Raw genomic sequence first — 134493 nt, forward strand, 5'->3', positions numbered from 1 at the left:
GAATAACCCGGCCGCTCTGACCACTGAGCCGCACTCGCACACGTGCTGAAAGATTTATCCCTGGTAGCTGGCTGGGTTTCTAATGAGAGCCGAGACGGATGCTCCGCTCGGCAGTTAATAGGCTGGGTCTTGGATTAGTCACACTAACTGGCATCAATGCGCTGATTTTCTTTTTATTGCACATTATAACTCATGCCTGGGGAGGCGAGATAGAGAGGAGGCTCTCGGCACCGCGAGGATACGGCTCCAGCCGCTTTTTCAAAGCTCTCCGCGAAGGACTTGCCGCTTCCCGGATGCCGCAGGCTGATGGCAGGGATCCAGGAGCGCCTCGGTGGATGCGCCGTATCGCCGGGGCCTCTGCCCGCCGCCTCGCCCCCCAAAATCGAAGACTGCTGGGCCGCCGGGCCGGGGGGGAGATGGGGCCCGAAGGAAGGGCGTGGAGCCGTTGCGCTGGGCCACCGGTCTCGGCGGGGATGCTCGGGAGCGGCTCGTCCGCCCGGGGCTGAAAATCCAGCGTGGACCAATTCTGCCGGGGCTGGAGGAGCATCGCCGGGCGGGCAGGAGCAGGCTGGTGCCGGCAAGCCGGGGCTGGAGCAGCTCGCTCCTGCTAAGCTCTTCTCTCTCCATCTAGTGACGGCGGCAACGCATAGCAAGCAGGATGCTCCCCAAGCGTCCGCCAGCTGAATTGGTGCAGCGCGGAGCAAGGTCTCCGGGAAGATGTCCAGAAAAACAAAACCACCCCGGAGCTGGACACACGGACGTGCCGTCCGTGCGGTGCCACCTGCCTGCCAAGGTGCAGAGGGTGCCGCGTCCCTGCGGGGACACGGGTGCATGCGGGGTGCCGTGGAGCGGCCGCAGCGAGAAGTGCTGAGCTTTCCGGCTGGGAAAGCGTTCGCCGGCTCGGCTCAGCCGCCCTGGCGTGCCGCGGCCTCCCGGCCCTGCGGCCCGAGGCGCCGAGCCAATTTCGGGAGCTCCCCCGGGCCCGCCGGGGCCAGATCCGCCCCGTGCCGGGCCAAGCGAGCGCCGGGAGCCAGGCCCCAAGCGCGAGCCGGGGGCGGCCGGCTGCAACCGCAGCCGCCTCGGCCGCTCCGGCCTCCCGCGACGGCATTTTTCCTCTGGTTTTCCCACTCAGCAAGTCGCTGTGATTTACGGCTCCTGCCTAAACGGTGCCATGTGTCCCGCTCTCCCGTGGGCTCCGCGGGCTCCTGGCGCTGGCTGCTCCCCGCCGCCGAGCGGCAGCAAACTCTGCCATCTTCCGAAGCGCGGCCGGCATAGCACGGCCCCCGGTGCCGTTTCTTCCGTCTTTCTCCCCTCCGGCTTCTTGCTCGTCCGCTGGCAAATGCCGCCGGCGATGGCTCCGGCCAGGCGCCGAGGTGGTGCCGGCACGGGACGCCGCGATTGCCCCCGTCTCAGCATCGCCCATGTCCGCCGCCTCCGCGGGGCTGCGGGGATGCTGCTCCGCCTGCCGAAATCCCCGACCCCAGGGTGTGAAAAACGGGGAGAAAGATTAAAAAAAAAACAGCAATGGGAATGAAAGGCAGGAAGAAAAGTGCAAAAAGGGCAATCGGGAGCCCAGGGGTCCCCAGGGGCGAGTGCCGGCTTTGCCCCAGGCCCACGGCCCCTGGCGCAGGAGGGAGATGGGAAGAGAAGGGGAATTTTTCGCCTCGTGTTTGCAATGCAGTGCTTTTCCGACTTAAAAACCAAAAAATCCCCGCTTTGCTTTGATTTCGAAAGGTGCTTTTCTCTCCGGAGGCGATGGAGGCACGGGAGCGGCTGGGCTGGGAATGATGGAGCAGGGAGGATGGTTTGGGGAGTGCGACGACCTTCTGTAATCCTGGCTTTTGGCTCTCCTGCCCTCATTTCTTCTCTTGGCACTGCTGCGGGTGTCAGGGCAAGGCTTTCGCCCGGGGGTCGCACACCCATTCGGACCCATCGTGACATTTAGCACTTTTTTTCCACCCAGAACAGCCGGGATGGAGACGCATCGCCCCAGCGCGGCGCATCCCGGCCCGTCGAGACGCGCGGCGCGCGGCTGGAAAGCGCTGCTGGGCTTGTGATTCACGAGCGCCTTTCTTTCTCCAGACACTTTCATAACTTTCCTAAGCCTTCCAAAGGGAGAAGGCGGCTGATAATTGTTTTCATGTAAATTAGGCCCAATTAAATCAATATAGAGCTTACTGGAAGACGAGACAGACTTTCCACGGAGTGAAACCTGCTCGAATTTCGCCACGTGATTAATTGCGGGTTAACGCAGGGGTAAATGGGACGGCGAGATTGCACGAGCGCCGAGGGTGCTGGCTTCGCCCGAATGCCCCATTCTGGGCTGCTTTGGCTTTATTTTAATGCAAAAAAAAAGTGGATATGGGTCTTTTTTGGAGCCGACTGCTTTCCCGGCGCAACCTGGCCCAGATCGGGCTGCGGATGGGCCGCGGGAACCCATTGGGTCGAGGTGCCTCTGCCCGGCTCTCCGCCGGGTGGAAAGCACCAGCGCGACCTCGGCGGGTTTGGCATGAATTTTGGGGGGGCCGAAGCAGCACTGCAAAATCCTTGGGCTGGGGGGAGCACCGGCACCTTTGCTCTGCACAGCCAGCGGGCTCCGTGGCCCTGCGCGGACGTGCCGCCGCTCCTACCCCGGCACCGGGGCCGCCTCTCAGCGGGAATGCCGAAAGCGCGGCGGCGAGGGGAGCTAATTGCTTTACAGCCTCTGGTGCAGCGCGGCGCCCCGAGACGGAGGCGAAGCCCTGCCGACGCATCCGCCAAGTATGCAGGGAGCAAGCCGAGGCAAGCCGAGGTGGAGAGGCGCGACCGAAGGCTGCAGACATCCGCTGCGCCTGGCTCTCCCCGGCTGAAGGGGAAAACGGCTCACGAGCCAGACGGCTGCAGCGAGAGCGCCAGCATCGAAATAAAACCAGCCACGCAGGGAAATGCTTTCTCCCCAGCCCGTTCTCTTTTTTTTTATTTGTATATATTTCCCCCCTTGTTTGCAAATCACATCCCATTCTTGCAAATAATCTCCCAGCTGAGCTTTTGCACCCGCTGGAGAGGTTTGTGGCGAAGCAGTGCTGCATGCAGCAAGCACTTTGCTCCACTTTTCATCGCTTTGCATTGCTTTGTACCGCTTTGCATCGCTTTGCTCCGCTTTGCACCGCTTTGCACCGCTTTGCTCCGCTTTGCACTGCTTTGCATCGCTTTGCATCGCTCCAGGATGCCGGCCGAGATGGCAATACCTCCCCGCCACCCCCTAATCCTGCAAAACCCAGCTCTGGCCTCATCAGGGCCTGGACGGACGAGGATCACCCACCCCGCCGCCCGCCCCGGTGCCCCGCAGCCCTCCTGTGCCCTGAGTTTTGCCGAAGGGCAGCCGCCCCCCTGCCAGTTTTGCAGCGCCCTGAGCTCGGCCGCCTCAAAAGCCGCGGAGCCCAACCCGCCGCGAACCCCGAAACGGCGGCGCGTTGACAAGCTCCGACTAGCAAGGCCCAGACAGGAGGCGGCTGCCCAGAAAATGCACCCTGGAGAGGTAAAACCCTCCGCGGGTTATGCAAACCTGCAGACGCTCCGTTTCGCACCAAACAGCCTCTTCCCTCCTTGCCTGCAGCGAGTCATTTTTCTTTTGATCAGCGAATAAAATATAATTAGTTGTTTTTTTCAGTTTGTTTTTTTTTTTAAACCATCATCATCATTAGGCAAAGATGGATGGGGGGGGATTTCAGCCTTTTTCTTTCATTTCATTCTTCCTCCTTCCTTTTTTTTCCCTGCCATCATTGGAAAGTTTCCCTGGGAGGTTTCTAGGGCAGCCGCGGGCTCCCGAGCGCGGGCGAAGCCGCGGAGAGGCGCTTGGGTGGGTGCAGAACAGCAGGTTTATTTTGCGGGTGGTAAGAGGGAAATGTCTATCCTGCATCTCACCTCCCCGGGGCCGCGCCGGCTTCTCCTTGGCTTCTCTTGTGTCTAATACGAGGTTGTGCTCAGGCCGCAGCCTTGCCCTCTGCAGAGGGCATCAGCGCTGCCTCCCTCCTCTTCCCAGCTGCCTTGTTTGGGAGGATTTAGAGCCTTTGTCCCGTGATTAAAATTTGCCAGAATCAGTTTAATTTTAGAAAGGGAGGACACAGATCTACCTGCAGGACGATTGCACGAGGCTTTTGCAAAAGCCACCTGAAAACAGATGCCTGGCACAGCGTTGGGGGGAGCCGAGGGGGCTTGGGCGCGGAGCGGGGGCCGGGAGTCGCCGGCGGTGCTCGGGCGCTCGCCGCTGCAAGCCGAGGCACGCCGCGCTGCCGATCTGCAGAGAAAACGCTCCCCCTGTTGAAAACGGGCTGGAAAACCGCGGCGGCTGCCGGGCCGAGGGCTTGCACATCAGCTGCGCTCGCAAACCGCAGCCGGGCTTTCCCTGGAGAGAAAGCCCGGGGGCAGAAAGGCTTTTCAGGCTCCAAAGCGGAGTAACCCGCCCTAGGAAATGCCGAACCTCGTTGCTGCAAATCCTCCCTCCCTGCTGCCTTTTTGTGGCAGAAAAAGCCTGAATTGCAAAACGCTGCCTGGCCGTCGGGGGTTTGGCCCGGCGTTTCGGGGTCCCCTAATCTTCGGCGGCCATCGACTCTGCCACATCTCATATTTCCCCCCCCCAGAGAAACGCATCCTTCGGGAGGAGCAAGGCCAAGGCGAACAGGGACTTCGGGTCGGGGAAGACTGGCGCGGAGCGGAGACCGTCTTGGAAAAGGGTCGTTAAGCGCCTTAATGGTCCCTCTCGTTATTCCCTGTGCGCTCTGCGGAGGAAACGCCGCGGGACGCGGGGCAGTTTCTCTGCCCGGCCACCGCGTCCGTATTCTCGCAGCCATTTGCATTTCATCGCCCGTAGTCGGACCTCTCATTTCTCCTCGATTTGGTCGTTTAATTGCTTTTCCGACCCGCGCAGGCGCCTTCCCTGCTAACCCAGCGGCTAAAAGTGCCGCAGGCCATGGGGAAACCGCCCCTCCGCCACCGCTGCTGCGGACGGCCTCGGTCCCCTTCCCCAGCCTCCGGACTCCCCCCACCCCAGCCAGCCCATCGCGGCGGAGGGCGTTTTGCAGCGCAGGTGCCTTATCCGGAGTGACAAACCTCCGTGCCCGGCAAATCCATATTCGCCGGGATGTGATTTCCCCCACCGGCGAGGAGCAGCTCGTTTCCGGGCTGAATTTATTTAGCTGCAGCTCCGCGGCGCTGCCGTCGCTTGCGCCTGATTAAAGAGCCCTCTGCTAACGGCTCCTTTCTCCCTGCGTGGCTATTTATAGATGGGGATATTTATAAACAAGCCAGAAAAGCTCCGAGTGGATTGAGTAACACATAAAAATGAGATTTGCCTTCGGAAGCCTCCACGACGGAGGGCAACGTTTCGCGTTGAACCGCGGGAAAAGCCCCGAAACGCGGGCAGCCCGGACGCGAGGGGACAAAACCGAACCGGTGCCGAGCTACGGGCAGCAAATCGCCGTCTTCGCGGCATCTCAATCCCCCCCCGGCCATGCCGAGGCAGGGCGCGAGGTGACCGCGGCCTTATTAAAGCAACATTTCATGCCCGGGCGACGCGGGAATAAATCTCTCCCGGGGCCCCGGCGAGCCGGCGGCGATGCTCGGCGCGGGCGGCCGGCGCCGCGCGGAAAAAGGCGCCCGGGTGGCCTCTGCGAGCCCGGCGAGCCGCCCCGAGGGCCGGCTGACGGCCAAAAAGGGGCCGCCGGGCCGCGCCGCGTCGCCCCGGGGCCGGCCCCGGCCGTTGTTCTTGGCAGCCGGCCCCGCGCCGGGGCCTTCCCGGGTGGATTTATAGCCCCCGCGGCGGCGGCGGCGGCGGCGGTGGGGGGAACGATGGAAAAACAAGGGCTGCGGCGTCTGGGGCGATGCTCGGAGCCGGGGCCGGACAGCGTCGCCCGGCCGTGGAGAGGTTTGCTCATCCCTGGGGCTTTCTGTAGCTCAAAATGCCAGATTTCCGCCCAAAATCAGCCTTCGGATGTGGGTCTCCCGCGGCGCCCGCTGCAGATCCTCCCCCGGGTCCGTCTGCGTCGAGTAAAGGCAGAGCAGCCCCCGAAAAAGCCCTCTGAATCGCCCAAAAGGCTGTTTTCACCCCAAACGGCACCTGGCACCCCGCGGGGACCTCATGGCTGGTGTCGCCTCCGCCCTGGATCGCCCGGAAAGGAGCACAAAGCGGGGCAATTTCCAGCGATTTTGGGTAAATCCCAGGGCGGCGCCGTGGGAAAGGAGCCGGCTGAGCTGGCCGGGGCAGCACGGAGCCGTGGGAGCCTCCGAGTTCGGCCCGTGTTTCGCGGCGGGTGGGGATGGATTTGCAGTCCGATTAAATCCTCCTCCCCCCGGATTAAATCGGATGCGGAAAACCCGGTGGGTCCCCATATACTGGGGCAAAAACATGGATTTGGGGGGGGGATTGCCGTGGGGGAGCGTTGCAGGCAGCCCAGAGCGATCCAGCCTTTGCCATTTTTAACAGCAAAAATTAGAAATACAAACGCGGAGGTTTCAGACTGGAGAAAAGCTCTTCTTTTCCTTTTTTTATTCACATTATCCCTAAAAAGAGACCGATTTGCACATCCAGCACCGCCAAAGGGAATTTCCTCCGGGGGCAGATAAATAAAATAAAATGAAACCTGCGGGAAGGAGCGTCGCCTGACCTTTTCCAAGACAATTAAAATCCTGATGGAAATGGCATTTCGAACGGAATAATCAAAGCGTTGCATTTAAAAAAGAAAAAAATCCAGATTTTCGGGGGCGGCGCGGGGCTTCGGAGCGGGGGATTCCTGACCCCCTTCTCCCCCGGCGGCTTTTATTCCCCCTTATTCCGCTTCCCCGCAGCCTTGCTCAGGTTTATAGGGCATCTCTGTGGTGCTCATTACCACCGGCTCTGTTCCTTCGGACTATTTTAACTTTTTTTTTTTATTACGGGATTTTACGACCTTTTTTTTTTTTTCCCTCCCTTTTTTTCTTTTTTTTTGCCCAGGTAATACCAAAAAAAGCACATCCCACAGCCACTTCGCCTGGAGGGACCCGATATAAAATACAGAACAATTTGTCAGTTACAACAGGAAATAAAAATGATATATTGGAGGGACGGAGCCAACTCCCACCCCCACCCCGCTCCCATCTGCAAACGTTTCGTCTCCTATTGTCGCGAGCAGGGCGGAAAGAAACTCCGGCTAAGGCGGCTGCCGGGAAGCTGTGTGCGTTTGCATGCATTTTTGGGATTTTTGTCCGGGAGGGTTTTATTTGCTTGCATCGGCAATTCGAAGCCGCGTTAAAAAGGGGATTTTTAAATGGGCACAAATAGATGCGGGGCGGTGAGTCCTCGGCACCAAATCCGCCGTATTTCCTGATGGAGAGGGGATAAACTGCACCCCCGGCGCTCTCACAAGCGTTTCCCGGGATATTTGGCATGATTTAGCCGGATAAACCTGTCCCAGCTCGGAGCCGGCGCTGAGGAGGGTCGTTCACCTAGAAATAAGGGCGAGAAAAGCGGTTTGTGGAAAAGTGGGTGGAAAACGGGATGGGGAAATCCCAAAGGAGCCGGTGGGGTTTAGAGCCACCCAGGCAAAGTCTCGGCCCCGTCGCCTGCTCTGTGAAAGCCCCTAAAATCCGTCCTCTGCCTCTCATTGGCGACAAAAAATGGTGGTTTTGCACCCGAAAATAAAACGCGGACGCCACGGTGGCCTCGGCCCCCCTGAAACCCTCAGCAAATGTTCGAAAATGTTCTGCCTTTCGGGCTAAAACCGATGGATTTTGGTGTTTCCGCGCTGCAAAACGTTCTCGTGCCGAGATCGTGGCTATTTCCGAATAGCCCCGAAAAAGCTGTATAAAAAGCTCCTCGGGCCACGTTGGGGGACAAAAAAAGCGCTCATTTTAACTCAATATTTGATCAAAAAGCCTCCGGCTGCCCCAAACCGGGCCAGTATCCGACGAGGCCGCCGGGAAGCGAGACCTCCCCGTGCCGGCTTATTAGCGGGCCTAATTGCAAGGCGATGGCTAATAAGTCAGTGGGGACGTTTGTATTTCGTTACCGCGGGTCTTTCACTGCCCGGCAGTGCCCTGGGGGCAATTTTCCGCGTTTTTGGAAATAAGGAGCCAAAGCAGAGCAGCCTCCCGCCCCGGAGGAGCTGCCGCTGGTGCCGAAACTCCCGGGAAATTCCCGCGCTGGCAGAGGGATGAGGAAACATGCACAAAAAAAATGCTGGAAATGGAAGGCAAAATCAGAAATTCCCAATTTCCAAAGGTTTTGAGGCAGCTTTTGGGCTGCGTTTCCCAAGTGGCGGTTGGAAATCCAGCTTGGCTGGCCTGTTTTTTGGGAATGGGAAAACAGATCGGAGCGCCCCATCCGCATCCCGATGCTGGCAGTTAATTCCCGCCGGACCCGGCCGGAGCGGTGATGGCCGCAGCCCAAAGCGAACGCTTCACTTCCAGGGCCGCGACACATTTGGTCTTCATCGGAGCTTTTCGGGGCCGGGCAATATTCAATTACAATTTTTTTTATTGCATTAAATTAATTATTAAATTAAATCTGCATCGCGGCAGATGCGTCCGGCCTCACCTGTGAAACGCTCGTGGGAGATGTCGGCTCGGGGCCGAGCGAGCGCCGGTGGCTCCCCGGAGGCAGCTGCCGCCTCGTTATTTTGATTCATAGTCCTTAAACGCGAAGCTGCCCCGCTCCGAGGGATTTTTCCGCCCTCCGGCCCCGTCCCACGGCGCCCGGCGGTGAGGCGGGTGCTGCTCTGCGGACATTTTATCATGACCAAGCAGCCGGGGAAGCTTTTCTTTGAAATTTTGGGGCTTTTTTTTTTTGACCCAGCTCGTTTCCGTCGGACGTTTGCCCTCGGTGATGAGGAAGGGGGTGATGAGAGCAGGGCGACCCTCACCGTGGCGTCGGGGCTGCGGTTCCCGCGGGGCTGCCAAGAGCCAGGACACCCCTAAAACGAGTGCGGGAGCCGCGGGAGAAGGAGAAAAGAGGGGAGAAAAGAGGAGAAGGGGGGAAGGAAAAGAAGAACAAGGGCTCCGGAGCGGCGCGGGAAGGGCCGGTGCGGGAGGCCGAGTGCCTCCGGCGGGAGCGGGCCGCGCGCCGAGGACAAAGGACGCCGGCGCCCGCGTGGAAACAAAGCCCCGGCGAGAGGCAGATGTCCGCCGAGGCGCCGCCGTCCGTAAATCACGGCCGGAGCCGGCGGGGTTTTGCGCCCCGCGGTTTCGCCGAGCCCTCGCCGAGCCCCATTTCGCTCCCCGAGCCGGCGGAAAACGGGTGTCGCGTTCACCGGGGCGGTTTTCGGCCGGGCCGAGGGGGCTGGAGAGGCAGAACGAGGCAGGGCGACGGGCGCCCCGAGCATCGCGGCTCCGAATTTTGCCAAAATTGCGATGGGGGGGCACAAGACGGGTGCGGATTCGGCCGCGATGGGGGGACCAGGCTCGCGGGGGCGAGCGCCGAAAGAGGCAGCTAGGAAGGATGCACGGAGAAGATGGATGGATGGGAAGAACAGACGGATAAAGACAGACGGATAAAACGGATTTCTCGCTCCCTGGGTGTCTGCGTGTCTGTTTATTTTCCCTCCAGCAGCCCTTTTCGCCCCCCCAGCGTCTTTCCCGGCTCCGCCGCGAGCTGCCGGTGGTTTTTTCCGCCCCTCGCACCTCTCGCTTCCCTCCTGCCCTTTCTCCCCATCCTCCCTTTTCCCGCACGGCCTCGGGGAGCCGCGGCACTAAATAACAGCGGGGCCGCGCCGCTCTCCCACCTCCCGGATAATCAAGCCGCCAGCTACGCTCCTGCCTTCGCCTTTTTTTTTTTTTTGGTGATTTTCTGCTTGAATTTCAAAGGCGCCGCGCGCCCGCCTGCATACAAATTGCAGCCTTTAGCCCCAAACGGAGAAATGCAGATTTTTGCCGTTGCCATGGGAACCTCCCCTCGGCCCCGCTTCGACTTTCAAGGTGGCACCGAGGAGCCGGCGGCCGCCGAGCCGCAAAGTGGTCCCTGCGGCATCTGACAAGGACTCCCGGGGACGGCGCGGGCCAGGCCGTAAATCAGCCGCTGAAGAGGGGCTCCGATGGCAGCCCGGACACCTGGGCCCTCGAGGCTGCCGGCAGCAGGATCCCCGGGCTGAGCATCGCCGGGAAGCGGGTTTCGCCTGCATCCCTGTGCCGTCGGAGCATCCTCCCCGGCGAACCCCCTCCTGAGCATCCCTGCGGCCCCGGGGAAGGAAAACCTCCCCGCTTTCGCCCCGACCCTCATCCGAAAGTGGGCTCTGCCATCCCGTCGGCCCGGCTTTTTCTCGTGGCGGCTTTTTCCCTCTTGCCCAAAGCGGTGGCATCCGGCACGGAAAAGCGGCGCCGAAGCCCAAGCGCGATTTTGGCCGCCGTCCTCGCAGGGGCAACACTGCCCTCCGCATCCCCCTCACCCCGGCCTCCATATCCAAAGGGATATTGGGGAAAAGGAGCCAGGGATGCGGTGAGAAAAATGCGTGAAAAAAGCTGTTTTCAGCCCTGGGTGCGGATGGAGGGAGCCGAGAGCCCTCGACTCGCTTTCGCCCGGGGGGAAACCGAGGCACGGGCGGGCGGTGACCATCCGCGGCGGTGCCTCCCGCCTCCTCTGCCCACCCCGGCGCGGATTTAATGGGCTCTGCTGGGAATCGAACCGCAGCCAGCCCTAACGAGCTGCCTCCTCCCTGAAATATTCATTTCCCAGCCCGCGCCGCCTCTCTTCTCCCCCTCTTCCGTCGCTCCGGCTGCTGGAACGAATCTCATTTCCCAGGCGGCCCCAGAGCCGGGGGTGCCCGGGCGGGAGGAGGGCGATCGGGGGCGGTTTTTTTCTTTCCTAGTATTTTTTGCATTTGTCTCGACCGAATTTGATAGCCAGGGAGGGTAAAAGCAGCATGTGGCTGAGTTTCGGGAAAGCCGGAATGCGCCCGGGGCGGAAGAGCCCGACGAGCACAACCTCAAGTAGACATCAGAGGTGCCCAGCCGGGAGGGCAGGGGGCCCCGTGGCGGCCAAAAATACATAGCTGCCCCGTCCCCATGGTGCCACCCATCCCACGCCGCTTCCCCGGCACCCATGGGTGCTCCAGGTCCCATCCCCATCACCACCCTGTGGGGCTTCTCTTCTCTTCTCTTCTCTTCTCTTCTCTTCTCTTCTCTTCTCTTCTCTTCTCTTCTCTTCTCTTCTCTTCTCTTCTCTTCTCTTCTCTTCTCTTCTCTTCTCCCTTCTCCTTCACTTCTTTCTCTTTCTTACTCCTCCTTTCCTCCCTTCCTTTCCTTCCCTTCCTTCTCCTTCTCCTTCTCCTTCTCCTTCCCCTTCCCCTTCCCCTTCTCCTTCTCCTTCTCCTCCTCCTCCTCCTCCTTCTTCCCCTTTCTTTTCTCCTTCCCCTTCCCCTTCCTTCCTTCCCTTCTCTCTTTCCTCCCTTCTCTCTTTCTCTCTTTCTCTCCTCCCTTTTCAGTCTGAAAATTTGTAGTTTTCACTGAGCAGCCAAATTCCTCCCATTCCCCCCCAAAGCTCGGCGGGGAAGAGCTGGGACAACCCCGGGGCTGCTCCGGGAGGAGGAGACGGGTTTTGTGGCAGAAGCCGGGGACGTGTCAGAGGAAGAGACGTTTTTCCTAAAATGGAACCAAAATCAGTAAAACAAAAGAAAAGAGAGGAGGTTTTGTGGTCAGGGCTGAGCGTCCCGGACATTGTCCCCAGCTGCCAGTCCTACGGCACGGGGACCCACTGACTCACTAGCCCTGTCCCATCCTGTCTAGTCTTATTCCATGACTCTCCACATGTCCCATCTCATCCCACGCCTGGCCATCCCATCCCATGATGCACCAGCTCATGCCATGTCGTGTCGTTCTGTCCAATCTCATGATCCACTACCCCATCCCACGATCCACCTGATCCAGCCTGTTCTGTCCCATCCTGTGGCTCTCCACCCATCCCATGACCTTGCTGTGAGCCATTATCCTATCCCATGACCCACCATCCCATCCCATCCCATGGCTCATCATTCCATCCCATGGGTCTCTACCAATCCCATCCCATGACCCACCACCCCATCCTGTCCCATCCCATGGTTCATCACCCCATCCCATCCCATCCCATGGTTCTCCACTGATCCAATCCTTTTCCATGACCCACCACCCCATGCTGTCCCATCCCATGGTTCATCATCCCATCCCATCCCATGGGTCTCCACACATCCTCATCCCATCCCATCCCATCCCACTCCACCCCATCCCATCACTCACCTGGGCCATCCCATGACCTTCCTCCGTGTTTCCTCACCCCATCCCACAACCCACCACCCATCCCCAGGCTCGTCACCCCGTCGCCTCCCCCCACCCCATCCCAGAGCTCCCCGGGGCGATGCCACCACCCCGCACCCCATCCCTCGCCCCCAGGACCCCCATCCCAACCGGTCCCTGGCGCCGCATCTCCTCTGTCCCCCTGCCACCGTGCCGGGATCGGGGGGAAGAGAAGGGGAAAAAACCCCAAATGCCAGGAAAAGAGCCGAATTCCCCGAGCTGGGAGGGGAAGGGGACGCTCATCCCTTCAGCTCGTTTAAAGGACCTTCGTCAGGAGAACAAAGGAATCGCAGGAAATATCGGGCGAAAAGCCACCAAATTGATTTTTCCCCCCTCCCTGACGGCTTTTGTCGCCGGGCGGCAGCCCGCGGCGGCGGGGGGAGCTCGGCTTTCCCGCGCCGGCCGGGAGCGCCGCGCCGATAAATCACCGCTCGTTACTCGGCGGCCGTAAACGGGGCGGCAAACGAAGGCGACGCGGCGGCGGCCGGGCCCGGGGAGCGGAGCCGGGGCCAAGCGCTGCTCCGCGCGCCCGGTGCAGCCCTTTTCCTCCCAGCCCCGGGTGCAAATCACCCCCCCGCACCCTGAGCGACCCAAATGCAACCCGCTGCATCCCAAAAAGCCAAAAGCGATGGAAGAGCATCCAGGGCCCGTGCCGGGCTCCTCGGGATGCTCAGCCCAAGCCCCTGGGGGGGTTTCAACGGAGCTGGATGGACACACGGACATCCGGACGCACTGCAACAGTGGGTGCATGGAAAAGGGGGTGCAGCAAGCTGGGACCCCCCCCCAGAGGGACGAAACGGCTTTGTGCAGCGCGGACGACCTTTCCCTGCTCCTTCCTCCCCCTCCTCTCTCTCCTCTCTCTTTTTTTTCCCGTCTTTTTTATGTTCTCCCGGTCGCCGCTGCGGGGATATTATTTTCCGTAGCATCGTGCTGCAGTGCAGAGAGCAGATGAGGAAGAAAGAGCCGCGCCGTCGCCCCCCGCCTCCTTCGCCTCCCTCTGCCCTCGCGCTCCGCAGCGCGGCGCCCCAAAAGCACCCGCTTTCCCCCCAAAATGTGGGTGGGAGCAGCGTCTGCTCGGAGCAGCCCGGCCCCAGGTTGTCCCCTGCGCGGAGAAGCGGGGGTCATAAATCGCGATGGGAAACACGGCTGCTCCGTCACACGCGTGCACACGTGTGTGCACACATGCACAAACGCGTATGCACACGCGTCCTGCACACAGGCACCTGTGCACACCCATGCATGCTTGCACACGTGTGATCACACGTCTGTGTGCACACGTAAATGCATGCACACGCATGCACACGCACTCCCATACATGCACAGATGCACGCACATGCGTGTACATACAGGCACACACATAACCTGTGTGCACCCACGCATGCACGCTCACGTACGCTCCTGCTTGCACACGCATGCACTCGCCTGCACGCCTGCACATGCACACTCATGTGCATGCACGCACACACCTGTATGCACACACATGATGCACACACCCATGCATGCACACGCACGTGCACACACGCCTGCTTGCACACCCACGCCTGAGCGTGCGCATACTTGCACGCCCAGATGCACACACACATGCTTGCAAGCCTGCACGCACACACACGCGTGCACACGTGTGCACGCTCCGGCTGTTGGCCTGGCGCCGGGGGTACCGTGGCGGGGGGGGGTCACATTGCAATTACCGCTTCTGCGTGTTCGTTAGCACACGCAGGCCCGGCCGGGGCCCGCGAGCCCCCGCTCCGGGGCGATGAGTCACCTGCTCTTTACGACGCATCGATTTTCCTATCAATCTTCTTTAGGGCCTCCTAGATCCTCCGCTCGCCGCTGCTTTTCCAAATTGGCATCCGCGCCGGCTCCGAGCCGGGGATGCGGGGGAGGCGGTCGCCCCGGCAACCGTCGCCATGGAGCCGGCAGCATCCCCCCGTCCTGCCCCCCCCCCGGCGGCCCCCGCACAGCCCTTGCGCGGGGGGCATCGTCCTTGCTTTGGGGGGTGCTGCCCTTGCACGGGGGGGGAATCGCGCTTGCAGGGTGGGTTTTGCACTTGCATGGGGGGGTGATGCCCTTGCACGGTGTGTATTGCCCTTGCACGCTGCATATTGCCCTTGCACGCTGCGTATTGCCCTTGCACGCTTTGTATTGCCCTTGCACACTGCGTATTGCCCTTGCACACTGCATGTTGCTCTTGCACGCTGCGTATTGCCCTTGCACACTGCGTATTCCCTTCACACGGGGGGTATTGACCTTGCACAGCGCGTGTAGCTCTTGCACGGGGGATGATGCCCTTGCACGCTGCATATTGCCCTTGCACGCTGCATGTTGCCCTTGCACGCTGCATATTGCCCTTGCACGGCGGGCATCACTCCCGCACGGCGGGCATTGCCACGGCGCAGGGGGGTATCGCCCCTGCCCGGCGGGCAGGGGGGAAGCTCAGCCGTCGCCCCCCAACATGGGGAAGGGCCTTTTGGGGAGCGGATCCGGCCCGACACCCTGGGCTGCAGCCAAAACCCCGCTTTTTGCAGTGAAAAAGCAGTCCAGGATGGGCATTTCCCAGGGCAATTGGGGGGGGGGGAGGCTCGTGAAAAACCTCCCCCGAGCTCGATGGGAAAAGAGGGAAGAAAGATGGAACAAGGAAAGAAAGAAGGGGGAAAGGGCACAAATGGAGAGCGGGTGTCACGAGGTGGCCGGTCTCAGCCACTTTGGGGCGTTTAGACCCAAATTTGTCCTGCTTTCCTGGTGATGCTGGCGACGAGGTGCGGTTTTCCGCTTGCATGTTGGAGTTTTTGCCCCAATCTTGGCAGGTTTTAGCCCAAAATTCAGCCCAGCTTCCCCAGGGCTGCTGGGAACAAGTGGGATTTTTCGCCTGGAGGTTGGGGTTATTGTCCCAGTTTGGGGGGTTTTAGACCCAAATTTCACCCTGCACTCCCAGGGCCCCCCCCAACCATGGGCTGTGATTGGTCGGAGCAGGGTGCGGTAGCAAAGCTGGATTGGCCCAGAGCACAAATGGCCTCTTTGGGATTGGCCGGGGCAGCTGCTGGCATCATCAGAGGACCGATGACATCACTGGGGTGCACGACGACATCACTTGCTCTCCCCGCAGGCCAGCGCCGTGTTTGGGTGTCAGAGCACTGTCCCAAGATGTCCCCAGGTCCGAGACACCATCCAGAGACACCGTCCCTGGTCCAAGATGCCGTCTCCAACTCATGTCCCCAGGTGGGAGATGCTGTCCCCAACCTGAGACACGTCCCCAGGTCCAAGACGCTGTCCCCAACTCATGTCCCCAGTCCGAGACACCATCCCTGACCCGAGACACGTCCCCAGGTCCAAGACATGGTCCCTATGTCACGTCCTCAGGTCTAAGCCATTGTCCCTGACCCTGGACACATCCCCTGACCCAAGATGTGGCCCATAAGTCTTGTCCCCAGGTCCAAGCCACCGTCCCCCAGCCTAAGACGTGTCCCCAGATTGAAGACACCGTTCCCAACCCAAGACACGTCCCCAGGTCCAAGCCACCATCCGTGAGCCCAGGCACAGCCCCTGACCCAAGACACTGTCCCCAACCCAAGACATGTCCCCACATCCAAGACATGGCCCCTGAGTCATGTCTGCAGGTCCAAGACACTGTTCCCCAACCTCAACATGTCCCTTGACCCAAGACACCATCCCCAACCCAAGACATGTCCCCAGGTCCAAGACGTGGCCCACAACTCATGTCCCCAGGTCCAAGCCACTATCCCCAACCCAGGACACGTCCCCACTCCGACACCGTCCCCAACCCCAGACACATTCCCGAGTGAGCGGTGCCAGAGAGCCAGGACCTGGCTGTGAAGCAGCGTCAGGGCTTGGGTGGGCGGAGGGGGCATCAGGGCACCACGGAAAAGCCGAACATCTCACTTCCAAGCAGCGGCACAGGCACACGATCCCCCCCCCAGCACAACCCTATACCTGCCATCAGAGAATCCCCTCCCAAAGCCCACACAAGCGGGGCCGGTCCGGGCTGTTATCCCCTCCCTCACACCCCTCCTTCAGGGTGAAATAAAGACCCGAGTCCCCGGGACGTTGCTCCGGCGAGCTGTCACCCGTCCGCAGCTCGGCCCGCGGCACCGGAGAGCTGGGAAATCTCCATTTCCCGCCGTGCTGCAGGGAAGATCCAATCGGCTTTTAAATGTCAAACGTAAGGTAAAGTTTGTCATAAAAAAGCTTGTAAAAAAGAAGGAAAAAAAGGGAAATCGCCCCGCTGAGCGGGGCCGGATCCCAGCAGCGAGGCCTGGCCCGGCGCTTGGTCACCCGGGAAGGGCAAAAAAAACCCAAAGGCCGGAAAAAAAATATATATATATATGTGGACCCGCAGGACCCGGGTGCTGCCGGCCGGGAGCGGGCGGGAAGCGGGTGCGGGAGCACCCAAGGGTGCGCGGTGGGTGCACGCTCTGCTCCTGCGCGGCAGCCACCTGTCCCTGTTGTCCCCCCCGCCAGCTCCCAGTGACGCCGATCCAGCCAGGCTGGTGGCACCCGTTGCCCTAACGGGGTGGGTGCGTCGCCCGGTGTGGATTCTCCGGTGTCTCGTATGGAGGTTGAGGCGAAGCCGGGGCGGCATTGGGTGGGCGAAGCGCTCCGAATCTGCGCTGGGTTGGGGGGGGTGTGCAGACGCACGCCTTGCACGCGCCCTGCACACGTGTCCCCGCTGCGGAGAGCTCCCCGCTTGTGCACACCCGCGGGTGAAGGTGTGACCCTGTGCAAACAGGCGCCCTCGCTACAAACAGGCGCCCTGCTGCAAAGATGGGCCTGTGCAGACACACACTTGTGCAAACACACACCCCTGTGCAAACACACCCCCCCGTGCAAATGCACACCCCTGTGCAAGTGGGCACTCCAGAATCGCCTGCACGCTGGTGTCACCCCCAGCCTCTCTGTCACCCCCAGCCCGGTGTCACCCGCATCCCCGTGCCACCCGCTGTCCAGTGTCACCCGCTGTCCAGAAATGGGACCCGTCTCGGCTTCCCTGGACCGCCACTGCCCTCTACCCTCCCACGGCAAAACGGCAGCCGGGCCCTGGTGCCACCAGTCGTGGGGACCCCGACACCCGGTGCCGGCGGGGTGACAAGGGGACACCGGGCCCCTGACTGGGCCGGAGGTGGAGGCCTTGGTCACGGCCCTTGACAGTGGCTTGGCAGGACGAGCCATCCAGATGTGCGGGCCGGAGCAACCCAGCTGTGCTTGCACTGGGCATGGCACCCGCCCGTCCAGATGTGCACGGAGCAGTGGGCACTGTGATCCAGCTGTGCTTGCACTGCGAGCCCCCATCCAGCTGTTTAAGGACACGGTGACCTCTCCCCTCCAGCTATGCAGGCAGGGCGCAGAGCATGCAGTGATCCAGCTGTGCACAGCCACAAGCCCCACCCCCTGCAATCCAGCTGTGCAGGGGCAAAGCCCCCATATCTGCCATCCAGCTGTGCTCAGGCAGGGCTTGGCCCCCCGGAGTCCAGCTGTGCATGGCCACATCCTCGCCGCCCCCATCCAGCTGTGCACAACAGCCCCTGCACCCAGCTGTGCATGGCCGGGTGTGCACCCACCGCCATCCAGCTGTGCTTGCTCCGTGCTCTGCGCCGGCCGCCCAGCTGTGCTCGAATATTATGAGCCCTGCGATCCAGCTGTGGCGGTGCCGGTTCGAGTCCCGGTGCCGGTTCGGGTCCCCGTGCGGGTCCCGGTGCCCGTTCGAGTCCCGGTGCCGGTGCCGGTGCCGCAGCTCGGTCATTAGGATGCAGCTCGGGCGGCGACTGCGCCAGCGCCGCGGGGCCGCCGGCGCCGGCTGCGGAGGGGGAAGGCACCGGCACCGGCACCGGGACCCAAACCGGGACCGGGACCCGCACCGGCACTGGCACCGGCCGTGTCCCCGGCCCCCTCTGCCCCCCCCCGCCGTTAACCCCCCTCCCTCCCCCCCCGTTCCCCCGTTAACCCCTCGGCAGCCCCGGGGACCCCCGTGCGCCCCCCCCCCCCCGCCTGCCGCTAGGCTCCCGTTAACCCCTGGGGACCCCCGATCCCCCCCGGTAACCCCCCGCTTTCCCTTCCCCCCCCCCAGCACCTCCATTTCCCCCCCCCCGGTAACCCCAGCAGTCAGACCCCCCCCGCCACACGCACATGCGTGTCCAGGCACACGCGTGTTCCCAGGCGCTTCCACACCCACCCCGTGTGCACGCACACACAGGCCACACGCACACGCTCGGGAGCATGGGCGCACACGCTGGGGGACATGTGCACACGCCAGCACACGCATGCACACACGAGCGATGCATGCACACGCTAGCACACGCACGCACACGCTAGCAATGCAGGCACACAGGCACACCCCAGCACGCTCAGGCACACGCGAGCACACGCGTGCACACGTTAGCAGATGCAGGCACACGCTAGCGGATGCATGTACACGCTACAACATGCATGCACACACTAGAGGATGCATGCACACACTAGCACACACATGCACACATCAGTGGATGCATGCACGTGCTATCACACTCATGCACACGTGAGTGGATGCATGCACACGCTAGCACATGCATGCACATGCTACAACACGCATGCACACACCTGTGGAGGCATGCACACGCTACAACACACATGCACACACCTGTGGAGGCATGCACACGCATGCACACACATGCACACATCAGGAAGGCATGCACACACCTGCAGCCGCCCCGCACACGCCGTGCCACGCGTGCCAGCCCTGTGCGAGGCCACAGGCCCAACACATCCCCCCCGTCACACGCATGTCCACCCCCCCCGCACCCCCAAATGGGGGCTAACCCCCCCCCAAAACCACCTCCCCCCCCCGTGCCTCAGTTTCCCCAGGGCAGCTCTGCAAAGCCGCTGCTCTGCCGGCAAGGTCAAAGGCACGGCGCGAGGAGGAGGAGGAGGAGGAGGAGGAGGAGGAAGAGAAGGGGGGGGCCGGGCCCCCCCGGAGGGCGGCGGGCGCGGGGGGCCGCCGCTTCGCCCGCCGCGCAGCACATTGCTTTTTAATTTAAGCCGTTAAGGTCAGCGGCGGCAAATGGAGCCGGGGTTTAAATCAGGGATTAAAAAAAAAAAAGGAGGAGAAAAGGATTAAAGAAAAAGGGAAAATAAAGGAATAAAGAAGGGGAGGGGGAGGAAGGGCAGACAAAGGCGCGCGGGCAGGGAGGGGGCCGCGGCGGTGCCGTTTCGGGGGGAAAAAGCGGGGATTTGGGCCACTGGCAGCAGCCTGGGGTGCACCGCGGCAGTGGCTGGGGGGGGCCGGACGCCTGGGCCCCCCCTTGCACAAAGGCCCCCTGCACACCCGTGCGTGCACAGCCCTGTCTATGCACAGCCAGGCACCCCTGCGTCGCCAGCCCCCTCCACGTACCACCGTGTGCACACTCACAACCGCACAAACACAACCGCACACACCCAACCGCACGCCTCGGCATGCACACCCCCACTGCGCACACGTGTGTGCATGCACACGCAACCCCGCACCCATGCACAGCCCTCCGTGCACACGCGTGTGCACACACAGCCCTGCAGCCGTGCACACCCTGCTGTGCATGTGTGTGCATGCACAATCCTGCACCCGTGCACAACCCCGTGCACACGCGTGTGCACACACAGCCCTGCAGCCGTGCACACCCCATGCACACGCGTGTGCACACACAGCCCTGCAGCCGTGCACACCCCGCTGTGCATGTGTGTGCATGCACAATCCTGCACCCGTGCACACCCCGTGCACACGCGTGTGCACACACAGCCCTGCAGCCATGCACACCTCGCTGTGCAGGTGTGTGTGCACCCCCCCCGCGTGCCGCCACACGCAGCCTCCCCGCGCCCCCCCTCGCCCCCCGCCCCGTCCGGGAAGGCTGACGGATGGCCGTCATTTCACTCCCGGCTCCTCGTTATTGATTTCCCTTTAATGAAAGTTAATTATAGCCATGATTTAATTAATAGCCGGGCGCTGCCTTTACGGCTTCCCGCATTAGGGCCATTAATAAGCAGGACCTGGGTGGCAGCGGGGGGCGGGGGGGGGCAACACGCGACAGGGCCCCGCACGTGCGCACAACCCCTGTGTGACACAACCCCCCGCACACTCGCACAACCCCCTTGGGGGACACAACCCCCCCGTGTGACACAACCCCCCGCACACACGCACAACCCCGTGTGACACAACCCCCCTGCACACATGCACAACCCCCATGCGACACAACCCCTGCACACACACAACCCCTGTGTGACACAACCCCCACACACACGTGCACACTCCCCCGGGTGACACCCCCCCCCCCACATGCACAACCTCCCTGTGTGACACAGCCCCACACACACTCGCACAACCCCCCTGTGCAACATGACCCCCTGCACACACGCACAACCATGTGGCACAACCCCCCGCACGCACGCAGGTCCCCCCCCGTGATACAACCCCCTGCACACGCGCACAACCCCCTGTGCAACACAACCCCTGTGCACAGTCATACGACGCCTGTGTGCCCTGGAGCGACACAGCACCTGCTGCACAGTCACACAAATCCGGTGCGACACAACTGCCCTGCAGATGCACAACCCCCACACAACAACAACCCCCTGTGCGACACAACACCCCCTGCACACCCACACGAACCCTGTATGATACAACACCCCAATCGTACAACCCAACGTCCCCATGACACAACACCCCCTGCACAACCGCACAACCCCAGTGCAACACAACATCCCCTGCACAACCGCACAACCCCAGTGCGACACAACACCCCCGGCACAATCACACAACCCCCACACAACACACCTTCTGCACAACACCCACCCCGCACAATCACACAACCCCCCCAACACCCCCGTGTGACACAACACCCTGCACACCCGCACACACCCCGTGCAACAGAACCGCTCCCCTGTGCAACACAACCCCTCCCCCCGGACACCCCGGCGGGCTGGAGGGGACATAGAGGGACCCAGGCGTCCGGGAGGGCCACGGCGATGGCGGAACCGAGGCGGGGCCCAGGCGTCCGGCCCCCCCCTCCAGGCCGCACCGCCCGCCTCAAGATGGCGCCCGCAGCGCCGCTCCCGCCCGCCAGAGGGCGCCGCCGGGCCACGCCCCTCGCCTGGCTCCGCCCCCTCCCGCAGTACCGCCCCGCCCCCGCAGAGGGCGCCGCAGCCGCGCCCCGCCCCCCCGCCTGGGGCGGTGCCTCCTCCCCGCCCGCAGGCGACGCCGTAGTGTGCGCAGTGGGCGACGGCGGCGCTCTGGCAGGCGGAGCCGCGTCCCTCTCGCTGGTGCTTCCGGCCGGGCCCTCCGCCTCCCCGCGGCGGCGCTTCCGGGCGCGCCTGCGCACTCGGCCCCGCCGCGACCTGCCCGCTGCCGGTGCGCCAGGTGAGCGGGCGGGGGCCGCGCCGGGCCCGGCGGGGGGGTCTGTCGAGGACTCCCTACAGGGGACAACGGGGACACGGCGCCGGGGGCAGGGAGGGAAGAGTGTCCCCCCCGAGGTGGGGGAAGGGAGGGAGAGAGACCCCCCCCGGGATGGGGGAGGGGACAGAGCCCCCCCCCCCCGTTTTTTGTGGGGGGAGGAACAGGCACCCCCTGGGATGGGGGAGGGGACTAATACCCCCCCTTTGGGTGGGGGAGGGCACAGACACCCCCCTTTGTGTGGAGGAGGGGAAGGAGAGAGACCCCCCTGGGTGGGGGAGGGCAGGGACCCCCTTTTTGGGTGGGGGAGGTAATAGGCCCCCCCCTTTGGATGGGGGAGGGGACTGACACCCCTCAGGGGGGCGGGGGAGGGGAGAGAGACCCTTCCCACATGGAGGGAGCGGGGAGAGAAGCCCCTTTTGGATGGGGGAAAGAATAGCCCCCCCTTGGATGGGGGAGGGGACAGAAGCCCCTCCCATGTGGGGGAGGGGTGAGAAAGACCCCCTTTGGATTGGGGAGGGGGGAGAGGGACCCCCCCAGGGGCAGCTTGGGGTAGCAGTGTCCCCCCCCACACACTCTGTTTTGGGGTGATCGCTGGCATTTGAGGTCCCCCCCTCCCCTTCGCCACAGCCCCCCGCCTGCTGCCAGGCTCAGGGGGGGCCAAGCGCAGCCCCCGCGGGTGCCTCGAGCCGCCCCGGGCTCCGTCCAGGATGAGCTCCCTGCTCTCCCGCGCCGGAGCGGCTCCGAGACGTGTCCTGCCGGTGATTCCCTCGTGGCTCCAACCTCCTGTGTGTCCCCTCGTCCCCTGTCTGCGTCCATGACCGGCCCCCAGGTGACACCACGGACAACCGGGCCGCACCTCACCCCCCCCACCCCGTGTCCGGGTGTCTCTTCCAGCCGTGTCCCCCCCGCGTGACCCTCCGCCCCTCGCCATGTACGCCTGCGCAAAGTTCGTCTCCGCTCCCGCGCTGGTGAGTAGCCACAAATCCCCCCTCAGACCTCTGGATCTGGCCCTTCCGCGGGCGCCGGGCAGCGTCATGCTGAGGAGGGAGCCCTCAGGCGCTCCGGGAAGGCTGACGATATTTGGGGACACCGTGCAGGGCTCGGGGCTGCTCCAGAGGCGCAGGGAGCCCCGCGCGCTCCGGCCCGGCTGCTGGGCCGGCCCGGTTAAAGATCGTTTGCTGGCCGGAGCTGTAAGCTCGCTGGTCACTGTTCACATGCGTTTTGGGTGCCCAGGCCGGGCTCTGCCGACCGGGAGAGGGTGCTGCCGGCTCGTGGGGCGCCCTGAGGAGCCAAGCGGCGTTCGGGGGTCCCCAGGGTGGTGGTGGGTGGCTCGGGGCGGCCTGTTTGCCACAGGTCGTGTCCGTGGTGGGGCTTCCCCGCCCACGGGGGTGTCACGGCCCTGGCGTCTGACAGCGTTTGGTCCTTGCAGGTGAGGAGGAGCTCGCGGGTGCTGTGCCGGCCGCTCTCTGCCTCCGTGCTGAGCCGCCCCGAGGCCCAGACAGAGCAGGTAACGGTCCCTGCTCCGGCTGGGAGGCTCCTGGGTGGGTTGGGGGTGCTGAGCACGCCCCTGGGGAGAGGGAATGGGGAAGGGATTGTGCCCTGCTCATGGATTCAAGGAGTCCAGGGCTTCCCTCGGGGGGCCGGACGCTGCCACAAGCTCAGCAGCAGGGAGCCAGGAGCCACGGCTCCGCTGCGGCCGGCTCCGCCATGCTCCCGTCCCCCAGAGCCAGCCCGCCTGCCGGGGCATCCGGACCAGCACGGCCTGCCGGGACATCGACACTGCCGCCAAGTTCATCGGCGCCGGCGCTGCGACCGTGGGGGTGGCCGGCTCCGGGGCCGGCATCGGCACCGTCTTCGGCAGCCTCATCATCGGCTACGCCAGGTCGGAGAGGGCCTGGCTGGGGCGGAGGGGGGGCCGGGGGCCGGCTGTGCCCCACTGACGGCGTCTCCCTTCCCCGCAGGAACCCGTCCCTCAAACAGCAGCTTTTCTCCTACGCCATCCTGGGCTTTGCCCTCTCCGAGGCCATGGGGCTCTTCTGCCTCATGGTGGCCTTCCTCATCCTCTTCGCCATGTGACGGAGCCAGCGCTCACGCTTGTCCGGGCCCAGCGCAGCCGTGAACGTCAGGCGTGGGGCCGGGGAGAGCCCCGCTCCCAGCCCTGCTGTCGGGAAGGGAATAAATACGGTTCGAGAACGGGTTCAGTCTCAGAATACGGTTCAGTTTTTCGGCAGCCCCCGGGGCGCGCGGCAGGGACGGGGAAAGGCCGGGCGGCCCCTGCCTGGCGGAACAGCCGCAGCCGGAGCCTCGCGGTGCGGAAAGGGACCCAGCGGCGGGATGCCTGCCAGCGCTGCCCGGCCGGGCCCGTGAGCAGCACGGATATGTCTTGTTTCCGCCCCAAAACACAGGCCCTGACGCGGCGGGGAGAGCGAAGAAAGGGTCTTTGTTCGCGCTGGGCCACAGCCCGGCGCGCTGAAGGTGTTTGGCTTGGCAAGAAACCCCCCTTGGCCCCCCGGCTCACCCCAGGCCTCCTCCCCGGCCATTGTTTGTGGGGTTTCTCCCCATACTGGCTCTGTCCCCCCCCCATCATGGGGTGGGGGTGACCCACGGGTTGGGGAGTCCCAGGATTTGGGGGGTTGGGGTGTGCTGGGATATGGGGAGTTCCGGGATTTAGGGTGACCCAGGATTTGAGGGGAGGTTTAGCCCTGCCAGTGGGGCGGGGACACAGGCAGAGCTGTGTCCCACGTCCCCTGGTGGGTGTCCTGGTTCTGCCCCCCCCCCCCCAGCTCCCAGTGAAGCCCAGTTCTCCCAGTGTAGGTGGCTGCGGGGGCAACAGCATGGGCTGGTGCCTGGATTTGGGGTGTCCCCAGTTTCATGGTTGTCATGTCAAGGGTGCCCTGATGATGGGGGGTTCCTGGCATCGGGGGTGTCCCCGTGCCAGGGTGCACCTATGTTGGGGATGTCCCCAGTTTTGGGGGTGTCCTGGTTTTGGGGTGCTGGTGTCAGGGTGTCCTGGTGTTGTGGGTGTCTCCATGCTGGGGCGCTCTGGCATTGAGGGTGTCCCAGTGTTGAGGTGTCCCCAGTTTCAGGGTGTCCTGGAGTGGGGGGTGTCCCCAGTATCGGGTGCCCATGTTAGGATGTCCCCAGTTTTGGGGCATCCCGGTGTCAGGTTACCCTCGGCCGTGTGCCCGTGCCCAGCTGAAGGGCAGTCTGGGGACACGCTGTCCCCCGTGGCTTGTGTCCCCTGTCACTGTCTGTGTCCCCAAGATGGGGGGGCGTCTCTGTGTCCTCGGTGTAGGGAGGGCCTCTCCCTCGGTCTCTCTGTCCCCCCGGAGGTCTCTCTCTCGCTGTCCATCCCCCAGGGGGCGGGGGCAAGGCCGCCCCGCCCCCTCCGCGACTTGGCCACGCCCCTCGTCGCCCCCCCCCCCATTGGCCCCGGCGGCGTCACCGCCCCTCCTCGGGGACGCGGTGGGGGGGGTGGTCTCGCGAGAGTCTCGCGCGGGGGGGCAGGGGGGACGGCGCGGCGGGGCGGGGCGGGGCGCGGAGCGGAGGGGGGGCACGGCGGGGAGGAGGGAGCCCCAGCGCGAGACGCAGCCAGCGCGAGGCCCCGGCGGCGCGAGGCGGCGGCGTGGCCCTCCCTCAGGTAACCGGCGGCGCCCGGGAGCCGCCCGGGGCCCCTCCGGGCCGCGGCGGCGGGGAGAGAGCGGGGGAAGGAGGGAGGGAGCCCGGGGCGGCGGGGGGGCGGCGGGAGCCCGCGGCCGGCCCCTCCCCCCACAACTCTCCCCGAGTTTTCGTGAGGCGGCCGCTGCCCCCCGCCCCTCCGCTGAGTGACGGCGCGCTACGGCCAATCGGCTCGCCGCGAGGCCCCGAGTGGCGGGCGGCGCGGCCAATGGCGGCCTAGGGGGCGCCGCGTTGGGGCACGCCCCTCCCAGGGTGGGCGGGGCTGCTGAAGGCACCGAGGGGCCCGGGCGGTGCCGGGGGGGGGGAATGGAGGCCGGGGGGGGGGACCCTGGGGAAATGGGGGGGCTTGGAGGGTTCAGGATGGGCTATGGGGGGAGTCTGTAGTATTTGGGGGGCCTCGAGGGGTGGGAGTCCCGGGGGGGACTTTAGGCTGGCAGTCTTGGAGGGGGGGGGCCTGGAGGTGGAGGCCTTGGGGGGGACCCTGGGGCGTAGGAGGGGGGGTCTTGAGGGTTGCAGATATGGGGGCACTGAGGAGCCTCGGGGATATGGGGGGCCTTGAGGGGTTGCAGGTATGGGGGGGCCGGGGGGGGGCTTTGGAGGCATTCCCAGAGCGATATGGGGGCCCTTGGGGGGTTGCAGATCTGGGGAACTGCTTGGGGGGGACCCCAAAAAGATACGGGGTGACTTGGGGGGTTGCAGACATAGGAGCTTTGAGGGGTAGAGGGAGCTTGGGAGGGGTCCTGGGGGGCTGTGGGGGCCCCCTGGGTTGGGGAGCGGGGGTTCCCGGTGGCAAATAGATGTAGAAGGGGGTGTTGAGAGGGGACGGGGGCCATGTGGGGAGCAGCATGTAGGCTGGGAGGTTGCTGTGGGCTCAAAGGGGGGTGGGAGGTGGAGGCCTCTCCGCCCCATCCCACCCCATACCCTCCCGAGGGGGGTCAGTGACTCCCGCAGCACAGAGTAAAAGAAGACATGTAAATTAGTGGAAATTAGGGAATTAAGTGTCTTCTCCCCAAGCCTTCAAAAGTGGTTGGTTCTCGCTGTGGGACTTTGGGAGCTGAAACTTCTCCGAAGTTCTGGAAGCCGTGGGGCTTCACTGTGCACCTCCCGCCGGTGCTGTGAAGCTTGTGCCTCTTGGTAGCTCAAAATTTGTGGGTGAAGCCTGGGTCACTGCTGAAAGCTGTTTTGTCCCTCCCGCCAGAGCGTTGGGATGGCTTTCCTCAACTTTACTAAGGGAAAAAAGATCAGCTAGTTCAAATGTTAGATGAAATCTGCATGGCAACAGTTCTCAGCTTTTCCCTCCTGGCTATTTCTGCCTCTTCACTTCCCTGAGTCTCATTGCTATCTTTCTTTATGAAGTTATCCCTTCTTTCGCTGCTCACGTTCCTTCTGACGACCATAAAAGTGTCACTGACACTTCACTGGACTTTCCAATTTATTTCGCCGTATTACAGTGCTTTTTGGGCAGGGACATTCCTCTGCCAGCAGTGGTGAGCAGCACTGCCTGCAGGGATTGTCTGCTCCTTTGCAAACTGTTTAAATATAGTTGTCACCGAAACGCAGTCACTTCTGGATAGGAATTCAGCAGCAGTGCTGAACAACTGGCTTCATTAAACAGTTTCTTGGGTTGGGGTTTTTTTTCCAGTTGAGGTTAACTTCGTGGTTTAAATGCGGAGGAGAAATTTGCGGGAGATAAATTTAAACAGCCAGATTCCAGTTTGGAAAACGTGTAGGGTTAATGGCCTTGCTCCTTATTTCTTTAAAGTGAAAGATCATATTCACCTTCTGTGACATGAGTGGGGTAATAATTCTTGCCAGCTTCAAGGGCTGGAGAGTGTTAGAGTCCTTGTTTGCTGTTAGCGTGTTTAAAAACAAACAGAAAAGTAAGCTGGACTGGTGGAAGCGGCTAGCCGGCAGTTTGTGGGGAAGGTCTGCGGTGGTTATCTGCGCCTGGGATGGTCTTCTGTTGGAGTCGAGTCCTTCGTTTGGGCCTGTTATTTCTGATCCCAGAACTCGGCTGGAAATTGAGAAGCGGGAAGCTATTTTAGAAGCCGGCAGACTTTACTGCTTTGAGAACTCTCTTTAATGCAGCCATGAATTTCCTTAATTTTCATGCCATTCCTTTGGTTATACCTAATTGTAGTATGCTAAACACTTCCTCTCCCTTTTGGCACTTCTCCTTCAACTAACTGTAGAAAATTATCGTGTCCACCTTACCACTTAGCCAAACTATGCATCTAGTTATTTTAATCTTTCCTTGTAAATCAATCCTTCCAGCTGCTTAACTATTTTTTCCTGAATGCCTTCCAATTTGCCAATATCCTTCTGATACTGAATAGTTTAGAGTCGAGTGCGGTTTCTTCCAGCGTGTTAGAGACTGGGACGTTGCCTCCTTGCTCTCTGCCTCCTCAGATTATGAGGAGGGAAAAGCTTTGCGCAAACCTTGCGAATAAGATAAACCTTCCATTTGCAATTCGACTTTCTCTCTAACTCTCTAAGCAGCCTAAAGGTATTTCTAGAATTGATTTCTTATTCTTGCATGCTTCCATTTTCCCAAGGCTTCTTATTTTCCAGCCTTCGCCAGCGTTTCCCGCTGCGTGTATTCAGTGCTCTGATTTTTCAGCACGTTGAACTGATTTGTGCTGTCAATTCAAGTAGTTGGTGACTTACAGCGAACTTTGTTTTTGAGGCATGTGGTTATAAATTCGAATGCAAGGATGGTGTGGGAAGGAGTGTTTAGCTGTGAGAGATGGAGTTTATGCCATGGGACGCGGTTTATCGAAAGCTTTCGTGCCTCAGTTTCCCCTTTGTGTAAGGTGGTTATGGATGACTAAAACGGGCTGAGGACTTGACGTGGAAGCTGCCGTGAGGGCAGTTTGGCTTTATCTTGGTGAAGGAAGATGACAGAATAAGTGGCTTGAAACTGAAACTTCTCATTAATGCCTTTACTGAAATCTCTTCCCAAGCCCCCAGACCCAGGCTGGCGGAGGAGACCCCAGCTGTGGAGGACGTTCCCAGAACGGCTAAAAGTGGGTCCTTGGATGCCGCGCGGGCAGTTTTCCCTTGCTGGCTTTGAAAGATGGGGAAGTTTGGGAGAGGAAGCGCGAGTGAATGTCGGGGGACGGTGGTGGGAAGAAGCTGAGCCCCTGCCCCGGCCTCCGCGAGCGTGCGGGGGTCTCCTTGCGGGGGTCTCCTCGCGAGGGCTTCAAGTGGTCAGGACGGCGGGAGGATCTGGAGCTCTTTTGGGGGCCTGCAGCGGTGATCGGGGTGGCTGGGACACATCTAGTCCAAACCCTGTGGCTGCCTCTTTGTGGTGAAAACTTGTTAAAAAATGGCTTAATAAAATACACTCGACTTCTGGCAGGCCTCTCGGTGCATGTGTTGCTTTTTGCAGTGTGTGTTAATAGAGGATCACTGGGTTGGATTTGGTTTCGGACTGGTTTTCTGCTGCATCACATGTGACGCCTCTTCGCGTTCTGTTTGGGTTTATTTATCCTGCTGACTTTCTTGGGGTTGTATTTTTTTTTAAAAAACAGTTCCTAGCACCTAAAATTGAGGCCAGATTTCCAAAACTGCTTGTCCCCTGGCCCTTTTGCACCCAACTACAACGCTTGTGTTTTGAGAGGGCTTTCCAGTGCTGGTGGAAAATGGTTTTCTGTAGGAGACCTTCAGCTCTGGGGACCTGTTGCTTCCTGTAAGTTGATTTCTTTTTTTTTTTTGTTTTCCACCCCTTTTAAAGCAATTCTGTTTCTCCTTTTTGGTTTGAAGGAACTCGTAATACAATGGGCAAATGTTGAGTAATGCAGGCTGAGCAGAGATACAAACAAAGGTACTGGGCCTCCCTGGGGAGCTGGAAAGCAGTAGCTGTTTGATATGGAGGTGTGTAGGAAGCTGCCTATAGAGAATAAAACAAAAGCGCATTTATAGCCTCTCTTCCTTTTGAATTTAAGTGAGGTTTTAATCAGCCGTACGATGGTGAACCTCCTTGTCACGATGTACCATCTTTTTTTCGTCTGGCTGGTGAATGCTGATGTCGAGTCGCTTGAAATCCCCGGTGATTCAGCGTGGCTTAATTCTGCTCCTTCCCCGCTTCTTGCAAACACCTTGCGCGGGCAAAGGTGTCTCTGCCAGCGGGAGCAGGGGCGGGGGGATGCCGCTGCCGTCTGGCCAAGCTGCGTCCGGACGCAGGTCCGTGGCTCCGGCAGACACACACGCAGGTGGATGAACCCTACGGGCCAGTCCCATGAGTTATCCCCAGGCTGCTGGTTGGTGTTTGTGTGCTCCGGTGTTTTCTCACTCTTTAGAGCTGATACAGGAGAAGTTTGGCTTAGCGGTTTCTCTGAAACTCAATTTTACAATCTTCCAAGAGGTTTCTTGCTTTTTTCCTTTTCTTAGCCTCCCTGGTATACCTGGTTGGATGCGTGGTGATGTAGAAGTCAGTGGTGCAGAAGTCTTTTTATAGTACATTCTGTATCTTAACGCACGCCAAAGCATGACATTTGTTTCTTAAAACATGATTAATTCAGTGCCTTAAACAACTCCGACGCAGTGTGGTTTCACCGGCCTAAACCTAATGTTAACGCAGGCTAATTATTTAGCGGAACAAGGTTTTTTGGATTGCGTCTCTTTCCTCTGAGCTCCCTACACGCTTCGTTCGGGTGGTGAGAGGCCAAGCTGGCCGAGGCTCCCCTTCCCGGTAAATCCGGCCCATCGCGGTGAGCCCAGAGCGTCCTGGGCCGCGCTGAGGCCTGGAAGAGCCTTTTGCAAACCGGGGAGGTCGAAGATGCAGCCCGGAGCGGAGCCCCTGGGAGGTTAAGAGCCGCTTATCGACGCTTCCCGGCGAAGGCGACGCGTTGGGGTTACGGGCCGGGCTGCGGGGAGCCCGCGGTGGGCCGGAACGCCGCTCCGCTGTCCCACCCTCGCGCGAGAGGAGCAAGCGGCGGCGGAGAGGCAGTGCCAGCCGTTGCAAGCTGGGTCATGAATAAACAAAGCCGCTCTGCCAGCTCCGGGCCCTGCTACCCGCTGCGGGGATTTCTCGGGACGTGCTCTGCCGAGCCAGCCTGGCTTCTGAGCCCTCTTTGTGAGCCACGGCGACCGGCCGGATCCGGAGAGAGAAGCCGCACGCGGAAGAGAGGGAAATGCCTCCGGTATGAGACGCGTGTCCTGCCCGGCGGGCAGACGGAGCCTTTCGGGGGACGCTGCTGCGGGATGGTGCCTCGCAGGGCCGTCGTTAGCCAAACTCTCGCAGGGCTTTCGTGTTCGTGAAGGGTGTTTTCAGCCCTGGCTGGCAGAGGCCTTGTTCTGAATACCATTGTTACTATTAAAAAAAAAAAAAAAGGCAGTCTTTCACAAACTTTAGTATATTAAGGACTTGGCAGGACACGGACTTGGCAGTGGTAGGGAATAAGCAATACCCAAAAGAGCGTGCTTATACCTATGTAACTGCACTGAGCTGTGTTATACCCTTGAATTGTAACCGTTTCTAAACAGAGTGAACCAGAGGTGGAGCAGAACAGGGCTTTGGGGGTTTGTACCAAAAGCTTGTGTTGTTGGCGAGTGTGTAATAACTTTAATCATCTTCTGCGACAGGGAGAGATGAGGGGAGCAAATCTTCACGTCACCGAGCGATTGATGCTTGCAGTTATATAATATGGCAGGCCTTTAAAGGACTTGTTGCTGGAGGTACAGTCGATCGTGGTCCCCCCCGAAGATGCTAGAAGTTCTTACAAGTTTTGAAAGCAAAGTTGAACTGTTGCCGGTTAAGTCGAAATAGGTTGCATGTGGCCAGGGCAAACTTTGCCAATTAATCTTCTTGCAATTAAGTATGAAGTTTTCCCCTGTCTCGTGATGTTCCCCTTGCAGTGGGATCTGAAGGTGGTCCCGGCAGCCTCACGTGGGCCATCCGTGCTAGGATTATTTCCTTATTTTTTGAATGTTGAACCAGAAGCGGAATAGAGGGAGATGAGATCCAAACGCAGGCTGTCACCAGCGGCGATGGCAGCAAGGTGTCAGGTCTGGAGTTAACCGTTGCCTCCCTAAGGCGTGAAAGTGGACGCTTGCTTCAGCATTCCTCCACGAGGTGTAGATTTATTGTGCGAAAACGGGATTGAGGAAGTTTATCTGCAAACCTAATTGGATTAGAAGGCTTTATATGGCAGAGTGCTCTCGTGTACTGTTACAAACCCGGAGCGTTTATATAAGACCGAGCATTGCTCATCGGTCCAGCTCTGCTCTCAGACTAAGCCATGTGCAAAGTGAACATGATGAAACGTGATTTTTTGAACATAATCCTGTGTTTGTTGGCAGCGTTTTAATGAGCAAGTACGTTTTCTAATGGAGCTGGTGAGGAGCTCCCTGATTGATATTCGCTCCTCTTCGTTTGGATGTTTGCTGCGTCGTCTGAGGCATCGTTCTACCCCATACCGTCCCTCATTTGTTTTTGGAAAACTCTCCGTTTTGAATGCAGACAGATTGCCAGTTTATACGATCCACATTCAGGATGCTGGTGTCTTCCATCTATGTAAGGTTTCACATTTTGAATTATGTAAACTATATATAGGGAATTATCACTTTCTTCACCACTAAAATACAATCATTCCTAAGGTGGAATGCAGCACTAGTTAAACAACTCACAATAAAGTACCAGGTTGCTAGACATTGCTTATATTTGGAATATTTCTTACTCCCCTCTGATTTTAGGGCTCGCATATCAAATAATGACGCCATAAAATGTGTGTGCCTTTGAATGCTAAATAAATAAAAATGCCCACATGTGGTATAAATAATAACAGGTGGGACAAAATATTTTTACTTTATGGCCACGCACACATATGACAGCTTCATGCCTGCCTTTCCTCTATCCCGCCGGTACTATTTCAGTTATTTTAATTCATTCACAATAGCTTTATCCATAGGTAGCTGCTTACATAAGAGACTCTCCTGCCCTTAGCTCAGTGCAGCCTCGACGTTGAGCTTCTTCTCAGGACTGTTCACACAAAAGTGTAGGTAAAATAGTTTCAGCTTTGACTTGGGCTCTCAAGTCCCAGTGTCTTAATGTTCTTCTATTATTATTTTATTATTTTACTTTCATTGAAAGGTGGGCTCCTAAGTGGCTAAATAATTTCAGAAAATGGGGCTTCGGTTTCTAGGTCACTTAGGCATTTCCCAAGTAAAATAATGTAATCTCTAAGGTTTGTCATGACTTCCTTACAATTATCTCTATTCAGTAAGAAACAATGGGTCTCTTAGGTTTTTCTCCCTTTCTTAAACTTGAATTATTTCTCTCTCCTGTAGTAGATGTCTTGCAATACGTTTTCCCTGCTGTGAAGAAGTCTATAACTGAAGATGTATCACCGCTAATGGAGAAATACCAGGCGACCCAAGAGATGCAGTGCCAAGATCCCGAGGCTGCCTGTGTGCGTTTGAGTGTCTGTTTACTAAAACTCAAGCCCGGTGGAAGCAGTGCCAAAAACCTTCCTACCTGCTGACCTCTGCTTGGACCATCTTCTGCAGGCTGCAAGGATTCACTTGCTCCTGGTGTTAAGGAGGGAGAAAACTCGATTGCTTTAGATGGTAGGGGAGGTTGCGCCATGTCGCTTTGGCGTAGCGTCAGGTGCTGGCGTGCTCTCGCCTTGCTGGCTCTCGTCACTCTGGGTTCCTGCTTAGGCTAGACCTTGCCCACTGTGACAAATGCCCCTCTGGGTCTAGCCAGGAGGTGATGGCCGCGTTGGGCGTTAAGAGTGTGGGCTTGTCTGACCCCAACGAAGAGGCTGGGGGGCTTCCGTGTAGTTTGTCCTGTTTCAGAGGAGGTCCCAGAGCAACCAGCTGATGATGAGCTGTGCTCTGGACCTGCCTGCCGCTTGGGCCTTGCTGCTCATCATAGTGTTGAGGTTGGATCTGTATTTAACGGGAGCTGGCTCTTCCATAACGTGCTAGGTGCTGCTAAAGGATCCCTCTCTGTTACCTGTTGGGGTCTTGCAGTTTGGTCTCTTCTTGTGTCTTAGTGTAAACACCTTGAGGACATCCCGCAAAGCCCTTCTTCTCCCCAGAAACTGTGGGAGGGGAAGCGTGATTTTGGCATATGAGTAATTGGGTTATGACTTAGAGATGGTCTTTCTCCATCTTCTTGCCTGGGGAAATTGCACACTTGCTAGATTAGGTTGGATTTTGTCCTGTGCGCATCAAAGGCTCCTAGACCCTTTGGACTGATGCCATTTTGTATTAGAAACCTGATACTTGGCACCTCAGTAGACAAACCTTGCCCATGTCAAAGCAGGTTTTGCCAAACTGCAGCTGCTTTGGTTGTGTTCAGCGAGGATTAGTTAGGAGTAGATACTTGAAGAGCAGCAGCTACTTATCTCTTGGGAATCTGACTTTGAAGGAGTGGGAGGATGCGTGCTGTCAGTGAGGTGAAACCTGACCTCCTCACACCTTGGAAACATCGAACCTGAGAAGTGTGCGCAAGGCCTCTGCGTGCTGGCGTTGCTCAGCTAGACATCGGGGAGCAGAGGGACCTGCCGAAGACGGTCCCAGATCGTTGGAGCTTCTTGTGGTCTCACTTGCTTTTTCATCACGATGTCCCGCATCTTTCATCAGCCCCCTGGTCAGTTCTGTATTAGAATAAAAGCACGATCCTTTCCCCTGGGCAGTCCTGCGGCTCAGCCGGGGCCCAGCCGTGCCAAGATGACATGAAATTTTCTCTAACACCTAGCTTTGAAGTCGGAGGCCAGGCCAGATCTGATCTGGAGGCTGGCCAGCGCGAGGAGGCTCTTGGACAATCGAGCTTCTATAATGCTCTTTATCCCGCCAGAGCCTAATGCGAAGGCAATGTTAACAAATTACACTTTTTGTTATGGTAACAGTAAACTCGTTACTGTTTATAAGAGGGTTACAAACAGTCTAAGTTGTTTAGTTGGGAGGACTGGTGGAAGCTCTGCTGGGAAAAGCGGTCAAGCTGCCTGGAGCTCTCTCTGCCCAGGGAATTTGTTGATCTAACTGCAGGGGAGAAGCTTTTCTGGTCTAGACTAAGCTGCTCATGGCTGATGTGCTGGTTTGGGGCCCGTGTTATTCCTTTCGCTGGAGTTTGTTTTACGTTTGACAGAGCGCTGACAATGCCGCCCCGTCCCGTCGCTCGCACGTCGAGAGGAGGAGGGCGGCTCTCGTTCGTGGCTGTCGCTGCACGTGAGGTTTGATGCTTTTTTCCAAAGCGCGTGGAAATACTCAGTTGGTAGCCGGGCTGTTCGCTTGCCCCTCTGTGAACCGAGGAGAGCTGCTTCTAAAGTAGCTTTCAGGCCAAATTTTGTGCCTGATGGGGAAGGTGGTTGTTCTGATAGCGATGACCACAGCTCCAAGGCTCTGCTAGAGCTCTTGCAAGCGAGAAGTGAGGGCGTAGGGCATCTCCGAAACTACCTGCGGGCTCAGGGATGATTTTATGGTTGGGGGCTTCTCTACAAGCTTGAGGAGGGTCTAGTGCCCGAGTGGCTTTCAGAGCAGCGCTGAACACCCGCACGGGCACAGTCGGCTGGTGAGTAGTTGGACTTTGCTTTCCCCCCACGCCGTAGGTTCGCTCGTAATGACTTGTTAACTGCTGTATGTCTGTTGGAGATTTACCTCGAGCGACTTTCTTGCCAATATTCCAGTTTATACAGTTGGGTTTGCTTTATCAAGCTTATAAAGTATCAGGGTGTTACGCCTCTAAAGCAGGTTTTATAGCGTTGGCTTTTGGAGTTCTTTCCCAGATGACGATTTTAAGCTTTCTTCTAGCTTTTTTTTGTGACAAAGCAAACATTTTCACTCCTGCCCTCATACCCCAGAGTAGCTCTAAAGTCAAAGCCTAGGACTAACAGCAGCCTGCTCACTTACACTGAGCTTGGTGGTGGCCTCTCTCCGTAAAACTTAAAAGCTTTCGGGATGTCTCTCCATGTGTAGTATTTGAGGATGAAGGGGTAGATCTACAAAGAGATCTGGGCAGCGAAAGATGCAGAACAAGCTGTTTTGTAAGTCCCTGCAGGCACCTAATTCAGCTGGAGAGTCAGCAGCCGTTCACTGGTGGAAATTAGGTGCCAAGCTGAATTTAGAAAGTGCCTAAAAGCAGGTTGGGCACTTAACTCTGTCTCTCCTCCAGAGCTAACCCCGAGACTAGGAAGCCTAAATGTTCCTTTGTTCAAATGTTTCTTTTTTTTGAAGGAAGAGCTTGGCTTATTAATTTTTATCCCACCTTACGGCGGATTATGGTGCTTCGGAGCATCTCCGTGGTGTTGCGTGTTAATCCAGGGAAGTGCTGACGCCCGGCCGAGCGCTGCGAGAAGGACTGGGTGCCCCTCCGCGAGCTTTCTGGGTGCAGCTGCCCATTGCTGCTGCCTCGGTGACCCTGCTGATCCCGACGTGTTCGGAGCGCAGTGTGCTGAATATTCATTTTGATGTCAGGAAACTCGAGGCTGAGAGCTGTTAATGACTGCCCTTAGCAAAATAATAAAGCGCCTTTCCTGGAACGGTCTCAAAGCAACATGTTTCCTTCCTTGCATTTTAGTAGGAAATCTCTTACTATTTTTGAAAGCTTGGGGAAGTGCCTTATACTTCCTTCTTTTTTGGATAGCAGAGAAGAAATGGCCGTCGTAGTCTTGCTTTCCCTCAAAAAGCAGTTTGGTTTTTTGATTACAGCAAACCTTCTCTCTTCCAGCTCCCAGCGGCAATTACGGATTCTGTATCCAGTCTGCTGGGTTCTTGTATATTCTTCCGCAGCGAGGTGTATGCTACGGCACACAGATTCAGTGCAGCCATCTATAATAATCTAGTTTATTGTGGTTTTATCTCTTCTTCCCAGTAGCAGCGTACTGCCTGTCCTTGGGGCTTGGTCTAGCGCCTTGAGCATCATTCGTGTTTGAATAGGCTTGTTTGTATCGTGGCTCTGGTTGTTAACGCTCTTGGCATGGCTCCCAGGTCTCAACAAAGTTACCCAAATTGATCTGGGATGGCCTCACGACTCATTAGTCTGGCAGAATTAATCCCACGTAGCTCAGCCTCGTAAAAAAAGTTAACTCCTAGCTCTGTCTTGCATTCAGTTGACGTGCCAAAAGTGGGAGAATAGCGAGGAGCTCGGTGCCTCGAGCAAGGAGGCTTTTTAGGCTTCGCCTACCGTAGGAGTTGTAGCAGCCGGGTTGGACCTTGCAATAATCCTGGATCGTGAAGCCTTTTGTTGGAAGACTTTCTCTCCCTCTCTCTCTCTCTCTTTTTTTTTTTATTTTCTTTTTTTTTTTGCTTTATGTCGGGATTATTGTAAGAACAGTCTGATTCAGTGCTGCCTCTGCCCCTGCTGCCAGCTAAATACTGTAATTTTGTATAAATGCCATCGCCCTCCCTGGTCCTCCACCCTTCTTGAAAACTGTTTACCCGATTTAAAATGCCCGGGACAACTGCAAACAGGTTTTCTGCGTTGCCTCTCGGTGGAAAGACGTCTTACCTTCAGCTTGTTCTCTGCTTGTTCCAGAACTGAACCTTTGCTCTGACTTGTTGCCGCACGTCTGCGGCTGGTGTCCGGGATGGATTTCAGCTCTGACTGTGAAGGGCGCTTTTGTGCTTTGGAGGGTGAAATGGTTATAGTGTTCGTACCAGCACACGTCCTGCAGTAACACAGGACGGAGCGGTTGTACCCCTTGGGTTTCCTCCGGGTGTTCTGCTCTGCTTGCCGCTAGCACCGATGTGCGTGTCTGGCTGTGCCTCCTCGGCCATGTCCCTTGTCCTCTTATTGTGCCTTTGATTTAGGTTGACTAATTTCGTATCTACGCTTGCTTTTCTCTCTGAAGGGTCCCCACGTACGCTGGTGGAACGAGGCCGTTTCGGGGGACGGAGAGCAGCTCTGTGCAGCGCGTACGTACAACCGGCACGCAGCAAAAGCCCGGGCGGCTGCTGCCTGCGAAGGGCTCGCAGAGCCGGGCGATCGGCCCTCTCCTTCTCCTGCCCTCGGTGAGGAGCTCTGCCAGCCCCTCTCAGGCAGACGCTCTAGTCCCAAAGCCCTTGGTGACAGCCGTGGTGGGACGCCGGGTGTCACAGACACCGCGGGGTTGGCAGCGATGCTCGCTGTCCCTTTTCGCGGCGCTCGAGGAATTGGTTGTTCTTTTGGTAGGCTGCAAATCTGAAGGGTGAGAGATTGCAAGGGGAGAGCAAAACCTTTTCCTGGAACCTGAAAAAATAATCACAGATAAACTCATGCACAAACAGAATAGAGAGCGAGGGAGACCTGATCGTATCTAATGCGTTTTGCAGCTCTTTCTTTATTCAAGTCTTCCTAGAGGAGTAAATCTTAGCAGAGAGCCCTCTGTCAGCAGAGCACGCAGTTTGCTATTGTTTTCTGTTCTAGCTTCAGCCTATTTTTAGGAGGTGGCTTTGCAGCTTTTGGGGTTTTGTTTCATAGTTGGTGCAACCTCTAGCATTAATTTTGTGGTCGAATTAATGTAAAGTTTATCCTTATGATTTATGGCAATAAACCATAAATGTGCTTGTACTGGTGTACTGGTAAGCGCAGTCACGCTGGAGAGGGGAACCGTGCTGGGGAGCTGTGCTGGCACACTCGGAGCAGAACAGTTTTTGCATACACCCAAGCATTTGGTGGGCTCTGAAGTATTTCAGTTAGTCTCGCAAGACAGATGCGAGAGCGTTGGGCACTGAGCATTCCTGTCATAACAATAGTGACATGCGAGTACAATAGAGCCTTATTTTTAGAGCATTTTTCATGAGCTCTATCCCCCGACATTCAGCAGAGTTAATGACCGGGGAGTTTCTTCCATCTTAGTGCTGAGTTTAAGGAAGGAGGTTTTTTAATCAGGATTTGAGCTGGTCCAGAAAAAGCTTTCCAGCTGGCTGGAGCTACAGAGGCTCCAGTGCTGCGTGCAGGAGATGTCGGACTGTCTTTGGAGGCGGTGGGACGCTGCGCGGAGGAGGGTAAAAGGCCCAGCAGCTTCCTCGGAGGGGAAGGAGGGCCGTCGGCTGTCGCCTTCTCCAGCGGCGCGGTTGCTTGCGACTTTCGCAAGCCAGAAGAGGCATGACTCAGATTTACAAATCTTGGCTTGAGACTTTGTTTTCAGACCTCAACAACTTGACAGGAGTTCAGCTGGAACAGGTCTGTAAAAGCTTTATGAACAAAACCCCCCCCTCCGCGTACCTTATAGCTGCATCCTGACCCGGATTAGGGCCTCGATGTACGCTTACCGCTAGGACGTGGGATATCTGTAGGAACACGCGCTTTTAAAGTGTGGCTGTGGGTAATAACACCAAAAACAATTGAGTCAGACTGTTGCCCTTTAGTGGCATCGGGCCGATGCTGCTAGTGAAAAATATGACTCGTTCTGTGGCTTCAGGCATATTTTGGAAACTCTCATCTTCTCTAAAGCTGAGATAATGAATTTAAAGCATGTAGAGCATCTTGGGTGCGAGGATCCATAAATGCAAAATGCGGTTTTGAAAACCTGTATCATGCTGCTTGTCTCTTTTCCCAAGCTGTTTCCAAATGGAAGTTTTTGAAATGGATTCCACGAGGTGCCAACACGTGTCCTAGGGGAAATCCTTTTCAGGAAGGCTGGTCTTTCATTGCTGTTGTCGATGCATGTAATGCATCTAATTCCTTTTAAGGGAGTTAAAATATTACCCCAGGTGTCCGTCTAGACTAGGATAACGGGTTTCGTTTTTTTCTTAATGAGTTAGTTAACATGCTTGGGGACCATTACAGTTTATGGACTGGTATACCAGGGGAAAAGTAGCATATGGGCTGACTTTAATATCTGCAGGAAGAATTAAACTTTGAAATAAGTGGAAATGTTGGTTATTGAGGTAAGCAAAACCAGCGTCTCCCCAGATGAGTTTCCCAGTGAAGTCCTCCATGGGCAGGACCTGATGGGCAGCTCAGTCCGTTGTGTAACTAGAGCTGGGAGGGGAAGGAAAGGTTTCAGCTTTTGTCGGATGCCTGCAGCCTTTTCCCCTCCAGTTCTTGCAAGAAGAGCCGATTTAAATATGCAAAATGCATCTCTTTTAAATTAAAGAGGACGTCATCTTGCGCTCTCATCTCCTGGCAGCCTTCGCGGGGAAGCAGGCACGTGGTCTCCTGTGAGTAGGCTCGTAAGGAAGAACGGTAGCGGAGCAGCCTCTGAAGCACCCGTTTGGGAAGTACCCGGGGCTTTATGTTCCCCAAACTTTTGGTCTTTGTCTCCCCCTCAAATTGCGATATGCTTTGTCATCGCAAAATTGTCCAGGGCTTGTTTTAACCGTGGCCTTGCGCAGCAATTTGGGAAGACCCTTCTCTTCCTCTGCCGTTGCGTAGGAGGACGTTGCAGTGAACGTTGCAGCGTGTCCTGCAGAGGGAAGGACCCACGCTGGCAGAAAGCCCTCGAGACCCTCCGTGCTGGCAAGCTCCCTTGGGGGCTTGAACCCCTCTTTGCAGGGGCTTGCCTAGATCAGGGACCTCACGGTTAGGTGGATTTGCAGCTTATCCCATCTACGCCAGGCGTTGCAAACAGGTTAGTTAAAGCATACTTTTAAATACGTTCCAGAATATACACCGATGACCTTAGGTGAAGCGTTGAGAGCCCCTTCTTGTGTTAGGAGGTTTAAACTTTGAGGCTATAAAGCACTTCAAGTAACGAGTAATATCATCTTCCGGCTATATCAAAGCCTGCAGCTTTCCTAATGTTGATTATGGGGGCAAATTGCCACCTTCCTCGTGGCCGAGAGCAAGTTCTGGTGCCCGGCTTCAGCCTGTGACAGATTTCTCGTTTATGAGCCTCCGTGGGTCTGAAGGGTTTCTGTACGCTTTGAGATCTGCAGGTGCTAATTCGATATTTTGATTTGTTCGAGGGTTTTCTTTTTCTTAATTCTCTTGACTCTTCACCAGGGAATTCTTCCAGCAAGTTTCGGGGGGGATCTGCTGACCGACTTATTTATTAAGCAATCTGCAGCATGCTTGGTGCATTGCACACAAAATTGATGTGGTGTCTGCACCACCGCGTTCACGCTCTTGACTCAGATTTTCCAAAGCTTCAAAATGCTGTAGATTGGGTCTAATGAAGAGAGAATTAGGGACAATAATCATCTCCAAAACAACGGCTCGTAGTTCTTCAGAACTTCATAGAAGCCTTCTGCTATCAGTAAGGCCTTGGGCTGCCCAAAATACTTATGTTAACGGACACTTAAAGCATGCTGCCTTGTAGCACGCATAGCAAAATACTTTATTATGCATCGACTGTGGCTTGATCGCTTTTCACTTTGGAAACGCGTGCAAGGCCTCCCAGCTAAGGATCTGAGTTTAAAGGCTTTGTGGCTCCTCACGGAGTCAAAACCTTAAATATCCTCGTGCCCTAGGAATACCGTTCGTGTAGCAGTTGGGTGAGCGGAGCTTATGGGCTGGCCGGGCGCGTGTTCTCCACAGGATTCGTTTTCCGTAGCTGCAGAGCGGTCGGAAGTGGGTTGCCCATGGTTGGAGTGCAGGCGGTGGTGGAGCTGGGGATGGGGCTGGGGTGGGCGGCGTGCCGGGGTTGTACCTCGATCGCGCAGTGTTTCTCACTTGTCTCTGTGCCAGCAGTAGGAAAAGGCAGTGTTCCCTGTAAATGGAGACCTAGATAACCGCGGGCAGAAGTCGCCGTTGCCCATCGGCAGTGACGCCCTTGGAGGAGCAGCGGTGCTGGAGGACCGGTGAGGTGGGGCCTCGTCCTGACTCCGCTCGTCCGGCTTTGCCAGCGTCCCGTGACGCCGCAGCCGCTTTGGTGCGGAGCTGGGAGCCGGCGTTGGAGGCAGGAGCGAGGTCCTCCGCCGAGGATCTCCGCAGTGACTTCGGAAGCAAAGCCCACCTTTATTTTTCTGCTTGCTCTACACGCTCCCCTTGAGAGCACTCCAATGTACAAGCTGGTTTTCAGAAATTTGTCCCCTTAAATAACCTGCGTACAGTCCAAGGGGCACCTGATTTTTGGCACAGCCTGCACTCTGCACCGCTGCTGAGCAGAGCTTTGAGTTTGCATCTTTTGCAGACAGCCTGTAGGTTATTTGCGTGCAAATACAGCATCAGTAAGGGAGGAGAGGGAGAGAAGCACACGCAGACTTGGGGACCACTGTTTATTTTGGTTGAAAATGTCTTTTCAGGTTTCCGTGAGGCAGCGGCTGCTTGTCAGGCCTGCGCTGGCAGAACTTTGAAGCACGCGTCGGTAATCCGTCTGCGTTTCTTCGCTTCCCCTTGCTGTTTCCAACATGCTAAAAATCATCAAAACAGTGAAATACTGTCCCGCGGCTGCAGGAAGAGGGATGAGAATGTGTTCCCAGTATCCAATCATCTGCTTATTCTGCCTGTTCTTAAGGATAGAATTTATTGAAGCAATTTATCCTGACTAAATGTGGTATAAATCTGAGCACATGTATGTACATACCAGTCATATTCTGTAGTGAACGAGCAGCTAAATCTTTCTTTAAAGAATGAGTGAATCCTCCTGACACTTTTGCAAGACCAAGTAAACTGAGGTCTTTCCAGTGTGTCGGTCCTGAATTTTTTAATAGAGCTGCTTGTTATGCTATCAGAAGTAGCTGGCAGACAGCCTGAAATGCCGTTGGCTTTTTGTTTTGTTTTCCTGCTCTCTGTTCCAGTTAGTGTTGTCAAAGCCTCGGGAGTGACAGCTGAACCATTTCTTTAATTTCCCAAATAGCTTTGGTGTGCATGGGAAGCATAAACATGAGGCGGAGAGACCCCAGAGTTTTTCATACTGGTGAAGGCAGCAGGCTGCTGAAGCGACAGTGGTAAAGACGGATCTTTGACCTGTATAAATTAAAGAAACATAGGGGTGGCTGCTCTCTGAAGTACAGCAGTCTTCCCTCAATAATAATGATGCTACATGTTTAAGACTCATTTGTTGAGGAAACAAATGCGTTCCCAGCCTCATACCCCAGACAGCTGAGTTTAAACACTAGGGTGATTTTAATGGTCTTCAAACGCTTCCAGCGCCAGGGCTGACTTTGACAGCGAGGGGCATTGCAACCGTCCTCTGAAGTCGTGCAGCTTTGCTGCTGTCCCGGTACGATGGCTCCTAACTTGGAGCTAAAAATCCAGGTTGCCCAAGGTAGCAGTTTTTAGACCTTTATCTGATCTGCGTCCCGATACCATGGTCTTACCAGTCGTGATGGTAAAATAACTCCCACAATTGCTGAGTTGGTGCTTGTTGTGCTTAATCCAACTTGCGTCCTCCTTTTGCTGTAGAAAGGGCAGTAGTTGGGCTCTCCTCTGCCAGGAGCGGGTGGATGATCAAGGATGACACCCTCTCTCTTGACTCATTCAGAGCTGTAGCTTTTTGTGCAGCTAACTGGAAGGTTTTGGTGCCGTATTTTTGGCACTCAAGTGGAGCTGACGATGTCTCACAAGCTTTGTGCTTCCCTTCTCTGCAGCGTCAGGGCCTCGAGCGGAGCGGTGGTGTGATGTTACGAGGTTTGACGCCTTCCTCCAGATCTTTTAACGTGTAAAAGGAGTTTCTAGGAAGGAGGGATGAAGTTCTGTGCCTTCAGAGCAGATGGTGACACTGCTCGCGTGTCCCCAAGCTGACGCGTGTGAGTCAGCTACCTCAGGGCCCGAACGAGATTCCTCTTGGAAGAGGATCAGTGGGTTGTGGAAGGACGGAGGTGAGATCACCATTTGTTTCGCAGGCGGAAGCTGTGGTTGATGAGCCTGGGAAGAAACACGCTCAGTCTTCTGACTTCTGAGGCTCCCAGTTGAGAGCTTCAGATGGAAGCGTAGAAGGATGTCACCAGGAGTCCTAATTTTTTAGCGTGTGCTTGTTCAGACTCATCTTGCTGTCATCTGCGCCTCCGTCACCTCAAGGCTAGTCTTCGCCGGGATTTAATCTTCCAATACGGAGCTTCCATCGTCTCCTCTTGTCTTGCCATCCTTCAGCGCCGCGAGACCCGTTTCGTTTCTTGGGTTTTCCTGGGTGGGTGGATGTTTCCGGCCACCTTTGTTGCTTTTATTCCTGTGCCAGGGAGCGTTCTGGCTGCTCGCCCCTTGCATTTGCGAGGGCTGTTGATCCTTCGCGAGCTGGTGTTTGCGTAGGCCCTGCAGTTTTGCTTCCTAAATCCGAACGCAGCCCGGCGTTGTGGACGTCTCGCTCCTTTTTGCAGGAGAAGACCTGGCAGCTGCTTTTCTCGCAGCTTTTGGTTGGCGCCGCGGCTGAACCGGCACGCGGGGAGGGGATTTCCACCTCTCGCAGCCATCCATTTTAGCTGCACGCCGCCCTGGCTTGCGCTCATAGGAAAATACTCTTTTCTCAGATGAAGAAATCATTGATTTCCATGTCTTTTGCATAAAAGCGAAGGGGGACCGTTTTCTGTAGCGCTCGCCCCGTGCCGTGGAGTTGCATTCTTAGAGCACTTTCTCATATAGCTCCTAAAAATAAGTCTCTCCGCCCTCTCGCCGCTGCTCCGTGTGCGCGTTAATGGCTAGAAATGCAAAAAGCTAACGAAAAGAGGCCGCGTCTGCGCGTTTTGGCCGCGTCCTGGTTTCGTTTCTGCCCTTGGCTGCGGCGAGCTGGCATGCGTCGCTGCAGCCGAGCGCCGAACTTGGAGCCGGAGGTGCTGGAAGCAACGTGAGCAGCCGGAACATGTTCGCACAGTAAACCCCCTGAAGAGATAGCATTTGCTTTATTATAGCTTTTTAAAATCCCGCTATAAAAGTATCAGTGGGTGGAGGGAACCATTATTTCTCGAATTTGAGGTGGTGGGGGTTACTTTATTTACTCTTATTTTTTATTAATAAGAATAGCTTCACTTGTAGCATAATAGGACTGAGTGTTTTGTTATCCTTGGCTATAATCTGTGATAAACTACCCCTGCCATCAGCCTTGTAGTTTACCCACTAGGGAGCCAGATTATTGCCTTGTAAAACGGAGCACCACTCCTATAATCCCTTAATTAATTAAATGACAAATTTTAGTTCTCTCCCATTGAAAATATAACTTGTACGTAGAGAGGACTTGGATTTATTTGATCGCTTCTTGCTTGTGCGTTTTTTTTTCCCTGTAGATTGTCACTGTCTTTGCTCGGGTATCTCCGCTTTCTGCTGTAAATAGTCGCGGAGGGTAAACCGGGCTTTGCCCTTCCTTGCCGCTCTCCGCCTGTGGATAACGGGATGTTTCCCGGTTTTTACGGTGCCGGGCAGCCCTTTTGTAAGACAGGAGCCTCGTCCCCGTTTTGCAGCGGGCGGAACGGCGATGTGGAGAGCGGAAAGCCGCTCGCCAGAGCCCCGCGGTGACGCGGTGGTGGGCCCGGGAGGGGAGCCCAGGTGCGGTCAGTCCCTTCCCGAGCATCGGGCCGTGCTGGCTCCCTGCCGTGGCTCCCAACGAGCCCTTCTGGCCTCCTCTTTACACGTGCCAAATCGACGGGGACATCTGAAGTCTTATTTAAACTTGGGTTGGATGAATTTCTCGCCCTGGATCGTGATCTAGGGCACAGGGAGAGCCTCCTTTGCCGCACGCACAGCGTTGATTAATTACATTCCTGTAAAGAGCTGCTGCTGCTCTGGATATTTTTAATTTTTTTTAGCTTATTTAACAATTTCCTCTTCTCTCTTTTTTTCTCCTCAGCTTAGCTCAGCTGCATGAAATATGGGAGACGACAGGCCGTTTGTGTGCAATGCCCCCGGCTGTGGACAGGTACGTTTACAGTATACTTTATTGTGAATGTGTCGTTGTGAATCAAAGTGGCTGTTTTATCACTGAGGCAAAGAGTTTAAAGCCGGTGTTTTACGTGATCACTGGAGGTAATCAGATCAGAGGATTTGCAGTGTGTAAATCCCGGTTATGAGCAAGTGCAGGCACTCCAAAGTAATGAAATCCGCCGTGCTTCGGGCCGTGTTGTTATTCTGCTGGTGTTTTCCATGATGCCCACGCAGCCCAGAGAAAACATGCTGATCTTCCGTTAATGTCTTCTGATAACGCTGCTCATCTTCTTCCAAGGCTGTTTAACCAGAGGACAGATACTCGCGCTCTGTCGGGAGGAGTTAGCTGCTAGAGCATGTTCCGTAAAGCAGCTGAGAATGTGACAGTTGACGGTTTGTGTTACGTGAACCCCAAACTGCCACGGTCTATTTTGGGCTTACAAAAAAAAGACCCACTGTGAATTTTTTCCTCCACGGGCTACGTGGTAGAGTTGGCTACGGCCCTGCACAACTTCTGCTTGCTTTCCTAGGGCAAGCGATCGCCGCTTTGAACGCGTCGCATCCCCTTTTCGGTTGTATGACCTTTCTCGGGGACTTCCCTGCCTGGGAAGGTACCTTTCCCTTGCGTTTTTTCCTCTCTTTCTTCGTAATTGAATTAGTGCTTTCCCAAGGCTGAACTTTACGTCCTTCCCAGCGCTGGATGGCGTAGCGTCTTGGCAGCTTACGCACGATACTAATGGGAGCAACGTGGGGATTGTGCTTTTACTCTTGGGGCTGTTTTAATGGCAGCTATTAGGACCCGGGGCTTCTGCAGGAGCACAGCCCTGTACAGAGCCCCAGGAGAATTAGATCCGTCTGTTCTGAAATGTTTGAACCTCAAAATGCCAACAGGCCTCTTGCGGGGCGGGAAGGGGGAATTGCGGCTTTTAACTAGATATTAAGCCATCCACACACACTTTATTTTCCTGGCTGCAGCCGTTGGATGATGGGTTGCCAAACTGTTATGGCTGTGACGCATTTGGGAGCTCTAAGTGATCCCAGGGTGCTCCCCCCACACACGTACAATCCTTCAGCGTGTTTAATATATTGATGCCTCTTGTGGGTCCCGCAATTGAAATGAAGGATAATTCTGCATCCCCGGGGCACGTCCCCCGAGACCGCGTGTGAATTCTGTGACGCAGTTATTTTTACGGCGCAGAAATGGCTCAAAAATCTCATCGGCCAGCTCTCGGGGACTGGGGCTCTTTTAAAAATACATGGTTGTGACTTCTTAGCTTTTTGGTCACTCTAGCCTTAGTCTCCTCTGAAGCGTTTTCTCTCCACTTGCAGGTGATCCTCCTTTTTTCTTTATTTTCTTTTTTTTTTCCTTTTCGTAGGCTGCTTTTTATCTTGAACTTCTTTGCCTGTGAAATTGTGCAAGTCATTTATAAAATGTATTAGCTGTATTTGAGCACTTAATGATGTGAGGACTTCAATCATACAACCTTAAAATCGGATTCAAACAAGCAATTAAGGCAAACAACAATGTATTTAAATTTAATCTCCCACAATCTCCCACAAATGACATATAAAGGTGGTTGCTTCCTCCTTTTGCTGTTCCAGCCTGCTGCTTATGGGTAATTCTGACAATTCTTCATGTTAATATTGAAATGTTGGAATCCGGGTAATTCATACCAGCGTGATTCATTGTGATCTAACCTGACCTCGTGCACGGTTTCCTAGAACGTCCTTCAATACCTGCTTAAAGCAGAGCATGCGTTAAATAATGATGAGCCAAGCTTGATTTAAAAGATTTCCAGTGATGGAAAATTCGCCGCAGCCCTTGGTTAAGTTGTTCTAATCGTTAATTGCTCTCGCTGGTAAGAAAAAATTATGCCTCATTTCCAGTCTGAACCTGTTCAGCTGCAGCTTCCAGGCTGTGGATCTTGTGAGATTTTTGTCTTTAGGCAGAAGATCCTTCCCACCGAATTTCAGTTGTCCGTAGGTGTGCGGTCAAGTCGCCCCTTGACAGTCCCTTGGACTAACTAAATCCACGGAGCTCCAAGTCTCGCTGCAAGTCAGTGTCTTAGGTGTAGAGGGGTTTTTTGTCTGTTATTCTGTGTATCAGCTTCACGTTGAAGGTGTTTGAGATCTCTTACAGGTTCTGCTCGCCGCTACAGCGCAGCAGTGCGACTGTGGAGGTGCGGTGGTAGCCAGGATCAGTCCAGACCATCTGGGAAGGATCTTGGAGCAGCAGCTGAGGTTAATGTTCAGTGAGCAGTGCTTTCTGCTGCGGGTGGGGTAAAGCTGGATCGTTGCGATGAGCGGGACAGGGTAGCGCAGTCGGTAGCTTCAGACCCGAAAACTAAATCCAAATTTGAAGTTGGGCTGAGCGCAGGTCGTGACTTTTGAAGCACACGTTTCCCCGGCAGCTTGTGCTGCCTGTTGGCACTAACCCTGGTCCCTGTCGTGTCATTGGGGATCATCCCATCAAAAATGGCTTATTTATATGAACTAGCATAAAAGGGAAGCTTTAATAAGGCTCAGAGGTGGCTGCACCTCTCTGAATTCGTCCCCTCACTTCCGAAGATCGAGACCCTTGTCCCCAAGCAGAGGGAGCTGAAATGGGACGGTCAGATCCACCTCAGAAACAGTCCAACCTTCCTAAAGGTGCCGAGTGCCTAAAACTGCCGTGAGAGAGGGCAGGATCCAGAGTTTTAAGCTTTTTGGAGTATAGTTTGATTTTTCAGCCCTGGGGCATGCGTGCCAGCCCAGGTGGCACGATGTTGTTGCTGAGAGCAGGGGAAGCCTTCTCCCAGCCTGAAGACAAGCTGGACTGTGGCCAGCGCAGGGAAGGAAGATTTCCTTGCAGCGGTTGGCCTTTTTTTCTGGTTCTTCAAGCCTTTTGGCTGCGTTTTCTTTCGGAAGCAAGACCTTTGCATGGGAGGGTGTTGGTGGCTGCGAGGCCTTGTGCTGCTGCAGTCATCAAGGTGAACATCTCCTGCCTCTTGCCAACGCTGCCTTGAGCCATCGGGTAGCCTGGGAGGTCGTGGGAGAAAGGAGAGCAGAGCCAAGCGAATTTGCACAGGAGCCTGAAGACGATTGCTGCAAAGCCAGATGTGATTTTGGGGTTTTTTTTTCCTCTTTAGTCTAAAAGGAGAAATCTTTTGCTTCCCAGTGCATCATCTTTGAGCCTTTAGCTGGTTCTTCCTCTTTGTAGCAAATACCAGCCCCGTTCTTTTATGCTTTATGGGCTGTTTTCCCCCATTTTTTTTTCACTGTTTGTGCGTAGAAATACGCTGTAAAGCTGACTTTCCAGGGAAGTAGGGAGGGGAGGAAAGAGGGAATGCTCACCTAAAATAGATGAGCAGATCTCGCTCTGCCCACCGTATAATCCCGACTAGTGGGCTTTCGGCGCCTCCGTAAACATGTTTTGGTTGCTAGGTCTTTAATGGCTGTTATTTTTGGACTCCGCGCGCCGTCGCTTCCCAACGGCGCGTCTGCTGTGACACAGCTGCCTTCTAAATGCGCCGCATATACGGCTTTTAAAACCCCCCGTCTTCCCCAAGGTCACTGCTTCTCCAGGACAGGTGACGCGTCTTCCCCGCACCCCTTTTCCCCCCGGCTCCGCTTTCTGCGGCGCGAGCGGGGCACGATGTCCACGGAGGCCGCGGAGTTGTGCCTCGAGCGAGGCTTTTATCGACGTTAAGCGAAGCTAATCCGGGGGTGGTGCGTCCTGCTAATTGGTCTTAAAATCTTCTAATCCTGTTTAGAGCACGCCGAGCGACGCAGCACCGCCTTCGCGCAGCCGAGCGGCAGCTGCGGACTCGAGCGCTGCCGTTAAAGTCGAAAGGTATTAGCTAAGCCTGTGTAACGATGCCGCTCTGAGTCATTAGCGCAAGCTAATTAAAACTTTTGGGCCGTCCCTGCCTAAGGCATCTAGAGCAAAGGTCTGGGAGCAAGGCAGAGGCTCGGGAGCGATTTCTGCTGTTTGCTTCCCGCGATTTGGTGCGGCAGCGGGAAATTGCTCAAAGCCTGGGTCCTTCCTTATAAAACTGTGTGTTAAATACTTGGGCGCGTGCTCGATTCCCGATTCGGGAAGCAAAGCTGGCAGCGCCGTTGCTTGGGGACCGATCCGCCTCTTCCGCTCTGCTCCCGAAGGCTCCGAGAGCGTCAGATGCTTGAGGTTTTATGAAGTGTCACAGCGGGCAAACGTCTTTATTAATAAAACCTGCGTCGTCCACTCCTGTTGCCCAAACTAACGGTGCCGTAATGCTGAGTATATCCTCCGGGGAGCGAGGCTTTACCTAGCCCCCGCCTCCCCAGGCCACGCCGATGCCCTTTTTATAAGGGGCACAAATCATCGCTGGGGTCCTAATTCCAGCGCCGCAGTTATACAGGCCATTTCCTCAAACAGTCGTTTGCTTTTTAAACCCGCCCTTAATTTAACAATTTATTCCCCTTAAAGCCACGCCGCGGAGGTGCCGCTCGGGCAGGGCCCGAGGAACGCGAAGCCCCGAACTTTCACGCGGCCAGAAAATGATTTTTCTTCTTTGCGGTTTATTGTATCCTCTTATCTTGTCATATAATAGAAATAATGTTTATGGCATTGAGGCCTCAGCATCACTTGGCATTTAACCAACCTCAAAAGCAGTTTATTGCTTTGTATACTCTGCCGCCATGACCATTATCCCTTAAATCTCTATTGCTTTATAATATACGAGCCAACAAATGGCCTCTGCGATTGGTTAAATGTGGGACTGAAGCTAAGGTGTGTTTTGTAGCTTGTATAATCCAAATGAATATAGATTATTCCTTTTATACGAGTGCCGGTATGAAGAAGAAAAAATGCTCCTCTTCTCTTTTCGCGAGGTTTTCTGGCGACTTCATGTCGTGGATCGGACGTCCGGGCGGCGGCGGGACGCGTCTGTCCCGGTTCCAGGTCGAGGTTGGCTCTGCCAGCACCAGGAACGAGTTTTGTCCCTGTCTCTGCAGGTCTGGCAGTGCCCGAACGTCCTCAGTGGAAGCAGATTGTGATAAAAAGCCAGAATAATTTAGCAAAGCAAGTAGGTAGGTGCGTGCGGCAGCCCAGAGGCGAGAGGAGGAAAGCGCCCGTGCCCATCCGCTTCACGACATAGCGCTTTTCTCTCCAAGGTTTGCTTTGTTCCCTTCCTTCTTGCCTCCTCCCGATTTACGGGGCGAAGCAAGGGAAGAAAATACTCCCTGCCTCGAAGCTGCCAGGAGCAGAGGTTACACGACATGAGCGGCAGCAGGTCTCTGCTCCCGGGTCCCCCCCCGACCACCGCGATGCCGCCGGGGAAAGACCGTGCCCCGCGGCGGATCGCGCGGGAAGCCGTTCCCGGCCCCGCGCGGGTCGCTGCGTGCCGCCCCCGCATGCCGGCACAATATTAAAATGAAAGATTGTGGATGTTAATGACGGAGCGGGAATAAAATCCTTCTCCGAGCTTTTGTTCGGCTTGGGCACGGATACCCCTCGCCGGCGCTTAGCATGCAAAGTCACGTCTGCCTTGTGTCCCTACTGCACCCAAGTGATTTGAAGAGCTGAGCCATAAACCAGAGTTTCTTTCTTGTTTTTGAAATCCAAGGAAATGGCTGAGGCTCCGTGGCGAGGAATTCCTAGCTGTACGCGCCTGCCCGCTCCACATCTGCGGCTTTTTATTTGAAGCTGCCGCAGCTGAAATAAAATCCTACAGAGAAACATCTTGGTTAAAGGTCTTCTGCTGTTTCGCAGGAATGCAGGTTTCCCGAGTTAATTATTTATTTCAAATTAAGGCCTCTACAGCTGCAGTACCTGTGCAGCGAGCGCAAAATGGCAGATGCTGCACAAATCTCCAAGCGCTTGCGGGGTGTAATGGGTCCGCGTGAAAGTAGTTGTTGGCTATAGTAAGTCTTTAGGTTGTTAGCATCGGAAGCGGCGGATTAATTTGCGCTGTAACTCATGCGTTGTCAGCACGCCGCAACGATATCGCCCACCTCTCGCTGAAGGTATTTGGGGAGGTGCGGAGGGGAAAAGCTAATTTTGAATAATAATAAGCTCGCGAAGGCATCTGAAACCAGTAAACGTTTATTTTTTACACTCCTATAACTTAAAAACGGCCAAACCAATTTAAACCAAATTGGATAATAAAAAATATTGCTCCTAGGCTGAGCCCCTGTATGCCAAGTTCCAGCCTAGAATGAATTTTTATGGCCAAATTATAAACCCCCTAGAAATGAAGGTTTAAAATGGAAATGTTGACAGACCTTTAACTACAAAAGCACTATAATAGAACTTCTTCCCTTTTTTTTTTTCCTATCGAATGGCTGTTTTAAAATATAATTAAGACTTAAATATTATTTAATAGCAGCATTTCCTGCGCGTTGAAACCTTTATCGTAGCTCCGGCTGGGATTCATTGCGGGGTCGGAGAGCGTTTTGCAGTGGGAGCACGTGTGCGCACCGCCGCAGCCGCTTGCAAACGGGGCCGGGGGCCCTTGCGACCCCCCCGCTTCTAAACCAGAGCCTGGATGCCAAAGCGCTCGCCGGACCCCCGTGCCCAAAGCCCGAGCGGCAGCGTCTGCCGAAAAGCCGGCGGCTCGCTCTTTGCAGCCGGACGCGTTTGCAGCCCCGGCGGCTGATTAGGTTTGAATTAGGAGCTGTGTTTCGGCGCGTTTTGGGGAGAGCGGAGCTGGGAGCCCATCGCCTGCAGCAGGGGAGGGGAAGCAGCAAAAAAAACCAAGCAAAAAAAAAAAGCTTTACTTTTGCACCGGCTTTGCGCCGGCTTTTCCCTCCTCCCGCAGCGCCGCGCTTGCCGTCGCCGCTCCGCCGCTGCCGTTTTTATGAGCGCCGGGGCCGAGCGCTGGCCCCGTGCCGCAGGGCAGCACCGCGCAGCTGTCCCCCCCCGCACACCCCGCTCGGGGCTTCGTTTTCATCCCTGCCTCCTTTCTGGGACTTGCTCGTTCCTGCTTTTCCCCCCCACCAGCTCCCCGCAACGCCGTCACCCTGCGCTTAAAATAACCCCGGGGCGGTTGCTGCAACGCCGGCGGTGCAGGGCCGCTTGCAACACCGCAGCAGCGTATCGCAGGTTTGCAAGTGGAGCTTGCAGCATTGCTAGTTTTGCACATAGAGGTGCAATTTTTTATTTTATTTATTTTTTTGAAGTCCTGATAGGGAAAAGGCAGCTGAACATGGAAACGGGGAGTTTGCAAAGCCCCACGGCGGTACAAGCAGGCGGGCGTGCAGACGCCGGCCGCGTAGGGCCCGTGCCCAGGCGGCAGGTTGTGCGTTGCAGCCGAATTTATCCAGAAACCAGCTTTCGGAAATGCTTTTTTAATATATATATATTATTATATGTATTTACAGCCCTCGTAGCGTGTCTCTCTCCTGCATAGCGCGCCTGCAGCGCCGGCTGCTCCAAGCGAAGGGTCTCCGCGGAGGCCGCGGCGGATGCCTTGGCTGAGGTTATGCCGGAGATTTGCCTAAAATCCTCCCAAATCTGATGGATGGAGCGCAGCAAGGAAGAGGCCGCTGGCAACCCGATGCTGCCCTAAAACGCGCGGGAGCCGGCGTTGGTGCTGGGTTGCTGGTGATTTTAATTGCGGGGCGGTTTCTGCTGCCCCGAGCGCGGGAGCACGAGGGAGGTGTTTTCCCGGGGCCGCGGCAGAAACACCCCCAAAGCGAAACAGCCCCGTGCTCGCAGGGAGCCTTTTCATCCCCTTGGATTTAAGGGGTTTTTCACAGCCGTGGCGGCTCGGCCGTGAGCCAAATCTCAGCCCGATCCTTAACTAAAGCTCTGCATCTGCAAACCGCCCCGACTGCGGTTTTTCCCACCTCTCATGAGCTCTGGGTTTGACTCCCAGCTAGTAAAACATTTCTTTGCTAGAGAAACGTTTTTGGAAGCCAAAGCTGTTTTGGTTTTTTTTTGTTATTTTGTTGGGAGCCTCTCCGATACCTTTGAAAGCTGGGAGATGCTTCATTTTTAACGAAGGAGCTCGTTTCCCAAACGCGGCTGCAGCATGTAGCTTCGCAAGGGCCTCGTTCCCCTGCCACGAAGGAGATGTGATATTTTTTAAAGCGGAAAGGTGCTCGAGTTTGCAAGGTTTTCTGCAAGAAAAGCCTTGAGCCCAAAAAGCAAGTGGAGGGGAAAAAAAAAAGGGCAGGGAGGCGCCGGCCGCTCCGCCCCTCTGCGGCAGCCGCTGCTGCGGCTTTGTCCGCCGCCGCCGCGGAGGCGAGCGCGGGGCCTTGCCCGCTCTGCGGCGCGGCAGGGGAGGGGGAAAAGCCCAAAGCAATGGTATTTTCGGGTCCTTTCCAAAGCGCTTTCGCGCGATACGCGGGAATGCATGTGCGGCAGGGGTTTCTAGTGTTGCATTTAAGCTCGGGGGGGTTGGTGGGTGCAGCAGCACCCGTTTTGCAACGGGCTCTGCCTTTGCAGAGTCCATTCTGCAGTCGCGGCGCTGCGGCTGCACAAAGGGCTGGAGGACGCAGGGCTTAAAGGCAAGAAGAAAAAAGCATCTTTGGGGCTTTTTCGTTGTGCATAAGGGAGAGAGCGTGTGGCTGATCTGCAGAAATCCCCTTTGCGTGCAGCGGGGCGTTTGCTCCTCGTGGTTCAACCCTCCCCTGCGATATCCCCTGGAGGGATCCAGGCCGGCGAGCGTGAGCCGGAGCCCATCAGGTACCGGCAGCGTTGGCAGAAATGCAAAAGGTCCCCGGCGGAGAGGCCGAGCCGGGGGTTTGGGGACGCCCGTGCCGTCTGAAACGCTGCCCCGCGCGTCTCCGGCAGCTCTCGGGAGCAGCGCGGCGGCGTGTTTATTTAACACCTGCTTAATGATGCAAGCTGCGAAACTGCACCGGCGCTTTTCAAGCGCTTGCAGCAGCTGTTTTGCTCAAATAATTTTTTTATATGCCGGATTAAAACAATAAAAACATTAAAGTCCTAAAATTCCCCCTGAGAGTAAACATCTAGACGATAAAGAATTGTGTGTGTACAGGGGACGGGGTGGGAGATTCTTGCAGCGGTGCAAAACAAGCCATAAATTCATCTCGGCAGTAAAGCCGCCTAAATTAAACCGTTTCGTAAAACGAAGTTCTTGCAAAACGGTGAGTCGGTCCATCTTGGGGGAATCGAAGGGTTCTGGCCTCGCCGCTTCGGGTGGTTTATAAATAGGGGGATGGCTACGCGTGTAGCCATCAGTCACTGCTCCCGGGCAGCCAGGCAGGGGTTATTTTGGGGGGAGACAGGTGAGGGCTTTACAGTCGCTGGTATAATTGTCGGGAATGCGAAGCATCACCCAGCGCGGTTACCCGCTTCGAGCCCCTTGTTTATCCCAATAACCCTCCGAAGGAGCGGGTTTGAAGCAATCCACACCAGCCTTAAAACTCAAAATAAGCAGCAGATTGTTGCACTGGCATCTCGCTTGTGCACGGAGCTTTGCTTTATTTATTTCTCTTTTTTTTTTGGTGCAAGACCCCAGCTGGCCGCAGCGCTGGGGCGATGCTTGCCCGACCCTTGCAGCGCTGAGGATGCAGGTGCACCTCTTCCTTGCACAGCATCGACTTCTTAATCCCAGCTTGAGCCAGTTAATTTTCATTAAGTAACGTTAAAAGGCTTTGCCGTTAGCCGGGAGCAGCTAACGAGGCAATTAGAAGCGAGCAAGAGCCCCGGGGCGAGTTGCCGCGGGGGAGCTCGCTTCGGCTTTTGCCAGGGATTTGGCCGGCACACGGGCGGCCCGGGAGCTCGCGGATGCGCTCCTTGGACGTCATCCCGGCGCACAGGCAGCCGAAACCTCCCGGCTGCCACCTCCCATCGGGAGACCTTTACCAGCCTGTAAACCTGGCCCGACTTGCCGGGGAAAAGCTGGGAAAACCGGGAAAAATCATCTGCGTGATGGTTGTGGATGATTGAGAAGGGGATCCGGATCGGCGGCGATCTCCAGGCCCGCTGGGCGCAGGATGGAGGCACGCGGGGAGCCTGGAGATCGACCGCTCCGCGGCAGTCGGAGCCGAGAGATCGTAAATCTCTCCGGAGAGAAGAGGGTCACCGCGAACCTCATCGGGGTGGGAGCTGCAGCGCCGCGTTAATGCGCCCATAAATCTACCTGATGCGATAAAACAGGTGGCTCTTTCAAGAGGCAAAAATAGTCAAACACCCTGATTTTTTTTTTCCTTCTCCCGTTTAATTACCGTGATGCACTGACATCTCACGACGTGCATGAAATCATGATCCTTCTCGAGCAGGGGAGCTAGTTTGGCATCTGTATCCTGGAAAGCAGAGGCTGAAAAGGAGTCAAGGGGCTCTGCAGGGAGTTGGGTGGCCACAATCCCCAGGAGAAAGGTAAGAGGGAGGCACGAAGAAGGGATGCGTTCCTCCTACGTGACGTTGGTGAGGTTGGAGAGCTGTCACCTTGGGCTCTTTGTGCTCTAAGGGCTCCTCAGAATAAAAGGAAGGTGGAGAGGAGCTACGGAAAGGATTAGTCCTGGGGGAAAGTTGCATCCTGCGGTGAGATGTGGAAGGTCCATAAGTGTAGACGGACCGAAGAGACACGAGGGCACAGGCTGCTCCATGAGCTGGTCGCTGCAGAGGTTTGACAAATTCCCTGGTCTTTAATTTCACACCTTGCGCTGGGACATCTGAGGAGACCGGAGCTAGCCCAGCCGATCCCTGAGCTTCCATGGTGTCTCTCAACGTGCGAGAGGGCGGCCAAACCCCTCTTGTTTCTACAGTTCCCTCCTAAACCACCTTCTCGAGGTGGCCAAGGATCTGCAGATCTTGGCTTGGCTTCTGGTGTTTTCTCCCTTTCCGCTGATACAACCCATCTGCCACCCTGAATAACTCCCCCCTCATCCTTAGACCTCATGAATGCGTTTAAGTCATGCTCATGCAAAGAAATATCCGGCCGCTTCAGTTCTGTCTTCGTTTTAACGCGATGCCTTCTCCAAAATGTTGCTTGTTAGAGGTTCCCCGTGAGAGATCCCAGCTCGTGTCCGCAACAAAAAAGAAACCCCTTTGCTTTCCGGCAGTAAACGGCCCTAAGGGGAGGTTGAAACGCCGTGGGTGGGGGGATGCGGACCCAGTGTTGCGAATGGATTGAAGGAAATCGGCCTTCCAGGGCATCAAAAAGCCACGTGGGGAACGTGGCAGCCTTTCTTCTAGCAGTGCCGTTGCTCAAAGGTCGAGGCTGAGTCACGCTGCCTCCTCCGAGCCGTAGCCCGCTGGCACGGCGAGCGCTTTTTGCCGTTGGAGCTAACTTTTCTTTTCTTTTTCTCTTTAGGATCAGCTTTCTCTTAGCGTGGCATCAATCGTATGGCGCAGCGGATCATGGTAGCGTGGTGCGGGCGTCTTTCGAGGGGACGATGGCCAAACCTCTCGGGTGAGACCAAATTTGATTGTGGCTGTCTCAGCCCTCGAGGAGCCGCTTTCGGCGTTAGTGCGAGGGGTTTGGACCGGGGTCGAGGGACCGGCAGTGCGGTACGTGGGGCTCTCGGGCCGCGGCAGAGCGCAGAGCCTGCTGCTCCAGGCCTCTGCAAGCTGGGCTTGTCGTCGCGGTCATCTGAGGATGGAGATGTTGCCATTCCACGCGCGGTTCCGGCAGCTCCCACCGCTCTCCTGCTCGAGGACCTCACCCTTGATCTCGCTCCGACGCAGTTTAGCACGTGCGTTGGGTCCTTCTGGGTTAAAGGTGAGGTCTGAGTCCCATTTTGGGCTCGGTTCTGCTGGATCGAAGTGCAGACGTCACCGGAGCTTGTCCCTCTCAGAGGTTTGCATGCGCTGTCTTTCACGGGGAGCATCGCGGTGTCCGGGGCCGCGTGGGTTGCAACGCTCCCCGCCATCGCCCGCAGCGCCTGCTGCCAGCGCCGTGGGGATGGCTATGGTGGGCGGCCAGGGGCTTTTTAAGCTCCCCGTGCAGCCTCCCAAAGCCCCGTGGGCAAATGAATCCCCTTGGGGGAGTTTTTTGGTCTTTTCTTCCCCGGCACCGCGATGCTTTTCCCTGATCGCCCAAGGGCAGGACTGCTGGGATGCCGCGACTGCCGGCGTAGCGCAGCCCACTTTGCCCCCTCCATGGGGCCGCTGCCCGTTTCGCCCAGGAAAGGAGGCCAAGCTCCCAATTAATCACCCTGGGAGAGCTTTAAATACATGGAGGGGGGGCCACAGCTTTAATCGCCTTTTGTTAATGCTTTTCCGCAGCTCGTGCCCGCCGCCCCGGCGAAGGGCGGCGCGTTGGCCCCCGTTCGATTCGCCCCGTCTGCTCGGGAGGGGAAGGATTGATGGCTCGCCCAAGGTCACGCCGCCAACCCGCGCCGCTGCTGGGATCCGAGCCGGGATGTTAGGATGATTCACATCCACGCTGGAGCAATCCGGGGCTTCCCAGGGGGCCGGCGCGGAGCCGGAGGCGCGAGCCGCGGAGCCGCTCCGCGCCTCCCCCCGCCGCTCCCCTCCCTTAATTACTGCTGCGCCTCTCCTCTTAAGTTATGTGGCAGCGGTAATTAATGCACGGATGTTAATAACCTTCCCTTTCCGTGCAGCAAGGCTAAAATATATACATATATATATATATATGCTCCACCGTGTGGAAGTAAATAATAATTGCATTGCGGCTCCGGGCGGCGGGCAGGCTCCGCCGGGCTCGCGGCTCGGGGAGGACGGGCCGGCTCCTCCGACTATTAAAAATTAAAAAAGAAGAAGTGGAAGAGCCAGTTTATGGAAGAGTTTGCCCCGTACGTCCTTGGCCGAGCGCTCCCCTCCTCGCGCTGCGCCGAAGGCCAGATGGTCGCTGCCTTCCCCCCTGCCGAAACACCTGCATTTCGGCGGAGGGGCATGTGCGCGAGAAGCCCTCTGGGATGAGCGGAGCTATAGAAATGTAAATTAAATTATTTACCTACTCCTAGTGAAACGCTCTGCCCTTCTGGCCAAGGAGGAACGGGCGCGGGACGGGCTCCAGGACCTGCTTAAGTCCTTGTGTAAACGCAGGGGGACAGTGCTGGGATGTCGGGCGCCTCGGGCGGGAGGCGAATCCCGAAGCGTTTTAAATCCTCCAAAACCAAAATCTGAAGGTGGATGGTTTTATCTAGGTTGGTGAAAGCAAAACCCGGCACGTTTCTGAGGGTTTCGCGGCTTTAATGCCAAGCAGCGTTTGTTAACTGGCTTTTTGGCCGGTCGGACGTGGCTTCCCAGCCCTGAACGCCGCCCGCGAACGGGCTGAAGTTCCTGGTTATTATTCTTACTCCTTTTTTTTTCTCTTTTAAACAAGGAAAGGAACGCGAATTAATCACAGGTCAGGACGTAAGCGTGTTTTTAAAGTAAAAAACCCCACACATGGGTCCCTGGGCTTGCCTGAGCCAAAAGCAACATTTGGGGAGTTAATCCGGCTGCAGTTGCAGCGCGTGTTGGCGCGGGGGGAGGTTGCGTTGCACCAAACGCCTCCAAGCCTCCCGCTCCCGTTACCCTGGTGGTGCCCGGCCGGATTTGCCTGGGGCCAAGTCGGCAGAAATACCTCTTTTTTTTCCTTTTTTTTCTGCTCCAGCTGGGGAAAGGCACCAGGTATTAAACGCTGGAGCGTCCGGAGACGGACGGCCTGTTGCAACGCGGGCGGCAGCAAGGAAAAGCCCCTGCGGCGGCCAAGCCACCAACCCTCCTCTCCCCTTTCCTGCACCCCGGCACCTTTTCAGGGGTCGTTTTTCCCTCCGGTGCTTGCAATGACCTTGGCTCAGGGGCGTTTTTGGACTCGAGTGCAGGGTGTTTGGTTCATCTCCCGCAAAGCAGCCAGTCGCCTTTTTGCAAAAAACCTTTGTGCGAGGGCAGGAACGACAGGACTCGCTTTGAATATCTATTTTTTTGCACGCGTGTGTGTGCGCGGGGGGGATGCTGAGCCGACGGCTCGTAAAACCTTCACTCCTCTTCCCATTTATCCTCGCTCAGGCTCGCGGAGGCGCTGCCTCTTCCCTCCTCTAGCGGAAGGAGCCCGGCACTGAAACCCGCTTCCAAAGCTCTTGGCAGCCGGATCCGCGGCCGCTTTCTGCCGGCAGAGCGGCCGCTTTCGGAAACGGAGGCGGGAGCCACGGGCTCCTCTGCAGCTCGGCCCTGGCGCTTTGTTGGTCCGGGCAGAGCGAAAAACGCGTCCGAACCCTTTGCACGTCGTCCCGCGTAAGTGCAAAGAAAAAACAAAATGTAACTGCAAAGAAAAACAAAATGTGATCGTTGCATTCTTCCGAACCAACAAGTCTTCCGGCGGTATCGCCGCGCGGTGCCGGGCAGGTAATTGCCATGGCCCCCCCGGCCCTTCGGAGCCACGAATCACTCCGGGACCCGGGCGCTTTGTGCGAGCCCTGGGGGAGAGACGGCCCAGGTGTCACAAGCATCCTCCCGCCGCCTGGTTTAGGCTCGAGCCGAGTTTTTAGCAGCCGGGCTCACTTGGCCGCCGGCGTCCTTCAGAAATCGCCCCTGGGGGCTGCAAAACAGGGCTGCGAAAGCCGGCGAGCGCCGGGGCTCCCCGCGCGTGACCGGCTCCCGTTTCCCCGCGTTTCCCCGTGCCACGGTGCCCGGCCAAAACGCGATTCCCGCGCTGTGATTTGGAGGCACTCGCAGGCTTTGCAAAGGCGGCAGGGAGGGAAAAGCCGGCGCGAGCCCTGGTTTTGCACCTTGGCTCTTATTAGACCACGGAAAAATCTTTTCCTTGCCCAGCGAGCCGGGCTGCAGCCTCCCACGTTTATCCTCCGGCTCTTTCCCTAACGGAGCCGGCACGTCGGTCCGTCTGGAAATCACGCATCCACCTAAGCGCAGCTTTTTAAACGAGCCTGTTTATCTGCAGAGCAAAACCCGCTGCTTCGAATCCGGCTCCTCCAAAAGGCAGCACCCGTCCCGGGGGCGCGGAGACCCTTCGCCGTCGGGTTTTGCAGCGCAGAGGGCGACGGCTGCTTTTTAATTCGGCCGCCCGCAGCATCGCGGGCTGAAATACCGCTGCTCCGTGTCAGCCACTGATGGAAGGAGATTAAATATTAAAGCTGGTGCTGTGGCTTTAACTCATTCGATTTTTTCCCCCTCCCTCTCCCCGCCGCTACTTTCTTCCCGGTGCAAAATGACATGATTTAGGGCCGGAGCGCCAGACTCAGCCTGCAGGTTTCGGCGTTGGGAAATGTGTTGGGAAAAGATATATTGCGTCTGCGAGCGGCTGTGCGCAGGGAAAGGCAGCGCCGCGCGGCTCGCGGGGCCACGGGAAGGTGTTAAACGGAGCCGTAATGGGCGGCGAGGAAGGAAGAAAAGGAAAAAACCCACCTGGGCTGGCACAAAAAAAGGTTTAAAATAAATTTGATGGGACCCTGCTGCAGAAGGCAGGGCGAAAAGCACCCGCGGGGCCAGGGCACGGGCGCTTCGCCTGCCCCTGTCGCCGCGGATGCGTTTTATCACAGGAACAAAAGAAAATTTGAGGTTTATTTGCACCTCAACCTGCTGCTTCCCCGCCTTGATCCCCAAATCGCCGCCGTTTCTTTGCTTAGCTCGAGGCAGAGTCACAGGATTTGGGGTTTCGCCGTGCTTTTTCCCCTCTTTGGTGTTTAGGGATGGGCTGTGACAGCAGCACCGGCTGCCCCTCTCTCCTCTGGCCTCGCCAAAACCCTGGTTTATATATTTTTTCCTCCGCTCGCTGTCACCCACCTATTTGCCGCCGCAGGGACGGCACCGGCGCGGGGCTCTGCCGCCTCCAAAAGTGGCCGCGGCTTAAAATCCCGGCGCCTCGCTGGCTTTCCCCCCCCGCACCGTTTAGGACAGGAGCGATGCTCAGCTTAAAGACCCGTCAGGTGGATTTTTGGGGTGTTTTTCTTTTTAATCTGAGCCCTATCGAAAGCACCGTGGACCCGCCTGGTATTTTTGCAACGGGGTTTGGGGATGCTTTGCCGCTTGCTGCGTCGCCGCGGGGGGACGGATGAGTCCCGCGCTTCGGCTGACTCGCGGGGGGCTCTGGCTCGGGTTGTTTCCACCGAAAGAGTGGGAAAAAAACCGGAGGAAGGAAATTCTTTGATGCAGCGGCTCTTTCGAGAAACAACGGGAAAAAAAAGGGCTGCGCCGCATGCATAAAACCCCTGCAGTACGGCCCGTGCAGTGCCCTCCGCCTCGCGGTTTGTCGCAGTCTATTAGGAGAGGCGCAATCCATCCTCCGGTCTTTTATTATTATTTGCTTTAACTCCATCCCTTCCTCTGCCCGGCTGCCTCGCGCCGCGGAGGTCGCTGCGGCGGTTTGCAGCCGCCGGAGCCCCTTTTGTCTCCGTTTAAATGACGGCTCGGCCCTTTCTTCCCCCCGCGAGCCCTGGGGCCGTCCCGCTCCGTAAAACCGCGGCGGCTGCCAGCTCCGTCGCCCGCCGTCCAAAAAGCCGCCCGGCCCCTAAAAGCGAGCGATTCGCCCCGGCGTTAGCAATAAAGCGGCGCGGCCGGCTCGCGGCTCCGCTCCTTGGTGGCCGCCGCTTGCAAAAATCGATTATTAAAACTACACGTCCCCCTTCGCCGGGCGCCCGCCCGTTCGTCCCCCGCTTCCCCGCCAATCTGTCCCGCTCTGGTTTCGCTCAACGCTCGGCAGCGATTGCGTTACGGCTGCTCTCCCGGCGGCTCTCTCCCCCGCCCGGCTGCAGGATGTACCGTAAAACGCAAAATGCATTTATTCACGATTTCCTAAATTGTTTCATTTCAGAGGTTTACAAACGAGGACCACCTGGCGGTTCATAAACACAAGCATGAGATGACATTGAAATTCGGCCCCGCTCGAACCGACTCAGTCATCATAGCAGGTATGTGGCGCTCGATCCAGGCCAGCTCGGAAAATGGTGCACATTAATACAGCATGACTGCAAGATTAATACCAGGGACCAGATGCACTGAAAAACGTCTCTACCTCCCATAAAAAGCTCTTGTGATCTGCATTTAATCAGGAGGAAAGGAAAGCCAGAGGCTTCCAAGTTTCTATTTTTTTTCTTTTTTTATGGTAGTATCAGGTTTTGTGGGTTTCTTTTTTTTTTCCCCCCTTCTTTTTTAGCTCTCACCCTTTTTATTAAGGCTGGGAGATTTATGGGCTAAAGGCCTTTTGCGTTTCTGCATGTGCTTTGAGGACGATGAACAAAATCTGACAAACTCAGCTTCCTCTCCTCAGCCCAGGTGTCAATTTTCGTGAGCTTTTAGGCCAGCAGTTAATAAATTAAAATGCCATCGAGCGCACCGGCTACTGCCGAGAGTGCATTTGCAGAGCCCGACGGGGCACTCCGGCAGCTCGCAGTCAATGCGGCCTTTATAAGACCGGAGGAAAACGTATATCGTCGTCTGGCGGCGGATCGTCGCCGGTTACGGATATTCTCCTGCCTTGTCAATCCCCTTTCGTCGGGGCTTCTCGAAAGCCCCTTCCTCGAGATCCGCCTGCAGCCCAAATTCGGCGTTGAGCTCGGAAACAGCAATGCAGTTTGTTCCTTAAAGCCTTTAGGTTGACTGCAGCTTGGGTTGCTCTTAAGAGAGTGCCAGAAGGGCAGAAAGCATCTCCCAGAGACAAAACAGGCTTCCAGGGCGAATAATTTCATATGGGATCAGGCTAATGGGAGTCGATGGTGAAGAATTTGGGGCTGGGGCTGAAAAAAGCCTCCAGTTCCTAGAGGTCGTTTCTCCTTCCGTTCACCGTGTTTCTAAACGGGACGTGGAGGGCGAGCGGTAGCTTTTGCTTGATAAACCCAAGGTGTAAATTGGCCGAGCGGCGATGGCGGTGCAGAAATGGAGCACGGTGCAGTCTCCGGGTAAGGTCCCAGCGGCTCTAACAGGCCTCGTTGCTGCTCCCGGAGGTTTATACCCCTCCTGGCAACACTTTGTGCCCGACCGGCCCAGGTAGAAACCCCGCGGGGATGAGACGCTTCGGTTTTAGGCACATTTTCGCCCCTCTGCCCTGGCAGAGCAAGCATCTCTGCTCCTCTGTGTCGATGCTCGATGGGTTGCTCCGGGCTAAACCACAAAGCAAAAAAAACCCCAAACTGATTTAGCCGTGGTCAGTGCGCGACCAGCTTGCCCTGGCCGAGAGCACGGTGGTGGATAGGGCAGCTGGGGGCTTCGGGAGGGCTAAAAAGCACGACATTGGGGACGTTACCGCCCTCAGGTCCTAATGTCCTTTTTCAAGCCGCTCTCTTGTCTCTGGGGTTTCTTCTTCTCTCCATCTCCCCCATTTTGTGCTGGAGTCCGGGAAATCGCTCCCTGGGCTAAGGAGCAGGGAGATTCGGCGCACGTCCCTTGCCGTCACTCCGGGTTAAGCACGGGAGAGGGTCCGTGCCGAGTAGCTGATGTTTTACGCACGAGGTCAGGCTAAGCTCTCCCAGGGATCCCGTCGGGCTTAAAACCCTCGGAAGTTTTTGGGCAGATGGCTCCTCTCGGCGCAACACGCTTGTGCCGGGCTCCCGACCCAACGCCGCGCAGGGAAACGCGGCTTGCCGGCGGCGGGGAGCTTGCTCGCTGGTTTACAGCCTGGGCGATGGCCAGCGAGATCGTGACTCAACGCGTTAACAGGGTGGAAAAGCAGCCCCGGAGGGACCGCTCGGGACAGCGGCGGTGGTTGTTCACACCCCCACGGAGCCGCCTGTCCTCGGGTGCACGTTAACAGTCGGGAAACGGGCAGAGGGGACAGGGCAGGACACGGCGCGCGGGCAGGAGTCTCCCGGGCATCACCGCCCTGCCCGCGGCACGGGGATTTTTTATCATTTCTCTTTACGGGCGACACAAACTCGACAAGAAATTATTTTCCTCTTCCCGAGGAAATTTTTGGCAGAAATTTTTTGCAAAACTTTTGCAGATGTGGCACACCCCGCGGTGGGGAAGCGCCCAGGCGCCTGCACAGCAGAGGCCAGGGACGCCGCGAGTCCCGGGAGGGGGCTGCGGTGGTTGAAACGAATTTTCTAGCCTCTCTGACCGCTGATCGCTGTTGCAACCCCGACAGATCAGACGCCGACCCCGACTCGCTTCCTGAAGAACTGCGAAGAAGTGGGACTCTTCAACGAGCTGGCCAGCTCCTTTGAGCACGAGTTCAAGAAAGCCGCTGAGGATGACGAGAAAAAGGCAAGAGGCGAAGGCTGCCGTAAAACCGCGCCGCTGGCGACCAGGGGGGCTGCAGGGGGGCTGCGCTCTTCTGATGAGACGCACATGCCGGGGGGTAACGAAGTGTGGGCTCGGCTTTAATACGCTCACTTAAGTGGGACTGTGTTTTGCAGCCCCGTGTGACTTGGGCCGCCTGGCCTGCAGTCCAGGCCCCCCGGGAGAGCCGGCTTTCACGGTTCACTATTGCTTCGGCTTCGAAAACGAGAAAAGGCGGTGCCCGAAAGCTCTTGCATCTCGGGAAGGAGATGCAGGAGAGGCTGGAGACTCCGTTAACTGCTCAGGAGCGGGGCCAAATTCACCCGGCGCCTCTCCAGGGCTCGGGATCCTTAAAGCTGTCGCCTTTAAGGTGCGGTTGCAAAGGCAGCGAGCTCCCGCCGCGCGCCCGTAGCCGCCGAGCGCTGGCAGCACATGCAAATGCGGAGGGGGCCGCGGGGAGGGGTGAGGCTTTTCCTAACAAAGAGCTGCCTGGGATGCGGGCGGCATCGATCCGGACTGCCCCTGCCGGCCTCGGGTCTGAAGGACGACGGGATCTCGTCAGATAGCAGCTAATTAAGGACGTTCCCCCCCCCACTCCCCGTCCCGCCCCGCTCGCAGGATCCGCGGAGCAGCAGATGCGCGTCGGGCTCTCAGCCTGGCACATACATTTACTAAATTGATATATGTCCGTACATACGCTCGCAGTCAGCGGCGCTGCTCGGAAATAAACCGCAGCGGCAGAGCCGCGTAAATCTTCGCCGAGATGGGGGACGGAGGAATTCGGGATTAAAACCGAAACCTGCCTTTCGCCCGCTCCCCTAATCACGGGGCTCTTTAAAGCATAAATCGCCGGCGCTCATTGCTATGCCGCGGGGCCGCGCCGGGGCCGGCTGGCGTTTCACGCTCTCCGCTCGCTGCCTTTTGTTCTCCGGCAGCCCAGACCCTGCGCGGAGGTAGCTTTGAGTTTGCGGTTTCCCCTCGAAATGGTTGAGCAGCCCACAGTCTAGCCAGTCGTTTTTATATGCGAGACCACCCGTATCCTGCGCCGCGCTGAGAGCCTTCAGGCTGTTGGACGCTCGGCTTTTTTTCCCCCTGCTGCTTTAGTCGAAATATTTCCGCCGTCAGCCAAGCGAACGCGGCGGCTCGGGGCTGGTTTCGGCGTCGGGAAGCGTCGTCCCTCCTAGGGAGTCTCGGCACGCGCTCGCAGACCCGGCCCGCGCTGCCCGGCGCGATCGTGGCCGAGACACTCTGAACGTCGGCCCAGCCGCTGCCGTTGCGTTTTCCCCTCCGCTCGCAAGGGTGGTCTGGGCACCGGCGCGTTAATTAAAACCACGGGCACGGCAGGGGCTTCCCTGGGGGCTGGAAACTTTCCTGATCGTTAATCCCTTCTCCTTTGCGATTCCCAGCGCGGCGGCTCCGCTTCGGAGGGCAGGTAAAGGGTTGCTACCGGCGCCGCTCGATGCCTCGCTTCTCCCTCGCGGACTCCGTCCTCTTGCCGTCTGCTCGCCCGGCTCTGCCGAGGACGGAGGTGGCTGCCGAGCCGATCCCCCACCGTGCCGTCACCGTCCTGCCGTCACCGCCCGGGACGGGGGACCCACGGGCTCCCCAGCCCTTCGCGCGGGTCCTCGGCTCCCACGGGCAACGCCGTGGCCTCTGCTCGAGCCTTGCCGCCGGCTCGGCCCCTTGCATCCCCCGGCCCGCCCGACCAGCAGGTCACTAACTGGTGAAACTGGGGCAGGCAGCACCGCGGGAGCCCCGGCTGGTGGCAGCTCGCCAGGTCCGGGCATATGGTCGGGTTTGCTTTTAACGGGGCGCTCGTAGCTGTTTAATAACTTCCCTGGCTCTTTGTTTTCTTTTGATAAGCGGGTAATAAAATAATTGGGGCTGATTTATACGATGCTTTACAGCTCTTCTACAAGCAGAGGCGCCTTCTGCAAGGCTCAGGCCCTTGGCTTGGCGACCTGCTCCCCTTAGCAGAGCCCTTCTCCGAAAAAAAAAGCCGATGCAAAGAATTGTGCGTGTTTCGGAGAAACCACAAAATGGTGCCGCGTGGGGCAGAGACCGTCTCTGCTCGGCCTTCGTCTCTTTGGCTGGCGCCGGCATGGCCAGGCGCTGCTCTCTGCCTCGGGCTCCCAGATGCTGCTCGAGTCCAAATAAATAATAGTAATTTGGCAGGAGCTCAGAGCCGGGGCTCTTCCTCTGGGAACAGCCGACGGTTTCGTAAAGCGTCCGAGCTCACTGTCGCTGGTTTTCCCGCAGAGCGCCGGAGCCCTGGACATGTCGCTGCCTTCGACTCCGGACATCAAAATAAAGGAGGAAGAGCCGGTCGAGGTGGACTCGTCGCCTCCGGACAGCCCTGGCTCTAACCCGCAGTCGCCCCAGAACAAGGAGAAGGTAAGTCCGCGGGCCGGATGAAAGCAAAAAGCTTTCTCTCCGCTCCTGCGCCCAGGCCTGATGTGAGGTTACAACGTCCCTGTGTTATTTTAGAAAGAACGAGAAAAGGTTGTTCCTCCCCTTCCCTCAGCTCCCCAAACACACGTTTGCTGCCCTTAAACATCCGTGTGGATTTGCCGTGCTATGTACCCTGGGGAAACACTGTGATTTTTCCTAAATTGCTTTGAAGCCATCAGGAGGAGACAGCGAGGTGATTATTAAGCTAGTAAGTAACTGCGTGTGTCCTTCTGTCTGCATTTAGGAGATCACCTCAAAGCCCGTAATCATTTCTACGCCCACCCCGACCATCGTGCGTCCCGGCTCGCTGCCGCTGCACTTAGGGTACGACCCGCTGCACCCAACGCTGCCTTCCCCGACCTCCGTCATCACCCAGGCGCCACCTTCCAACAGACAGCTGGGGTAAGTGCGGGACAGGGAGACATCGCCGAGCGTTTTATTCCCCAAATATCAGGGTTCCCAGGCGGTAATTAGGTACCTAAATAAGTTAACGTGCTTGTTGGGACGGCTGAGGTGCCGTGGTTCCCGCTGCGGCTGCTTGGGCACCGGGGCCTCGTTGCAGCGCAGTCTGCAAAAGCTGCACGGGGCCTAAGCGCAGAAAGCAGGAACTAATTGTTGTAGCGTAACGAAACGAGGCGGAACGCACCCCGGGGCGAAATTAAGCCTAATCCCCCAACGCGCTGATGAGACACTCGCTGTCTGGGATGGGAGCGCGGCCTGAGTGCGGCCTCCGAGTTGCTTTTGCTGCCTGACACGGAGGAGAGAGCTCAAATAAGCCGTCGGGAGGAAATTTTCCGGATCTTTAATGGCTTTGGGATTTGCTCAGACAGCTCTTGCCTCTGAATAACCTCTCCCTCAACCTGCTGACCTCCTTCGTGGGCAGCTTCTGCCCTGGGAGCTGTTTGTTGTGGCAGATCTGACGACCTGCTCCTTTTTGCCCCTTTAACGGTCTGGATCGGGGACGCGGGAGCGCTCGGCGCGGTGGTTATGGGCCTGCTACGCTGCACGGTAGCTGCAGCCCTGCACATAAAAGGAAGGAGTCTGAAGGATGCAGCAAACACATTACACCGGGCCCCCAGGAGACGTATATTTGGCCCCACTTCTATTCTTCGGTGTCAGGATGCTTCGTTTTTGCCGTGGTCCTGGCCTCTTTCTAATTACCCTTGTTTGAGGCTGACTCCTTACATTAACCAGGCCATTTATTTGGGGGCTGTCAGTTCATATTTTCGTGCGTGTTTTCGCTTTGACCTTCTGGCACCATCAATCCCGACTTCCTGATGGAAAGTTTTAAATCCTCTCTGGAGGCGTGAAGGGGTTAAGTGGTTGTCCCGGGGCTTTGAAAGGGCATCGTATTCCTTTCGGTAACCCGGACAGCACGTCGGAGCCGTCTCCCTCTCGCTTGGAGGAAGGAGAAAATCGGAGCTGGAGTAAGGCAGCCTTTAATACGATTTTGTGCGCCCTTTGCAGCCCATGGGGACGGATCCCTCCTAGGGCGCGAGAGTGGGGCGCAGCGTGCAGAGCCTCGGCCGAGCCTTTCCCCAGGCCCGTCGGAGGAGGCAGCAGCAGGTTTTTATCTCGGTTCCCCCAGAGCGGCAGCTCTGCTCCTCTCCCAGCTCTTCTCTGCCTCCATTCGGCTTCCCGCTGCGTTGTCGGGAGCTGAGGAGGATCAGCAGAAGGGGCCTCACCCGCGGGGAAGGTTTCCTTCCTCCCATTTCGGCTGGAGTGGATCAGCTCCGCTTTTCCAGAGCTCTCCCGGTCCGGAGGGTCGCAGCCGGAGGGAGGCTAGCGCAGGGGGGCTCGCAACGATCTGAAATGGAGGCCGTGGCGCGTGTTTGGCAGCCGCCTTCTGCTGCAAAACACTCCGCGCTGGAAAAAGCCGCCTGGTATTTTTAATTTGTCGCAATTAGACTCCGGCGCGACGGCCTCCTGCGCCGGCCTGCGGTGAATCCAGGCAGGCGTCGTGTCTCTGCGCTTTAGCGTTGGTGTTTCGGCCAGCTCAGGAGATAACAGGGCCCATCTTAACGCCTGCCGTCGGTGCCCCAAGCCCGAAATGGCAGTCTGCGTCACCGAGATGGGATTTTGCCCAGATTCGCTAACCGGAGTTCACTCGCGCTTCTGCCCTTGAGCTCACGGGGCTGCCGGGACGGCGTAAACTTGGAATAATCCGCTCGCAGGGCTGCTGGGAGAGCATAAACTTGAAATAATCCATGAGAATTTGAATTGTTTCTCCAGGTCTCCCACAGGTTCCCTTCCACTCGTCGTGCAGCTTGCAAATGGACAGACCATGCCTGTCCTCCCAGGCCCTCCCGTACAGATGCCTTCTGTTATATCGGTAAGAGAAACGTCCAACGCGGCTCTGCGCGGCAGAGGAGGGGACGGCGTTTTCCCCTGCCAAATATATGGCCGCATTTCCATTTCATAAAAATTAAAATACATCTCCCCGCTCTGTGCTAGATAAGGCTGGAATAGGAGGAGGAGGGGGGCCAGCTCTGGCAAGGTAGTAATAACATGTCGATCACACTAGAGGGCAATAAGTCTGGAAAAAAACAAAGCCTTGCCTGGACAGATGGCTCACGCCATCGATCCAGGGCTGGGAACTGTAGGATCCCTGATTAGCTGCTTCCATTTGGAACAGCATGCTTCAATTGAAAGCATTCGAGCTTGCAGAGAACATGTTGGCCTTTGCAGGCCAGGAAAGCCACCCTACCCTCTCCAGCGTGCGGAAGAGCTGTTCGAGTATTAGCGTTGCGGCTTGTGCTTTCGCACGCGGGGAATTTTCTGCGGTGCAGGATTCGTGAGCGGATTTGCCTGGCGGGCGGCTCGTCCGTCCTCCGGACGAGTCCGTGTGAATCCAGTCTGTCCTGCGGGGCACGTCTTTCGGGTTTGGAGCGAGCGGTGGCCAAAACCTCAGGTAGCAGGAATGCTGACGTCAAAGCAGGCAAACACGCGGGCAGCTCGGTGTAGCTAGCGGGCACAGCAACGTCTTTATACCACCCTGCTTGTTTTAAAGTATGGCTTGCGCTTGTGGCGTTTTGTGCCAGAGCGGCTTGCAAAAGCAAATTCTGGCTTTCCCTTCTCAGCAAGGGAGAAAAAATATCTGTTTTCTGGAAGGGGATGCTGTAACTTAGCCTTGGTGTTGCTGCAACTCTGCGATAGAGCTGGGCAGAGAACCTAGGAGAAGGTCTTGTGTCTGCCCTCTCCTCCTGTGCTGGTGGGAAAAGCTTTCTGGGAGGGAGAGAAAACGGGAGGTCTTTAGGGCTGCCCTTCTTCCCATCCTGAGCAACTGGTTGGTATCTTCTGAAACAGCCGCTGTGGCCACCAAAGGGGTGGCTGCTGGCCTTCGGTGACGGCAGACGTAATTGATGGCAGCAGTTAAATGCTGAGCGGTTGTCAAGATTTATAAATGGGCTTGGTTGGGGAATTATTCTAGAGCCGCTTCGCGGAAAGCGCTTGCGAAAGTAGCGCCTCAGCTTCCAAAACCCGCCTGTTGGTTTCTCCCCGTAGCTGGCTCGGCCGATGTCCATGGTGCCCAACATTCCCGGTATTCCTGGGCCACCCATCAACAGCAGCGGGTCCATTTCGCCGTCAGGCCTTCCAGTGCACTCAGAAGCCAAAATGGTGAGTGTCCAAACACGTGCGTGGGGAGGGGAGGTCTCACGTCCACGGCGTTGTCCCAAAGTCTTCGCCGGCTCCTCCGGAAAAGACTCCGTCTGGAGTCTTTTTTTCCCTGTGGCCTGTGCAAAGAGACGCTGCTTCTCCGAAATCCCGCGCAGCCGTCGCAGCTCCTTCCCACGCGTAGAGCAGGTGTTAGGAATGCCACCAGGAATATCAGGCTAATGGGCAGCCCTGGCAGGCGGAGCAGGCGCACTCAAAGCTGGAGCTTTTGGTTCCAGGGTAGCAGATGGGTTGGAGGTGGGCGGGAGGAAGGCAGAGCCAGGAGAAGAGACGCCGAGCTGCAGTCCAAGGGTCCTGGTGATGGTTTTCACGTAGACTCTTTTAGCTAAAGATTTACAAAAGCATTTTCCTCAGTTGGCTCTTCCGCAGATCAAAGTGGTGCACGCGGAGAGAGGAAGCAAACCTAAGTTTGAGGGCAAAGAGCGGTGAAACCCCATGGTTTTTTGCCTGAGACAAGGTGGAGGTGCTTGCAGACCGTCTCTTGGAGTGGTGCTGCTCGCCGTTGCAGTGACCTGTGTAGTCACTGCTCCCATCGCAGCCCCGTCAGGCGTCTGCGGGATTCACGGGCAGATTAGAGCTGGGGATGAGAGATCTTAAACTCCATTTGAGGCATGAGACAGAGCCGTCCTGTCCCATGGTCCTGCGTGCGGCTGCCCAGACGTGCTCTCGATCCCGTATCTGCCCTTCTCCATCCCGGAAAGACCTCTCCCCAGGTGCTCAAGGGCAGTCCAAGCTCCAAAGCCTGTTCAGTCCCCGCTCTTTCCGCGGAGCCTGCCAGCTGGGAAGCGGATCGGTGCCAGTTGCTGTAGCAATTTTGGGATGCAGACACCTGTCCGCTCGGGCTTGAGTTGGAAGCCACTGGCTGCCTTTGGGTAGGCCAGATGGCGATGGCTTTCGGCTGGGTTTGAATCAGCCGCATCCCTGAAGAGCACATTGCCCAGGGGCCTGGCTCCTTGGATGACGGAATTGCTGCTTAAAGCCTTAGCAACACAGAGAACAGGTCCACTGATGTCCTCTTTTCTCCTCTGGCAGAGGCTGAAGGCCAGCTTGACGCATCAGACGTCTTCCTCGCTGAATGGCAGCAACCTGGTGGTGGGCTCAGCCAGCACGATGGTGACGGCACGTCCGGAGCAGAGTCAGATACTTGTCCAGCACCCTGACGCCCCTTCCCCAGCTCAGCCACAGGTCTGCTGCCGCTGAGCCCGCGAGGTTGGGCTGGGGATGCCGGGCGGGTCTGGGCCTCGGGGAAGGAGGAGGAAAACCTTGCACCCTCCTGGTTTGCAGAGGGGGTTAAAAACCTTGTTTTTTCGGTGCAGTTTCAGCACTAGCGCTCCCAAACCACACCAGGCAGAAAACTTCAGCAGCATGTTCATTTGCTTGACAAAGTCTGGAGTTTAGAAAGAATATTTTGCTCTCTTCTCCCTGCTCAATTACTGGGGTTAAACGCTCCCCTCTTAGGCAATCAGCTCCGCCGGTTCCTGCCAGCTCACCAAATGCCAGCCTTCCATCAGCATCGCCACCTGCTCCGTCAGTTAGCGAGGCTTCCAAAAGTTTAATATCCATATGCTGCCTGACAGCAAGTACCGGCGTGTAACTGCACTCCCCGGTTGTGGCAGTGTAATTACAGAGCCCTCGCAGAAGCGCCGGCGAGGCCGCGTCTGCAGGACCATTTGCCCTCGCTGGCTTTTCCTTTGTTCTCCCGAAATAAAACCGGGCGATGTGCGGGGTTATGAAACCCTCTGCATCAGTCGCCTCCACGAGCTTGTTTAGCTGAAGACGTTCGAGGGAAAATTTAACCCAAATTAATTTTTAAAGCAAATTGGCCTCTCAAAAGCGGCAGTTTGGGCGCCGCGAGTGAGTCGCTGAACCCGAACGGAGGCCGGGTTCGCTTTGGCTGTGGCCGATGCGGCTGTGCGTGGTTGCGTGTGTCGGAGCAGGACCGGGAAGTTGCCCTCCGTCAGCTGACGCGGGGCGACCGGTGGTGCGGGAACCTCCTAGGTCATTGCGGTGCGAAGTAAAATAAGCTCATGCCAAACCTCTTAAGCGAAATTAAAAGGAAAGCTGTGAGGGGAGCGAGTTCCCGTGGATTCACACCTCCCCTACCTCTCTTTCCCGATCTGCAGGTTTCCCCTGCCCAGCCCACACCCAGCACCGGCGGGCGGCGGAGACGCACAGTCGACGAAGACCCCGACGAGCGCCGGCAGCGGTTCCTGGAGCGGAACCGGGCCGCGGCCTCCCGATGCCGTCAGAAACGCAAGCTCTGGGTGTCTTCCCTGGAGAAGAAAGCCGAGGAGCTCACGACCCAAAACATCCAGCTGAGCGTGAGTATGTAACCGTGGAGGCTGAGCACAGCCGTTTGCCGGCCTGGCTGCGCTAGGACCGCCGCTCCAGAGGGAACATCCGTGCGCTGCAAAGGTGACGTGCGCTTGGGTATTGCTCCCTGGAGCAGGATTGCTGCCTGTGTGTCCAGGTTTCGCTCCCTGGTTTCCATCGTGTTGCTCGGGATAGGCCTAAGCCCTGCCTCGAGCAGGGCCTGGGGGAAGCAGCACCGTAGCGCATGGAGCAGCACGAGTGCCGGGAGCAGAGCCTGGAGGCCCCAGGGAGCAGCTGGATTTGCAGAGCGGAAAGCTCCCCGAAGTCGGGGAGAGCTCTGCTGGCACAGGGTCACCAGAAACAACCCCAGGACCTGGCACAGGGCGAGCGGGGAGGCTCTGCAGCTGCGGCCCGCAGCCGTGGCCCATAGCCCTGCAGATTTTTCCAGAGAAGGGGGGCTTCCTGGCTTTTTGGCAGCATCCTCCATACTCCTAGCAGCAGTACGGCATGTCTAAGGATACAGACATCCGAACGTAATTTCACTCCAGTGCAGACCCTTGTTAAGGCTCTCAGTGTTGGCTGAGGATTGAAGGGTCTGTAAAGACTGAACTTGTGTCCGTTCTGGGCTTTTTCTTCCGTTGGTTGCCAGTGACTCATGCAGTGGGATTTTTTTCAATAGCACTGATCATGGTATTTTTATTCTCTTCCCAAGATAATTATAGAAACTGTTTCCTCGGGCAGTTTTGAAATACAATTGCCTGGCTTTCAGCTGTTTCTCCAAACATTTTGGTAGAGGCATAGTAAGCTGCACGAAGTTTTCGGGGGAGTGGAACTGGTTTCACGGCAGAACGTTAACCTGAAAAGCTTTGGAGATTCAGGCAAAAAGCTTTAGAGACTCAGACATTTTGGTCTTGGAGTAAAAAAGGAGAGGGAATATGTAACTGGCTGGGTAACAGGTCACTGCTGGTTGCCTTGGTGGGAGAGAGGATGGCCCAGTGGTTGGGGCAGTAGCTGGAGTACCGAGCTACGGAGCTCCTCTGTGGCTCTGAGCGAGTCATTTTCCTCTCTGTGCCGCAGTTCCTCACCTGTAAAACAGGGGACGTTAAACCTGGAAGTCAAGGCATCCTCTGCTTAAATCTGAAACGTTCACGGAGGTGCCGAAGGCTTGGGAGAGCTCCGATCCTCCACGCTGCCTGGCGTGGGCTGGTCTAGTTGCAGTCTGCACTGCTGCTTGTGGCGAGACTGCGGCACGCGCTGGCACGGAGGCATCCTGCGCTCACGGAGCTTCTCGCTTTGTTTAGTTTTCCGCCAGAGCCAGCAGTGTCCTGGAGCGTCCGACTCGAGCTGCTGGCGCTGGCAGCAGGGCTCAGGCACACCTCTGTCCGAGACGAGGTGACCAGCACGGCGAGGGGCTTCCCAGGCCGTGGTGGGGGCTGCTGGGGGGAAATTCTGCACTCTGTCTTGCCCACTAAATTCCCCAAACCCAGAAACTTCGTGTTTTAAGTGTACTTGGGCCAGCAATATTTCAGCTTAGTAAATTTGCAGGGCACATAAATTAGCATTCTGCTGGAGGCTGCTGTCGAACGCCTGGGTGATCCACGCGTGTGTGTTTGTTTTCCAATCGCAGAATGAAGTTACGCTACTGAGGAACGAGGTTGCTCAGCTCAAGCAGCTCCTCCTGGCTCACAAGGACTGTCCCGTCACTGCACTACAGAAGAAAACACAGGGCTATCTCGGTGAGTGGCTACTTTCGCTCAGCCTCGCTACCCTCCCAGATAAGTCGAAGCAGATGAAACCTGCGGGAGACACAGGGGAAGCTGGCCTCCATCGTAGCCTCTGCTCCGTCACCCTCCCACTGCTTCACCTTGAAGGACAGGAGACACCTTGGTCCTGTGTCTTCTGCCACCACGGCCTCCAAAGTGTCCCTGTTGAGGAGGGCCACCCAGCGTGGACCTGCTAGGGAGTTAGCTGCAGCTTTTCCCTGGCTCACGAGGTCTTGCGATCAGGTAGCGAGGGCAGCTAGGATGTGAAAGCGGTGAGGGACGGAGGCAGCGCCTCTCCCGTAGCGTCTCTGTAGCGTGGAATATTTGACAGAGATCCGTATCTCTGCTTCTCCCCGGAGCGCGGGCCAGCGTCCCTCCGCCCGCTCGCGGGCCGCCTGCCAAGCGCTCGATATTCCCTTTGAAGTTAGAAACTATCGCTGCTCCGAAAGCGAAGCCAGAGGCGGAGAAGGCCAGGCTCTATAAATGACATCATGGGGCTCTGTATCGCGTTCTCTGCACTTCACATCAAACTGGCTCGGGTTTGGAAGCAAGGAGACCTCTTTTTATCTTCTTGTCTTTCTTTTTTCCTTCCTTTTTTTTTTAACGCTGCCTATTTCATTATAATCAGCCCGGGAGCTAAACATTATGGCCGCGTTCTTCCTGCCTCTTCTGTCACCTCTGCAACAGCAGTTGCGGTGGCAGCACGGAGCCCGTCGGAGAGCGGTGGAGTCCCCTAGCGTCGCCCGGATTAACGGGACGCGGGACAGGGATGGACGGAAATAAGGAGAGGAAGGGGGGAAGATCAAACGCGGAGAAAGCGGATCCTGTCCTTCCCGACGGGCTCCCGATTCCCACCTCCTCCCGGGTCTCTGAAGCGCTCCGCTGCCGTACGGCGAAGCACAAATACCTGCTGTGCCGGGGCCCGGCGTAGCCAGTTTATTTTCACTCATTACAGTGACTCATGGCTTGAGTAATGTGGTCGTGAAAGTCCTCGCCGTCCCCCAGCCCTTGCAGACAGGTGTTCTCTCCGTGTACAACGCGGAGAGGCGACATGATTTTCCCTGTTAACTTCCCAAGTTTACAGTTCCTATTATTATTCCTCGCAGTCTGTCTGCTCCAATAATAGGAATTCATCACACATCTGAATAGTAAAAAGGAAATTCACACCTCCCTCCCCGTGCCCCCTCCTCCCTGGCTGCCTTTTTTATTATGGAGATTTGTGACTAAGCAGGTCCTTAAACAAAAATGCCAGATTCCCTCGATGGAATTACAGCTGCCTCATGTACAGTCGGGCTGTTTTATTTGCAATACCTTGTAAATCTCCTTTTTGGGATGCCAAACTGTTATATTGCTCTGCTCGACCTTCTCTCTCCCCGCCAAGTCGGTTTTCAGATCTGCTGCGCTAGCCGCATCTTTCAGTGTGTTAGCGAAGGCCAAGCCAAGGTTTCGCGAGGGAAGGTAAAAGCAGCTCGGAGAAGGGGTGCAGCATTAAATGAGCCCAGAAGGACATTTGCCTGTGCCCAGGGAGGCTGCAAACCTCTGCTCTGATTTTCCCGGTGTCGTGGGGTTTTCCCTCTTGGCGTGGAGGAGGCAGCCCAACTCACGCCGTTGTTTTGCTCTGTTGAAGGAAGGTGACCGCATCTCACCCGTAATTCATCTAGGCAAGTGCACGGGAGGGAATTTCCTCCTGACATCTGCAGATAATGAGTGTATACCCCCAAAGCGAGAGGTCTGATTGCGCTTGCCTCGGCGCGTGATAGGTCGCAAATTATCCTCCGCGTTAGGGGCTCTGCCTGGGCGCCGTGTGTCTTTGCGGGAGAGGATCCAAAGTTTTGGGAACCGATCTGTGTCGCTCGAAACGAGCGCCGGGGAAGGTCTCCGCCTTCGTTTTCCTCCCGTCCCTCCAATCCTACCGCTTTGCGTTACCGAAAAACATCGAGCGAGCAAGCGGGTCGTAATGGGCTCTAATTGATTTTAATGTTCTAGAGGACAATAAAGAGCGAACCAGGTAATTTGTATTAAAAAAATGACGAGAAGCGGCTGGAGCGCCTTTGCAGAGGGTTTCTGTCGCCTGCTTCCCGCGCGCGCTCGCCCAACAGATGGCACGGACTCCGGAGGAGCCGCTCCGGCTCTGGGCTAAATGGCCTTGAACCAAGCACCACGCCAGGAAACAACACGTAGGAAAGTTCATTTGCCGTAATGAGGAACCAGATTTATTGCGGGAAAGCTCACGCCGGCTCCGCCGTCCTCGGGGGATGTTTGTGCCTTGCTGGCGTGAGATCTGTAAGACCTGGTGGCGATGCCCTAAGGGACGGCGCCGGCCGGACCTGCTGGGTCCCGATGTCCCAGCTCTTACTGGTTTTATTCCCAGTTTGCTTTGGCCCAACAGCTGCTCTGGCCCATCCTTAGAGGGGGCCCAGCTTGGTGGGGGGAGCTGCGATTCCCCGACGGGTATCTCCATCCCCAGACTATTTTGGCTGCAAAGGCTGAGCGTTAAATAAATACCTGGCCGATTTCTGCGCTTCTTAGAGGGAGGGACAGTCGCACATCCCACCGCCCCGCTGTTAACGCCGGCAGCAACCTGCATTCTCCATCTAACCCTTTTTTTTGGTCTTCTTTCTCTTTTTTCCCCCTCTCTGGCCCAGCAGAAAGCCCGAAGGAGAGCTCGGAGCCCACCGGCTCCCCGGCCGCCGTCATCCAGCACAGCTCGGCGACGGCCTCCCCCAACGGGCTCAGCGTGCGCTCGGCGGCCGAGGCGGTCGCCACGTCGGTCCTCACGCAGATGGCGAGCCAAAGGACAGAACTGGCCATGCCGCTGCAGCCGCACGTCATCATGGCCCCACAGTCGCAGTCGGCGGGCAGATGATGCCGCGGCCGCGCCGGTGACCCCGAACTGAGCGCCAGCTCGCAGCCGGAGAGACTCACCCGAAGCCCCTGACGAGCGGGGGCGGATGGGGGTTTTTTTTTTTCCTTTTTTTTTTTTTTTTAAAGTGAGTTAAGGGCAGCTATGGCGCTTCTTACACTGCGTATCCTAGACAGAGCCCGGCCCCGAGCCGCTGCCGCGCCGTCGCCCGTCCCCGCGGGACGGCGGCAGCCCGAGCGCTTTCTCCATCCCTTAGCCGCCGCCCCGCCGAGCCCGGCTCCGAAAGCACCTTGAACGCTTCACCGCAGGTACCGGTCACGTCAACACTAAACCTCCGTGCGTGGTGGTTCCCCGCGGTGCTTTCACTCTTCCCAGGTCCCCCCCTTCCTCCCCCTGCGCTCTCGGCGAAGGAAAAACGCAGCTCTTGGGAGGCTGTGACATTTAGTCGTGCTGTCGATGTATTTTATTTTTAACAGCGTGCTGCTTCCAGGCATCTGCTCCCCGCACCGCTCTAGCTACGCGACGCCGCGCCGTCGCCCGCGCGTCCTCCTCCAGCTCGGGGTTGCGGGGATCGAGGCCGGTCTCGTCGCAGGAGCGGCCCCGGTGCCGGCGGCGGTTTTGGAGCGAATCCCGCTCGCGGCGGCGGTAGGGAGAGGGGGAAGCGGGGCGGGGGGCCGCGTGCTCCCGCTCGCTTGTGCATAGTCACGCGGTGGTCTCCGAACGGGACGCTGTAGCTGCTCCGGCGGAAGGGTACCGTCGGCTCCAGCAGTGCGGGGGCTGCCGTCAGTCTTCCTTACAGTCGAGCGGTGCTGAACGGTGTCTGCTGGGAGATGCGCGGCGGTGGCAGCCGGCCCCGCGGGCGGCGGTAATTCCCGCGATTCGGCATCTATCAACCACCGCACGTTGTAGCCAACAAACCCCTCCGTTTCCAAGGATCGTCTCCTGTACGCAAAACCTCGATGACCTTAAAAGTGGTGGCCTTAAATCACGAGTCGTTGCCTGTTCGAGGGGAGGGAGCGCAAAACAGTGTTTCTACTTGCCCGGCCTTTTGCCTCTTCCTCGCTGTTGTCTTCTGCTCGTGGCGATGGAGCAGCTGCTGCTTCCGAGCCGGAGCAAATGAAGGATTCGCAGAGCTTCCAGTTCGTAGGGTAGGTTAAACCCAGCCGGGACGTTGCAGGGCGCTTGGAGTCGCGTCCGCTTCCTCGCCGAGCGGCTGGGGCGACGTCCGCGATCGCAGTTTGCGTTTTGGAGGAGAGGAGCGATGCCCTTAAACCGAACCGGGTCCAAGCCCGCGACGCTCCCGGCGCTCTCGTCTTCCTCTGCTCCTCCGGAGCCTCCCCGCGCCGTCGCCCACCTCAGGTTGCACTCGCCACTTTGGATGCACGTCCGAGCGCCTCGTCCGGCGTCCCCGGGCCTGGAGGACTTCCAGGGACAGCACAGCCCCAAGCGAAACCTCGGCGAGGAGCCGAAGCAAAACGTCGGGCGTTTGGTTGCGCTGCGGGCGAAGCGCACGGGGGACGCGGGGCCGTGTCGGCGGTGCAGGATCTGGCTCTGCTCCGTCTCGGAGACGCTGCCGGCTGCGAGCTGAGGAGCTGCAATACCGTTGCGACCGCTTGCAAGAAGCGGAGAAATCCCATTTTTATCCGAGCGCCGAGGCCGGGCTGGGAAAACGCTCCCGTGGGCCTGCGAGCATCTTTCTTCCTTCGGGAAAGAGCAGTTTTAGCTTCCCCTGCGCCGTTTCCGCGTCCCCCCTCTGCGTGCGGCGCTCGGTGCCTCGGGCGGACGCTGGGGAGAGACGTGAAAACGCGGCGGCAAGCCAGGAACCAGCGTCGCGTTCGCCGGTACCTTCATTTTTTTTATAATTCACGCGATTTCAGGTTCGGCGCGTCCCCTTCGGGCGCGATGCAGCTAACGGCGACGCTTGGCACCGCTTTCCGCGGGCGCCTGAGCAATTCCCGGCTCGCGGCGTAACACGGGCTCGACTGCGCTTTGCAATTTTGGGCAATTAAACCCCTCCGGGGATCCGAAAGCTCCCGGCGGAGCTGCTTTTGAAGCCAAAAAAAAGGGAGAAACCTGCCGGAGCCGGGGCGGCCGGGCGGCCGCAGCCGGAGGGAGACGCTGGGCTCCGAGTGCCTGATCCGGGGCCGGTTTCGGACGCGGGGCGGGAGAGGAGGGCGCCGGGCCGGCGGCCTCCCCGGAGGTGGTTTATCCGCCCGGCGGCTCCGGTTTGGGGGACAGCGAGGGGGTTTTGGGGCCCCCCCCCAAAACCCTCCCCCCAAAACCCCGCTTAACCCCAGGGCGTAGTAGCTATCCCCGAAATACGTATCTACGAGTATATACAGCCCTATATAGACATATATCGAGGTGCCCGGCGGCCGCGCGGCTGCCCAGGCCCGGCCCCGGCCCCGGCGGTGCCGCTGCGAGCGGGTCCTCGCAGGCGCCGCGGGGGCCCCGGTGTCCCCCCCCCCCCCCCAAATGTAAGGTGCCTTTTATTTATGCTGCAACTGTAACATTAAAGGATTCACGCGGAGCTGCTGCCTGTCGCCTCCCTGCTTGGGCCCGGATTGGGGGACGGGATTGGGGGGGGGGGCGGAGGAGGACACCTGTGTCACCTGCCTGGGGGACCCCCTGGGGACACCCACTTGTCACCGGCCTGGGGAGGGAACACCCCTGGCTTCACCTGGCTGGGGGGGGGGAGACACACTTGTCACCAGCTTGGGGACACCCCTGGCTGTCACACATCTAGGGGACACCCTTGTCACCTGCCTGGGGGGCTCACTGGGGACACGCACTTGTAACTGGCCTGGGGAGGGGACACCCCTGGCTGTCGGGGGCGAGGGGGGACACCCTTGTCACCTGCCGGGGGGGGGGGGGAGACACCCCTGGCTGTCACCTGTCAGGGGAGGAACACACTTATCACTGGCCTGGGGCACAGGCCTGGCTGTCACCCACCTGGGGGACACCGTTGTCACCAGTCTGGGGGACACGCTGGGGACACCCACTTGTCACCAGCCTGGGGAGGGGACACATCTGGCTGTCAGCCGGCTGGGGGACACCCTTGTCACCTGCCTGGGGAATTTGGGGGGGGGGGGGGGAAACACCCTTATCACCAGCCTGGGGGACACCTCTGGTTGTCACCCACTTAGGGGACACCCTTGTCACCTGCCTGGATGACCTGCTGGGGACACACACTTGTAACTGGCCTGGGTGACATGCCTGGCTGTCAGCTGGCTGGGGAGGTGTGAGGGAGGACACCCCTGGCTGTCACCCACCTGGGGGGGCACCCTTGTCACCTGCCTGGGTGACCCATTGGGGACACACACTTGTCACCTGCCTGGGTGATGGACCTAGCTGTCACCTACCGGGGGGGGGGGGAACACCCTTATCACCGGTCTGGGGACACCCCTGGCTGTCACCCACCTAGGGGACACCCTTGTCACCTGCCTGGGGGACCTGCTGGGGACACCCACTTGTAACTGGCCTGGGAGACACCCCTGGCTGTCACCCTCCTGGGGGGGGGGGCCACCCTTGTCACCCGCCTGGGGGACACCCGTACACGTGTCGCCCCCGCCCGGGACTGGCCCTTTGGGCCGATTCCCCCGTCTTCGGGGCCGGCGGCGGCGGCGGAGCCGCGGGGGCCCCGTCGGGGCTGCAGGAGCGCGGCGGAGCCACCGGGGGGCGGCCGAGAGCAGCGGCCGGGCCCGGGGGGGGGCACCGGGGGGGGCCGGGGGGGCGCGCACGGGGCCGGTGGTCCCGGCCGGGGTTGGGGGGGGGGGGGGGGGGGGGTCGGTCCCGGGTATCGGCTGAGCCCCGCGGTCCCGGTGCCTCCGGTTTGGGGTTGGGGTTGGGGGGCGCTGGGAGGCCCCGGTGCGAGGTTTCCCCCCCCCACCACCCCCCCCACCACCCCGGGTCCCGGCCCCGGTGGCGGCTGTCGCGGCTGCTAAATGGGTCCCATCAGCGGCGGCGGCGGTAGGATTGATCCCCGCAATATGCCGCTCGCCCCCGGGGCCCCCCCGCCGCCCCGCCCGGTGCCCCGGCGCGGCCCGGCGCCGCTATAAGAGGCGGCGGCGGCGGCGGGTGGCGGCGGCGGCGATGGAGACGCGGCTGGCGGCGGCGGCGGCGCTGCTGCTGCTGGCGGGGACCCTGCGCGCCGCCCGCCCCGGTCCCGGTCCCGGTCCCGCCCCGCCGCCGGTGAGCCCCGGCCAGGGCCGCGCCGTCGGGGCGAGCGGGCAGCGGCTCCGCATTGGGGCGGCGGGTTGGGACAGGGCGGCTTTGGGGGGGGCCGGTGGCACCGGGGAGGACGCCCCCCCCCCCCGGTGCTCCGGTGACCCCCCGTCTTCCTCCGATCCCCCCCCCCCCCCCCGCAGGCCGCCGCCCCCGCGGGCCCCCCCGCCGCCCTGGGCGCCCTGCTCTGGGCCCTGCAGCGTCCCGGCCGCAGCCCGGCCTTCCTCTTCCAGCCGCAGAGGTGAGCGGGCTCGGGGCCCAGGCGTCCGGGGGCACCGGGGTGGGCAGGGAGCCGGGAGGGACCCGCGTGACCTGGTGGCCTCAGTGCCCGGGGCCCAAGCGGGCGGCCCATGTCCGTCTGTCCGTGTGTGTCCGTGTGTCTGTCCTCGTCTGTCTGTGCTTGTCTGTCCCCATCCATCTCTGTCCAGCCGCCTGTGCCCATCTGTCCCTGGTCGTCTGTCTGTCCCCATCTGTCCTCCTGTGCCCGTCACCATCCCTCCATGTCCGCCTGTCCCGGCCATCCACATCTGTCTGTCCATGTCTGTCCGTCCCCATGTCCGTCCCTGTCCGTCTGTCCGACCGCGCCTCTCAGTCCATCCCCATCTAACCCTCCTCGCCCATCCGTGCCTCTGTCCCTGTCCCCGTCTGTCCATCCGCGCCCCTCAGCCTGTCCTTGTCCGTCCCTGCCCGTCCCCGTCTGTTTGTCCCCATCCGTCCCCATCCCCGTCCGTGGGTCCCTCCGCGGGCGTCAGCGGGGCCGTGTCGGCGGCAGGTTCGGGCGGGCGGGCGCCCCGGCCCGGCTCAGCCCCCGCAGCTGGGACCCCCCGGCCGCCCCGTTCTGGACCATGGCGACGCCGCAGCGCTTCGGCCGCCGCCGCTGAGGCCCGCCCTGGGGCCGGCTGTCCGTCCGTCCGTCCGTCCGTCCGTCCGTCCGTCCGTCCGTCCGTGGAGCTCTTCGTGGGTCTGTCCGTCTGCAAAGCCGTCCGTGGGGCCATCCGTCTGTCTGTGGAGTCGCCTGGGGGTCTGTCCGTCCGTGGGTCTGTCCGTCTGTCCGCAGAGCTCTTCGTGGGTCCGTCCGTCCGTGGGTCCGTCCGTCTGTCGCCCAATGGGTCCGTCTGTCCATGGGTCCGTCCGTGGGTCTGTCCGTCCGTCACCCAATAAACCGGCGCCGCTGAAGCCCGAACGCTCGGTCTGCTTTTGCCCCCCCAGGGACCAAGGTGGGGAAACAGCCCCGGTGCTGCCCCCAGAGACCCCCCTGCCCCATAACTGCCCCTCCGACACCCTCCAGCCCTCCAAGCCCCCCCCCAAAGAGACGCCAACGCGGGGAGTGTAAAAACCCCCCCAGCGGGTGCTTTATTCCCGGGGGCTGGTCGGCACCCGGGGACCCTCCACCCCCCGCGCGGGGCCCCGGCGCCCCCGGGGGGCCCAGGGAGGAGGGTGTCCCCGGGCCCCGGGGTCCCTCCGGGGGTCCAGGGGTCCGTCTGGGGGTCCGAGTGTCTGTCCGGGGGTCTGTCAGTGAGTCTGGGAGTCCCTCCAGGCGCCCAGGGGTCCGTCTGGGTGACCGTGGCTGGGTCCAGGTGTCTGTCAGTGGGTGCGGGGGTCCGTCCGGGGGTCTGTCAGTGAGTCCGGGGGTCTGTCCGAGTGTCCGTGGGTTGGTCTCGGTGTCCACCAGCGGCCGCGGGGGTCCATCCAGGGGTCCGGGTGTCCGTGGCTGGATCCATGCGTCTGTCTGGGTGTTGGCGAGTCCGTCCGAGTGTGTCAGTGGGTCTGTCCAGGGGTCCCAGTGTCCGAGGGTGGGTCTGGGGGTCTGTCCGGCTGTCCAAGAGCGGGCGGGGGTCCGGGTGTCTATCAGTAGGTCTAAGGGTCCGTCTAGGTGTCCAGTTGTCCATGGGTGGCTCTGGGTGTCAGTGGGTCCGTCTGGGTGTCCAGGTGTCCATGGGTGGGTCTGGGTGTCCGTGGGTGGGTCCGGGGCTCCGTCCGGGTGTCAGCGGCTCTGCCTGGGTGTCCGTTGGGTCTGGGTGTCCCTCCAGGCACCCACGGGTGGGTCCGTGTGTCTGTCCCGATACCGAGGTCCATCTGGGTCTGTCTGCGTATCGGTGGGGCCGTCGGGGTGTCCGCGGCCAGCTCCGGGTGTCCGTCCAGGCGGGTCCAGGCGGGTGTCGGGGCCCGGGGGGGTCCGTCGGGGCGGGGGGGGGGGGCGCTCACTTGCCCCCCGCCATGATGCGGAGGTACTGGAGGGCGTTGCGGGCAGCCTGGGTGCGGGCGGCGTCGCGGGAGGGTGCCGCGCCGTGGCACACCGTGGCCGGCTGCGTCGACAGCTCCACCAGGCACTGGTGCAGCCCGCTGAGGCTCACCGCGTCTGGGGGGCGGGCGGGGGGGACAGCCGTCACCCCCAGACCGCTTGTGACACCCCCGAACCACCCGCCACACCCCCCAAACCCGGGCTGGGGCACCCGTGGGGCTGGGGGTGACCGCGGGGGCCCCAGGAGGAGGGTCCCATCCCGGCTCCACGGCTGGGGTGGGGGGGCTATGGGGTGGGGGTCCGCGCGCGGTGCCCCCGAGGGTGACGCGGCGCCCGTGGGGTGCCCAGGGGACGGTCCCCTGCTGTCCCCTGCGGGGGACCCGCTCGGGCGCCCGTGGCGCGGCGGGTGCTCACCGATGTCGAGGTAGCTGATGGCGAAGCTCTGCTCCTCGGAGAGCTCCTGCAGCAGGGCGCAGGCCCCGGCACCCAGGGGTGCCAGCGGGTGACTCCGCAGCTGCACGATCTTCTCGCCCGCCGAGTTGCGCAGGGAGTCCCAGGTGCAGCCGGGCGCCCGGCCCCGCAGCCCCTCCAGCCTGGGACCTGCCTGGGGGGGGCACACGGGGGATCGGGGACAGTCCGGACCCCCACGCGGGTGCACGGGGACCTCCAGGACCCCCGTGTGGGGACGCAGGGACGATCGGGACCCCCCACGGGGAGACAGGGGCACCTTGGGACCTCCAGGACCCCCATGTGGGGACACAGGAATGGTCGGGACCCCCCACGGGGTGATACAGGCACCCTGGGACCTCCAGGACCCCCGTGTGGGGACGCGGGGACGATCGGGACCCCCCACGGGGGGATATGGGCACCCTGGGACCTCCAGGACCACTGTGTGGGGACGCAGGGACGGTTGGGACCCCCCACGGGGTGATACAGGCACCCTGGGACCTCCAGGACCCCCGTGTGGGGACACAGGGACAGCCGGGACCCCCATGCAGGGCCACCCTGGAGAACACAGGGATGGCAGAGACCCCCCCATGCAGGGACACCCCAAGGACACGGGGACCATAGGGACCCCCAGATACGGGGACCCTCTGTGGGGACCGCACCGCCCACCCAGGGACCCCAAATCCAGGGAGTTCCCTGCACCCAGGGAAGGCCAGGGGATCCCCGGTCCCCCTCGGGGGTCCCCCTGCACTACGACCCCCCTGTTTGGTCCCCAACTTTAACCCTTTGGGGTCCACAAGCCCTGAAAGGTGTCCCTGTCCCCCGTTAACCCCTCAGGCTGGTTTTGGGGTGCCCATGTCCCCTATTAATCCCTCAGGCTGGTTTCGGGGTGCCCATGTCACCCATTAACCCCCTGAGGGCCAAGTTGGGGATGCCCATGTTCCCCATTAACCCCCTCAGGCTGGTTTTGGGGGGCTCGTGTCCCCCATTAACCGCCCGCAGGCCAAGTTAGGGGTACCCATGTTCCCCATTCACTCCTCAGGCTGGTTTTGGGGTGCCCATGTCCCTCATTAACCCCTCAGGCTGGTTTTGGGGTGCCCATGTCACCCATTAACTAACCAAGTTAGAGGTGCCCATGTCCCCCATTAACCTCTCAGGCTGTTTTGGGGGTGTCCGCGTCCCCCATTAACCCCTCAAGCTGGTTTTGGGGTGTCCATGTCCCCTGTTAACCCCTCAGGCTGGTTTTGGGGGTGCCCATGTCCCCCATTTACCCCCTGAGGACCAAGTTAGGGGTTCCCATGTTCCCCATTAACCCCTCAGGCTGGTTTTGGGGTGCCCATGTCACCCATTAACCCCCTCAGGCTGGTTTTGGGGTGTCCATGTCCCCTGTTAACCCCTCAGACTGGTTTTGGGGTGCCCGTGTCCCCCATTAACCCCCCAGGCTGGTTTTGGGGGGCCCGTGTCCCCCATTGACCCCCCCAGGCCGGCCTTGGGGGTCCCGGCGCCCCGTACCATGGAGAACTGGTCCTCCTCCACCTCGGCCTCGCTGCCCTCCCGCGGCTCCATGGGCACGTTGTGGATCCGCACCAGCATCTTGGCGGCCGCGTTGCGCTTGGCCAGCTTCTTCGAGGTGCCGCTGCCTGGGCGCGCGGGGGACAGGGGACACGGGGGTGAGGGCGGCACGGCCACCGGCACCGGCACCGGCACCGTCCCCCCCGGCGGCCCGGGCGGTACCGATCTCCACGAAGCGCTCCACGCGGCACGTCATGGTGAACTCCTTGCGATGGGCCGGCCCCGACTCCTGCGTCACCGTGTACTCGGGCAGGCGCCAGCCCTTCTGCACCACCAGCTCCTGGGGGACAGGCGCGGGGTGTCTGGGGACAGGGCCACCCCGAAACGGGGAGAGGCGAGCCCCAAACGGGCACTGCCAGCCCCAAAGGGGCACTGCCAGCCCCAAACGGGCACCACCACCCCCCAAACGGGCACAGCTACCCCCAGAATGGGCACAGCCACCCCCAAACAGGCACGGCCACCCCCAAAATGGGCACAGTTGTCCCCAAACGGGCACAGCTACCGCCAGAATGGGCACTGCCACCCCCAAAATGGGCACATCCTTCCCCAAAGGGGCACCGTCGTCCCCAAACGGGCACCACCACCCCCAAAATGGGCACCATCGTCCCCAAACAGGCACAGCTCTCCCCAAACGGGCACCACCATCCCCAAAATGGGCACAGTTGTCCCCAAATGGGCACAGCTACCCCCAAAAGGGGCACAGCCATCCCCAAACAGGCACAGCCACCCCCAAAATGGGCACAGTTGTCCTCAAACGGGCACAGCTACCCCCAAAATGGGCACTGCCATCCCCAAATGGGCATGGCCACCCCCAAAATGGGCACAGTTGTCCCCAGAGGGGCACCGCCATCCCCAAAATGGGCGCAGCTGTCCCCAAAGGGGCACCGCCATCCCCAAAGGGGCATGGCCACCCCCAAAATGAGCTGAGCTGTCCCCAAAGGGGCACAGCTACCCCCAAAATGGGCACAGCCATCCCCAGAGAGGGATGTCTATCACCAAAACGGGGACGGCCACCCCCAAACAGGCACAGATGCCCCCCCCAAGCAGCGGTGGCCATGCTCCCAGCCCACCCCCCCCGGGAACAGGGACAGCCACCCCCAAAACACCCACCACCACCCCCGAAAGGGGTTGGGTGCCCCCCCAAAACAGGCACTGCCACCCCCCGAGACAGCTGTTCCCAAAACAGGCACCGACTGGGGGTCGGGGGGGCCCTTCTTGCCCCGGCCTGGGGTGTCACCCACCTGCAGAGCCCCCACGGGGTTACACTCCGACTGCGGGGGGGACACGGGCGTCTTCATCTCCAGGGGGGTGCCCCTGCGAGGGGCAGGGGACACGGCGTGAGGGGGGGACACGTTGGACCCCCCCCTCATGCCGCATCCAGCCCGGACCCCCGGCTCGGGGAAGCGGGGAGGTGCAAGGGGGCTCCACCGGGGGGGGGGGGACGCTGCCCTCCCGCCCGCCCGGGTGCCCCCCACCCCGTTACCTGGGCGAAGGCGGGGGCACGGAGGGCGCCGGGGGGGCTGCCGCGGGGCCGAGCTCAGCCGGGGGCTCTGGGGGGAAAGGAGAGCTTGGGAATAAAAGGTGACAGGCGTTAACGCCTGAGCTGGCCCCCCCAAACCGCCCCCCCCGGGAAGGGGAGGCCCCCCCGGGCACCCCCAAACCCCGCCAGGCACCCCCAGTTCCCTGGGGACACCCCCAATGTCCTGAGGACCCCCAATCCCCCCCCAGCACCCCAGAGCACCCCAAGCTCCTCCAGCCCCCCCCAGGCACCCCCAATTTCCCCCCCAGCACCCTAGAGCACCCCAAGCTCCTCCAGCCCCCCTCCCGGGCACCCCCAGTGCCCCCCCCAGCACCCCAGAGTACCCCGAGCTCCTCCAGCCCCCCCCAGGCACCCCCAATTCCCCCCCTCAGCACCCCAGAGCACCCCAAGCTCCTCCAGCCCCCCCGGGCACCCAAATGCCCTCCCCTGGGTGCCCAGTGCCCCCCGGACACCCCCAGCTCCCTCCAACCTTCACCCCAGGCTGCACCCTGACCCCCCCAGCCCCCTCGGCCCCCCCGGCCCCCCCTCACCTGGGCTCCTCGGGGGCGGCGGGCTCCAGCATGTCCCCCCCCTTGAGCAGCTTCAGGGCCACCTCGGCCGCCTTGTGCTTCGCCGCCTTCTTGCTGGGTCCCTGCCCTGGGGGGGGAGGCGCCGGCTGAGGGGGGGGGCGGGGGGCACGGCCAGGATGCCTGGGTCCTCGTTGGGGACGCCTGGGTCCCTCCCCACCCCCACCCCCCCGCCGAAACCCCGGGGGGGGATCAGTGGTTAGAGCAGGGCTCTGCTCCCCCCCAGCACTGGGGGGGGTGGGGGCACCCCCAGGCCCTGAGGGGAGGGGGGACAGGGGGGACCCAAGGGTGCTGGGCGGGGGCAAGGTGGGTGTTAGGGCTGTCACAGGCCAGGTGTCGTGATTGGGGGGGGGTCCCTGTGCCATAACCCCGATATCGGGGTCCCGGGGTCCCAAGCACTGGGGGCCTGAGAAGTGTCCCCGTGTCCCCCAAGGAAGAGGGTCCTCAGGGGTGTCCCTGCGTGTCCCAAAGATGAGGGTCCCCAAGGATGTCCCCATGTCCCAAGGATAAGAGTCCCCAGGGATGTCCCTGTGTGTCCGAAGCACCAGGAACCTGAGGAGTGTCCCCGTGTCCCCTGAGGATGAGGGTCCCAAGGGATGTCCCTATGTGTCCCAAGGATGAGAGTCCCCAGGGATGTCCCTGTGCCCCCCAAGGAACAGGGTCCCCAGGGATGTCCCCATGTGGCCCAAGGATGAGGGTCCCAAGGGATGTCCCTATGTGTCCCCAGGAATGTCCCTGTGCCCACCAAGGAACAGGGTCCCCAGGGATGTCCCTGTGTGTCCCAAGAATGAGGGTCCCCAAGGATGTCCCCATGTCCCAAGGATGAGAGTCCCCAAGGAATGTCCCTGTGTCCCCCAAGGAAGAGGGTCCTCAAGGATGTCCCCATGTCCCAAGGATGAGGGTCCCCAGGGATGTCCCTGTGTCCCCCAAGGAACAGGGTGCCCAGGGGTGTCCCTGCGTGTCCCAAAGATGAGTCCCCAGGGATGTCCCCGTGTGTCCCAAGGATGAGGGTCCCCAAGGATGTCCCCATGCCCAAGGATGAGGGTCCCCAGGGATGTCCCTGTGCCCCCCAAGGAACAGGTCGCCCCGGGGGTGTCCCTGCGCGTCCCCAGCACCGGGGTCCCCAGGAGTGTCCCCGGGCGGGCCGCACCGGTGCAGCTGACGTCGCCGACGGTGACGCGGAAGGTGAAGTTGGGCTGGTGCGCCTGGCCCTCGGCCTTGAGCAGGTCGTAGCCGGGGGTCTTGCCTATGCGCGTGCCATACTCCTGCAGCAGGCTGATGGGCGTCTTCCCGGGGTTGGAGGCCAGCATCTGCTCCAGGCTGGGGACAGGGCTGCGGGACACGGGGACATGGGGACAGGGCTGCGGGGGCGCAGGGACGTGGGGACAGGGCTGCGGGGGCACACCGCAGGGGTACAGGCACGTGGGTGCGGGCACGTGGGGACAGGGACGTGGGGGCACGGGCACATGGGCGCGGGGACGTGGGCGTGGGGACATGGCCATGGGGCCGTGGGCACGGGCACAGGGGCATGGGGATGTGGGTGCGGGGACATGGGGACAGGGATGTGGGGACAGCGCTGGCAGCACCAGGCCATGGGGGCACGGGGATGTGGGCACAGGGACATGGGGACAGGGCTGGCGGCGGCAGGCCACGTGGTCACGGGGACGTGGGGACAGGGCTGGCAGTGCCATGACGCAGGGGCACAGGGACATGGGGACAGGGACATGGGCATGGGGCCGGTGCTGCCACGCAGCGTGGACAGAGGACCCGGAGACACCGGACACGGGGACGGGGCAGGAACTACCACGCAGCTCGGGCATGGGCATGGGGACACGAGGACACGGGCACAGGGCTGGCACTGCCGTGGGCACTGGCACATGGGACAGGGGACACTGGGCTTGGGGACATGGGGACAGGGCTGGCATGCAGCATGGGCACAGGGACGGGACATGGGACATGGGGATGGGGCTGGCACTGCCACACAGGGTGGGCATGGGGATGGGGACACGGGGATAGGGACAGGGCCAGCACCGCCATGAGGGTGGGCGTGTGGACGGGGACGTACGGATGGGGACACGGGACATGGGACACGGGGACGGAGCTGGCACCACCAGGCACCGTGGGTGCAGGCACATGCAGTTGGGGACAATCATGCTTGGGAACAGGGCTGGCACTGCCATGCGGGGTGGGCATGGGGAGGGGGACGTGGGGATGGGGACAGGGGACACCAGGATGGGGACACAGGGCATGGGGATGTGGGGATGGGGACAGGGGACACCGGGATGGGGACACGGGGATGGGGACAGGGGACACCGGGATGGGGACACAGGGCATGGGGATGTGGGGATGGGGACAGGGGACATGGGATGGGGACAGGGGACGTGGAGATGGGGACATGGGGATGGGGACATCGGGATAGGGACAAGAGACACCGGGATGGGGACACCGGGATGGGGCCAGGGCCAGGGCTGGCACCACCATGCAGGATGGGCATGTGGACGGGGACACGGGGACAGGGGACACGGGGATGGGGATACCGGGCTGGGGACAGGGGGCCGGGGCTGGCAGCGCCATGCGGGGAGGCCCCGGGGCCGGGAGCGGGGCCCAGGCCCGGCGGGAGCGCGGGGGGGACCCGGGGGCGGGAGGGGGCGGGGGGCGGCGGCGGGGCCGGGGGGAGCCGCGGCCGGGGGGGGCTGGGGGGGGCCGGTACCTGGGGAAGCCGCCGCTCCGCCTGGCCCCGCCGCCCGCCCCCTCCTCGCTCATCCCCGCCGCGCTCCGTCCCGCCGCCACCGCGCCGCCCGCGCCGCCAGGGGGCGCCCGCCGCGCCGCGCCGCGCCGCGGGGCACGCCGGGAACGCGGCCCCGCCCGCCGCGGGGCACGCCGGGAGCCGCCCCTCTCCCCCCCCCGCCGCGGGGCACGCCGGGAAGGCCCCGCCCCGCCCCGCCCCGCCGCGGGGAACCCTGGGAAAGGCGGCCCCGCCCGCCCCCGCCTGCGCTACCCACAACCCCCCGCGCGCCGCGCGGTGCCTGCCGGGAAGTCGCGCGGGCTGGCCCCTCCCCTTCCCTCCCCCCCGCCCCCACAATGCCCCGCGGCCGCCGCCATTGGCGGGCCCGCGCGGACCGCGGTGCCCACAACGCCCCGCGCGGCCCTCGGCGGCGGTGCCGCGGCTAACGCGCCCTCCCCATTGGCCGCGAGGCGGGCGGGCTCGTGACGTCGCCGCGCCGCGCCCGCCCGCCGTCGCGCCCCGCCCTCGCCGCAGGGGGCGCCGCGATTGGCGGCGGGGGAGGGCGGGAGGCGGGGAGGAGGCGCGGCGCTGCCATTGGCGGAGAGCGCCGGGGGGGGCGGGGCCAGCGCGGCGGGGGGCCCGGCGGGACCACGTGGCCGCGGCGGGGGGAGGGGCGGCCCGGACGCCTGGGTCCCTCGGTCTCCTCCCGCCCCCCCCCCGGCCTGCGGGCCCCGGGCGGAGCCGCCGCTGTCCCCGAGGGGCCCTGTGGGGCCCGGCCGGGCCTGGTCCACCGAGGCCGGGGCACCGGGAGGGACGGCTGGACAGACGGACGGGGACCGGCGGGGACAGAGGGATGGGCGGGGTGTGACGGGGACACACGGGGTGTGACGGGGACACACGGGGACACACGGGGACACACGGACGGACAAGGCGTGATGGGGACGGGCAGGGACCAACGAGGACAGACGGACGGACGGGGTGTGACGGGGACGGACGGACGGACAGATGGGGTGTGAGGGGACCCCTGGGGACAGGCACATGGATGGACGGGGTGTGACAGGGACAGACAGACAAGGTGTGATGGGGACAGACAGGAACTGATGGGGACAGGCAGACGGACGGGGTGTGACAGGGACGGGCAGGGTGTGATGGGGACAGACGGACAAGGTGTGACGGGGATGGACGGGGACCGATGGGGACAGGCGGACGGACGGGGTGCGGGTGTGACAGGGACGGACAGACAGACGGAGGTGACAGGGACAGACAGAGGTGCGATGGGACAAACAGGGACCAACGCAGATGGACGGGGTGTGACGGCACAGACACCCCTGCCAGGCGCACTGGGAGCAGACTGGGAGCGCTGGGGACAGACTGGGAGCACTGGGGACAGATGGACACCCCAACTGGGAACACTGGGGACACACTGGGAGCACTGGGGACAGACAGACATCCTCACTGGGAGCACTGGGGACAGATGGACAGAGCACTGGGAGCACTGGGAGCAGCAGGGACAGACAGACATCCCAACTGGGAGCACTGGGAGCAGATGGACAGTGCACTGGGAGCAGACTGGGATCACCAGGGATACACTGGGAGCACTGGGAGCAGACTGGGAGCACTGGCGACAGACGGACACCCTCACTGGGAGCCCTGGGGAGAGACTGGGAGCACTGGGGACAGATGGACAGAGCACTGGGGGCACTGGGAGCAGACTGGGGGCAGCGGGGACAGACAGACATCCCAACTGGGAGCACCGGGAGCAGATGGACAGCGCACTGGGAGCACTGGGAGCAGACTGGAATCACCAGGGATACACTGGGAGCACTGGGGACAGACGGACAACAACACTGGGAGCACTGGGAGCAGACTGGGAGCATTGGGGACAGATGGACACCCCAACTGGGAGCACTGGGGACACACTGGGAGCCCTGGGGACAGATGGACACCCCAACTGGGAGCACTGGGGACACACTGGGAGCACTGGGGACAGACAGACATGAGCACTGGGAGCACTGGGGACACACTGGGAGCACTGGGGACAGAGGGACACCCCAACTGGGAGCACTGGGAGCAGACTGGGAGCCCTGGGGACAGACTGGGAGCACTGGGGACAGACAGACACCTGCACTGGGAGCAGTGGGAGCAGACTGGGAGCACTGGAGCAGACTGGGGCTCCCCACACCATCCCCGCGGTACCGGCAGGGTCCCGGTGCCGGGGGGGGGGGGCAGGGAGCACCGGGGGTCCCGGTGCCGGGGGGGTCCCGGTGCTCCCGGCGCAGGCGGGGGGGTCCCGGGGCCGGTGCCTCGGGGCCGGTCCCGGCGGTGCCGGGGGCGCCGCGGACGCCGGGGCCGGTGGTGCCGGTGGTACCGGCGGCGGCTCCCGGTGATGATGCTGGTGATGCCGGTGCCGCCGGTGCCGGGGGCGGCGGGGCGGGGCGGGGCGGGCGCGGCGGGGCGGTACCGAGCGCCGGGCGGGGCCGCGTGGCGCCGCCTCGCCCTGCCCCGGCCCCGGCCCCGGTACCGGCCCCGCCCGCACCGGCAGCGCCGCGGCAGCAGCGGGCGGCGGCACCGGCGCAGCCCAGGTACGGGGGCGGCGCGGGGGGGGGCGCGGGGGGGGGCACCGGCACCGGGCGGCGGCGGGATGCGGAGCCGGGGGGGGGGGTAGGACCAGGGATGCGGCCGGTGCCGGGGCCTGCGGCGGCGGCGGGGGGGGGCGGCGGGGCCGCGGCCGGGAGCGATGAGCAGCACCGGGGGGGGGTGTCCACGTGCCCCCCCCCCCCGCCGCCGCCCCTCAGCCGGACGCCTGGGCCCCTCCGCCAGGCCTGGCAATGGGGGAGGGGGCAGCTGGAGGGACCCAGGCGTCCGGGCCCGGAGGGGGGGGGGGGCATGTGCCCCCCCCGGTGCCCAGGGCGGGGGAAACTGAGGCACGGGGGGGGCCCAGGCGTCCGGGGGGAGGATGGGGACCCCCCTGGGGGGGGGGGCTGCACCATCCCCCCCCCCCGGGGTCCCTGCGCTGCCCGGACGCCTGGGCCCCTCGCTCGGGGCTGAGCTGGGTCAGGCCTGAGCCCGAAGGGGGAGGGGGCTGTACGGGCCCTCTTGCACACGCGTGTGCACCCCCACATGTGTGCGCCCTTTGCACGTGTGTGTGCACCATTTGCACACGTGTGTTCACCCCCCACGTGTGTGTGTGCACCCTTTGTACACGTTTGCACCCCCACGTGTGTGCACGCACCCTTTGCACATGTGTGTGCACCCTTTGCACACCTATGTGCACCCCTACATGTGTGTGCACCCCCTGCACGTGTGTGTGCACCCCCAGCACGTGTGTGTGCGCCCCCAGCACGTGTGTGTGCACCCTTTGCACGCGTGTGTGCGCCCCTACGGCGAGTGCACCCCTTGCACCCGGGTTTGCACCCCTGCACGTATGTGCACCCCTTTGCACACGTGCATGCACCCCCTTGCACAAGTGGGTGAACCCAGGCAGGTGTGTGCATCGCCTGGCACACGTGTGAGTGTGTGCGTGCGCGTGTGCGCCCTTGCATGCGTGTGCAGCCCCTCGCACATGTGTGAGCATCCCCTTGTGCATGTGTGTGCACCCGTGCAGCTGTGCGTGTGTGTGTGTGTGCCCTTGCACACGTGTGAGCACCCCTTTGCCTGCATGTGCAGCCCTTGCACACGTATGCGCACCCCTACATGGGTGCAAGCCCTTGCACACGCGTGTGCAACCCTTTTGCATGCACGTGCCCCCTTGCACATGCGTGTGCACCCTTTGCAGGCACCAGCACCCCTTGCACACGCGTGTGCACCCCCACGTGTGAGCCTGCCCTTGCACACGCGTGTGCAACCCTTTTGCACGCACGTGCATCCCTCGCACACGCGTGCGCACCCCTGGCAGCCCGCAGCCCCTCCCCATGTCGCGACCGGCCCCGTGTCGCGACAGCGCCGCGTCTCCAGAGGCCGCGCGGGGGCGCTCCCGCTCTCCGCCCCCCCCCCCCCGGCCCACGCCAGCTCGGCTCTGTCGCGACACGGCGCTGTCGTGTGTCGCGACGTGGCCGCCCGCCGCTCCCCCGCCTCAGTTTCCCCCGTGCGGAGCCGCCGCGGGCCCAGGCGTCCGGGGGGGGGGGGCTCCATCCGCGCCCGTTCCCGGGATGACGTCACCGTGTGACGCGCTGCCCGGGGGGGGACACTCTACCTGGGGAGGGGGCGGGGCGCCCCCACCTGCCCGGACGCCTGGGTCCCTCGGGGTGACGCTAAGCCCCGCCCACATCCCCCCCCCCGGTGACTCACCCCCCTGCTAATTTTAGTGATGACCTCATCCGCCGCCTCGCCGTTGCCATGGCAACCGCCCCCCCCCCCCAATTTTCAGGGGAGCTGCACTGGGCCTGACCCCCCCCCCCCGCCCCGGACGCCTGGGCCCCCTGCCCGGCCGTGCCTCAGTTTCCCCAAGTCCCCGTGCAGCCGGGGGGGCTCTGCTGGGGGAGGGGGCTGCGCACGCGTGTACCAGGCTCGCACACCCCGGCCTGGCCTTGCACGCGCGTGTGCAACCCCTTCCAGGGCCCCCCTTTCACCCCCCCCGCCCTAAGGGTGCACACGCGTGTGCAAGGGGCTGTGCAGGCATGCGGGGGGTGCACGCTCGCTGCAGGGTGCGGACACGTGTGCAAGAGGAGTGCTCACACGTGCAAGGGGTGCACACACGTGTCAGGGTGCACACGCGTGTGCAAGGGGCTGTGCAGGCATGCGGGGGTGTGCACGCTCATGGGGGGTGCGGACAGGTGTGCGAGAGGAGTGCTCACACGTGCAAGGGGTGCACACACGTGTCAGGGTGCACACGCGTGTGCAAGGGACTGTGCATGCGTGCGGGGGTGTGCACACACGTGTCGGGGTGCACACGCAGCCGAAAGGGGTGCACACCTCTGTGCGCCTGTGTGCTGGGGGGGTGTGTGCATGTGCAGGGGGGTGCACAGGCGTGCAAGGGGGTGCACAGGCGTGCAAGGGCGTGCACATGTGTAGGGCTGCATGCACAGGTGCAAGGTGCTGCACATGCATACCCGGGCTGCACACGCGTGCACACGGGGCTGCACACACGTAGCGATGCACGCACTGGCACAAGGGGCTGCACGTGTGCACACGGGGACGCACACGGGCATGCACACGCATGCGTGAGGCTGCACACGCATGCACAGGGTCACGCACCTGTGCACACGGGGATGCACGCACGTAGCGATGCACGCACTGGTGCAAGGGGCCGCACACACACGCATGGGGTTGCACACGGGCATGCACATGCGTGTGTGGGGTTGCACACACGTAGCAGTGCACGCACTGGCACAAGGGGCTGCACACGCATGCACGAGGGGATGCACACACATGCACACACGTGGACGGGGTCACACACACGTGCACACGGGGACACACACCCGCAGCGATGCACACACCAGTGGAGGGGGCTGCACACGCATGCATGGGGTCACGCAAGTGTGCACACAGGGATGCACACACATGCACACACGTGGACGGGGTCACACACACGTGCACATGGGGATGCACACCCGCAGCGATGCACACACCGGCGGAGGGGCTGCACACGCGTGCACAAGGGGCTGCACACACGTGCACAGGTCACACGTGTGCACAAGGGGCTGCAGACACACGCACGGGGTCACACACGCGTGCACACGGGGATGCACACCCGCAACGATGCACACCGGCACGGGGGGCTACACACGCGTGCACACGGGGCTGCACACACATGCACGGGGTCACACACACGTGCACGCGGGGACGCACACCCACGGGGATGCACACACATGCACGGGGTCACACACACGTGCACGCGGGGATGCACACCCGCAGCGATGCACACACCAGCACAGGGGGATGCACACGCATGCACGGGGCTGCACACACATGTACAAGGGGATGCACACACATGCACACACATGCACGGGGTCACACACACGTGCACACGGGGATGCACACCCGCAGCGATGCACACACCAGCACAGGGGGCTGCACACGCATGCACAAGCGGATGCACACGGGGATGCACACACATGCACGGGGTCACACACACATGCACACCCGCAGCGATGCACACACCGGCACAGGGGGGCTGCACACACACGCACAGGGCTGCACACACATGTACAAGGGGATGCACACACATGTGCAAGGGGATGCACACGCATGCACGGGGTCACACACACGTGCACACGGGGACGCACACCCGCAGCGATGCACACACCGGCACAGGGGGCTGCACACGCACGCACGGGGGTCACACCCGCGTGCACACCCACGTCGGCGCACACCGGCGCGGGGGGCTCCGTGCAGGACGGGGGGGGGGGGCCGCGTGCCGCAGCCCCCCCCCCGACGCCGCCACCGCCGTCCCCGCAGGGCCGCAGGAGGGGGCCGGCGGGGGCCGGCGGCGGCGGGGGGGGCCCCGCCATGGCCTGCCTGCACGAGCGGCGGACGCCGTCGCCCTCGCTGGCGCTGCCGTCGGACGGGACCCCCGAGCAGGAGCTGACGCCCACGCAGTGCGTGCTGCGCGACGTGCTGCCCGCCGCCCCCGCCGCCCCCCCCGCCGCCGCCGAGGCCTGGCCCCGCCGCGGCCCCCCGCGGCCCCCCGACGCCGCCGAGGCGGTGGGTGAGCTGCGCCGCGGCGGGGCCCTGGCGTCCGAGGGCGGCCACCTGCGGTGCCAGGCGGCCGGCGGCTTCCTCGAGGGGCTCTTCGGCTGCCTCAAGCCCGTCTGGACCATGCTGGGCAAAGCCTACGCCGCCGAGCACAAGCACCCGCAGGAGGGTGAGGGCGCGGGGGGGGCAGCCAGGGGGGCGATGGGGTGAGGAGGGGGCAAATAAGGGTGCAATGGGGTGAAGAGGGTGCAATGGGGTGAGCAGGGTGCAATGGGGCGAGGAGGGGGCAAATAAGGGTGCAATGGGGTGAAGAGGGTGCAATGGGGTGAGCAGGGTGCAATGGGGCGAGGAGGGGGCAAATAAGGGTGCAATGGGGTGAGGAGGGTGCAATGGGGTGGGGAGGGGGCAAATAAGGGTGCAATGGGGTGAGGAGGGTGCAATGGGGCGGGGAGGGAGCAAATAAGGGTGTAATGGGGCGAGCAGGGTGCAATGGGGTGGGGAGGGGGCAAATAAGGGTGCAATGGGGCGAGGAGGGGGCAATGGGGCGGGGAGGGGGCAAATAAGGGTGCAATGGGGTGAGGAGGGTGCAACAGGAAAAGGAGGGTGCAGTGGGGTAAGGAGGGTGCAAATAAGGGTGCAGTGGGGTAAGGAGGGTGCAATGGGGTGGGGAGGGGGGCAAATAAGGGTGTAATGAGGAAAGGAGGGTGAAATGGGGCAGGCAGGGCACAATGGAGTGGCCAGGGGGTGAATAAGGGTGCAATGGGGCAGGGAGGGTGCAATGGGGTGGGGAGGGGGCAAATAAGGGTGTAATGGGGCAAGCAGGGTGCAATGGGGTGGGGAGGGGGCAAATAAGGGTGCAATAGAGTGAGGAGGGTGCAATGGGGCGGGGAGGGGGCAAAAAAGGGTGCAATGGGGCGAGGAGGGTGCAATGGGGTGGGGAGGGGGCAAAAAAGGGTGCAATGGGGCGAGCAGGGTGCAATGGGGTGGGGAGGGGGCAAATAAGGGTGCAATAGAGTGAGGAGGGTGCAATGGGGCGGGGAGGGGGCAAAAAAGGGTGCAATGGGGCGAGGAGGGTGCAATGGGGTGGGGAGGGGGCAAAAAAGGGTGCAATGGGGCGAGCAGGGTGCAATGGGGAAAGGAGGGTGCAATGGGGTGAGGAGGGTGCAAAAAAGGGTGTAATGGGGTGAGGAGGGTGCAGTGGGGCAAGGAGCGGGTGAATAAGGGTGCAATGGGGCAAGGAGGGGGCAAAAAAGGGTGCAATGGGGCGAGCAGGGTGCAATGGGGAAAGGAGGGTGCAATGGGGTGAGGAGGGTGCAAATAAGGGTGTAATGGGGTGAGGAGGGTGCAGTGGGGCAAGGAGCGGGTGAATAAGGGTGCAATGGGGCGAGGAGGGGGCAATGGGGCAAGGAGGGGGCAAATAAGGGTGCAATGGGGCGAGGAAGGGGCAAATAAGGGTGTAATGGGGTGAGGAGGATGCAATGGGGCGAGGAGGGGGCAAGTAAGGGTGCAATGCAGTGGGGAGGGGTGCAGTGGGGCAGGGCTGGGGAGCGGGGGGCCGGGGCACCCCGGGGCGCCGGCGAGCGGGTGCCGGGTGCCGCAGACCCCTGGGAGGTGCCCTTCGAGGAGATCCTGGACCTGCAGTGGGTGGGCAGCGGGGCGCAGGGCGCCGTCTTCCTGGGCCGCTTCCACGGCGAGGAGGTGGCCGTGAAGAAGGTGCGGGACCTCAAGGAGACCGACATCAAGCACCTGCGCAAGCTCAAGCACCCCAACATCATCACCTTCAAGTGAGGGGGGGTCCGGGGAGGGCCCCAGGGACCCATGGGACACCTCCGTGGCGCAGCGGGGTGCAGGCGCGGGCGCGCGGCGTGGACACGGGCATCTCCCGGGCGTGGGGACACGGAGATGCCACACGCACGTGGGGACGTGGGGGCAGGGTGGGGGGCACAGATGTGCTCGGGATGGGGGGACGGGGGCATGGGTGGGTGCCCCAGCGCTGGTGGGTGCCTGGACATAGGTGGGTGCCCATGGTGCAGCTGGATGCCCCAACGTCGATGGGTGCCTGGGTGCTCCAGAGCTGTTGGGTGCCCGGGTGCAGCTGGATGCCCCAACGTTGATGGGTGCCTGGGTGCTCCAGAGCTGTTGGGTGCCTGGGTGCAGCTGGATGCCCCAACATCGATGGGTGCCTGGGTGCTCCAGAGCTGTTGGGTGCCTGGGTGCAACTGGATGCCCCAACGTTGATGGGTCCCTGGGTGCTCCAGAGCTGTTGGGTGCCCGGGTGCAGCTGGATGCCCCAACGTTGATGGGTCCCTGGGTGCTCCAGAGCTGTTGGGTGCCCGGGTGCAGCTGGATGCCCCAACGTCAATGGGTCCCTGGGTGCTGCTGGGTGCTCCAGAGCTGTTGGGTGCCCGGGTGCAGCTGGATGCCCCAACGTTGATGGGTGCCTGGGTGCTCCAGAGCTGTTGGGTGCCCGGGTGCAGCTGGATGCCCCAACGTCGATGGGTCCCTGGGTGCTCCAGAGCTGTTGGGTGCCCGGGTGCAGCTGGATGCCCCAACGTCAATGGGTCCCTGGGTGCTGCTGGGTGCTCCAGAGCTGTTGGGTGCCCGGGTGCAGCTGGATGCCCCAACGTCGATGGGTGCCCGGGCGCAGGTGGGTGCCCTTGCGCTGACGGGTGCTGCCGTGCCCGCAGAGGCGTCTGCACCCAGGCCCCCTGCTACTGCATCATCATGGAGTTCTGCGCCCAGGGCCAGCTCTACGAGGTGCTGCGCGCCGGGCGCAAGGTCACCCCCTCGCTCCTCGTCGACTGGTCCATGGGCATCGCCGGCGGCATGAACTACCTGCACCTCCACAAGATCATCCACCGCGACCTCAAGTCACCCAAGTGAGCGGGGATGGGGGCTTGGGGCACCCATGGGTGCGGGGGTGCGCCTGGGGCAGGGGTAGGTCCTGACATGGTCCCTGGAGCTCTGGGCTGTGGTGGTGTCCAGTGTGGTGGCCATGGTGGTGGCATGCCCATGATGGTGCCATGAAGCCCGTGGTGGTGGCGTGACCGTGGTGGTGCCATGGTGGTCCATGCCATGCTGATGACAAACTTGTGACGGTGCTGTGCCCATGGCAGTGGCATGCCCATGGTGGTGGCATGCCCAAGACAATGCCATGCCCATGGTGGTGGTGTGTCCATCATGGCTGTGGGCTCATGGTGGTGGCATGGCCACAGTGGCGCCTATGGCAGTACCATGCCCATGGTGATGGCATGCCCATGGCAGTGCCATGCCCGTGGTGGTGACATGCGCATGGTGGTGTCATGCCCATGATGATGCCATGTCCATGATGAATCCATACTCATGGCAGCGTTGTGCCCATCATGGTTGGGTACCCATGGTGGTGCCGTGCCCATGGTGGTTCCATGCAGGTGGTGGTCATGGTGGTGCCGTGTCCATGGCAGCACTGTGGCCATGGCGGTTGGGTGCCCATCATGGTGCCATGTCCATAGTGGTGGCATGTCCATGACAACACCATGCCAATGGCGATGCCGTGCCCAACGTGGTTGCGTCCCCATGATGGTGCCATGCCCATGGCGGTGCCGTGCCCATCATGGTCGCACGCCCATGGCAGTGCCGTACCCACGGTGCTGTGCCCGTGGCGGTGCCGTGCCGTTGGCGCGGCGCTGAGCGGGTGCCCCCCAGCATGCTCATCACCTACGACGACGTGGTGAAGATCTCGGACTTCGGCACCTCCAAGGAGCTCATCGACAAGAGCACCAAGATGTCCTTCGCGGGCACCGTGGCCTGGATGGCGCCCGAGGTCATCCGCAACGAGCCCGTCTCCGAGAAGGTCGACATCTGGTGAGGGCTCAGGGATGCCAGGGACCGCGGGGACCTTGGGGACGTGGGGGTCTCTGATGACACCAGAGACCTGGGGGGAAAAGGTGCAATGGAGAGACAGCAGGGACACTGAGCATGAGGGGCACTGGGGGGACACCAGAGACACCAGGGGTATGGGGACACTGGGGACTTTTGGAGAACCTTTTGGGAACAGGGGCAATGGGGACACCAGGGACACTGGGAGGGAACAGAGATGGGGGCATTGGGGACACTGGGAGGGGGATGGGGGCATGGCAGAGATGGGGGGCATGAGGGGACATCGGGGTCCCCTGGGGGGAGAGGGGACATTGGGGACACCAGCATGGGCAGAGGCAGGGGACACTGGGGGCTTCAGGGCAGGGCAAGTGGGAATGGGGGACACTGGGGTGACCAAGGAGGTGGAGGGGGGGATGAGGGGACCCCGGAGGGACCAGGGGGCACCGGTGGGACCAAGGGGACACTGGGGGGACCACAGGACACGGGGTTACAGGGGACACGGGGGCCTGGGGTGGCAGGCAGTGGGTGCCCACGTGCCCACGGGTGCCGGCGCGCCCAGGTCCTTCGGGGTGGTGCTGTGGGAGCTGCTCACGGGCGAGATCCCCTACAAGGACGTGGACTCGTCGGCCATCATCTGGGGGGTGGGCAGCAACAGCCTGCACCTGCCCGTGCCCTCCGGCTGCCCCGACGGCTTCAAGGTGCTGCTGCGCCAGTGCTGGTGAGTGGGACACGCCATGGGGGGGGTGACACCATGGGCACCCCTCTTGGGGACATGCCATGGGCACCCTGCATGGGGACATGCCGTGTGCACCCTGCAAAGGGGCACCCCATGGGCGTCCTGCTGTGGGGGACACGCCGTGGGCACCCAACAAGGACACCCTGCTAGGGGGGACCTTGCCATGGGGGTCCCGACATGGGGACCCTTGGCCCATGGGGGACCCCTGCCCTAGGGGACCTCTGCCCTGGGGGACATGCCCATGGAGGACCCTCTGCTCACAGGGACATCCTGCCCTGGGAGATGTCCTCATGGGGACATCTTGCCCATGGGGACCCCCTGCCCTGGGGGACCCCTCACCCGGGGGGACCCCTGCCTTGGAGGACATGCCCATGGGGTCATCTTGCCCTTGGGGACCCCCTGTCCTGATGGACCCCTCACCCAGGGGGACCCCTGCCTTGGAGGACATGCCCATGGGGACATCTTGCCCATGGAGGACCCCCTGCCTTGGGAGACCCTCTGCTCTGGGGGACCCCTGCCTTGAAGGACATGCCCATGGGGACATCTTGCCCATGGGGGACCTCCTGCCCATGGGGGACCCCCTGCCCTTGGAGGACCCCCTGCCCATGGGGGACGTGACCATGAGGACCCTGTGCGAGGGCTGGTCACTGCACCCGGGGACCCCCCCCACACGCACCCCAGCACCTCCACCCTTGGGCACCCCACCGTGTCCCACGCACCCGTCCTCGTCCCGAAACGCCCCGCGCCCCGCGCCCAGCGCCGTGTCCCCCGCCCGCAGGAACAGCAAGCCCCGGAACCGGCCCTCCTTCCGCCAGATCCTGCTGCACCTCGACATCGCCTCCGCCGACGTCCTCTCCACCCCGCAGGAGACCTACTTCAAATCCCAGGTACCCCCGGGCACCCGGCACCCCTGGGGCACCCCGCACCCCTGGGGCACCCCACACCCCCGGGGCACCCCACACCCCCGGGGCACCCAGCACCCCGCAGGGGATTTATCTCAAACCCAGGGGACCCCGATGGCTGGTGCTGGGGCACCTGGTGCCTGTGATGGCCCCATGCCTGGGGAGATCCAGGGTAGCTGGTGCCCAGTATGTCCCAGTGCCCGGGGTACTGGTGTCCGGGATAGCAGTGCATGGGGCAACTGGTGCCCAGGGTAGCCAGTGCCCGGTGTAGCTGGTTCCCGTGGTAGCTGGTGTCCATGGTAGCCCGTGCCCAGGGTAGCCAGTTCCCACGGTAGCTGGTTCCCGCGGTAGCTGGCACCCGGTGTAGCTGGTGCCCAGCGTAGCTGGTTCCCATGGTAGCTGCTGCCCCGTGTAGCTGGTTCCTGGTGTAGCTGCTGCCCGGTGTAACCGGTGCCCGCTGTAGCCAGTGCCCACGGTATCCAGTGCCTGGTGTAGCTGGTTCCTGCAGTAGCTGGTTCCCGCGGTAGCTGCTGCCCGGTGTAGCTGGTTCCCGGTGTAGCTGGTTCCCGGTGTAGCCAGTGCCTGCAGTAGCTGGTGCCCATGGTAGCCAGTGCCTGGTGTAGCTGGTTCCTGCGGTAGCTGGTTCCCGTGGTAGCTGCTGCCCAGTGTAGACGGTGCCCGGTGTAGCCGGTTCCCGGCATAGCAACTGCCCGGTGTAGCCACTGCCCGGTGTAGCCGGTGCCTGCGGTAGCCAGTGCCCGGTGTAGCCGTTTCCCGGTGTAGCCGCTGCCCGGTGTAGCCGGAGCCCGCGGTAGCCGGTGCCTGGTGGAACCAGTTCCTGTGGTAGCTGGTTCCTGCGGTAGCTGCTGCCCGGTGTAGCCAGTGCCCGCGGTAGCCGGTGCCCGATGTAGCCGGTTCCCGGCGTAGCCGCTGCCCGGTGTAGGTGGTGCCCACGGTAGCCGGTGTCCACGGTAGCCGGTGCCCAGTGTAGCTGGTTCCCGGTGTAGCCGCTGCCCGGTGTAGCCGGAGCCCGCGGTAGCCGGTGCCCGCCTGCCGCAGGCCGAGTGGCGGGAGGAGGTGAAGCTGCACTTCGAGAAGATCAAGTCGGAGGGGACGTGTCTGCACCGGCTCGAGGAGGAGCTCATCAACCGCCGGCGCGAGGAGCTCCGGTGGGGCCGGCCGCGGGGCGCCGGGGACCCGGGGACCCCGGGGGGGGCGGCGCCGGGGGGGCGCGCCGGGGGTAGCCGCGCACGGGGAGGGCTTTCGGGTGCCGTCCCCGCGCCCCGCATGCCGCGCCGTGCCCCCCGCGCCGCGCCGCGTGCCCGTGCCGACGCGGCGGTGCCCCTGCGGTGCCAGGCACGCGCTGGACATCCGGGAGCACTACGAGCGCAAGCTGGAGCGGGCCAACAACCTCTACATGGAGCTCAGCGCCCTCATGCTGCAGCTGGAGCTCAAGGAGAAGGAGCTGCTCAGGTGAGCGGGCGCCCGCCGGACCCCCCGGCCACCCCGTAACCACCATGAACCCGTCCCACGTCCAAGTTGGGCCCTTGGACACCCCATGGCCACCTTGTGCCCATGCCAACCTTGTGCCCATGCCAACCTTGTGTCCATGCCATGAGGACCCTGTAGCCACCACGAACCCACCCCACGTCCAACCTGGGCCCTTGGGCACCCCATGGCCACCTTGTGCCCATGCCAACCTCATGGTCATGCCATGAACAGTCCGTAACCACCACAAACCCACCCCACGTCCAACCTGGGCCCTTGGACACCCCATGGCCACCTTGTGCCCATGGCAACCTTGTGCCCATGCCAACCTTGTGTCCATGCCATGAGGACCCCGTAGCCACCACGAACCCACCCCACGTCCAACCTGGGTTCTTGGGCACCCCATGGCCACCTTGTGTCCATGCCAACCTCATGGTCCTGCCATGAGCACCCCATAACCACCACAAACCCACCCCATGTCCAGCTCAGCCCCTTGGACACCCCATGGCCACCTTGTGTCCATGCCAACCTCATGGTCATGCCATGAGCACCCCGTAACCACCACGAACCCACCCCACATCCAACCTGGGCCCTTGGGCACCCCATGGCCACCTTGTGCCCATGCCAACCTTGTGCCCATGCCAACCTTGTGTCCATGCCATGAGGACCCTGTAGCGACCACGAACCCACCCCACGTCCAACCTGGGCCCTTGGTCACCCCATGGCCACCTTGTGTCCATGCCAACCTCATGGTCATGCCATGAGCACCCCATAACCACCACGATCCCGCCCCACATCCAACCTGTGCCCATGCCGAAGCCATGCCCACGTCATGAACATCCCATAACCACCATGAACCTGCTCCATGCCAACCCGAACCCCACCCCACGCCTGTCCCATGTCTGTGCCCCCCATACAAGCACCCCCAACCACCACAAATCCACCCCGTGTCCAAGCTGGGCCCGTGGTGACCCCCCGCCGTGTCCCCGTGTCCCCCCGGCCGCCCCTTCCCGACGGGCCCTGCCGCGCAGGCGGGAGCAGGCGCTGGAGAAGCGCTACCCCGGGCTCTTCAAGCCGCGGGCGCCGCGGGGGCTCCTGCACGGCAACGCCGTCGAGACCCTCATCAAGAAGCGCAACGTGCCCCAGAAGCTCTCGCCCCACGGCAAGCGGTGCGCCCGGACGCCTGGGTCCCTTGGGGGGGGCGGGGGGGGGGGGAACCAGAGCCCTGGGTCCTTGGGGGTGGGAGGTGGGTGCTCGGACGCCTGGGTCCCCTGTGGGGGGGGTTGGCAAAGCCCTGGGTCCTTTGGGGTGGGGGGGGTGAGGTTGGATGCCCAGACGCCTGGGTCCCTTTTGGAGGGTGCTGTGGTCCTTTGGGGTGGGGTGGGGGCTCTGGGGGGGGCCTGAACTCATGGGACCCTTGGGTGGGGCACCGGGGTCCTTTGGAGGGGTGGGGTAGGCCCGGACACCTGGGTCCTCAGGGGGTGCGCAGACACCTGGGTGCTTCGGGGTGGAAGGTGGGTGCCCGGATGCCTGGGTCCCCCATGGGGGTGGGGGGGCAAAGTCCTGGGACCCTTGGTGGGGGGGAGCCCGGATGCCTGGGTCCTTTGGGGTGGAGGTGGGTGCTGTGGGGGGGGGTGCTGGCATCCCTTTGAGGGGGGGCACTGGGCGCTCGGACACCTGGGCCCTCGGGGCTGGCCAGGGCGGGGGGGGGGGTTTAACGGGGGCTCCCGGACGCCTGGGTCCCCCCGCCCCCCCGTCGCAGCCCTGTCCCCTGCTCCCCCCCCCGTTCCCCCCCCCCCAGGCCCGACATCCTGAAGCCGGAGGTGCTGCTGCCCAAGCTGGACGCGGCCATGGCGCAGGTGGCCCTGCCGGGGTGTCCCAAGGGCCCCCCCTCGCCCGGGCGCAGCCGGCGCGCCAAGGGCCGCCACCGCAAAGCCGGGCCCCGGGGGGGCTGCGGCGAGCCGGGCCCCGAGGCCGGCCCCCCCCGCGGGCTGCCCGGGCCCCCCCCGGCCGCCGCCGGCCCCGACCTGCTGGGGGGCACCTTGGAGGCGGCGGCCGCCCCCCCGGCCGCGGCGCCCGGAGCGGGGGCCGGCGGCGAGGCGGCCACCCAAGGGTGCCCCCCGGCGCGGCCCCCGGCGCCCGGCGAGCCCGAGCGGGACGGGGGGGCCGCCCGGGGGGGCCGAGCCGGGGCCGGGCAGCACCTCACCCCCGCGGCGCTGCTCTACCGGGCGGCCGTCACGCGGGGCCAGGTGAGCCGGCCGGACGCCTGGGCCCCTTCGGGGGGGGGTTGGGTCCCTTCTGGGGGGGGTGGGGATGGACCCCTGGGTCCCCTCTGGGGTGGGGGTGGGTGCCAGACACATGGGTGCCCTTGGGATGGGGGTGGCCGGACCCCTGGGTCCCTTCTGGGGGAGGAGGGGGCAGCACCCTTGGGTGCCTTTGGGATGGGGGGGGCCGGACCCCAGGGTCTATTCTGGGGTGGGGGTGGGGGGCTGGACCCCTGGGTCCCTTCTGGGGGAGGAGGTGGGTGCCAGACACATGGGTGCCCTTGGGATGGGGGGGGCTGGATGCCTGGGTCCCTTCTGGGGGAGGAGGGGGCAGCACCCTTGGGTGCCTTTGGGATGGGGGGGCCGGACACCTGGGTCTATTCTGGGGTGGGGGTGGGGGGCTGGACCCCTGGGTCCCTTCTGGGGGAGGAGGTGGGTGCCAGACACATGGGTGCCCTTGGGATGGGGGGGGCTGGATGCCTGGGTCCCTTCTGGGGGAGGAGGGGGCAGCACCCTTGGGTGCCCTTGGGATGGGGGGGCCGGACACCTGGGTCCCTTCTGGGGGAGGAGGGGGCAGCACCCTTGGGTGCCTTTGGGATGGGGGGGGCCAGACGCCTGGGGCCCTTCTGGGGGTGGGTACAAGACACATGGGTGCCCTTGGGATGGGGGGGCCGGACACCTGGGTCCCTTCTGGGGGAGGAGGGGGCAGCACCCTTGGGTGCTGCTGGCGGGGGGGGGCACCTGGGTCCCTTCTGGGGGGGGGCTGGACCCCTGGGTCCCTTCTGGGGGAGGAGGGGGCAGCACCTTTGGGTGCCTCCTGCTGGTGGGGGGCAGGGGGGGCCCGGACGCCTGGGTCCCTTCTGCCTTGGGGGGGGCAGAGGGCGTTGCCAGACACCCGGGTCCCTGCTGGGGCTGGGGGGGCCCCAACGCTGCCCTCTGCCCCCAGAAACGGGGGGTCTCGTCGGAGGAGGAGGAGGGCGAAGTGGACAGCGAGGTGGAGCTGCCCCTGCGGCAGAGGTGGGTGCCCCCATCCCCCCCCACCCCGTCCCGGACGCCTGGGCTCGCTGGGGGGGGGGAGGGGGGGGCAGAAGCTCGGTGTCGGTGCGGATGGAGCCAGGGTGCCCCAGGGTCTGGCCGGGGCACTGGGGTCCCTCGATGCCTGATATGGGTGCAGGGGGGGCTGGTGGGTGCCAGGACACCCGGGGTCACTTATGGGGTGGAGATGGGTGCAGAGGTGGGGAGACGGGTGCCAGGACACCTGGGGTCACTTATGGGGTGGAGATGGGTGCAGAGGTGGGGAGATGGGTGCCAGGACACCTGGGGTCACTTGTGGGGTGGAGATGGGTGCAGAGGTGGGGAGACGGGTGCAAAGGTGGGGAGATGGGTGCCAGGACACCCGGGGTCACTTATGGGGTGGAGATGGGTGCAAAGGTGGGGAGATGGGTGCCAGGACACCTGGGGTCACTTGTGGGGTGGAGATGGGTGCAGAGGTGGGGAGATGGGTGCCAGGACACCCGGGGTCACTTGTGGGGTGGAGATGGGTGCAAAGGTGGGGAGACGGGTGCCAGGACACCCGGGGTCACTTGTGGGGTGGAGATGGGTGCAGAGGTGGGGAGATGGGTGCCAGGACACCCGGGGTCACTTGTGGGGTGGAGATGGGTGCAGAGGTGGGGAGATGGGTGCCAGGACACCCGGGGTCACTTGTGGGGTGGAGATGGGTGCAGAGGTGGGGAGATGGGTGCCAGGACACCTGGGGTCACTTGTGGGGTGGAGATGGGTGCAGAGGTGGGGAGATGGGTGCCAGGACACCTGGGGTCACTTGTGGGGTGGAGATGGGTGCAGAGGTGGGGAGATGGGTGCCAGGACACCCGGGGTCACTTGTGGGGTGGAGATGGGTGCAGAGGTGGGGAGATGGGTGCCAGGACACCCGGGGTCACTTGTGGGGTGGAGATGGGTGCAGAGGTGGGGAGATGGGTGCCAGGACACCTGGGGTCACTTGTGGGGTGGAGATGGGTGCAGAGGTGGGGAGATGGGTGCCAGGACACCTGGGGTCACTTGTGGGGTGGAGATGGGTGCAGAGGTGGGGAGATGGGTGCCAGGACACCTGGGGTCACTTGTGGGGTGGAGATGGGTGCAGAGGTGGGGAGACGGGTGCCAGGACTCCTAGACCCACTCCCAGGCTGGAGATGGCTGCAGGGGGTGCCCGGACGCCTGGGTCCTCAGCATCCCCCCGCCAACCCTGCGCCCCAGGTGGCCCCCGGGCATGAGCAAGCGGCAGTCGCTGTCGACCTTCAGCTCGGAGAACTTCTCGGACGGCGACGGGGACGGCGACGGGGACGAGGGCCACACGAGCGAGCCCTCGCACAGTGCCACGCCGGACGTGGGCAGCACCAACACGGACGAGCGCCCCGACGACCGCTCCGAGGACCTGCTCTCGCAGGGCTCCGAGATCCCCCTGGACGCCGCCCCCCCCGAGGGCCCCGGCCGCCGCCCCGGCGGGCACAGCCCCAAGGTGACCGCGGCGGGGGGGGGGGACATTGAGCCTGGGGGGGTCCCTGTCCCCCCGCCGGGGTTGGGGACCGTGGGGAAGGGGTGCTCTGAGCATCCCGGGGCTGGGCGCCATGGGACACCCCCCCCCCCACCATGGAAAGGGGTCCCCAAAAGGGGGTGCAATGGGGAGGGGGGGGCTCCTGGGATGGGAGAGCATGGGGAGGGGGTCCCTGAGCCCCCCAGGACCGGGTACCATGGGGAGGGGGCTCCCTGAGCCCCCCAGGACCGGGTGGGTCCCTGGGGTCCCCAGGGAGGGATAACTGTGGGGAGGGGACCCCCAGAGACCCCCCCAGGACCATGGGGAGGGGGTCCCCTGAGCCCCCCAGGACCAGGTACCATGGGGAGGGGGACCCCAGAGTCCCCAGGGATAGATAGCCAGGGGGAGGGGACCCCCAGAGACCCCCCAGGACCATGGGGAGGGGGTCCCTAGGGTCTCTCAGGGTCGGGTACCAATATCGGGGTCCCCAGGACTGGGTGCTATGGGGGGCAGGGTCCCCAGAGCCCCCCAGGGACAGATAACCATGGGGAGGGGGGGGGCAGGATCCCCCAGGGCCAAACACCGTGCAGGGGGGGTCGCTGAACCCTCTCAAAACAGGGTACCATGGGGGGGGTCTCCCCATAGCAGGTACCAGAGGAAGGGGTCCCCTGAGCCCCCCACCCAGGACCAGATACCATGGGGATGGGCCCCCCACCCCAGGACCGGGTGCCATAGGAAGAGGGTCCCCCCGAGCCCCCAGGAATGACCACCATGGGGAGGGGGGTCCCCAAGGCCCAGCCCCACAGGAGGGGGGAGCCTCCAGCCCCCCCAGGGCTGGCTGTGGGGCAGGGGGAGGCTCTGGGGGTGTTTAACCCCCCCTTATTTCCCCCCCCGCCAGGTCTCCGAGGACTCGGACTGCGACAGCGCAGAGCTGGACCACTCGGGCAGCGGCGAGGGACCGCCCCGGCCCGCGGCCCCCCCCGGCCTGTGACCTGCCCCCCACCCTTCCCCACGCACCCCCCCACTTGTACAGCCCCAAATATTTATATAAATATCTATCAATCTCTACGCAAAGCTCTGTGTCGCCTCTGCGCCCTGGGTGGGGGGGGGGCTGGGGGGGTTATTTTGGGGAGTTACTAGGGTTTTTTTTGGGGGGGGGGGTTATTAGAGGTGTCCCCTGCTGGGGTTTGTGTAGGTCCTACTTTAATATCCCCCCCAGGGGAGGGGAGAGGGTTGTGCCCCTTCCCCAGGGCACCGGGGGGGGGGGGGGGGGGAAGGTGGGGATCCCAAATGGCTACTGGTTTCCATTAAGGCCCAGTTTGCAGGGCACTGGGCCATGGTGGGGGGTTACCCAGGTGGGCAGCATCCCCCCCCTCCCAGGTGTTAGGCTGCAAACCAAGACCAACTTCCCATTACAGACCAGTTTGGGGCCCATTACAGACCAGTTTGGGGGGCTAGAGCCTCCCCTTACCCCCCCCCCCCCCCACAGAGCCCAAACCCCAGTACGGGGAGCACTGGGCCCATACTGGGAGCACTGGACGAGGAGGAGCCACCCCCCAGCAAGGCGCTGGGGCCCAGGGATTTGGGGGGGGTTCAAATAAAGACGGAGACAGGCAGATCCATTAACCAAAATATCCTCCAGTTTCTATTCACAAGGAAAAGCTCCAGTCCATCTTTTTATTATTTTTTTTTGAAAAATTTCCTGACGTTACAGAACTAAACTGAAATGTTTCTCTTCCACTCTTACATTTTCATGACAAACAGAAACTTCATGAGCCGAAAAAAGGGGGGTTTTGGGGTGGGGGGAAACAGGGAGAAGGGGGGAGAGAGAGGAGAGAGAGAGAAGCTTTATAAAACTAAGATCTGGGGCTCAGCGTTTTAACAGCTGAACAGAGAAAGGAATTAAAATGCTGTAATTAAAAAAAAAAAACAAAACCAAAACAAAAAAAAAAATAAACCAAAACCTCATGAGTGGCCGCGGAGAGCAAATGGAGGAACCGAAAAATTTACAAACTAGTTAAAACCTGGGGCTGGCTGCTAAGGGGCTACACAGATGGATGGTGACGTGAGGCCGAGGGTCCGCGGGGCCGCGCCGGGGCCCTAGCTGCTTCCCATGCCCCCGGTCTCCGAGGAGAGCCTGCAACGAAGAAAAGGGCGTCAGAGCGGGCCCGGGGGGGGGAAGAGGAGGGAGGGGGCGAGGAAGGCTTTGCCCCCCCCCCCGGGAAGGGGGTGGAGGGTGCTGGAGGCACCCGCTGAGCGGGGCGATGGCACCCCGGGGCTCCCGGGAGGGGGAAGAGGGAGGTTTGGGAGGGTGGAAAGGGAGGTGTGGGAGGGGGGAGGATTTTGGGGGGCCCCCGTTGTTGTCCCCCCCTCCCCAAAAAGGAGCCATCTGGCTCCCCCCAGCCCCGGGGGGGACCAAGCTTTCGGGGGGGGGGGGGGGGGGGGCAGCAGGGAAGGACCTGGAGCCAGGCGAGGGGGAAAGCGGGACCACAGCAGCGATGCTGGTGGGGGCTGGACCCCCCCAGCAGCAGCACAGAGCAAGGTTGGGGGCGGGGGGGGAGACACGGGATGCAGCACACCCCGAGCAAGCAAGGGGGGGGGGGGGGGGACCACTGTCACAGCAGCTCGGAGCCTAGCAGGGACGTTTTGCCCCAAAACAGGGTGGTGAGGCCCCCCCGCCCCAGGCGAGAGGGGCCCCGGCGGGCGGGCGGCCCCCCCCAGGGCTCGGTGCCCCCCCCCCAGTCGGCACAGAGCTAGCAGAGCAGGTTCTCACCGTGGCAACTTTATTACAGGTACAGACAGTAAAGAGACAGGCGAGGCCCCGTCACCAGGAATGCAATTAAATCCGGACGCGTCGAGCCCGTAACGAGCCCCCCCCACCCCCAAACCACCCCCCCTCCCCGCTTCCGCCTTCCCGCGATTGCAAACAAGCTACTAAAAAATAATAATAATAAAAATAATAATAAAGCAACGGCTACAAGCTAGCAGAACCGAGAAGGAATGGAGAACCGGAGCGCTAGCCGCCGGGTTGGGACACGGGGAAAAATCGTCTCTCGGCCGGCAGCCGGGAAGGAAAAAAAAAAACAAAAAACCACAAACTCCGTTCTAAGAAACATCACGAGCTCACTTTGAAGTAAAAAGGAGGAAGAAAAAGAAACATTTTTGCTCTGCCGAGTCTCCTCTACGGGTTTCTCCGCGCCGCCACCGATCTGCGGGTCCTTCTAAGGCCACAAGCAGACTCAGTAGGGAGCGAATCTCTGCTTTTCCGCTTTCAGTTTGTTAGTAACGCAGGGCACGGCCGGGGCGGAGGTGCCCTTGGCGGCAGACACGACATTTAGAGCCAGGAGAGGGACAGGTTTCATGCCAAGCAGACTGGAGACACAAGGGGCGCTCGGAAGAGGGTTGGGGAGGCTGGCGGGCGCGTCGGAGGCCCCCGCTGTGGCGAGCGAGGGGGTGGTGGTGGAGGAGGAAGAAGAAGAAGGGGTGGAGGGTTGAGAGAGGTTGATGCTGAGGTGGTCAGGGATCGTGACGGAGGCTGCCTGGGAGGAGGGTTTAGCGCTTTCTAAACTGTAACAGAGGAGAAAAGGAACAAAAAAACGGGTGGGTGGGTGGGAACACCACAAAAAAAAGCACAGGACAAACAGCTTAAATAGCACGAGCCTAGCTGGGGGGGGAGGCGGCGGTGGCGGCGCGGGGGGGCTCTCGGCGAGACGCGCGGCAGCGGCCCTGGCCTCGGTGCCACGCGGAGGGCTGGGGCTCCCCCCGGCGCACCCCAAACGTCGGGCCCCCCCGGGACCCCCGTGTCGAGCCGCGGGCTCGGCGGCTGTGCCCCCCCCCACGGCCAGCGCGGAGCTGCCGGCGGGAGGAATGAGCCCAGAGAGAGAAGTCGCACGCGGCTTTTCCTCCGGGCCAGGCCGAAGCGGCTCGCGAGCGGTCCGGAGCCGCCGTGGCCCCCCCAAACTCCGGCATCGCCCCGCGGCCAGCGCTCTCCCCGGTTCCCCTCCTTCATCCAAAGCCCCACGGGCTGAGGAAGAGGAGGGTGCTGGGCCGCCGGGTGCCTAACCCTGTGTTTTGTAACCCCCGGGGGGAGCGGAGGCTTCCCAAAATGCCTAGGCGGGGGAAATCCGGCCCTCCGAGCAAGGCTGTGGCCTGGCACGAACGAGCCGAACGGCCCCCAGGCGCCGGGGGGGGGGAAGATGCCGCTGGCAGCCCGGCTGGTTGCGGGGACGCGAGATGCAGCACGCCGCGGCGCAGACGGGTCTGGGCGCACGCTCGGAGGACTCAGCGCATGGACTGACCCTCCCTCCGCTCCGCTCCTTCCCCGGCGGAACCGGAGCTGCTCGGCCGGAGCCCAAGCCCGAGCCGGGCCCCGGAGCCACGCTGCGGCCTGGCCCTGCCTCTCACCCCGGCCTCGGGGCGGCCAGTCCGCCGGGGAGCTCGCCACCCGCTCCGGGAACCAGGCGGAGAGCGGCAGGGCGTCCGAACGGAGCCCGGCACCGCGCGCTCCGGGGTGCTGAGCCCCTCCGGAGGCACCCGCGGCGGCCCTGCTCCGGCGCCGGGGAGCAACGTCGCCCCGCGGAGAGCCCCGACCGCGCAAAGCCGCCGATTTACCAGCACAGCCCTGCCCGCGAGCGCCCGCCGGGGCCTGGCACCGCCGGCCCCGCACACCGACCCTCTTCCACGCCCATTCGCTGAGCTACGGCTTCCCGCAGACCGGGAAGCGATCGCACCGGGGAAACGGGACAGCAGGCGCAGGGAGGGGAAAGGAAGGGCACAAAAGGGGGGGAAATTCGGAGAGAAACCCCTTCCCTTCGCATTCGGAGCCGCGAGGGCGGTCCGGGCCCCGGGAGCGGTGTGCCGAAGCACCGGGACGCGGCGCCAGCCCTCCCCGTGCCCCGCCGCGGCGCGCGGAGCCTCGCCGCCCGCAGACTCACCTGACATTAATTAGATACTGGGCCAAGCTAATGCTCGCTGCAGATCCAGTTATGGTAACCTGCCTGTCAGTAGATCCTTCCACCGGATTGGCAATTTTGATCTGCGCCCCAGACATCTGGCGGATCTCATTGATTTTGGCGCCCTGACGCCCGATGATGCAGCCAATCAACTGGGGGAGGAAGCGGCTTCGTTAGCAGCGGGCAGGAGCCGGGCGCGTTAAATCCCCACCCCGCTACCAGGCCGCGGGTCTGTCGCCTGCTGGGTCAGGGCTGGGATCTCCCGGGGGGTTTAAGGGAGCCCGGAACGGGGTTTCCTGCCGTAACACCGGCTGGAAAAGGAGCAGGGACGAGGGGACTCGGAGCAGCCGGAGAAGCCAGCTCAGGGCGCAGATATCGCCCTCGGGGCTTTAAAGCAAAGGCACAAGCGCACACCCCGCTTCGGCAGGGACAGAAAGCCTCGTGTCCCGCCTCATTAGCGGGGGACAGATCCCGGGAGCCGCAGGGACAAGGGGACGGCTCCCCGGCAGCCACCCCCGCCGGCTGGGGCTGTGGGGGGGGGGGGACTCCGCCAGCGCGGCGCGGGGCCGGTACTCACATCATTTGGAATGGTGAGTTCGTGAGAAGTGGTTTGAGCAGACGCATCCAAACCTGCTAAAAGACAGAGAGAAAGCGGGACACGTTCAGCGGGAGCAGCGGGAGCAGCACAGACAGACCGGAGCAGTCAAGGCAGCATTTGCTGCTGGGTTCATGGCTACCTTGAAGACGGTTTAACAGGAGGGGAAGGGCAGAGCAAGCTGTGAGGTTACTCCAATCCCCTCCAATCCCCACCTTCTCCCCAAAGCTCTTAAGTTTCTCCCCTGTCCCCCTGCGATGTCACCACAGGCTCTTCCTCCGGCCAGGACAGTCCCAGCGCAGCGCCCTGCCGCTGCGGGGGCTCCGATCGGGCGCTCGGCTCTGCTGCCCAAGGGAACCGGGCTCAAGCGCCGGCTCCCGAGCGCTGCGCTCCCTCCCCGCTACACGCCAGGGCCCCGGCAGGGCAGTGCTACGCCGGCCGAGCGCGGCGAGGCCGCTTCCGCGGAGGACGGGGCAAAGCGCACGCGCTACGCGGATGCCCCCCGAGCTCGCTGCCCGCGCAGGGCTGCGAGAGCCTCGAGGCCTAACGCCGGGTTTCGGCGGGGGCGAAGCAGCTCGTGGCCCGGGTTAACGCGGTGCTGCCCGCCGCCAACCGGGCCGGGCGTCAGCGCGAGCGGCGGCTCTGCCGCCGGCAGCAGGCAGGGGCTCAGCCGTCGTACGCGATCCGGTCCAGCAGCTCCTGGGGCGAGGAGTTGCCCCCCCTCGGCAGCGTGTCGGGGGCAAAGCGAGGGGCCTAGCGCGTGCCCGAGGCTTCCTAACAGAGCGTCGCACACCAAGCCCTCCAACGAGTCCTGCTCTCCACTGTCCAGAGTCCAGCTGACTTCTCCTGGGGCTTGGACAACCGAGGCAGCCGGTTCCTCCAGCCCTTCTACGGCTCCCCTCGACCCCCCTTCCCCTCCCACCCGTGCACAAGGCGGGCAGCATTTAACAGGGAGAACGAGACCCCGGTCAGTATTAATATACAATAGAATAACTACAGATTTTGTTTTTTAATCATTACCCCAATAGCCTTTCACCTCTGGAGAGCTGGATTCAATGCCTGTCAAGATACAAGTGACAATGAGTTTGGCTGTCTCAGGTTTAGAGCCCCAACTGGATATTTAGCCATCTTAGCAACTCTACAGCAAATTTGGTACAACTCGACAGTTGCCTGCTCAGGCCTGGAGTAGCCGGAGGGGGGAGAGAGGGTGCTGCAGGTCGGGGGTCTCCCGGTGCGTTGGCAGAGCTGCGGAGGACGGGGTGAAGAGGAAGGAAAGCAGCATGGAGGCCCTGCCTGCTCGGTGCTTCGCTGCCCTCCGCGGCCCCCCGCGACTCGCGGGGGTCGGTACCACGTCACCCCCAGAGGCGGTGCGACAAAATCGTTACCTGGCCGGGCTCGGCTCCGGGGGGGTTCGGTTTTGCGCGCGCGAGCCCCGAGCGGAGGCCCCGGCGTGCGGCCGCGCGCGCGAGAGGAGCCCAGCAGCGGCCCGCGGGCTGGCCTCGGGCCCACGCTAGCACACGGAAGAGAGAAGGAGTTTCCATACCACTGAATCCAGTGTTGCCATGAGACATTGGAAAGTGTGACTGTTGCATTGCCAACTGGTGCAGCTTGGTCAGCTAGAGGGGAGAGAAAGAGAAAGGCTGATGTTAGCCGTTTCCCGAGCCCGCGGGGGCCAGGACTCAGCACGCGCAGCGACGCGGACGCTGCGAGCGGCACCGGGGCCCCCGGGCCTCCGCACAGCGCCGGCCTCCCCGCGCGGAGAGGAGCGAGGCGCCAGGCGAGAAGGGGCCGGGCGGGGAGGGGGAGCTGCGCCCACCCCCGGTGAAGCGAGGGCAGCGGCGAGGAGCGATGAGAGGAGCTCAGGGAGACAAGCAGAGAGGAGCAGGAGAGAGGAGCCCGCAGGGTGCTCACGCCACACCATGCAGGGAGCGGAGGGCAGAGGGACGTCACCAAGGGAGACGGGGACGGAGCCCGGCTCGGCTCAGCCCCCGGAGCAGCTCTGAGCCCAGCTTTCCTAGCCCTCTCCTCCCTGGCCTGGCGCGTCACGGCCCCCTCGCTGCTCTGGGGGGGGGGCCAGCAGCAGACAGCGGCCCCCGCCAACCCTGCGACGAGCCTAAGGGACGAGCGAGGGCGACGGCGTCCGACAGCGAGCTCGGACGGCACCCACGGGAGCAGCGGCCGCCGCCCGGACCGTCGCCTCCCTTCCCAAAGGGCCGCGGCAGGCTGGCATCAGCCCGAGCCGGGCCGGATCCTCCCCGCTGCCACCTGCGACCGCTTGCTAGGCCAGCTGTCCCCTGCCCCAGGAGAACCACCACGACGGCAAACCCTCGCGCGCCGTTTTGTTTTCTCTCGACGGGCTGCGTGCCAAATTCAAGAGGGGGAGGGAAGCCGGAGCTCGTGTGAAATGCCAAGCTGGGAGAGGTGGGGCAGGGAAGGAGGAGAGGAAAAAAACCAGGAAAAAAAGGAAAAAAAGAGGAGGAGGGAAGTGTCAGAAAGGAGGGAAAGGAGAGATCTGAGACCGGGTGAAGCTAGCTGCAAGGAGGGCGAGTTGAGGGGAGGTGAGTTTTTTGGGGGGGAGCTCGGATCGGACCGAGTTTCAGCCCAAGCTGACGGCTAGCGGCTCAAGTCGAGAAAGCACGGAGAAAATTTTGGAAGGGGGAGGAAAAAAAGGGTGGATTTCAAGACAAGAAGTTGTAAACAAAACTTACATCTGGCTGTGGAATGGCATACTGTCCTTGAATGGTATAGGCCTACAAAAGGAGGAAAACAGTCCTATTAACAACCATTGGACAGCCACCCAGGGACAGACAGATTTCAACTAGCCAGGAAGTCAGAGAGCCAAGGTGGAGAGTTCTCCGGGGCGAGGGAAGTGGGGCAGGGAGAGGCAGGGGACGGATAATGCTGTAACGAGCAGTTTCTAGACGGGAGGTTACTCGAATTGGCCTTACGTGGCGGTTACAGGGAGGGAGTGGACAGTATGGCGCCGTCCCCCCCAAAAAAAGTGGCAGACAAACAGAACGGCTGGGATCTTGATGAAGATGTATGGTGTGGTGGAGTCCGACAATGCTTCTAGCCCTGCGCCCCCCGCCTCGCCGACCGGGGAACGTCTCCAGCGCCCGCCAGCCCTGCTAGCTCCCGGCCCTCCTTCCCGGCCCGGCAGCCCCCCAAAAGTCCCGCTCCGAGTCCTCTCGTCACTCCGCACGCCTAGGAAAACGTCACCGGGCAAGCTAGAGGTACTGCTGGAGCTGGCTACCGAGGCTAGACAAGGCAAAGAGAGGCATTCGGGGGGTAACGAGGCTGAGTGCCTGACCTGCCAATTCCATGTCTTGAGGTTAAGGGACAGCCACAGACTTCAGATTCCTCCTGAAGCTACCCAGAAAGGGCGAGTCACTGGCTGGGGCCTGGCTGGCTAAGGTGGGGGGCCGGGCAGGGGGGGTGGGATAGGAAGGGGAGAGGGGGGTACACAGCCTCACTTCCAGGTCACCGGAAGAACTGCAGCCCAGGCTGGAATTGGCCCAAGTTCGTTGCCATGCAGTGGCTGCCGGGTGGCCTGCGTGAGGAGAGGTTGGTGGGCTCAGAGTCCAGTTCCCAGTGGACAGGAGTCCACAGCACAAAAGCCACCGTGACGGTTTTGGGGACGGGGACGGGGATGCCACCCTTGTTGGCAGTCTCAGAGAGGCCAAGGATTGAACGGGCCGTGGAGACTGAACTCCCCTCTCACCTCCTGAGGTGGTCCCTCCAAGTCAGAGTTGAGGCACATGGATGGGGCGGTGTGGGGGTAGCTCGCACTGCCGCTGCTGTACCTGTCCTGTGGATAAATTAGAGGACTTCAGTCTCCAGGGCTGTCAATCCGAAACCTTCCGCTAACACCAAAGGCACATCGACATTAGCTCTGCTTTCGAGGGCTAACCCTGCTCTACGCACGACTCTGAGCTGCGAGACAGAGCACGACACCACCGGCAGCGGGCCCGGACGGCCGCGGCGGGCTGCCTGCGGCCCAGGGCCGGGGGAGAGGGGTGGAAGAGAAGGGGGGGAGAAGAAGGGAAGGGGGGGGAGAAGTGCGTGGCCACGGGAAGCCTGCTCCTCACTGCTCTAACGGGGAAGGCGGCCTGCTGCCGCGCCGCGCGGCACGGCCCTCCGCTTGCAAGAGGCGCCGGCGTACTCGCCGGGCGCTTCCCCCGGGCGCAGAGCGGCAGGAGAAGCTGTCGGAGAGCGGGGGGGCTGACCGGGGGCGGGGAGGGAAGGAGAAGGCGGGGAGGGCAAGGGGGGGGCCGAGGCGAGGAAGGGGACAGCGACAGGTCCCTGAACCAGCGTGACGCGCCAGCCCGGCGGGGAAGAGCGGGCCGGCCCGGGCCGGACAGCAAAGCCGGGCCCGGCTCTCGGGGAGGCCGGCGGCAGCTCCCCCCCTCCCTGCCTACGGAGCCGGCACGGCCTAGAGCCTCGGTCCACACGGCCGGATCCTGCCCGCGCCGCCTGGGCCCGCCCCGGAGGGGCCTCCCTGACGGCACCGAGGCGGCGGATGCGTTCGAGCGCGACTCGCCACGGTTCTCCGAGCGTTACGGCAGCCCTGGGAATCGCGGGGTGGGGAGCGAGCGACCCACACCCCGGCCTGAGCCCCCCCGTCTCGCCTACCGGCCCGGAGGGGACCGCGGACAAGGACGCCCAGCCGGCCCCCCCCCACCCAAGGGGGCCGGAGATTCGGGGCTTTGCAGCAGACGGGATCCCAACGGAGCCCTGTCGCCCGCAGCGGTCGCAGCAGCGGCAACGGGGGGGGTACGAGGCGGCTGCCTGCCGCCGGCGCGTCCCCGAGGCGGGGGAGCAGGAGGGGAGAAACGCCTGCGGACCAGCTCAGCAAAGGAGGGACTAGATCCCAAATTACCTGACGGCTACTCCTATCTGACGCCCTCCCCGGTGCGAGACAAGGCCGTGCGGCAACCCTGAGCCTAGCCAAGGCGCGGGCTAAGCCTTGGCGCCCCGGAGCCAGCCCCGGAGAGCAGAACCCCCCCTCCAACCCTCTGGGGCCAGTCACCCACGTGGGTGGCACCGAGTCCTCCGCGAGGCAGCCCCGGAGAGAGGGGCACAGCCTGGATTTGGCAGCTGGAGTCTTGCTCTGATTCGAATCCCCACCATCACACCGGGATTTGGGCTGGTTGCTCCAGGGCTGTTCCACAGTCACCCCCACCCCCTCCCCAAATCAGCCCCCTTCGACCCCCTTCCCCGCCGCGGCGAGCTCAGCCAGGGAAGCTCGGAGCAGGCTCTGGGAGGCCGCGGCCAAGCAGAGCCGCTCGGCGCCGCGGCAAGCGGTGCGGGCGACAGGCACGCGGAGCGGCTGACGTGCGCTGGCGGTGCGGCAGCTCGGTGGACACCCGCCTCTCCCCGCCCCGCACCCCGCGAGCAGAGGAGAGGCCTTACCTGACCGCCTGCAAAGATGACGGGAGAGCTGGAGGGCTTGGGTCGGTAGGGGATGGTGACGCCCTTCGGGGGAGACTGGGTGACGGGCAGAGAAGAGAGGTTAGACACCGAGCGCCGCCGGCACCGACCACCCCCTCCCCGGGCTGGGACGGGGCCGCACCCACGCGCCAACGCTCTGCTTCGGGTTTAAACGAGCCGCTTGGGAGGACGCGGAGCCTGGGAGGAGCATTACGTGCCACAGAGCAACCCCGTTTCTTCCCTCCCTGGGCACAGGACCAAGGCAGGACCCAGGGCGCGGCAGAGCAGCGCGAGGGAGGCTCAGGACGCTGCTCTGGGACAGCAGGACTGTCCTGCTGGATGTCACCCGTGCTGGGCAGCACTACTGGTCACTACTGGGCAGCAAGGGCCACCGTCAGCCAGCGCGAGGCTCTAAAGGACTGGCTCGACCCTGCTTTTAAGCAGCTTCTGCCCAGTCTAGGCTCGGCTGGACACCTCCCAGCCTCACCTGGATGAGGCCGTAATCCTCAGCTATCCCTTTATCCCCAGCAGCATTTTCTCCCTCCGCAGCAGTTTCTCTTTGCGGTGACAGCTGCAGACAAGGGCAGCGGGGACCCCTGCGCTCACGGGCTTCCCGGGGAGGGGGAACGGCGTCGGCGCGGGGCCGGGGCGGGCCCTACCTCAAGCATGACGACGCAGATCTGTTTGACGCACTCGATGATGGACTGTGGGATCCCAGCGATGGTGATGGCTCGCTCGGTCGAGTTGGGCAGCATGTCTCCCGCCACCTGGACCTGCGCCCCCGTGCTCTGCAAAGCCGGCGGGTAAAAATAGCGCGTCAGAGCCGGGCAGGGCTGCGGCCTCAGCGACAAACCCCGTGGCTGGGTTATACATAGCCAAAACTGCCCCTCTCCTCCCCCAAAATAAAGGTTTTTAATCCTAGCTGGAAATACTTTGGTCATTGGCAGCCCGGGTCAGAAAAGCGGGAACCGGGCTGCAGCCTTTCCCTGTAACCCAAGTCAAGCCCGTGTCCGCGGCGAGCGGAGCTGGGCGGAATTAATCCCGCGGGCAGCCGAGGGTCAGCAGCTCCCGGCGCTAAGCAGCATTACGTGCCTTCCCGCCGGAGCGCCGCGGGCTCCGCGGCACGCATTCCCCCCCTCTGCCAGCTGGAAAGCGGCCGGGGCAGGGAATCGGAGCCCGGAGGGAACAGGAACCCAGGTGTCCTGCTCCAGAGGACAGCGCCGGGGCAGGGAGGGTCTGTCCCCGGCCAGACGCTGCCCCCAGTCTCAGTTTCACGAGCGCTAAAAATACGAGGAGGGCTTTAAAAAGGCCGAGTGATGCTATGTCTCGGCTATGCAGCGCTGCCCGGGGCGGGGGCGAGGACTGGGCCCTACGCAGCCCTCCCGGAGACCCCCAGGCCCTGCGCGTCCCCCCCACTCGCCCCTACACCCACCTCTCTTATCTCTTTGATCTTGCAGCCTCCTTTCCCGATGAGGGAGCCGCACTGGCTGGCGGGTACCACAAGCCGGAGGGTGACCGGGGGCCGGCTGGCAGCTGTGCTGTTGGTCATGGAGCTGCTGATGTCCTGCGAGGAAGAGGAGGCTCAGAGGAGCCCGCGCGGCGCAGCGCCCTCGCCGAAGCGGCACGCGGGCGGGCGACGTGCCCAGCGGAGGGGCGGGCGGCGCGAGGCTGGCACGGGCGGACAGGGCCAAGGTGACCCCGGGGCCCTCCCAATCCTGCTTCGCAGGGCTTCGCTAGCGTCCCCGACGTGACACGGTCACAGCTTGGTGCAGCATGGGGATGGAGGAAGGCCAACTTTATGGCTCTCTCCACAAAAACAGGGTTTTAACCCCCAAAAACCTGTGCCAACAGCCCAGGGGCACTGACAGGGTCGAGCCACAGCCGAGCGACCCTCTAGCACGGGGACGGGCTGTGCTGGCACGCAAGGCCGCGAGCTCGGTGCCACAAGGCCATCGGGGCCCCCCCGCAGACGTGGCTCCCCGTTGAGCCTGGAGCCTCCCGTCGTAACGGGGGATCAAGGCAGGGGAAAAAAAAAAAAAAAAAAACAGCCCAGCGATGATTATAGCAGTCATGTGTCAGCAGGGGGAGGGGAGGCACAAGGCCACGGCTCAACTGACCTACTAAAATAAAAGCATTAACTCAGAGCCCAGCGCTCGGAGCGCCGGCAGCCAAGAGCCGCGCTCGCACGGGGAGCCGGCACCGCTCCGGGGAGCCGATCCCGCACCCGAGCTGTTCCGACGGTTCCCAAAGCAACTTAATAGCAGGAGGTGGCCCGCAGGCACCTGCTGCCAGGCAGGGCCCCCCCCACAGAGGCAGGAGGAGGGCGGGAGCCTCGCGGAGGAGCCCTGGGAGGATGCCGGCTCTCAGGTTACGGCAGGACCAGCTCCGGGCTCAGCTGCCTTCGAGGTAATTGTCTGAGCAACGAGAGCGGACAGGCCTTGGGGACAGATCTGGTGGCATCGGGGTGGTTCCCTCACGGGGAAGGGTCCCAAATCAGAGGGCAAAGGCCGCAGGGTTTTCACACCCCCCAGCAGAGGTGAGGACTGAGGAGCTCGTGCCTTCTAAAGGACACGGAGCCGGCCAAGCAGCTCTTCATCGCGGCCACGAGCAGCTTTAACGCCAGCAGCCAGGTTATCCGGGACCAACATCCCCCAGGAGCGTCGCTGGGACTGAGCGGGCACACAAAACCGCCAAGCTCGAGGCAGCTCCTGCAGCGCGGCACGGCGGCCCCCCCGGCTCCCCTCCTCGGCGGGGAGGGGACAGAGCCGAGCGCACGCTGCCTGCAGAGTCACCAAGCCCGGGGACGTGTGGCACGGGGGAACTGGCACCGGAGGACAGGCCAGCAGAGCCAGAGGGCTTTCAAAGCCCTGCCGCCAAAGGCAGCTTGCCACAACCTGCTTTATGCTGTTAAAATTGTGGCCACAGCATGTTTTCAGCCCAAAAAAGCCCCCACGGGACTCTGGCTCCCAGCTCCCGGCTGCTCAAGGAGGGCTGAGCGCACACCGAGGACGTGTCGCTGCCGCCTCTGTACCTTGACCCTGCTCGAGGCAGGGCAAAGATCGGGCCTCGCTAAGAAAACAGCCCCAGCCTGGGCGGGATGAGCCCAGCCACGCTGCAAGTTATCTGCAGAAAACTGCTTTCGCTCGTGCCGCAGCAGCCTGAGCTTCCCCAGGGCCGAGCGCAGCGGTGTCACGGGGCGAGCTCGCCCGGGGGACGTGGCCGAGGGTGACCAGGGACAGAGCTGCGGCCCGCGGGGGTCCCGGGGCCGAGACGCACCTCTTCCAGTTTGTCAATGATCATCGCAAAGGCTTTGAAGATGGCGTTGGTGGGTCCAGCAAGGGTGATGATCCGTTCGGGGCAGTTCCCTTCTGAGATGTTTATGCGAGCACCGCTCTGCGGGGAGAAAGCGAGGGGACGTCAGGGCCACCGGCGCCGCTCGGCCCCCCCCGAGCCCCCCAAACCCACCCCGGCGGCAGCAGCACATCCGCGCGCCCCACTCGATGCCATGTGGGGCGATCGGGGCAGCGCGGGGTCCCCCGGGATCCCCCGCGGGCCGCGAAAGCTGCCTCCCTCCCCGGCTCGGCTCCGGCAGCCATCTTAGCCTCCTTGGCTTCCTGCCCCGGCCCTGACTACATTTCCCAGCATGCCTCGCGCCCAGCGGCGCCCATCTGCTGCCGGTGCCACCGGCGCCGCACGGCCTGCGAATTCCCCCCCGAGGCCGGCGCCGCCATGGCCCCCCCCGAGCCGCCCCGGCCCCCCCCCACCGCCCCACCGCCGTTACTCACCTCCTCGCGCATCTTCTTCACGGACTCCCCTTTCTGTGCGGAGGAAGAGAAGGGAGAAGTGTTACACGGCGGGGGTGGGGGGGGGCCCGGGGGGGGCAGAAGGAGGCAGGGTGGGGGGGTTTGGTGCTCACTTACCTTCCCAATGATGCTTCCCACCTCCTGGGAGGGGAACAAAAGCAGCCATTAGCGAGTGCTTAAAAAAACACCCTCCCGAGCACAGCCCTGGGGCCCAAGTCACCACCCCGGGAAGCTGGAGAGCTCTTTCTTGGGAAAGATGCTCATTTTGAAGGCAAAACAAGTCCCTCGGACTCCCAAAACTGCCACCCACCCGGTCCCCCCGCGGTGACACCTCTGCTCCCAGCCAAAATCCCTGTTCCAGTCACCTCTCCCCACCCCCCGCAGCTGGTTTTATTTTTTAATTGATGCACTGAGCTTTTAAAGCCCTGCCTCGGTCGCCATGAGATCCTCTGGACCAGGCCCAGTGCCAAGGAGCGCGTTCCCGGCACCAGCTAATGGCCGGAATAACGAGGCAGCTCGTAATAACGAGGCAGCTCGGAGAGACCGCGCAGATCTCGTTACTCCCGGGGTGCTGGGAGGGCCGCAGCCACAAGCCCGCGGTCGCATCCGGAGGGGAGGACGGGTACCTTTCCGTGCATGAGTAGCCGGATGGTGAGCGTGACATTTAAACCACCTTCAATAACACCGGTGTCCATCTTGAGCTGCGTCGGGTCAGGTCAGGCTGCGTCAGGGGTTGGATCTTTGGTCGCTAGAAGCTACAAACGAGAGAGGGGTCGGTTTTGAGGCGCTTTTCCGACCTGCCGCCGCTCCCCATCCGTCCTGGCCGATTTCTGACGCTGACAGCAGCTGCCGAGCACTCCGGATGTCCCTGCTCCAGACGGAGTCGAGCCCCCATGGTTTTTTTCTCCCCCTCGGCAGCCCCCTGGCAGGTTTAGGGCCTTGCTCTTCTCTGTACGGCCCTGACAGGCCAGTTCTGCCGATCAGGCCTTGAGCAAGCAGCCACCCACCCCTGCAGAGGCCTCGCCAGGCTGCCGCCACGCTGCCTCCCTCCCCCGGGGCCCGGCGGCTCCCAAACAGGGGCTCCGGCCACCCCGGCACCTCGCCGAGGGCTTCGCGCAGCTTCGAGGCCTTGCTCCGCTTGAGAGCAACGTGCCTTAATCTAGATTAAAAACTTTCCCTGGGCAGCGGCGGGCAGACACGTGCCAGGCTGCCCCGCTCCAAAACTAAAGGCGGTTTAACCCCACGGGGAGCGGGGCTACCGGGAAGAGCTACCCATGCTCCGCAACTGCGCTTTAGCGGCCTTTAAGCCTCGTTTCCAAGCCGAGCCGAAGCGGATAAGGCCACATGAGCACGCGATCGGGTTTCAAACAACCTGCGAGCTCGAGTCGACAGCGGTTGCAAAACACCGCGGCTGCCCGGAGACCAGCGGCAGCGCGGCTAATCGCCCGCTCGGCCTCCGAGCGCCATTTGGGCCCCGCTCCGCTGTCATCGGCCCAGCGCGGCGCGTCGTCCAGTCGGTCACCGCTCCGTCAAAGTTTAACCAAACCCGGGGCAGAACCACCCAGGCGGAGCGGGGCAAAGGCAGGGGGATTAATGGCCGAGGGGACGGTGCCAAGTGGGCAGCGCTGCCGCGCTCCGGGCTAATGCTCTTTTAGGGGAAGCTACTGGCACGGGAGGTTCCTGCCGCAGCGAGCGGCGACGGCCGCCATAAAACTTCGCGTGACATCGCGCTGGAGAGAAACGAGCCCGCTTCCTAGTTTGGACAGGAGGGAACCGAGCGCCCGGCAGGGCAAAGGGGAGAAACCCGGAGCCGAGCCCACGAGCTCGGTGTTTACAAGTTTGCCGGTTCGCCGGAGGCGGTGGGAGCCTGGCTGCTGTCTCCGCGGCTCAAGCCCGCTCCTCCCCCCGGCTCAGCGAGCCGCCGCGTCCCGCCGGTTAGCGTTAATTTGCTTTTCGGGCAGCGGTTGTGCCGGTCAGACAAGCTTCGCTCGGCTCCAGCACGGAGCGGGGACAAAAGGAGCCGGCCGAACCTGCCGGGGGGGTGTCGGAAGGGAGAAACGAGGCCGCGTGGGGCGGCGGGAGGAGCCGGGCCGGGCTGCTTCCTCGCGGTGAAACTTCCCCCAAACTTCTCCTTACCTCCGTGCCGGAGCCCTGCCCACCCCCGGGGCCCCCCCGTCGGGATCAAACACCAAGCCGGAGCCCTCCCTCTGGATGGGCCGAGGATCCGGCTCCAAACCCAGCTTGTCCTTGGACTGGGGGGGGGAGATCCATTAGGGATCGCGGCTCCGAATTGGGCCCATCCCGGGGGCAACGGGGGGGGGAAGTGCGGCTCCGAACCGGGCCTATCGCCACAGCAGGGTGAAACAACTCTGGGGCGCCCGGCTCCAACCCGGGCCGGGCCGCGGGGGGGGGGGGGGGGTGGAGGATTGGGGCGGGGGGCTCCCCAGGCCCGGGATCAGGGCTCAAAGGCAGCCCCGGGCAGGGGGAAGCCTGGCTCCCAGTCCCGGGAGTGCGGCTCGAAGCTGGACTCAGTTCGCGGGGGGGGGATAGAAACCGGTTCCCAGTCCCGGGAGTGCAGCTAGAAACTAGGCCCAGTTGGGGGGGGGGGGGGGGGGCCGAAACCGGCTCCCAGTGCCGGGATCGCGGCTCAAAACTTTTTTTTTTTTTTTTTTTTCCGGGGGGGGTGGGGGGGACCGGGTCCCAAACCCGGGATCGGGGCCCTAAATCGGGGCCCGGTCCCGGGGGGGGAAGAAGAACCGGCTCCCGGGCTCGGGATCCCGTCGCGTCTCCGAAATGAGCCCAACGCCCCGGGGGGGGGGGGGGGGCGCCACTGGCTCCCCGGGATGGCGGCTCCAAACCGGGCCGGCGCCCGGGGGGGCGGGCAGCAGCCCCGCGCCGGGGATGGCGGCTGGGAACCGGCAGCGCCGGGGGGGGGGGGGGGGGGGGAACCGGCCGCCGAGGCGGGGACGCGGCCGCCAAGCCGGGCCCGGCGCCCGGATGGCGGCTCCCACCCGAGCCCTTCCGGGGGGGAACAAACTCCGGGACGGCGGCACCGACGGGGGCAAAATATATTAAAAGAAGGGGGAAAAAAGCAAAAAAAAATAAAGAAAAAAAATAAGGGGGCCACCCCCCCCCCCCGCGGCCCCCCCACCGTTAACGGAGGGGGGGGCGGCGCCATGTGACGCACGCGGCTCCCCCCCGCCTCGCACCCCCCCCCCGGTACCGGCCCCGCGCGGGGAGGGAGGGGGGAGGGGAAGGGGGAGGGGCGGGCGCCCCCCCCCCCGCCGCCGCCGCCGCGCGCGCGCGCAGGCCGCGGCCTAGGCCGCGACTAGGCCGCAGCTAGGCCGCGGGCTGGCGTGAGGGCGCGGCCGGCGGCGGGCGGCGGCAGGCGGCGCGCGGCGCTACGCGAGGCCGCGGCTCCGCGTCGGGGGGAGGCGGAAGGGGGGGGGGAAATGGGGGGGGCGAAGTGTGAGGGGGGTCGGGGTTGGGGGGGGGGGTCGGGCCTACCTGCAGCGGCGCCGGTAACGGCGGCGGGAGAAGGGCGCTCCGGGCGGAGCGGGAGGAGGGAGGGCGGGGAGGGAGGAGGAGGCGGGGAGGGAGGTGGGGGGGGGAGAGGGAGCGAGCCGGGGCGGGCGGGCGGGATGGCGGCGGCGGCGGGAGGCGGCGGCGGCTGCTGCTCCTGCTGCGGCGGCCGCGGCGGGTCTGGGAGGGGGCGGCGAGGAGCGGCCCGATTTCAACCCCGCCCCGACCCGGAAACGGACGCCGCCGCACCAGCGAGGCGCCGCGGGGCGGGGATAGAGCGGCCACCTCCCCCCCTCCTCCCTCCTCCCCTCGCCGCTCCCCGCCCAACGCCTCGCTGCGCGCGCGCCGCGCCCCAACCAGCGAGGCGCCGCATAGAGCGGCCGCCGCCTCCCGCAGCGGCGCTGCCGCCTGGGAGGACTCGGCGCAAGGGGGGCGGCAGGGGAGGGCGCAGTGGGGCAGGAGGGGGAAGTGGGGCAACAGGGGAGGGGGGCGATGGGGCAATAGGGGAGGGGGGTATTGGGGGCAGGGAGGGCAATGGGGGGGCAATGGGGGCAGCTCCCGGCCCCCCACCCCGGCGTGGGGCCCTCTTGCCCCGGGCGCCCCCCACCCCGCTGCCCCACGGCGGGTGCCGCCGCGGGACCCCGAGAGACGCCGACACCGTGGGGCGGGACGAGAGCTTTATTGGGGGGCGGCGGGGGGCGGCCCCGGCCCCCGTGACACCCCGGGGCCCCCGTGACAAATCGTGACCCCCCCCCGGCGCCCAGCACGCCCGCTGCACCCCATAGCACCCACTGCGCCCCATAGCACCCACTGCACCCCATGATACATCGTGGCACCCCACAGCACCCCATAGCACCCACTGCGCCCCATAGCACCCACTGCACCCCGTGATACGCCGCGGCACCCCACAGCACCCCCGGCACCCACTGCGCCCCATAGCACCCATTGCACCCCATAGCACACCATGGTGCCCCATGGCACCCTTTGCACCCCATAGCATGCTATGACACACCCCCCCAGCACCCACTGCACCCCATAGCACCCATTACACCCCATAGCGTGCTGCAACACCCCCCCGGCACCCACTGCACACCCTGGCATCCCACAGCATCTACTGCACCCCATAGCACCCCATGGCACCCACGGCACCCCATGGCACCCATCGCGCCCCATGGCACCCACGGCACCCCATAGCACCCCATGGCACCCACTGCACCCCCCCCAGCACCCCATGGCACCCCATGGCACCCACTGCACCCCACAGCCCCCCATGCTACCCTGTAGCACCCACTGACACCCAGAACCTCCCCCAGCACCCACAACACCCCCCAACACATCCAGCACCCATTGCACCCCGTGGCACCCACACCCGCATCTGGGACCCCCCCACACCCTGTGCCCATGGGGTGAAGGGACACGGGGGGCCACCATGGCCACGGGGACACTACGGGCACGGCCGGGCACACAGGGGTGCCCGGAGATCACGGGTGGTCACGGCTGGACACGTCACGGGTCCCCGGGTGGTCACAGCCGGTCACGGGTGGCCGGTGGTCATGGGTGGCTGGTGGTCACGAGGACACGGGTGGTCACGGCTGGACACGGGTGGTCCTGGGTGCTCGGCGGTCATGGTACACAGGTGGTCCCGGGTGGACAGGGGTGGTCACTGGTGGTCCCAGGTGGTCACGGGTGGACACTGGTGGTCACAGGTGGATACCAGTGGTCATGGGTGCACGGGTGGTCCCGGGTGGTCACAGGCGGACACGGGTGGTCACAGGAGGTCATGGGTGGACACCGGTGGTCATGGGTGGACGGGTGGTCCCAGGTGGACACCGGTAGACACAGGTGGTCACGGGTGGACACAGGTGGACACCGGTGGTCATGGGTGCACGGGTGGTCACAGGTGGTCACAGGCGGACACAGGCAGACACGGGTGGGCTCAGGAGGTCACAGGCGGACACGGGTGGTCACAGGTACATGGGGGGGCTCAGGCGGACACAGGCGGACACAGCCGGACGCCAACACTCGGCAGCAGCGGTGGCATCAGTCGGAGTCGCTGGAGGAGGAGGAGGAGGACGACGAGGAGGACGAAGAGCGCTGCGGGGGCACGAGAGCACCCGTGAGGCCGGGGGGGTCCTGGGGGGGGGTGTCACCCCCCTGGTCCCCCCCCACCCCGGGGTGCCCCCCCCTCACCTTCCTGGCCTTGTGCTTCTTCTGCGCCTTCTTCAGCCGCTTCCTCATCTTCCTCGCCGCCTTGGCGTCCAGCCCGGGGGGGGGCAGGCCGGGGTGGGGGGGCAGCAGCGGGGGGCACCCCGGGGGCCCCGGCGGGTACGGGGGGAGGCCGGGGGGGCCGGGGGGCGGCACGGGGACCCCCATGGGCGCCGGGGGCACCCCGGGGTGGGAGTAGGGGGGTGGCGGGGGGTAGAGGGGGTTCGGGGGGGGCGCAGGGTGGGGGGGGAAGAGGGGGTTGGGGGGCGGCACGGGGTGGGGGGGAAAGGCGGGGTTGGGGGGGGGCACGAGGTGGGGGGGGTATGCGGGGTTGGGGGGGGCTGGCTGTCCTGCAGGGGGGAGAAGACAAAATTAGGGGGACCCTGATTGACCCCCCCATGGCCCCGGGGGGGCAAAGGGGGGGCGTTGGAGCAGCCCCCCCCCCCATTTTGGGTGCCCCCCCCTTACCGGAGCTGGGGTCCCACATGGCGCCGCGGCGGGTGACGCCTCTGGGACCTGGAAGGGGGGGACACGGGGTGAGCGGGGACCCCAAACGTGCCGGGGGGGCCCCCAAGCTCAGGGGGGGCCTGGGGACCCCCCCACTGCCCCCCCCAAAGGGAAAGGGAGTCACGGCGGCTCCGGGGGGCCCTGCTGTGCTCCCCCCGGGGGGATTTGGGGTGCAAAGGCCTCGGGGGGATCTGGGGGTCCGGGGGTGTCAGGGGGGCTGGGGTCATGGGGGGGCAGGGGGATTTGGGGGTGCAGGGAGATAGTCCCGGAGTGGGGGGGCTCTAGGAGATTTGGGGGGGGTGGCGGGGGGGGCACGAGGATTTGGGGGGGCGGGGGGGGCAGGTGGGTCAGGGCGCCGGGAGCATGGGGGGTGCAGGGGGTGCAGCGAGGATTTGGGGTGCAGGGTGCAAGGAGGCTGCAGGGGGGATTTGGGGGTGCAGGGGGGAGCAAGGGGGGTGCAAGGGGGTATTTGGGTTTGGGGGGGTCTGGGGGGTGCAAGGTGCATTGGGGTGCAGGGGGTTGGGGTGCAGGGGGGATTTGGGGGTGCAGGGGGGAGCAGGGGGTGCAGGGGGGATTTGGGGGGTGCAAGGTGCATTGGGGTGCAAGGGGGGTGCAGGGGGGATTTGGGGGTGCAGGGGGGAGCAGGGGGTGCAGGGGGGTGCAAGGGGGTATTTGGGGGTTGGGGGGGTTGGGGGGTGCAAGGTGCATTGGGGTGCAGGGGGGGTGCAGGGGGTTGGGGTGCAGGGGGGATTTGGGGGTGCAGGGGGGAGCAGGGGGGATTTGAGGGTGCCGGGGGTTGGGGTGCAGGGGGGGTGCAGGGGGGATCTAAGGGTGCAGGGGGGATCTGGGGGGTGCAGGGGGGTGGGGTGCAGGGGGGAGCAGGGGGGTGCACAGGGGGTGCAGGAGGTATTTGGGGTGCAGGGGGATTTGGGGGTACCTGGGGGGGAAGGGGGTGCACGGGGGGGCAGGGGGTGCACAGGGGGGGCAGGGGGGATTTGGGGTGCGGGGGGAGCAGGAGGGTGGGTTTGGGGGCCCCGAGGTGGGTTTGGGGGGGCCCCGTCGGGGCCGCGCCAACCTGCCGCCTCCGCTCGCTCCGCGGCCCCGCCCGCAGGAAGCCGGACGCCTGGGCCCTCCCTCGGGCGGGGGCGGGGGGGGGGGAAGGCCGGGGGAGGAGCCGGGACGCCTGGGTCCCTTGCACGGGGGGGGGGGGCGGGGAAGGGAACCAGGACGCCTGGGCCCTTTAGCCCGGGCAGTGCCGGAGGGGGAGGAGCCTCCGGCCAAGGACGCCTGGGCCCCCGCAGCGAGAAGCGGGGGGGCGAGCAGGACGCCTGGGCCCTCTGCACCCACTGGGTGGGGGCCCGGCCGCCTGGGCCCCCCCGGGGTCGCGCCGTGCCTCAGTTTCCCTCCCGCACCGAGCCCTGCCGGGGGGGGGGGGGGTGTCACCTCGCACCTCTTATTCAGCTGCCGGGGGGGCCCGGACGCCTGGGTCCCTCGCAGAGGGCGTTGGGGGGCTCGGCGGGCGCCCGGACGCCTGGGCCCCGGGGGGGGGCCCGGCAGCCAGGCGCTGCAGCCGCTGGTGGGCCCGCTCGGCCGAGAGCCGGGCCTCGGGGTCGGCGTCCCAGCAGTCCTCCAGCAGCTCCTGCAGCCCCCCCGCGGGCTGCGGGCCCCCGCCTCAGCACCCCGGGGTGCCCCCGGCATGCGGAGACGCCCCCCCACCCGCCCACCCGCGTGGGGACGTCCCCGGGCGCAGGGGCACCCCGGGCATCGTCGCCTGGGCAGGGTGGGCAGGGACCTCCCCCAGCACCCTGGGACACCCCTGGGCACCCAGGCAGGGCCCCCCCCCCCCGGCAGGGACACCCTTGGGCACCCTTGGCACCCCAGGCAGGGACCTCCCTGGGCGAGGGCACCCTCATCGCCCCTGGGACCCCCTGGGACCCCCCCCGGGCACCCCATGCAGGAACCTCCCTGTGCACAAGCACCCGAGCACCCTTGTCCTTCCCTGGGACCCCCCGGGACCCCCCGGGCACCCATGCAGGGACCTCCCTGTGCACGGGCACCCGAGCACCCTTGTCCTTCCCTGGGACCCCCTGGGACCCCCCGGGCACCCATGCAGGGACCTCCCTGGGCACGAGCACCCTTGTCACCCCTGGGACCCCATGGGCACCCTGGGCACAGACACCCATGCAGGGACTGCCCTGTGCATGAGCACCCGAGCACCCTTGTCACCCCTTGTCCCCCCTTTTCCCCCTTGGGACCCCCCCGGGCACGGGCACCCATGCAGGGACCTCCCTGTGCATGAGCACCCGAGCACCCTTGTCCTTCCCTGGGACCCCCTGGGACCCCCCGGGCACCCATGCAGGGACCTCCCTGGGCACGAGCACCCTTGTCACCCCTGGGACCCCATGGGCACCCTGGACACAGACACCCACGCAGGGACTGCCCTGTGCATGAGCACCCGAGCACCCTTGTCACCCCTTGTCCCCCCTTTTCCCCCTTGGGACCCCCCCGGGCATGGGCACCCATGCAGGGACCTCCCTGTGCACAAGCACCCGAGCACCCTTGTCCTTCCCTGGGACCCCCTGGGACCCCCCCGGGCACCCATGCAGGGACCTCCCTGGGCACGGGCACCCGAGCACCCTCGTCCCCCCGCCCCGGGCGTCCTGGGCACGGGCACCCATGCAGGGGCCTCCCTGTGCATGAGCACCCTTGTAACCCCTGGGACCCCCCAGGCACCCTGTGCACCAGCACCCAAGCACCCTCGTCTCCCCTGGAACCCCCCGGGCACCCTGGGCATGGGCACCCACGCAGGGAGCTCCCTGTGCCTGAGCACCCCTGGCCCCCGGGGGCACCCATGGGCTCACCTGCCCGGCGCGGTGCCAGGCGGGGGGGATCAGCGGCCGCCGGCGCTCCTCCACGGCCAAGCGCCGCAGCTGGGCCGCCGTGGGGCTGCCGCCCAGCTCGGCCTCGTACGCCAGCCGAAAGTCCGGCACGGGGCGGCCTGCGGGGCCGGGGGGGGGTCAGCGGGGCCGGGCACCCCGCGGCGGGGCGGGGGGGGGCCCCGGCGGGCGCTCACCGGGGCTCAGCGCCTGGCACCGCGACAGGATCTCCCAGAGCAGCAGCGCCAGGGCGTAGACGTCGGCTTGCCGCAGCGCCCGGCCCCAGGCCCGCAGGTCCAGGCTCTCGTCCAGGATCTCGGGTGCCAGGTAGCGCTGGGTGCCCGCCTGCGCCCACCCGCAGGGCTCGCACCGGCACCCGCAGCGCTCGCACCGGCACCGCGGGTACCGCGTGGGCACTGCCGTGCTCGCACGAGCGTTTCCTGGCTTGCACGGGTGCCCGGTGCTTGCACGGGTGCTGCCACGCTTGCATGGCCACCATGGTGCTTGCACGGGTGTCCCGGTGCTTGCACGGGCACTGACACACTTGTGTGGGTGTCCCAGTGCTTGCTTGGGTGCTGCCATGCTTGCACGGGCACCGTGGTGCTTGCACGGCTGTCCTGGTGCTTGCACGGGCACTGCCACACTTGTGTGGGTGTCCCGGTGCTTGCACGGGCGCTGCCACGCTTGCACGGGCACTGTGGTGCTTGCACGGGCACTGACACACTTGTGTGGGTGTCCCGGTGCTTGCTTGGGTGCTGCCACGCTTGCACGGGCACTGTGGTGCTTGCACGGGCACTGACACACTTGTGTGGGTGTCCCGGTGCTTGCTTGGGTGCTGCCACGCTTGCACGGGCACCGTGGTGCTTGCACGGGCACTGACACACTTGTGTGGGTGTCCCGGTGCTTGCTTGGGTGCTGCCACCCTTGCACGGGCACCGTGGTGCTTGCACGGGTGTCCCGGTGCTTGCACAGGTGCTGCCATGCTTGCACGGGCACCACCACCCTTGCACGGGCACTGTGGTGCTTGCCCGGCTGCCCCTGTGTTTGCACGGGTGTCACGGTGCTTGCACGGGTGCTGCCACCCTTGCACGGGCACTGCCACCCTTGCACGGGCACTGTGGTGCTTGCACGGGTGTCACGGTGCTTGCACGGGTGCTGCCACCCTTGCACGGGCACTGCCACCCTTGCACGGGCGCCCCAGCACTCGCACGGGCACGGGGACACAGCTCACACCACGGCCCAGCTCGCGCGGGCACCACGTCCCCCCTTGCACCAGGGCCGCGCTCCCCCCGCCCAGCCCGCCGTGCCCTGCTCCCCCCCGCTCCCCCCACACCGAGGGGGGGTCACGGCACCCCCGGGGCACCCAGGCACCTTGCGGATGGGCACGGCGCGGCGGGCGGCGGCCTGGGCGCGGGGCGGCAGGGCCAGCGCCAGCCCGAAGTCGCCGATGGCGCAGGAGCCGTCGTCGCGCACCAGCACGTTCTGGCTGCTCAGGTCCCGGTGCACCACGCTGGGCTTGTACAGGCCTGGGGGGGCGGCGTCACGGGCGCTGCGGGGGCACCCGCGGGTGCTCGCACACGGGGGGGTGGGGGCTCGCTGCAGGCACGGGGCCTTGCGGCGCTTGCAGAGGCCTGGCAAGCTCGGTGCATGCGCCAGGCACCCCGGGGTGCTGGCAGAGACCCAGCAAGCTCATCGCATGCACAGGGCACCCAGGGGTGCTGGCAGAGGCCTGGCAAGCTCATT

General features: G+C 62.2%; 7 protein-coding genes across 33 annotated transcripts in view; 3 read left to right on the forward strand and 4 right to left on the reverse strand.

Moving 5' to 3' along the window:
• Nucleotides 1-21490: 21490 nt before the first annotated feature.
• On the forward strand, nt 21491-23876 carry ATP5MC2 (ATP synthase membrane subunit c locus 2). 3 transcript variants are annotated; one of them, XM_064498408.1, is made up of 5 exons: nt 21491-21643; nt 22574-22647; nt 23109-23186; nt 23404-23561; nt 23641-23876. In XM_064498408.1, the coding sequence occupies exons 2-5, from the start codon at nt 22609-22611 to the stop codon at nt 23753-23755; spliced, it is 390 nt and encodes a 129-aa protein (XP_064354478.1). In that variant the 5' UTR covers nt 21491-21643; nt 22574-22608; the 3' UTR covers nt 23756-23876. The 3 variants fall into 3 exon arrangements, with proteins under 3 accessions (XP_064354478.1, XP_064354477.1, XP_064354476.1); XM_064498407.1 differs by having other exon boundaries at nt 21539-21634; XM_064498406.1 differs by having other exon boundaries at nt 21570-21643; nt 22509-22647.
• A 1322-nt stretch (nt 23877-25198) lies between these two features.
• LOC112992718 (cyclic AMP-dependent transcription factor ATF-7) lies at nt 25199-79666 on the forward strand. Of its 2 annotated transcripts, none has more exons than XM_064498377.1 (12): nt 25199-25319; nt 44947-45015; nt 61670-61766; nt 63938-64056; nt 66331-66465; nt 66767-66924; nt 68755-68854; nt 70027-70140; nt 71230-71382; nt 72321-72518; nt 74138-74246; nt 76919-79666. In XM_064498377.1, the coding sequence occupies exons 2-12, from the start codon at nt 44968-44970 to the stop codon at nt 77137-77139; spliced, it is 1452 nt and encodes a 483-aa protein (XP_064354447.1). In that variant the 5' UTR covers nt 25199-25319; nt 44947-44967; the 3' UTR covers nt 77140-79666. The 2 variants fall into 2 exon arrangements, with proteins under 2 accessions (XP_064354447.1, XP_064354448.1); XM_064498378.1 differs by having other exon boundaries at nt 76922-79666.
• Nucleotides 79667-82688: 3022 nt separating this feature from the next.
• Nucleotides 82689-90624, reverse strand: TARBP2 (TARBP2 subunit of RISC loading complex). Its single transcript, XM_064498405.1, has 9 exons — nt 90438-90624; nt 88878-89059; nt 87692-87797; nt 87105-87188; nt 86863-86935; nt 85784-85901; nt 85562-85689; nt 84017-84206; nt 82689-83719 (listed from the first exon to the last, which is right to left on the reverse strand). Exons 1-9 carry the CDS (start codon nt 90488-90490, stop codon nt 83562-83564), a joined length of 1092 nt encoding a protein of 363 aa, XP_064354475.1. The 5' UTR covers nt 90491-90624; the 3' UTR covers nt 82689-83561.
• Nucleotides 90625-92917: 2293 nt separating this feature from the next.
• Nucleotides 92918-109907, forward strand: MAP3K12 (mitogen-activated protein kinase kinase kinase 12). The gene is made up of 14 exons (XM_064498376.1): nt 92918-93034; nt 96849-97254; nt 98686-98869; nt 99773-99964; nt 100770-100928; nt 101503-101661; nt 102458-102566; nt 103641-103750; nt 103938-104054; nt 105101-105238; nt 105871-106318; nt 107280-107350; nt 108584-108845; nt 109759-109907. Exons 2-14 carry the CDS (start codon nt 96900-96902, stop codon nt 109849-109851), a joined length of 2397 nt encoding a protein of 798 aa, XP_064354446.1. The 5' UTR covers nt 92918-93034; nt 96849-96899; the 3' UTR covers nt 109852-109907.
• Nucleotides 109908-110478: 571 nt separating this feature from the next.
• On the reverse strand, nt 110479-127345 carry PCBP2 (poly(rC) binding protein 2). 24 transcript variants are annotated; one of them, XM_064498397.1, is made up of 16 exons: nt 127148-127339; nt 124267-124395; nt 123758-123781; nt 123623-123655; nt 123114-123230; nt 121270-121401; nt 120497-120625; nt 119820-119894; nt 118129-118215; nt 117892-117957; nt 117116-117157; nt 115951-116023; nt 115428-115466; nt 114390-114442; nt 113795-113964; nt 110479-110997 (listed from the first exon to the last, which is right to left on the reverse strand). In XM_064498397.1, the coding sequence occupies exons 2-16, from the start codon at nt 124333-124335 to the stop codon at nt 110961-110963; spliced, it is 1146 nt and encodes a 381-aa protein (XP_064354467.1). In that variant the 5' UTR covers nt 124336-124395; nt 127148-127339; the 3' UTR covers nt 110479-110960. The 24 variants fall into 24 exon arrangements, with proteins under 24 accessions (XP_064354467.1, XP_064354466.1, XP_064354469.1 ...); XM_064498396.1 differs by having other exon boundaries at nt 114390-114445; XM_064498380.1 differs by lacking the exon at nt 110479-110997 and adding an exon at nt 112040-112427 and having other exon boundaries at nt 127148-127345.
• Nucleotides 127346-127825: 480 nt separating this feature from the next.
• On the reverse strand, nt 127826-131005 carry PRR13 (proline rich 13). Its single transcript, XM_064498480.1, has 4 exons — nt 130950-131005; nt 129836-129883; nt 129353-129717; nt 127826-129256 (listed from the first exon to the last, which is right to left on the reverse strand). Exons 2-4 carry the CDS (start codon nt 129852-129854, stop codon nt 129203-129205), a joined length of 438 nt encoding a protein of 145 aa, XP_064354550.1. The 5' UTR covers nt 129855-129883; nt 130950-131005; the 3' UTR covers nt 127826-129202.
• A 322-nt stretch (nt 131006-131327) lies between these two features.
• Nucleotides 131328-134493, reverse strand: part of AMHR2 (anti-Mullerian hormone receptor type 2) — an 8943-nt gene continuing 5777 nt past the window's right edge. The window contains exons 8-11 of the mRNA XM_064498419.1: nt 134122-134276; nt 132948-133095; nt 132736-132872; nt 131328-131531 (exon numbers count right to left, since the gene is read on the reverse strand). Of these exons, the coding sequence (XP_064354489.1) occupies nt 131328-131531; nt 132736-132872; nt 132948-133095; nt 134122-134276 (644 nt within the window). The remainder of the gene's footprint in view (nt 131532-132735; nt 132873-132947; nt 133096-134121; nt 134277-134493) is intronic.

The sequence above is a fragment of the Dromaius novaehollandiae genome, chromosome 28 (assembly GCF_036370855.1).
Source record: "Dromaius novaehollandiae isolate bDroNov1 chromosome 28, bDroNov1.hap1, whole genome shotgun sequence".
Taxonomy (NCBI): domain Eukaryota; kingdom Metazoa; phylum Chordata; class Aves; order Casuariiformes; family Dromaiidae; genus Dromaius; species Dromaius novaehollandiae.

Coding starts and splice junctions, on each gene's coding strand:
- PCBP2 (XM_064498379.1), bottom strand. CDS start 124,335: ATGGACACCGGTGTTATTGAAGGTGGTTTAAATGTCACGCTCACCATC. Junction 123,231..123,622: donor TGAAGAAGATGCGCGAGGAG/GTGAGTAACGGC, acceptor TTCTCCCCGCAG/AGCGGTGCTCGCATAAACAT. Junction 120,626..121,269: donor AGATCAAAGAGATAAGAGAG/GTGGGTGTAGGG, acceptor CCGGCTTTGCAG/AGCACGGGGGCGCAGGTCCA.
- ATP5MC2 (XM_064498408.1), top strand. CDS start 22,609: ATGTACGCCTGCGCAAAGTTCGTCTCCGCTCCCGCGCTG. Junction 22,648..23,108: donor TCGTCTCCGCTCCCGCGCTG/GTGAGTAGCCAC, acceptor TGGTCCTTGCAG/GTGAGGAGGAGCTCGCGGGT. Junction 23,187..23,403: donor CCGAGGCCCAGACAGAGCAG/GTAACGGTCCCT, acceptor CCCGTCCCCCAG/AGCCAGCCCGCCTGCCGGGG.
- MAP3K12 (XM_064498376.1), top strand. CDS start 96,900: ATGGCCTGCCTGCACGAGCGGCGGACGCCGTCGCCCTCGCTGGCGCTG. Junction 99,965..100,769: donor CGCGACCTCAAGTCACCCAA/GTGAGCGGGGAT, acceptor GGTGCCCCCCAG/CATGCTCATCACCTACGACG. Junction 100,929..101,502: donor TCCGAGAAGGTCGACATCTG/GTGAGGGCTCAG, acceptor CGGCGCGCCCAG/GTCCTTCGGGGTGGTGCTGT.
- TARBP2 (XM_064498405.1), bottom strand. CDS start 90,490: ATGAGCGAGGAGGGGGCGGGCGGCGGGGCCAGGCGGAGCGGCGGCTTC. Junction 86,936..87,104: donor GTGCCCCCGCCTTCGCCCAG/GTAACGGGGTGG, acceptor TGCCCCTCGCAG/GGGCACCCCCCTGGAGATGA. Junction 83,720..84,016: donor CATCAGCTACCTCGACATCG/GTGAGCACCCGC, acceptor CCCGCCCCCCAG/ACGCGGTGAGCCTCAGCGGG.
- LOC112992718 (XM_064498377.1), top strand. CDS start 44,968: ATGGGAGACGACAGGCCGTTTGTGTGCAATGCCCCCGGCTGTGGACAG. Junction 61,767..63,937: donor CGACTCAGTCATCATAGCAG/GTATGTGGCGCT, acceptor CAACCCCGACAG/ATCAGACGCCGACCCCGACT. Junction 68,855..70,026: donor AGATGCCTTCTGTTATATCG/GTAAGAGAAACG, acceptor TTCTCCCCGTAG/CTGGCTCGGCCGATGTCCAT.
- PRR13 (XM_064498480.1), bottom strand. Junction 129,257..129,352: donor AGAAGCACAAGGCCAGGAAG/GTGAGGGGGGGG, acceptor GTGCCCCCGCAG/CGCTCTTCGTCCTCCTCGTC.